At 33.8% G+C, this 113,959-nt stretch overlaps 7 protein-coding genes across 8 annotated transcripts; 1 reads left to right on the plus strand and 6 right to left on the minus strand.

Moving 5' to 3' along the window:
- Positions 1-399: 399 nt before the first annotated feature.
- Positions 400-15,977, minus strand: ggctb (gamma-glutamylcyclotransferase b). The gene is made up of 5 exons (XM_058746067.1): positions 15,826-15,977; positions 11,100-11,251; positions 6,026-6,171; positions 4,893-5,025; positions 400-738 (listed from the first exon to the last, which is right to left on the minus strand). Exons 1-5 carry the CDS (start codon positions 15,914-15,916, stop codon positions 571-573), a joined length of 690 nt encoding a protein of 229 aa, XP_058602050.1. The 5' UTR covers positions 15,917-15,977; the 3' UTR covers positions 400-570.
- Positions 15,978-19,957: 3,980 nt separating this feature from the next.
- Positions 19,958-41,819, plus strand: LOC131521397 (sodium- and chloride-dependent transporter XTRP3-like). Its single transcript, XM_058746066.1, has 11 exons — positions 19,958-20,220; positions 23,878-24,018; positions 24,101-24,192; positions 25,578-25,805; positions 32,339-32,449; positions 33,254-33,495; positions 35,190-35,352; positions 36,350-36,554; positions 37,685-37,844; positions 38,335-38,500; positions 40,297-41,819. Exons 1-11 carry the CDS (start codon positions 20,097-20,099, stop codon positions 40,438-40,440), a joined length of 1,776 nt encoding a protein of 591 aa, XP_058602049.1. The 5' UTR covers positions 19,958-20,096; the 3' UTR covers positions 40,441-41,819.
- A 300-nt stretch (positions 41,820-42,119) lies between these two features.
- On the minus strand, positions 42,120-66,627 carry sacm1lb (SAC1 like phosphatidylinositide phosphatase b). The gene is made up of 19 exons (XM_058747542.1): positions 66,486-66,627; positions 65,133-65,230; positions 63,047-63,121; positions 62,843-62,970; positions 61,673-61,822; positions 60,175-60,234; positions 59,973-60,006; positions 57,787-57,888; positions 57,628-57,713; positions 55,881-55,967; positions 54,585-54,733; positions 54,405-54,503; positions 52,121-52,259; positions 49,872-49,941; positions 49,721-49,793; positions 49,476-49,569; positions 48,266-48,358; positions 47,612-47,669; positions 42,120-44,933 (listed from the first exon to the last, which is right to left on the minus strand). Exons 1-19 carry the CDS (start codon positions 66,512-66,514, stop codon positions 44,797-44,799), a joined length of 1,761 nt encoding a protein of 586 aa, XP_058603525.1. The 5' UTR covers positions 66,515-66,627; the 3' UTR covers positions 42,120-44,796.
- A 1,744-nt stretch (positions 66,628-68,371) lies between these two features.
- On the minus strand, positions 68,372-74,775 carry gpatch3 (G patch domain containing 3). The gene is made up of 7 exons (XM_058747583.1): positions 74,202-74,775; positions 72,117-72,868; positions 71,103-71,277; positions 70,211-70,270; positions 70,005-70,126; positions 68,881-69,008; positions 68,372-68,786 (listed from the first exon to the last, which is right to left on the minus strand). The coding sequence occupies exons 1-7, from the start codon at positions 74,557-74,559 to the stop codon at positions 68,585-68,587; spliced, it is 1,797 nt and encodes a 598-aa protein (XP_058603566.1). The 5' UTR covers positions 74,560-74,775; the 3' UTR covers positions 68,372-68,584.
- A 304-nt stretch (positions 74,776-75,079) lies between these two features.
- On the minus strand, positions 75,080-88,716 carry smpd5 (sphingomyelin phosphodiesterase 5). Its single transcript, XM_058747584.1, is given in 9 exon segments — positions 75,080-75,826; positions 76,640-76,799; positions 79,543-79,606; positions 80,230-80,319; positions 80,436-80,576; positions 81,344-81,418; positions 83,391-84,490; positions 87,670-87,777; positions 88,494-88,716. Coding segments are annotated over 7 exon segments (1,665 nt in total). The 5' UTR covers positions 84,424-84,490; positions 87,670-87,777; positions 88,494-88,716; the 3' UTR covers positions 75,080-75,724.
- A 1,676-nt stretch (positions 88,717-90,392) lies between these two features.
- Positions 90,393-100,098, minus strand: grinab (glutamate receptor, ionotropic, N-methyl D-aspartate-associated protein 1b (glutamate binding)). Its single transcript, XM_058745667.1, has 7 exons — positions 99,930-100,098; positions 97,472-97,742; positions 96,033-96,145; positions 94,251-94,451; positions 93,411-93,539; positions 92,019-92,162; positions 90,393-90,993 (listed from the first exon to the last, which is right to left on the minus strand). The coding sequence occupies exons 2-7, from the start codon at positions 97,725-97,727 to the stop codon at positions 90,844-90,846; spliced, it is 993 nt and encodes a 330-aa protein (XP_058601650.1). The 5' UTR covers positions 97,728-97,742; positions 99,930-100,098; the 3' UTR covers positions 90,393-90,843.
- A 1,683-nt stretch (positions 100,099-101,781) lies between these two features.
- LOC131521769 (protein lifeguard 1-like) lies at positions 101,782-111,645 on the minus strand. Of its 2 annotated transcripts, none has more exons than XM_058746815.1 (7): positions 111,478-111,645; positions 107,934-108,261; positions 107,737-107,846; positions 105,498-105,698; positions 105,282-105,410; positions 104,224-104,367; positions 101,782-103,195 (listed from the first exon to the last, which is right to left on the minus strand). In XM_058746815.1, the coding sequence occupies exons 2-7, from the start codon at positions 108,244-108,246 to the stop codon at positions 103,046-103,048; spliced, it is 1,047 nt and encodes a 348-aa protein (XP_058602798.1). In that variant the 5' UTR covers positions 108,247-108,261; positions 111,478-111,645; the 3' UTR covers positions 101,782-103,045. The 2 variants fall into 2 exon arrangements, with proteins under 2 accessions (XP_058602798.1, XP_058602797.1); XM_058746814.1 differs by having other exon boundaries at positions 107,737-107,849; positions 111,478-111,643.
- Between the last annotated feature and the right edge of the window lie 2,314 nt (positions 111,646-113,959).

The following is a 113,959-nucleotide window of genomic DNA, read 5'->3' on the forward strand; positions in this document are numbered from 1 at the left end:
CTTGACAGCAACATAAATGGATAATTCACCCAAAAATTAAAATTCATTCTTTTACTCATTCTACACAGAAGAAGATTTTTTTTAATTTTTTAAGAATGTTGGTAACTAAACCATTGATGGTAGTAAAAAAAATACTATGGAAGTCAATGGCTACTGTCAACATATTTTTGGGTGAACTATCACTTTATATCAACCATAACCATAACTTCCATTCAAATCAAGAGAGAATAGAAATATTGTTCAAATCCTAGTCCTATCTATAAAATATGACGGTGGAATCAGCTCTTAATTTTATTTTATTTCATTTTGGCATTACCTCTTAAAAATGAAGGTTCCAAAAAGGTTGTTTTTACGACAATCCGAAGTGAAAATAACACAAGCAAAACACAACACAATGAATGCCAGCAAAAATACTTTATGCAATTTTGTTTTGCTACCATACGTTACAAATGCTGCACATTCTTCCCCTCGTCTGCATAAACAGAACTATTATAATTGTGCTGTGGTGTACATTCTGTAGACTACAGGTAAGTGTGCACATAGACACCATTTATGAGGGCGACTCCGACGCTAATCATCAGATTGAATCTCTTCTGTCCTTTCTTTGGATTTTTTCAAAGCTTTCTCCAGTTCTTCCATCACAGGCAGAGGTCCCTCGTATTTGTTGGTTTCGATAGACCGTAGTTTGTCCTGATATTCCTCCGGCAGCCCGTTCTGCTCCGCGCCCATCACAATAACCTGAGACACAGAAGGTACTTCATTTCTACTGGCATCTTGAAGATATTTCTGTCATACAGTTATACAGAGAACACACCCTCTGCAGCAATCAAGACTTGCATTGACAGACTTTTGAGTGTCATCATAAAATATAGTTTATTCCAGCCAAGAACAGGAATATTCATCATGTAAAGTGAACAGTGTGTCGTTTTTGTGTCAGAATTTGAGCTGATTGTTCAACTGGCTCTATTACAGATTTTAAATTTTTTGTTTTTTGGTTAAAAACCTGCTTTTATTTGTCTTCTGTAAGTGCAAAGTTCATAAATGTGATTTAAATTAAATGATTTTAGATTTTAGGTTAAAATGTAAATGACTTTATTAAGGATATCTTGGGTCCTGACACCATTTCTTTCTTCTTTCTGGATTAAAAAGTCTTAATTCAGCCTTTCACACAGTAAGGACTTAAAAGGTCTTAAATCAGAGCAGAAATTTTTTTATTCATAAAGTCATGGTATTAAATGTTGCATGCATTACAAAAAAAAAAAAAAAAAGTAAAAACTTTTACTGTATCTTCTGAACACAATGCACAAAAGTGCTGTTCTTCCTCAGTATTTTTGTCTTGTTTGCCAGTACAATTATCTAAACGTCCTAAAATAAAGACACATTTACTTAAAATGCAAAATGAAGATATAACATCTTGTTTTTTGAGAAACTGAACAAAATTAAATGAGTTTATGCTTAAAACAAGAACAAATATCTGTCAATGCGGAACGAAAACTTGTTTTACCAAGAAATAAGTAGATTTTTCTGAGCCCATTGCCAAATATCTGTCCCTTTTTTATCATAAATTCACATCGCTTTAATAAATATCTTATTATATGCCATTTTTGCATCTTGATTTGAGAATATTTTAGAAATTTGCACTGGAAAACAAGACAAAAATTCTGAAGAAGAACATCAATTCTGAGCATTGTGATCAGAAGATACAGTAAAAGTTATTTTATTTTCTTGTTAAGCTATTTTTGTGTGTGTGTAAAATGAATTAAAAAGCAGAGGTGGACAGTAGTGAAGTATTTTTACTTTACTCAAGTAAATGTAAATGAGTGTTTTTCTTTGGAAAACTTTACTTCACTATATTCCAAAGCATAATGCACTACATTTCATAAATAAAAGTTGTTGTTTGTTTAACCTTTAATACTTAAGAACATTAAAAATTTACTACTTTCTTGTACTCAAGTAAATCTTTGAATTACTCTTACTTGAGTAACAGTAAGAAAGTACTAGATTTCTAATGTAATTAAGTATTAAATGATATTTAACATGAAACGTAGTGCAGTAAAAAGTGCAATATGCTTTGGAATGCTGTGAAGTAAAAGTTTTCTAAAGAAAAACACTTGAAAAGTACTTTTAAAGCAGAGTAAAAATACTTCACTACTGTCCGCCTCTGTTAAAAAGTAATGGAGATCAGTTGGAACTTTTATTTTTAAATATTCATAGAACATACAGTATTGACATGGCGTGTTCCCTTTATTTCTTAAATTTTCTTTAATTGGTCAAACAGGTCTTAAAGTCATAAATTTGCAGAAACCCTGTAATCGCCAGAATTTTTCGTCATTACATGGTGTTGCAAACTAAATTTGACATGTTTTACAGTAAAAATTGTTTAATGTGCATGTGACAAGAACGATATGTTTTGCATGCAAGTGTTTAGGACAGTACAGAGATTTATTTATAAATTCATAAGCACACGTGCTGCGTGCCTATTTTCGTATACTAAAACTGACATGTCCAATTTAAATGCATAAATATGCAGAAGTTATCTTGTGACAGAGACTCTTGTATTGTATTATGAAAATTATAGTGCATATTCCGGATGCTTCGGTTTGATGTGTTTTTGTTGTATCACTGACCCAGTTGCTGGCGGTGCTCTATTGTCTCATACAAAGCTGGCCGGAGCAACCGCCAGAAAAAAACACCACAACATTGTCCTTTCGCCAGCAGCACAAATAACAAACACGTTCTGTTTTGAAGAATGATATCAGATTACTCTGTTTAGAGAAGCATGTGTTTCTGTTTTTGTTGTTGTTGTTGCTGTGATTTCACACACAATAGAGGCTAGGAAATCAGAATTAAATAATTAATTCAGAGATGTTATTGTCTGAATGATTCGTTCATGAATCCAAGTGAGCCGAGTTCAACTTTCTGAATCAGCGATTCAACCGAAGCAGTTAACAACCCACTGGAGGAAGTGATTATTAATGAATAACTATTTCATTTTCAGTCCGTTGCTCATACAAAACTATCATGTGACATCTTACGAAACTGCTTTTGTGTTCTTTTTGTCTCGGTTTTTTCTCACAATTTCCAGATAAAATATTTTAGAGCTTGGCATTACTAGAATAACGTTATAGTTTATAGTTATGCTAAGCTCTAAAATATATTATTTGCTAGAAATTGTGTTTAAAAATATCATTCTGGTTATGCAAAGCCCAAGAATATTTTATTTGCTAGAAATTGTGAGTAAAACACATTATTCTGGTTATGCAAAGCTCAAAAATATTTTTATTTGCTAGAGACTGTAAAAAAAAATAAAAAAAATCTTTAAAAAAAATCAACTAGAATAATCTAGAATAACACAAAATTATAAATTTCCATTGATTTCCATTTGGTCAAAATTATGTGTAAAAAAAATATTATTCCAGCTATGCCAAGCTCTAAAATATATTATTTAAATAAATATTTTTACAAATATTTTTATCATTTTTTATATTAAAAATATATTTTTTTAAATAACTAGAATAATATATTTTTATAATGCATACATTTCCAAGGTTTTTCCAGGTCTAGATATCACACCTTTAAAATGATACTTCCTTATTTATCCTAGACTGTGAAAATCCTGGTGGTTCTTGTTAAGGGCTTGAATTAAAATAAGATTTATGCATGATTTTTGGCTGTCCCAGACTAAAGATTGGCATCGTGAAAAAATCGTGGCGATTTCTGTGATTGTGTCTCCTAATCGGTGGTCCTGTGCCGTACCATGAGAGAGGGTCAAAGACCCTGTCTTGCGATCAAAGATCATTTTCTGACAATGTCAGAAATACAGCATAACCATCGCACTGTGTGTTTGCAGCTACGATCCACGTTTACTGACCAACCAATAAAAATGCGACATGGCACTAAAACATAAAACTGCTTACCTCAAGCTCTTATCCCTTCCTCTTTCGCCACTTCCACTTTTTTTCAGCACACACAAAAACTACAATGGCTAAAGTGAGATTTATCATGCTCTTTTTGTTTACCACTAGCTGATGACGTTTTATTCTTCTACAGTACGAGTCAATACGTGTCATCATTGTGAAGTCCACACACACGTCGTAGCCAAGTTTATTAGATGCATGTCACACAGTGTGACATGCAATGATCTTATAGCATTGCTAAAATCGTGCAGTGCGTCTCAGGTTTTAAGTAATGTTAAGCCATCTTGCTTCCCTTTTGAAAGTCTTCCTGCATCTTCAGTAAACAAGCTACAGTTAATCCAAAATGCAGCGGCTAGAGTCCTTACCAGGTCAAGAAAATATGATCATATTACCTCAATTTTACATTCTCTGCACTGGCTGCCTATTAAGTTCTGTATCAGTTCCAAAATATTAATATTACTTGCCTATAAGGCCCTTAATGGTTTAGCTCCTGCGTACTTAACTAGGCTACAATCCATCACGCTCTCTAAGGTCTCTTGGTAGTACCAAAGTCCACTAAAGGAGGTACAGCTTTTTCACACTTGGCTCCCAAACTCTTGAATAGCCTTCCTGATAACGTTCGGGGTTCAGAGACACTCTCTCTGTTTAAATCTAGATTAAAGACACATCTCTTTAGCCAAGCATTCACACAATGCATCTCATAACCTTGTACTTCAGTTACATCTGATCAAATGCAAATTAACATTCTTTTGCTTGGGTTGAACACGTCATTTTTTGCTTGCTGCAACATTTAGCTAACTGCATGATTCTTACTGTACATTTCTGCCATATAGACATCAACACTGATAAGCTACTACTGAATATAGTGCGGAAACTATAATTTTCTGTAAAGCTGCTTTGCAACGAGTGTTGTGAACCACTGTCCTGATAAAAGGCATATTTCTGAGACTTGTTAAAGCGCGCAGGAGGCCGTACCTGTAGATACTGCGGTGAAGGTGGTGCATAAACGCAGCTGTTCATGATGTACGTCCGACAGCTGAGGTCCTGTCCGCTGGTGGAGACGTTCACCTCCACTGGACTGTAGGTGCCCATTTTAACGTTCTCCTGCCTGCAGAGGAACATCCAGCACGCATGAAGAGCTCCAACACTCACTTACTACTGCTGCGTTTCTACATGAATATCTCTGAGTAAAAAATGCTGGGTTGTTTCAACCCAAATTTGGGTCAAATATGGACTAACCCAGCTGCACATTAAGTGTCGCCTCTAATTTTTGATCATAGAGGTGAAAGTGCATTATCCAAACTTAAATTGTTATAATTCATGAACGCTTTGGAATACAGACCTAAGGTTGGACCCTTTTTTAGATTACTGCAGAAGTGGAATCATTTCAAAATATTAAAGTATCAAAAAGTTATAGAAGTTTAAATTTACTGTAAAGAAAATTGACAAAATTTTGTTTATTTTATATAAAATAAATATTACAAAATATTTTTGAATTCAAAATTGCTCAAATTAAAGAGTTATGTCTAAATAAATTATGTTCCAAATTTGAAGTTGATATAAAAAAAAATGTAGGTTCCTGTGAGATTTTATTTGGGGGCGTTATACCACAAACAGCCATCAAAACTCCATTGTTATGCATTTTTCTGTCACAAATGTCTAAATTTCTCAGTCAATATTACGTCCATCAAACAATAACCACCAAATATGGAATTTTGAGACTCAGACCTTTCCAACAATATGTATTTTGTCAAGATTATATAAAATTTTGATTCTAAAAGACCGTAATCTATTTTGTAATACGACACTGGACTCCACCCACTAAGGGGAGGAGACTAATAAAATATTTTAAAGTACCATTTCCACGGTAATGCAATGTCCGATTTAAAAATGGTTTTCACAGGATGAATTCTAAGGTTTTAAGCTTTAATTACTAAAATATGTGATGGAGATCAAAGACAACAAAAAAAGAGCGCCACTGGGCCCGCCAGTGATACATTTTTAACCCAAAAGTTGGGTTAGTCCATATTTGACCCAAAGTTGGGTTGAAACAACCCAGAATTTTTGAGTGTACTGTATGTGTGTGTTTGGGGTCTGAAAGAGTCTACCTGTCGAGGGACTCGAGGTCCGACATGTTCATTGTCCACACGACACCCCAAACCACGTCCCCTGGGCTGTGTTCGATGGTCGCGACGCCGCCGTGCCAGCGCTGACTCGCCAGTCCTTTATGATTCCCGAAGACCAGTTTATAATCCTGGAGAGGAAGACCAGTCAGTTACATGGGTAGATAAATACAGTCAAACCAAAATTTATTCGGACACCTTCAGCATTTCTCACATTATCACAGTTTATTCGCTAATTTTATTACCATTTTCTAAACATGACAAGAACTCAGAGTTAAACTGTGTCAGAACAAATGTGACCCTGGAGCACAAAAGCAGTCATAAGTAGCACAGGTATATTTGTAGCAATAGCCAACAATACATTGTATGGGTCAAAATTATAATTTTTTCTTTTATGCCAAAAATCATTAGGATATTAAGTAAAGATCATGTTCCATGAAGATATTTTGTAAATTTACTACCATAAATATATCAAAACTTCATTTTTGATTAGTAATTTGATTAAGAACTTCATTTGAACAACTTTAAAGGCGATTTTCTCAATATTTTAATTTTGCACCCTCAGATTCCAGATTTCAGCCAAATATTGTCCTATCCTAACAAACCATACATCAATGGAAATCTTATTTATTCAACTTTCAGATGATGTATAATTCTCAATTTCAAAAAAATTGACCCTTATGACTGGTTTTGTGGTCCAGGGTCACAAATTCATCTTGATTATGTTATACACAATTAGATAATAACAATTTAGGTCAACCAGTTACAAGCAATGCTTAATTTTGTTCAGTATTTCATATAAAAAGGTTAAAAACGGCATTAACAAATAAAGAAAAAACACTTAAGCAAAACAGGGTCAGGTAAAAATGTCTGAATAATTTGTCAGATTTTAATCAATTTTACTGGTAGTCCACTGTATGAAGAATTTTTGCATAAAATATGTCACAGTTTACTTTTGCCATCCTCACTTACATAAATGAACTATAGTGTCCTGCACCCACTAGTAAAAAAATATCAAAAATTATATCTGTTGTCTGAATAATTTTGGTTTGACTGTGGATAGATAGATAGATGGATAAATACATGGATAAATGGATAAAAATATAGATAGATGGATGGATAGATAGATATAGTTACACAGTTCGATAGATGGATAAACATTTAGATAGATAGACAGATGGATAAACAGATGAATGGATTGATGGATACATGAATAAAAAGATGGATGATAGATAGTATAGTTAAACACCCAGATAGATAGATAGATAGATAGATAGATAGATAGATAGATGTTCAGAGACAGACAGACAGATAGATAGATAGATAGATAGATAGATAGATGTTCAGAGACAGACAGACAGGCAGATAAATGTTCAGATAGATAGATAGATATATACAGTGAGGAAAATAAGTATTTGAACACCCTGCTATTTTGCAAGTTCTCCCACTTAGAAATCATGGAGGGGTCTGAAATTGTCATCGTAGGTGCATGTCCACTGTGAGAGACATAATCTAAAAAAAAAAATCCAGAAATCACAATGTATGATTTTTTAACTATTTATTTGTATGATACAGCTGCAAATAAGTATTTGAACACCTGTCTATCAGCTAGAATTCTGACCCTCAAAGACCTGTTAGTCTGCCTTTAAAATGTCCACCTCCACTCCATTTATTATCCTAAATTAGATGCACCTGTTTGAGGTCGTTAGCTGCATAAAGACACCTGTCCACCCCATACAATCAGTAAGAATCCAACTACTAACATGGCCAAGACCAAAGAGCTGTCCAAAGACACTAGAGACAAAATTGTACACCTCCACAAGGCTGGAAAGGGCTACGGGAAATTGCCAAGCAGCTTGGTGAAAAAGGTCCACTGTTGGAGCAATCATTAGAAAATGGAAGAAGCTAAACATGACTGTCAATCTCCCTCGGACTGGGGCTCCATGCAAGATCTCACCTCGTGGGGTCTCAATGATCCTAAGAAAGGTGAGAAATCAGCCCAGAACTACACGGGAGGAGCTGGTCAATGACCTGAAAAGAGCTGGGACCACCGTTTCCAAGGTTACTGTTGGTAATACACGAAGACGTCATGGTTTGAAATCATGCATGGCACGGAAGGTTCCCCTGCTTAAACCAGCACATGTCCAGGCCGACTTAAGTTTGCCAATGACCATTTGGATGATCCAGAGGAGTCATGGGAGAAAGTCATGTGGTCAGATGAGACCAAAATAGAACTTTTGGTCATAATTCCACTAAACGTGTTTGGAGGAAGAAGAATGATGAGTACCATCCCAAGAACACCATCCCTACTGTGAAGCATGGGGTGGTAGCATCATGCTTTGGGGTGTTTTTCTGCACATGGGACAGGGCGACTGCACTGTATTAAGGAGAGGATGACCGGGGCCATGTATTGCGAGATTTTGGGGAACAACCTCCTTCCCTCAGTTAGAGCATTGAAGATGGGTCGAGGCTGGGTCTTCCAACATGACAATGACCAAGCACACAGCCAGGATAACCAAGGAGTGGCTCTGTAAGAAGCATATCAAGGTTCTGGCGTGGCCTAGCCAGTCTCCAGACCTAAACCCAATAGAGAATCTTTGGAGGAGCTCAAACTCCGTGTTTCTCAGCGACAGGCCAGAAACCTGACTGATCTAGAGAAGATCTGTGTGGAGGAGGCCAAAATCCCTCCTGCAGTGTGTGCAAACCTGGTGAAAAACTACAGGAAACGTTTGACCTCTGTAATTGCAAACAGAGGCTACTGTACCAAATATTAACATTGATTTTCTCAGGTGTTCAAATACTTATTTGCAGCTGTATCATACAAATAAATAGTTAAAAATCATACATTGTGATTTCTGGATTTTTTTTAGATTATGTCTCTCACAGTGGACATGCACCTACGATGACAATTTCAGACCCTCCATGATTTCTAAGTGGGAGAACTTGCAAAATAGCAGGGTGTTCAAATACTTATTTTCCTCACTGTAGATAGATAGATAGATAGATAGATAGATCTTCAGACAGATGGACAGACAGATAGATGTTCAGATAGATAGATAGATGTTGACAGATAGATAGATAGATAGAGAGATAGATAGAGAAATAGATAGATAGATAGATAGATAGATAGATAGATAGATAGATGTTCAGATAGACAGACAGATAAATGTTCAGACAGATAGATAGACAGACAGATAGATAGATAAATGTTCAGATTGATAGGTAGATAGACAGACAAGATAGATAGACAGACAGACAGACATATGATAGATAGATAGATCTTCAGATAGATAGACAGACAGACAGATAGATAAATGTTCAGATAGATAGATAGATAGATAGATAGATAGATAGATAGACAGACAGACAGACAGACATGTTCAGATAGATAGATGTTCAGATAGGTAGACAGATAAATAGATAGACAGACAGGTAGATAAATATTCAGATAGATAGATAGATAGACAGACAGACAGACAGACAGACAGACAGACAGACAGACAGACAGACAGATAAATGTTCAGACAGATAGATAAATGGTCAGATAGGTAGACAGATAGATAGACAGCCAGCCAGACAGATAGATAAATGGTCAGATAGATAGATGATGACAGACAGACAGACAGATAGATAAATGTTCAGATAGGTAGACAGACAGATAGATAGACAGACAGACAGATAAATGTTCAGATAGACAGACAGATAGATAGATAGATAGATGATGACAGACAGACAGACAGACAGACAGACAGAGACAGACAGACAGACAGATAAATGTTCAGACAGATAGATAAATGGTCAGATAGGTAGACAGATAGATAGACAGCCAGCCAGACAGATAGATAAATGGTCAGATAGATAGATGATGACAGACAGACAGACAGATAGATAAATGTTCAGATAGGTAGACAGACAGATAGATAGACAGACAGACAGATAAATGTTCAGATAGACAGACAGATAGATAGATAGATAGATGATGACAGACAGACAGACAGACAGACAGACAGAGACAGACAGACAGACAGATAAATGTTCAGACAGATAGATAAATGGTCAGATAGGTAGACAGATAGATAGACAGCCAGCCAGACAGATAGATAAATGGTCAGATAGATAGATGATGACAGACAGACAGACAGATAGATAAATGTTCAGATAGGTAGACAGACAGATAGATAGACAGACAGACAGATAGATAAATGTTCAGATAGACGGACAGATAGATGGATGGATAGATAGACAGACAGACAGACAGACAGACAGACAGACAGACAGACAGACAGACAGACAGATAGATAGATAGATAGATAGATAGATAGATAGATAGATAGATAGATAGATAGATAGACAGACAGACATATAAATGTTCAGATTGATAGGTAGATAGACAGACAAGATAGACAGACAGACAGACAGACAAGATAGACAGACAAATGTACAGACAGACAGATAGATATATAGACAGACAGACAGATAGATGTTCAGACAGATAGATGTTCAGCTAGATAGATAGACAGACAGACAGACAGATAGATAGATGTTCAGATAGACAGACAGACAGATAAATGTTCAGATTGATAGGTAGATAGACAGACAAGATAGATGTTCAGATAGATAGATGTTCAGATAGATAGACAGACAGACAGACAGACAGATAGATAGATGTTCAGATAGACAGACAGACAGATAAATGTTCAGATTGATAGGTAGATAGACAGACAGATAGATGTTCAGATAGATAGATGTTCAGATAGATAGACAGACAGACAGACAGACAGATAGATAGATGTTCAGATAGACAGACAGACAGATAAATGTTCAGATTGATAGGTAGATAGACAGACAAGATAGATAGACAGACAGACAGACAGACAGACAAGATAGACAGACAAATGTACAGACAGACAGATAGATAGACAGAAAGACAGATGTTCAGATAGATAGATGTTCAGATAGATAGATAGACAGACAGATAGACAGACAGACAGAAAGACAGATAGATGTTCAGATAGATAGATAGATAGACAGACAGATAGACAGACAGACAGACAGATACCTTGAGTTTGGCGACGCAGTTGATGGTGGCTGAAGGGTTCTTCAGCTGCAGCCGCTCTTTCAGCAGGTTGCTGCCGTAAGCGAAGTACAGGAATGTGGATCCGTTCTGCCGGTCACTGTTGTCCATCACTGAGTCTTCAGAGGGCAGAGGGGCTAGGAGGATGAGGACGAGGATGAGGAAGAGGAGGGACAGGGTGAAGAAATGGAAGAGGGCCAGTTTTGCGTTGAATCAGCTCACCAGGGCTCAGAGCGAATGAGATGGAAAACACCTCTGTTAGCGGAGCTCCATTCTCATGCAAATCCATTGTGTGCCTAAGCGCTGTTCAGCCCCCTGCATTCTTCTGACCCTAACCACTATCAGCAAGAACTTTCCCAACCGTCCCTCTAGCGGACGCAGCAGAAATTACCTTTAAGCAGTCAAAATTCACCCCTAAAATTCACCCAAATAATGCAACTTACGTAGGTTTCCAATATATAAGACATGCATAATTTCTGTACGATCTGAATTTCTGCGCTTTGAATTTTGAATATTGAATTTGACGTTCTGAATTTCTTCTTCCTCTTGAAAACTTGAATCTGTATTTTTAAAACTGGATATTTGCAGTCTACGAATTTTAGAACAAAAAAAAAAAATCAGCTGTTTGAAAATATATGTCTATAAAACTTCCATAAAAATTCAATTGTTTTAAAATTTCAAGTGTTAAATATTCAAGTTAAAAAATTCAGAACTATGTTAAATGCCACATAGTATTCAGTTTTGTTAAATGACACTTGTCAATAATTCAAATTTACACAATTCAAATTCAAATAGTTTTGTCATATTTTAAGCTCCATATAATGGCGTCTTGAAATGCATTTGAATAACAGAAGTTGCGCAAACATACTCACTATATAAAGATTGCTTTTTGTATATTGACTGTATATACTGTAAATGCCAGTGACTGTTGATTTGACCTGAGATTGATTTTCTCTACATCCTTTACATTCAAGTTTCATTATTTTTTGTTGCATTTTAGCTGATTATACAAGTAATTAGGGTTGTTCGGATTCCGATACTAGTATCGGAAATTCCACCGATATCACAAAAAATACTGGCATCGGTATCGGTGAGTACTTGAACCCTTGTACCGATCCGATACCATTTTTAAACAAGACCTATAGTTATGCCTGCTAGTTTTGCATAATGCTGCAAATCGGAAATAAATTCTTCTTCGCTGCTCAGAATGCAAACACAGGAAGTTGTGCTGTTTGCCACAAGCAACCAAGCTAATAAATACAAACGTGCTATTACATTGCCAGTAAATCACTCGCGTATGTGACTAAATCTTCACCCTGGGCGACTAAATAGTGTATAATATTAGCCACTGGCTAATAAATGCTCAGATTTTACTCGCCAGTGTGTGAGTTGGAGGCTATGTATAAGTTTAGCACAGATATATTGTCACTCTCCGAACACTCTGACTGAGCGCTTCAGAGCTTCGCTCTCCGTCAAGCGGTCTGTGCTGTTTTTCAGATCAGATGAATGGATGCGCAGCGCACCTGTATTTGACGTACCGTAGTGTGTCTAGTGTGAAGCGCACGACTCGCAGTCGCTTTGCTTTTTCCTCGAGAGGGAGGGAGAGAGAGAGAGAGAGAGTGTGTGTGTCTTAGCGCATCAATTCCGAATGTTATGAAAACAATATTCTTTGTTGTATTTTCCTGTCAAAATAACGGAGTTCCTTTGGAACTCTTCAGCTTTGAGTTTGAAGAACTGCCGGGTTCTCCGGTAGTAGGCGGAGCTAATGCGCAAACGACAATCTCATTGGCTGGCGCTCACCTATTATCGTCCCTGGTTTGATTTCAGCAAATCAGTTCGAGCGAACGCAGACAACGTGATTAATATTCATGAATCCAGCAGCTCGTTAATCCTTAGTGCATTTTATGTTGTTCTTAGTAGAATTCATAGTATGATTATTATCTTATCAGTATTATTGATAGTTTTCCCCCCATTATTTACAGAAACACTGAATGACCAAAAAAGCACCACCACCAGTCCTAAGTTCAGTTAAAATGACTAATATGCATTCATACATGGTCGGGGTGGTTTCTAGCCATTTTGATGCCCTAGGCGAAATCCCTATTAGGGATCCCTATTAAATCCCCATATATATATATATATATATATATATATATAATTTCTTTTCAGACATCAGTTTCTTGTCACATTTCAATTGGTTGTCATAGTAACGACACTAATTCAGCACATTGTGAGTTCCACAAATCTGAAGGCATTAGGCCTATTTGTAAATTGACTGTTAAGATAAAACATTTTGCACAATTTATTATCTGTGATACCATTATAGCCACTGGATGCCTTTATAGCTCTATGTAACAATCCCTAGTTGCTAAGAAATTGTCATCAGACATAAATGAATTTTATTACATTTGGATTTGGATACATGTTTAGATATTAGCAATGGCTACTTTTTGACTTTATCTGTTTTTTTGTTCAATTGTTTTGTTGTTGTTGTGTCAGTTATTGCAATATTATTTCAGTCAAACCTATAAAACCCTTTGTTACCCCAAACTACATAGGCCTATAAAAGCCTGATCAGTGACATAAAAGTAATCAGAATGCAGCTACTTGTCTTTTATTACTCATAAACGTGTGGACTTCCCCTTTAAATAACGCGACGCTCTGCCCTCTATGTATGACGCTACTCTCTTTAAGCGCTGTTGGAAGCGAATTATTATTATTTATTTTTTGGAAGCGAATTCATTGATTCAGCATTTCGACACTTCTGTAAGGATGCATTCAATTTGACAAAGCGGTTTAAGTATGTATTGATCTTAATTGTATTGATTTTAATTGGCTGTAAAAGTTTTATATGGGAATATTACACAACACACTGAACTTTTAACTATGCATTGGTGTAAAAACGCACACCTTTTAGACCAGTTTCACATGAAACATGATTTCTCGACTGCCACAAATACTGCCTAAACAAAATACTGGTTTTGTGCACTTTTTATGTACCAATATTTTAAACTGGCCTTTGAATTTGCATGGCAAAAAAAAAGCCTTACCTAAACACGGACAGAACCCATTGATCTAATGGCATTGTTGAGCGCTCCAAATCCAAATGCAAACTTTGCATGATGCAACAATCAGAGGCAGTAATTGACAGCGCTCTGATCCAATGGAATACAAGCATGGTCAGAATGATCCAATGGGGGCGGCAATCATATTTCAGGGTGTCCGTGCCACTCTTGATAAACCCTGTTAAAATGTAGCGGCAGTGCGTGCGCTCATTGGCGCCCCTCCAGCTGGTGGCGCTCTAGGCTTGCCTATGCCTAGAAGCGCTACTGTACATGGTTACTAAGTTTTAATTCTAATTGCTAAAGTTATATCATTAAATAATACTCGATTATCATAATGCAATTATAATGCTTGACTGACTGATGTTAAGAGTGTACTTTTAGATATTTAAATAGATGTGCCATTTTCCAAACATTATATATTATATTTTTTTGTTTACTCGCCAGACTATCTATCTATATCTCTATCTATCTATCTATCTATCTATGGTGAAGCATACCATAAAACAATTCAGATCTAGTAGTACATACAGCTGTATAACCAAATACACACCCGGGTATCGGATCAGTACTCGGTATCGGTCGAAACCCTGAGCCTAGGTATCGGAATCGGTATCGGAACATCTCTACAAGTAATATCATAAAGGAATAATCTCAAATAATAAAACGATATGATTCAAGAAGTGATGATGCATAAATGTTGATAATGAACTCTTCTTGTCCTGTTGCTTTGTGAGTCTCACTAGTGTTTTCCTGTTTTAACACTTAAATGTGCACCAAATGTAATGTATATATATATATATATAAGAACTGATTTTATTTTTTAGGATCTCTTGATTTAGATTTATTGTCTCGAGATCCAAGATAATCATCCATTAAACAAGAGCAGCTGAGCTTAACCCTTGTGCTGTGATGAAAATCCTTTTCCTAATTTGGTGTTCCTGAACAAAAAATGACCAGACTTTTAAATTGCTGTATTTTCACCAAATCTCGGATTCAAACTTTTTGCTAACTCGTTTTCTTTTAGTCAGCACTTTTTTTTTTTTTTTTTTTTGGAACTGATTTTTTTTTAATTTCTTTTTGGAACTGATTGATCATAGGCCTCATTAACTCATGCACCTCATTTTCTGGTTATTATATTATTTTGCATGTTATTAAAAGCATTATTTTTTTAGCAGTGTTCACTCATAAACTGAGGTGCATAAGCTCAGATTCAAGTTTACGATTAGTCAATTTAATCAAAGAAATCACATTAACTGTGCTAATTGAAAGAAAACAAGTTGATAAAAAGACAGAATCCAAGATTTGGTAATAATAATGCAGCATAATCAGAGATTTATAAGTTTGTAGGTTGGTCATTTTTGACAAGTGTAATAAGTTGGGGGAAAACGTCCCAAAATATACAAAAGTTATCAAGAATTTTTTTTTTTAGCAATTTGTTATGTCCTGTGTGAGTTTTAGTCCAATGCGATAACTTTAACTAGCATTTTCAGGAAAAAGAAAATCCGGGTCAAAATGACCAGAACACAACATATGAGGGTTAAATAATGAAAAACTGACCGTGACGGAGGAGAAGCAAGTGTCTCAGAGTTAATAGTTTTTCACCTTTTGTCTAGTGATGATGATGAGATGTGAAGAGTTTGACTCACCTGCTGAGCTCAGGAGGTTAAACCCAGCGACGAGCAGCGTGAGGCTGATGATGAAGCTCTGGCCGGAGAACATGTTTGTTTCAGGGTTCATCTGGTTCTGTGTGGATAGAGAGACGGCTGGAGCAGGACATTTGGACCAGAGGGAGGATCCTGAGCCGCCCTTTTAATCTCGTCAGACCCCCGACGGCTGAAATGCATTTGAAGAAGTGTGCGTGTGTCAGTGTTAATGTCATCCATTCACACATCTTCATACGTGTCCCTGCAGCACTAAAGCAGTCATAAGCAGCACAGCTATATTTGTAGCAATAGCCAACAATACATTGTATGGGTCAAAATTATCCATTTTTCTATTATGCCAAAAATCATTAGGATATTAAGTAAAAATCATGTTCCATGAAGATATTTTGTAAATTTCATACCGTAAATATATCAAAACTTAATTTTTGATTAGTAATATGCATTGCTAATAACTTAATTTGGACAACTTTAAAGGCGATTCTCTCAATATTTTTTTGCACCCTCAGATTTTCAAATAGTTGTATCTCAGCCAAATATTGTCCTATCTTAACAAACCATACATCAATGGAAAGCTTAATTATTCAATTTCAAATATTATGACTGGTTTTGTGGTCCAGGGTCACATATAGTCACTGAATCTCCAAAGGGGTTTGATGAATCAGAACTGAAATTCAGAAAGACATCAGGTTTTTGTAAAAGTTACATGAATAAATGTCAGGTAAATATAAATGTGAATGTAGACACTAAGATTACTAAACACGTATTTTGTAGTAATTTAACAGGAATAAAATGCACACAAAATAATTTTTGGTTATGTTTTACAAGAAAATACTTTGTTTTTCTACTTAAAAATGTCTTGTTTAGGTCTGTTCATTGTAATTAATTGTGAAATCGACTAAATCTACTAATTTCTAGTTTCTACGCCAAATTTCTTTCAGTGACATTAAACTTGATTTGTTGTACATTAAAAACAAACGTTCATTCTTTTGTCTGGACCAGTTAATATTTGCCCAAATGTCTGTATTTTTGTCAATTCGTCTTAAAATTTGTAATACTTCTGAAGATGAGATAAACAGGTTTATTGATCTCCTCTAGCTAAATTGAGCTAATGTTAATAAATATTAATTTTACTTATTAAACGTTTTTTTTTTTTTTTTTTAAAGGTTGTATATCTAAGAATTTGAAGGAAAAATCACGAATGCATTTATCATGTGCACATGCACTCTGATTTGCAATGCCAATAGATGGCACTGTTACACAAACCTAATGCACTTAATAAACAATTGCCAGACTATAAACAAAATATGCATGGATTTTAAGCTTCTGTGAACAGTTGCTTTGTTCTTGTGAATGAATGTTTCATTTACCAATGGAAAGACCAGCTGAAAATACTAGGTTTATGCACTGAGCTCTTTAGATGAAGGACGAGTCACTAGGTTTATTGACGTCAAATCTGTGAAATGCATGCTAAACTAATGTTTTAATAACTAATGTATAACTATGCCTCCCTCCCCTTGTGGTTTCTGTGGTGAAGATCAGTCACGGGTAGTTTTGCACAGAGAGTTTAGTTTCCCACGAGTCATGAATCCAGCAATACACCAACTTAATGACCATTACAGATAGTCCCTTTTGTCCTAAAAACCCACTTCTGTTATATATGTGATACCCAGCTGACAGATTTACATCCAGTTTGTTATGCAACAGTGTCCTTAAAAAAATAGTTCACCCCAAAAACAGTGATGGACTGGAGTGGTGTGGATTATTGTGATGTTTTTATCAGCTGTTTGGACTCTCATTCTGACGGCACCCATTCACTGCAGAGCATCCATTGCTGAGACACCGATACAATGCTGCATTTCTCTAAATCTGATGAAGAAACAAACTCATCTGTGTCTCGGATGACCTGAGGGTGAGCACATTTTCAGCAAATTCTCATTTTTGGCTTAACGATTCCTTTAATTGCAGTTGCATGAACCGATCATTAATGTGAAGAGACATTGAATGGTTTTTGTGTTTAACAAAGGTCACAAGGTCACACTTCCCCACAGCGGTTTGGCGGCAGCATGTCAGAGCCTGTCAGGACATTTACCGTGATTTACCACATCTTTACAGTCGGGTAAGGGTTTGCGCTCATGTACTTGTTTTGCCCGGAGATGTTTGTGCGCCTCCCATTGAGCGGCTTCATGCTGGATCCTCCATCTGTTTGTCAAAAACAGATTAATTATAATCATTGATTTGAACGTCATCACTGCAGGACTCGAGCAGTGAAGCTGCTGAGACATCAAATAAACGTGCACATCGGTTCTGGAGCAAATGCATGCGTTCGGGTGTCTAACCAGTGGGATGCATGTGGAAAAACAAGTCTGCTTGCAATTATACAGCTGTGTCGCCCGCTGCGACCCTCCGCGTCGCTCACACTGTGTGATCCGCCGGAATGAGAACATCTGCAGATGAAAACACACCTGTCACTGAACACTTCCATCTTTCCCTTTAGCGTATGTCCCAGTTTGACCAAACAAATACTACTCACTCTGTCTCAGTAACCCCAGAGTTAATGTTTCATTGATGTACAAATATAGTTTTCATTAATATTTTGAATTAGTTTTTATTTATATTTATATTATTATTATATATATATTTTAAGTTAATTTTAGTAATTAAAGTAGTAAATTTAGTTTATTTTAGTAATTTTTGTCAGTTTTATTAGTTTTTGTTTTTTAAATGTCTATGTATATCTTTTTTTATTTCAGTTCTAGTTTCACTTATTTTAGTACTTTAAGTTAAATTATATGAAAATTATAAATGTTTCCTTGGCAACTAGCTGTTATTTCAGCTAGTCATTAATAATAATAATAATAATAATTTTGTTTTACTTTAGTGTAATATTATTTATTAATAATAATATAAATCATTTTGCTTTAATTTAATGTTACTTAATAATAATAATAGTTTTATTTTAGTTTAATATATTACTCAATAATAATAATAATGTTTTTTATTTTAAGTTAACCTTTTTATCTCAAGTAAGAATTTAAATAATAATAATTCAATAAGAATAAGAATAAGAATAATTTAAGAACCTGATTTGTAGAATAAATTATAGCAGATATGTGTGTGTGAATATCGTATTTCTGTGTAGGCCAAACCCTTTCAGCTAAAATATTTTGTTAAAGAGATATATTTTAAGTCAAGTCAATAATTCAATAATATAACTACACATTTGCATGTTTATGATACTCTGATGTAGACATATTATCACATGACATGCAATTAAACAAATACATTTTCACCTTTTTTCCCTGCTATATGTCATCAACAAACAGAAACATTTGGTTTTGCATGATGCACAAAAGTCGTGCATCTTAAAGACAAATTTAAAAACGCATATCAGTGATGCATATTCATATCAGTGCCATAATATGCACTGCAGACAGAGTTTTCTCTGATTTAATAAAGTCAAAATAAAGTATGCATTGCACTGTCAGATGTTCAGAACAATTTATACTACATCCACAGCCTTTGTCAATTAGTAGATTATTGAAGGAAATCTTCCTAGTAGCTTAAATAAGATGCTTCCCAGCGTTTTGTTAAAGGTAAATCAGGTTTGAGGTGTGTGACCTGCATGACCTTTGTCACCCTGATAGGGTCGTTACACAAGGCTGTTTATTTACTCAGGAAAAACACTGGTTTCTGAGGCTTGTGTGATGCTGGGAAATAAGTAGTGACACATTTCTCCAAATCTGACGAAGAAACTAACTCATGCTAATCTTGGATGGCCTGAGAGTGAGCACATTTTCAGCAAATTTCATTTTTAGGTAAACTATTTCTTTAAGCTTTCTTCATGCTCAGGTAAATCGATGTTTGAGAGAGAAATGACTGTATGGTGACTTTAAATATTGATTGTGCTATAATAAACTTCTCCCACAGCTCGTTTTATTACTGAATGATAGACTCAGTCTTTAAAGTATATTCTTGACTTTTTCATGAACTCAGCAATAAAAGACGTGATAATGAATGTTTGAGGAGATAAAACACTAGCGACTCGATCAAACATTCACCTGAATTACATAAAATGCAGCCAGTTAAACTCTGCATCCCTCCCTCCGGCTTCATTAGAAAACTCCCACTTCACACTGAGTTCAGCTTACTGGACTTTGAAATATTCCCAGACTCTCCTGGGATTTGTGTGTTTCAGACGGCAGACTGATCGTTTGTCCCTTCAGATCGAGTTGAAGGACATTACAATCATCATCATGAGTAAGGAAGCCCGTCCATCCTGGGACAGTCCCATGCAGTTTGTCCTGGCGTGTGTGTCTTATGCTGTGGGACTCGGGAACGTCTGGCGTTTTCCGTATCTCTGCCAAATGCATGGAGGAGGTGAGAGGATTCATCTTTTACTTCACATCTCCTCATGCTTGCACCTGAATGTTTGTTCTTTTGAGCCAGACTTTGATAGAGAGCTTGATAACAACAGCAAATGACAACAGAACAGACTTTGCAAAAAAATCTAAAGAAACAGATTTTTCTTTAAATCTTAGATCAAAAACACCTCTACTTTATTTAATTGAAAAAAAAAAAAAAAACATAAATTAAATTCAGCTATGTATTAAAAAAAAAATGATGGGATGATTATGTATTTTGCAGCATATTTGTTAACTTTAGCCTCCATAATGATAAAGACTTTCCAAAAATTATTAAAAAAAAAAAATAGATTTTTTTTCTTTTTAATGCTCAAAAATATACATAAAACAACCCTACCTCATAATTAGACATTTCAAAAATTCTCAACAAATTAATGGACCCCCTATTTAAAGCTTGAAAAAAAAAACACTGTACTTTATAAAAAAAAAAAAATAAATAAATAAAAAGATTGGTTCATCATAAATTAAATTTAGCTATGTATAAAAAATTGCCAGGGTGATTATGTATTTTGCAGCATATTTGTTACCTTTAGCCTCCATAATGATAAAGACTTTCCAAAAATTATCAAAAGAAAAATCACCAGGGTGATAATGTATTTTACACCATTATCATTATCAGGCTCTTCAGTAAAGGTTTAATCCTCTCAATAACATCCTTTATAAAGCTCTAAACATTTGTAGATGAAATGATGATATTTTGGTCCATATTAACTACAATGCATTCAATATGACGTCTAATAAAACATTAGATATCGGTCATTTAATGCCTTTCATTTGATAAGCAAAAATATATACTTCATAATTCAGTTTATTGAAGCAGTTTTGTATTTAATAGGACTGAATCAAGCTTAATACATTACATAATGCTTTTTACAATGTAGCTACTTTATTTTTTTATTACTTAATGGACATTTTAAATTACTGTTATTTTCTTCAATTTAATGTTCCATTTTTTAAAGAGTCAGATCAGAAATAAGTAAAGTAATAAATGCCAATATTTACTTTTTTACAGTGTGTTTGTTACTTTATTTATTTACTGTTGGAAATTGCTTTTATTTTCCTCATTTTAGTTTGTCATATTCTTAACAGTCAGATCAGGTAGGAATACTTAATTATAGTAATAATTCCTAATTATTATTATTATTACAGTTGTTACTTTATTTTTAATTAACTATTACTAATTAACTAAGAGTCAGATCAAGTAGAAATAATTCATTGTAGTAAAAAAAAAATTTTTTATAATTTTTTTTATTTTTTATTTTTACTTTTTGCAATGTGGGTTGTTACTTTATTTGGATTAATTAATAGCCTTTACAAATTTTTAGTGTGTCATTTTAAGTTATTTAATCATGGTGTGTGTGTGTGTGTGTGTGTGTGTGTGTGTGTGTGTGTGTGTGTGCGCTCATCAACATTTACACTGTTAGTAGTTCTTTAAAATTCTTTCCTTTAACTGACTCTTCAAGTGCAAATGACGAGTGTAAAAGTGAACAAACACAGCGAAGACAAACGACTCTGGACTGAACTCAAGAAACAGCGTGAGATGTTTGTACAGAAAGTCACAGAAGCATCACACAAAGTTTTATCCTTCTTCAACTTCCCAGAACGTCTCATCCAGATTCCCAGCACATATTATTTGTTCTACTTCCCTGCGTTTCATGCATCTGCTAAACGTCTGTGGTTATGCATTCAGTGCATCTTTGAGGAGCATCGCCTGAATAACAATCACAAACCTTTTGTTCAGTATTTAGCAATGTGATCAAAGTACAATTGTAAAGGAGGGGACGTTATGCGCAGTCATTCACAGCTGCTGGTTTGCATGATGCCGTCAACTATTCCTAAACTCCCTCTTTATCCACAATAATCCGGTTTGCTGTGAGGATTAGAGTCAGAGCTGCTCAAGCACTTTCACATTTACACTGTATGCAAATAACTGAACAGTTATGAAATTACAAAACATTCAGTCAATAAAATCTTAGTAATGCATGACATAAATGCATCTGTAGTATTTGCATATTTTTAAAATCATATCTATGAGATATTAAAATCATATCTATGAGATCAGGCTGCAAAGTCATGAAAAACCTGTAAAATTAAGTTTTAAAATAGTAATTTCATGAATAATATTAATAATTGGTTTTCCACCAAAAACAAGAAGCCACATTTTCTATGGAGCCACTTTACAATTTAAATTAACATTTTGATCATTTAAATCTATTAATTTCATGGACATATGCTCCATATATCTCTATAAATAATTACAGTCAAAATTTGTTACAAATGTATGTGCATTTGTGAAGTGGAATTTAATAATAGCAAATGGGACATACATAAAATTAAGTGAACATGCATTTTACAAAATATTTTCTCAGAAATTAGTCAAAAGCATTTGAAAACATAAAATCTCTGTAAACTGAAACTTACTTTATCCTAAAATTACAAATGGCTGAAAAGGGCACTGGAAAAATATAATGGAAAGTCTTTGGTCCTTGAATCTGATTGGCTGAGAAGTCTTTCCACCCATGAGATATTCACCCAATAGTGCCACAGAAACAGTTTCACTGTTTTTTTTAACACTTGCCGTATTTCTCACAGCGAGTGTCATGGCAGACACCCAAATCCACTATAATGTTATAATTTATTCTGTTTTTGTGTCACGGAATGTAGTTTTAAGAGTTTTAAGGTGTGAATGTAGTTGATTAGACTTCAGATATGCAGTTTGTTTATAAAAATAACACCTGTTTGAAAATTTGCTTTGACATTTTCTGAGACATAAGCTCCAGGATGTCAGCAGCCGTTCAGCGCTCATGAACACGCGGAGAGAGCGCCTCACCTCACCTCGTCTCAATTCATATACTATGCGTCCTAAATAGTATTCGAAAATAGAATTAGTATGTCCCAAATCATAGTATGTTGAAAAGAGTATGCCAAAGATTCCCGGATGGTGTACTACTTAAGATTAAAATTCAAAGTGCAGATCTAAAGGCTAATATTGCCCTCAACACATTGCACGGTGGATGAGGAAAAAAGTGTAAACAAGGAAGTTATTTTTACTTTCAACAACAGCTTATAAGACGCAGCCAACAAATGCACTGAGCAGTCATCAGTCTGTCATCAGAAATCACCCTTAACTGATGAAAGGATAGCACGACAAAGATATCGCCCGTTCCTCAGTGGACATTCAAACTAATGTTTTATTGTGAATATGAGACCGATCTGAAGAATGAATGCTGTATCAGATGCAGGTAATCACACTCGCTGAGTCAATCTCTCACTCTCATAATACTCTACTCTACATAATATACTAGCTTTTAAACTGTCAAATTGAGATTTGAATCCGTGGCGGAAGGAAGTATTTCCGCACAAAAAAGGGTTTTTAAAGACAATCTATTGTTGTTTCTTATGTATATCAGCTTGCTGTGATTCAGCCAATTGCCGTAGGTAATGACAGCGTGCATAAATACAACCATATTGCAATTCTATGAGTGTGATGTTGCTCATATATTTTTTATGCATTTGTTTTAGCTACATTATAGTTATGTTTAGTTATTTTAAGTAATAATATTTGGAAAGGTTTTAGTTATGGTTGATGGATGTGTTTATTGTGATTGTCCAGGTGGTTTTCTGATCCCATATCTGCTGATGCTGTTTCTGGAGGGGATTCCTCTCTTCTGTATGGAGCTGGCCATCGGTCAGAAGATGCGTCTGGGCAGCATCGGCGCGTGGACGGCCATCAGCCCGTATCTGGGTGGACTGGGTCAGTCACCCTTCATTTACAGGATGTTTAATGCTATAAAATGACCTGATATCACCATTATATGATCATCTGTGCTTTACAGGTATTGCCAGTGTTGTGACCTCCATGTACCTGTGTCTGTACTACAACGTCATCAACGCCTGGAGCTTCTGGTATCTCTTCCATTCATTTCAGGTCAGTTTACTGAAAAATCTAATTCGCTTTCAACAAAAGGTACATGTTTCTCTAATACCAAATTTCAGTGAATAATGTTTAAAAACCGGTCTTTTATGTGCCAATTTTGGAGAATGGATTTAAAATGTGCATTTCAGTATTATCGATGGCTGGAAAACATCATCAAATCAGTCAAAATATATAAAACACGAGTACATGTTTGTGCAGTTGTAAAGTATAATTTAATAATAGCAAGTAGGATGCACATAAAATTAAGTGAACGTGTTTTATGGAATATTTTCTCAGAATTTAGTCAAAAATATTTGAAAACTATGGAAGCTTGTTTCCAGCACAGGAAAAAAATAAATAAAAAAGGTAAATTGTGACTTTTTATCTCAAAAACTGGACAATTCTGAGAAATTAATTGCGAGATATAAATTTGCAATTGCCTTTTTATTTTTTATTTCATGGTGGAAAGAAGCTTCCATAGTTTTCAAATATTCTTGACTAAATTCTGGAAAAAAAAATATTTTCAGAGAAAATAGTAAAAATTGTGAAATATAAACTCAGAATTGCAAGAAAATAAATTCTGCATTTGTGAGATAGTCTCAGTTAATTTTTATTTATTAATTTTTTTTTTTTATTCTGTGGTGGAAGCAAGCCTTTCCATAGAAAACAGAAAATGTGCCAATTTCATTGACAATTTTGCCAAAACTGATTTTCTTCTTTAGTATTTTTTTTCCTAGTACAAATGTCTAAAGATTAAAGTCAAGACATATTTACTTGAAATACAAAATGTTATAGAAATGATAAGAAGTCTTTTTTTCTGAGATTTATTAATATTAAGTGACTGTTTATGCTTAAAACAAGAAAAAAAACAAAAATATCTGTCATTTGGAGTCAGAAAAATAAACTTTTGCCTTTGAATTAAGCTAATTTTTCTGACCATATTGGCAGATTTTTATTCTTATTTTTCTTTAAGCGTAAACAATCACTTAATTTTGATCAGTTTCTCAAAAAACAAGACAACTTATGTAATTTTGCATTGTGAATAAATGTGTATCAATCTAGGAATGCTTGTATATTTTTATTGAAAAACAAAAAACTAAATGAATAGAGCAGCACTTTTTGATGTATAAACCAAACTAAAACAACTTTGTTTCTGGCCTATGCAGGAAATGGCTAAATAATCTAAATATCTGTCCAGTGTTAGGGAGAAACTAACTGAAAGCAGAAATGCTACTAGTTTTTCTGAGAAGCTTGTAGTGTAGCTGCTTTCTCAAAACAGATGTATGATTGTAGTTGAACTGCTTCAGTCTTGATGTGTAGCAGGTTTCCAGGAATTGTTCCCCTCACTAGTGAATCAGTAATGTCTTGAGTTCATGTTTTCTGGTGTGTTTCTGCAGTCGGTGCTGCCGTGGGCCGAGTGTCCCGTCAATGCGAACCGCACTGGGTATCTGGAGGAGTGTGAGGTGGCTTCATCCACTCAGTACTTCTTCTACCGCGAGACGCTGAACATCTCGTCGTCCATCGATGAGAACGGAGGCCTTCACATGGGTCAGGCGCTCTGTCTGCTGCTGGCCTGGATCATCGTCTACCTCTTCATCGTCAGAGGCGTCAAATCCACCGGCATGGTGAGATACTCTGCCTTATACACTCTTCCTTTTTGATATCATTTTTCTGAAGCATTAACAGGGAGCTTCATACAATTACAAAATACTCTTTTTCTTCCATATTAGCACTTTCTGCCAAAATAAATTAAAAATTTAAATATTTGGTAACACTTTACAGTAAGGTTCATTAGTTAACATTACACTCTTAAAAATAAATTTTCCAACAGGGTGTTTTGCAGAAGAACCTTTCAGTGAACAATTCCTAAAAGAACCATTTTTAAGAACATTTAAAAAATCTAAAGAACCTTTTTCGACTATAAAGAAGCTTTTCTGCATTTCAAAGGTTCCATGGATGTTCAAGGTTCTTCATAGAACCATTGATGCAATAAAGAACCTTTATTTTTAAGACTGCTTTAGTTAACATGAACTAAGAATGAACAGTACTTCTACTGCATTTATTAATCTTATTTCATGTTAATTTCAGCATTTGCTAATGCATTATTAAAATCAAAAGTTATTCTTGTTAACATTAGTTAATGCACTGTGAACTAACATGAATGAACAAACAATGAATGACTGTATTTTCATTAACTAAAATTAACAAAGATTAATAAATACTGTAATATTTAAAGTATATACTTTATGTATAAATTATGTATTATGTGTGTGTGTGTGTTAATGTCTTATACATTAAGAGAGATGTGTTTTTAGTCGATTCTTGAAGATGGCTAAGGACTCAGCTGCTGGGATTGAGTTGGGCAGGTCATTCCACCAGGAGGGAACAGTTAATGTAAAAGTCTGTGAAAGTGATTTTGTGCCTCTTTGGGATGAACAATGTGCTGTTCACTTGCAGAATGCAAGCTTCTAGTAAGTCTGAAGTAATGAATTTAGGTAAAGGGGTGCAGAGCCAGTGGTGGTTTTGTAGGCGAACATTAATGCCTTGAATTTTATGCGAGCAGCTATTGGTAGCCAGTGCACATTGATAAACTCAGGTGTGACGTGCATTCTTTTTGGCTCATTAAAAATGAATCTTGCTGCCGCGTTGTGTATTAATTGTAAAGGTTTGATAGAACTGGTTGGAAGACCTGCCAAGAAAGCATTGCAATAGTCCAGCCTGGACAGAACAAGAGCTTGAACAAGGAGTATTGAAGCATAAATAAATAAATACATTTTATTTGTAACGCGCTTTTCTTATACTCAAGGCGCCACAACAGTATAAAACAACAATAAAAGAAACAACACTACTCCATAATAGCAATCAAAATGACAACACAATAGCAACAATGACAACAACAACTGTAAGGTTATAACTTCAAAGTTTCACTAAAGAGATATTTATTTGGAGTAATTTCTTAAAACAATCAAAATGACAGAGCATTCCTAATAGGAAGAGGCAGAGAATTCCACAACCTGGGAGCAATACAAGAAAATGACCTCCCACCCATAGTTTTGAGTTTACAACAAGGCTGGTACAGAGTAAGCGAACCAGCAGAGCGGAGAGACCGAGATAGTGTGGACACTGTGACCAAATTACAAATATACTCTGGGGCCAGCCCATGTACTGCTTTATAAGTTAAGATAAGAACTTTCAAATCAATACGTGATTGAAGCGTCACTGGAAGCCAGTGTAGTTGAGAAAGCACAGGAGTGATATGACTGCGGGGGATGGTGTGTAAGTTAAAACATGAGCTGCAGAATTTTGCACATATTGCAGCCTCTTAATCAAATATGCAGGTAACCCTGTAAAAAGTGAATTTACAATAATCAAGCCTAGATTTAAAAAAAGGCGTGAATAAGCCTTTCTGCATCAGGCACAGAGAGAAACGGTCTTATACGTGCAATCAGAACAGGCCTTGCCATGGTCGACCAAAGAAGTTGAGTGCACATGCTCAGCGTCATATCCAGAGGTTGTGTTTGGGAAATAGACGTATGAGTGCTGCCAGCATTGCTGCAGAGGTTGAAGGGGTGGGGGGTCAGCCTGTCAGTGCATTGGTCTGCATGGCTGTCGTCCCAGAAGGAAGCCTCTTCTAAAGATGATGCACAAGAAAGCCCGCAAACAGTTTGCTGAAGACAAGCAGACTAAGGACATGAATTACTGGAACCATGTCCTGTGGTCTGATGAGACCAAGATAAACTTATTTGGTTCAGATGGTGTCAAGCGTGTGTGGCGGCAACCAGGTGAGGAGTACGAAGACAAGTGTGTCTTGCCTACAGTCAAGCATGGTGGTGGGAGTGTCATGGTCTGGGGCTGCATGAGTGCTGCTGGGGAGCTACAGCTCATTGAGGGAACCATGAATGCCAATATGTACTGTGACATACTGAAGCAGAGCATGATCCCCTCCCTTCGGAGACTGGGCCGCAGGGCAGTATTCCAACATGATAACGACCCCAAACACTTGCTAAAGAAGAGGGTAAAGGTGATGGACTAGCCAAGCATGTCTCCAGACCTAAACCCTATTGAGCATCTGTGGGACATCCTCAAACGGAAGGTGGAGGAGCGCAAGGTCTCTAACATCCACCAACTCTGTGATGTCGTCATGGAGGAGTGGAAGAGGACTCCAATGGCAACCTGTGAAGCTCTGGTGAACTCCATGCCCAAGAGGGTTAAGGCAGTGCTGGAAAATAATGGTGGCCACAAAATATTGACACTTTGGGCCCAATTGGGACATTTTCACTTAGGGGTGTACTCACTTTTGTGGCCAGCGGTTTAGACATTAATGGCTGTGTGTTGAGTTATTTTGAGGGGACAGCAAATTTACACTGTTATACAAGCTGTACACTCACTACTTTACATTGTAGCAAAGTGTCATTTCTTCAGTGTTGTCATATGAAAAGATATAATAAAATATTTACAAAAATGTGACATATTGACACATTGAGTGAGATTAAAACACTCTAATGTTTCCATAAAACAAACAGTATTATTGCAATTTTGATTGTCCACATGGATATTAAAATCACCAGTTAAAACGATAGTTGAAATTTTGATAGCTCAAATTACACTGACAAGTGTCAAAAGCTCAGTAAATTCAGAGAAAAACGCAGGGCTAAGTTTTGGTGGATGGTAGATATTTAAGAAAAGAATTGGTGAATAACTATTCAATTTGAACGCCAAATATTCAAATGAACAACAAACAAACAAACACTGCGCACCATTTTGTGACGACGATCCAAGTGCCTTTCCGACCGAACTGCGTTTACTCCGGCACTACCTGTATGAAGACTCCAGCGGGACTCCGATGAACATATTTGGGTAGGCGGAGAAGACAGGTAGGAGGAGGTAGACAGTGCTTTAAGTTTAAGTTTAGCTGGAAGGTATTTTACCATGGTGAAGTCCAAGTGTTTGAGGTATTTCTTGCTGTAAGCTCCAGTTAAAATCACAATGAAAAATATAACTGAAAAGCAACGAAACAGCATGTTGCCAACAGGTTAAATTCAGGTGAGTTAGGGATCCAAACACAGCTGATCGTGCAATCGTGTGAAGTTCAGTAGATCACAGTCACCATATATTGCAGTCCAAGCCGACAAAACAGCTAATCGTGCAATTGCAATATTCAAACAAAATGAACAGTGTAGTTTGATAAAACCGGTTTCTCTTTCAATTTCTATTTCTATAGCATGTTCCGAAAGAAAGGGCCTGATCTTCTTGATGTTGAATAAAGCAAATCTGCAGGACTGGGCAGTTTTAGCAATGTGGTCTAAGAAAGTCAGCTGATCATCAACCATAACTCCAAAGTTTCTGGCTGTTTTTGAAGGAGTTATGGTTGATGTGCCTAACTGGATGGTGAAACTGTGATGAAACGATGGGTTTGATGGAACCACAAGCAGTTCTGTCTTGGCAAGGTTGAATGAGAGGTAGGGTTTAGTGACATCAGCATAGCAGTGATATGAAAAGCCATGTTTCTGAATGACAGAACCTAGTGATGCCATGTAGACAGAGAAGAGAAGTGGTCCAAGAACTGAGCCCTGAGGCACCCCAGTAGTGGATACGACACCTCTCCAAGATACCTTGAATGACCTATCTGAGAGCTAAGACTCAAACCACTAGAGTGCGGTTCTTGAGATGCCCTTTACCAATAGGGTTGACAGGAGGATCTGGTGGTTAACCATGTTAAAAGCAGCGGACAGATCCAGCAAGATAAGTATAGAAGATTTGGAATCCACTCTTTCCAGTCTTAGGGCTTCAGCAACTGAGAGCAAGGCACTCTCGGGTTGAATGTTCACTTCTGAAACCAGACTGGTTGCTGTCGAGGAGGTTGTTCTGTGTGAGAAAGGCAGAGACTTGGTTGAACACAGCTCATTCAAGTGTTTTAGCAATGAAAGGAAGAATGGAAAGAGAAGTCTGTAGTTCTCTAAAAGAGATGGGTTAAGGGTGGGTTTCTTAAGTAGTGGGGTTATATAAGCCTGTCTAAATCCTGAGGGAAAAACACCAGTGTGAAGGGATGTGTTAATGAGAATAAATATAAGAGAATAAATATAAGAGCAGGAGAAATGGCTTGAAGGAGATGAGATGGAATAGGATCAAGCAGACAAGTAGTAGGATGATTAGAAAGGATGAGTTTAGAGACTTCTGCCTCAGAGATTGAAGAGAAGGATGTGAATGAGTGTATGTTTGCTGGTAAGATGTGCTTGACAGATTGTGGTGTGGAAAATTGTGCACTGATGGTTTTAATTTTATTAATGAAGAACGTGGCAAAGTTGTCAGCTGTTAGAGTTGATGAAGGAGGGGGAGGAGGAGGACAAAGTAGCAAGGAAAATGTTTTAAAGAGCATGCGAGAGTTAGATGAATTGTTAATTTTGTTATGATAGTATGTCCTTTTAGCAGTGGAGACATTAGCAGAGAAGGAAGAGAGGAGTGATCGATATAAATTTCGCCACACCCTTTCTGCAGCCCTGAGCTTAGAACGTTGTTTGCGGAGAACATCAAGACAGCGAAGGGGCAGAAGGGGTGGTACGGGCTGGCCTGGAAGACAAGGGGCAGACAGTGTCTAAACAAGATGTAAGAGTGGAGCAGAAGGAATCAGTAGCACTGTTAGCATCAAGAGATGATAACTGTTTAGGGGGAGGAAGCGAAGATGAAACCATAGCAGATAGCCGGGAGGGTGGGAGTGAGCGTAGGTTACATAGAAAGATGACATGTGGAGGGGTATGTGTTGTGTCAGGAATCATGTTGAGGTTAAGAGTGAGTAGGAAGTGATCCGAGGTGTGCAGTGGAGTAACCAGTACATGATCAGTGAAGCAGTGTCGTGTGTAAATAAGGTCCAGTTGGTTGCCTGATTTGTTTATCTGTGTGGATGTTGAAGTCTCCAAGCATAACTAGGGGAGTACCATCCTCAGGAAAGGTTGAGAGCAGCACATCTAATTCATCCAAGAAGTTACCTTGTGGTCCTGGGGGTCAATAAACAACAAAAAAATTGATTTTAAAAGGGTGAGTAATAGTGACTGAATGTTAATACCCAGAGAATGTAAAGGAATACATTTCCAGTCATTAGAGATGAGCAGACCAGTCCCTCCACCTCTTCCAGTCAGATGGGGAGTGTGGGAAAATGAGAAATTATTGGAGAGTACTGCAGGAGTAGCAGCATCCTCTGTTTTGATCCAGGTCTCTGTCAGGGCCGTGAGGTTTAGTCTTGAATGACTAGAAATAGATGTAATGAAATCTGCTTTGTTTACTGCAGACTGACAATTCCAGAAACCAATAGAAAAAGAAAGTAGTGTATTAGCAGGCAAAGTGCGCAGGTTGTTAGGATTGCGCTACCTGCGAGTGGTAGTAATAGTAGGGATATGGAAACACATAGTAAGAGTTGGTCATAAAAAACTGAAACAGAAGTGAAGCAAGGTGTAGAAAAGAGAATGAATCAAAAGCTATACTTATGTCCTTTGCCGGTGTCCCTGCACGGTGGAGTCGATGGTCTTTACACTCTTCGGTCTTCACACGAGGGCTGCCACGACCTCTGCCGTGGTATACTAACCTTTTTTATACCCGTTTGACCAAACAGAAATTTAATTCAGCTGAACACATTTTACTGTTTATCACAACAAAGGTCAATGCAAGTGCACATATATATATATATATATATATATATATATATATTTTTTTTTTAATAATATGTATATTATTTATTGTATACATTTATTGATGAGATGGAATATGCAATATATTTAAGATCTGTGTGTGTGTGAGTGTGTGTCTGTGTATTTATATTTAAATTTATATATATTTATATATATAATATTTTTAGTTTTATTTAAATATGTATACAATTTCATCTTAAAGTGTTGATAAGTCTATAAATATGCTAATGCATATATGTAAATTTAAGTTTAAGTAAATTATTGATAAATCATGATTTATGAAAACATTTGCACAAAGATTTCATGCACAAATTTGTGCATATGCACGGTTAGTGAATGACACCCATTGATTATAAAAAATAATCTGTCATTAATTACCATTATCTTCTCTTCAACTCCTGTTTGCTTTCTGCTCTTCAGTGTCTACAGGTTAAATAATAAGCCAAACTGCAGCTTTGACTCTCGACTTTCCTCCTCAGGTGGTTTATTTCACAGCTACGTTTCCGTACGTGGTTCTGATCATCTATCTGATCCGCGGCGTCACTCTTCATGGAGCCTGGAACGGAGTCAAGTACATGTTCACACCTAAAGTAAGAAACACCTGCTGCCTCTCTGATCCGTGAGCGTTCAGTTAGAGCTGAGTGTGTGTTAAAGGGGTCATGACATATACAAATAAATTTGCCTTGATCTTTTGGCATATATGAGGTCTTTGTAGCATTAAAACATCCTGCAAGTTTCATGGCTTAAAACATCCTCCTCATTATAAACAAATCATTTATTTAATCAAGCTCCAAAAATGGCTCGTTTTGGATCCGAGGGGCAAGATGACATCACGCAACAGAATCAATCAAATATCACAGCCAATCAGAAGCGTGTGTGGGCGGGCTCTCTCTGGAAGCGCTCTGCACTCGCAACGACATGGATACGTTTATAATCTAATTCATAAATATTAAACCTTTTTAAGGCTTTCTAAGCGGCTAGTTGGGACTAAAACTCAGATTAACATGGAAAAGATACCTTTTATCGCGTGTCACAGTGTCGCGTCGCATGTAGTTTGGATACGGTGTGAGTAAATGATTTCAAAATGCTTTGTCTGGAAATGCTTTTTTTTTCATGTCAAAACACACATGCAATAGTGAGGGGAGCTGATACTGTTTCCTATGCAGTGATCTTAGCCAATCATAACAGTGGCTGATTACTGACAAGCCTTAAAGGACACGCCCCTTAAACAGGTTGTTTTAGAGAGAGGGTCAGAATGAGGGTTGAAAATAATATTTTTCCACTTTATTTATTTTTTTTTTTTTTGTGCAAAAAAACTTTATTAACATTTATAAGTGAACCTCAAATATTAAACCCCTTTATGTGTGTGTGTGTGTGTGTGTGTGTGCGTGCAGCTGGAGCAGCTGGCGAATCCTCAGACGTGGATCAACGCTGCCACTCAGATCTTCTTCTCTCTGGGTCTGGGCTTCGGCTCTTTGATCGCTTTCGCCAGTTACAACCATCACAACAACAACTTCGAGAAGCAGGCGGTCGTCGTCTCGCTCATCAACAGCTGCACGTCTGTGTTCGCCAGCATCGTCACCTTCTCCATCTACGGCTTCAAGGCCACCTTCAACTACGAGAGCTGTTTGGAAAGGTTCAGTTATCAGCTTCAGTCAATCTGTGACCGCAGCAGGTCTTACGACACACAGAATGTTGATGATTATTCCATCAAACACTAATCTGAATGCTGGCGGTCGGCTCATTTTACAATTGCATTTCCTGAGGTTATTTTTAAGCTGGTTTGGACTGTCGTCTATGGAAACCATTCAGAGTATAAAGCATCAATTATTCACAGAGCTGCAGAGAGAGAGAGAGAAGAGTGTGTTGTGAAATCTGTGTCATTTCTACTGTAATTAACTGGAATTGGAAAAATAATAATGGTTTTCAAACAGGTTTCCTTAACTGATCCCTCATCAGGACTCATGGACTGCATTTACATGCACAGCAAAGTCCGTTTCAGTTTGGGTTTCAGCTGCTGTTGATTATACAGTATATGCTTATTTATTTCAAATGGAAAGGGTCAGGCAATTATTATTATTATTAATAATAATAAACCTTATTTAGATTTTAATTTTATATAAAATATCATTAAAGCTATTATATAAAATATTATTAATAATAATTGTTATTATATCATGTTTTATTCTATGATGTAATAATTATTATATTTCATTATTAGAATTACCATTTTATATATTAATATTATTAATACTACTGCTACTACTGCTACTGCTACTAATAATTAGTAGTAATATAAAATATTAGTATTATTAACATTAATATATAAAATTATATTTGTTATAATAACCAAATATTAATTCTAATGTGTAGTAGTAATAATAATAACAATAATAATAATAATTATTATTATTATAAAGATAATTATTGTTAATAATAATAATTATCTTTATAATAATAATAGTACTATGAATAGTATTATGACTACTACTACTAATTATTATTATTGTTGTTATTTTTATAATATTTTATAATATATAACTATTATTAATAATTATTCTTATATCATAATTATTGTTATATTTATTTTGTAATATCATAATTATTATAATAAATGATTATACACTGTAAAACAAAACAAAAAAGTTGAGAAAACTTAAAAGTTCAAGGCAACCATTTTTGAGTTTTCTCAACTTATTTTTGTTGTATAAACTGAATACACCAAGTTGAGAAAACTCAAAAATCTGCTGAAGCTTGTTGCCTTAAACTTTTAAGTTTTCTCAACTTTTGATTTTTTTAGTCATTATGATTATCATCTTCGTTAATGTCAATTTTCTTTTCAGTAATTCTATAAAAGTGGTCTTGGAAATGCATCCATTTAGTTGCCTAAATGTCTTACCTTTAGCTACTCATCTGTTAGCACCCATAATTCCTTGCGGTCTGAGCATGTGCATGTACAGTATCAGCTTTAAGTGTATTTTCTGAATAAGGTGTTTACATGCAGCAGATAAAACAGGCAGATTCCAGGTGCTTCTCAAAACTCAAAACTAATCTGAATACTGCTAAATTTCAAATTAATATCGGAATATTAATGTGCATGTGAATGCAATCATTGGTTAGTCAGAAGTTGGCATTTTGGGCCTGCCTAAACAAACAGATCCAAAAAATAAAGTGTTTCAAACAGGAAGTCAAACAACCAATGATGATTGATTGTGAGCTTGAGCATTAAATGGAGATATAGGAAAGTGTTTTAACATCTATTCATATGCAATGTGAGTTATGAAGTCAATAAGCGATGCAGATGAACAGACTGATGTTTGTGTTGGTCAGGATAAGGCTGCTGCTGCTCAATACGTTCAATCTGTCGGAGGAGAGCATCAGCGCTGAGAACATCACGACATGGATCCATCATCTGAACATCACTCATCCAGAGAGGTTTGCAGCCATCGCTTCAAAGATCGAGCTCTGCAGTCTGGAGGCGGAGCTCGACACGGTAAACTACCGTTCAACGCTTAGAGCTTATTTTAATTCTGTCCTTTGTTCTGTTGTATAAATTTATTTTATTATTATTATCTCAATTATTTGAGAAATTGAGATTTATACATCATTCAAAAGCTGAATAAATAAGCTTTCCATTGATGTGTGGCTTGTTAAGATCGGACAATATTTGGCTGAAATCTGGAATCTGAGGGTGCAAAAAAATCTAAATATTGAGAATATCGCCTTTAAAGTTGTCCAAATGAAGTTCTTAGCAATGCATATTACTAAGTTTTTATATATTTATGGTAGGAAATTTACAAAATATCCTTATGGAATATGATATTTACTTATTTACTTATTACCGTAATGATTTTTGGCATAAGAAAATGTATAATTTTGACCCATACAATGTATTGTTGGCTATTGCTACAAATATGCCTGTGCTGCTTATGACTGCTTTTGTGCTGCAGGGTCACATTTGTCCTATTTCTAGGTTTGTTTTTCTTTACTCTATTTGCCCATACAGCAAAAACATATATTTTCAGATATATTTTTAAGTATATTCAAAAATATACAAAAAAGCCAAAATGGATGGTAAAAATGTATTTGTGGTGCATGCAGTTTTTTTTAGTTTTTTTCATTTTTTCAAATATTTTCTAAATTATATATATACATACATAATAAATATACACTGCACACACATATATTATGTAAACAAAAGCTTTTATTTTGGATGCGATTAATCGTTTGACAGCACTAATATATATATATGTATGTATGTATGTATTTTTAATTGTAATGTATTTACAATGTATTATTTAATATATTTTCAAGCCCCTACATTTTCTAATATATGGTTTCATTTATTTTTTTTTTTATATTTTAAATTATATCATGTTATTTATTTTAAGCTATTCACCACATATAGTTTGCATATTTTCTACATATATGTTGTCCAGAGGTTTTTAATATTTTTGGCCGTATGGCTTGTATTGTTATTGTTTGCTCAGGCGGTGGAGGGCACGGGTCTGGCGTTTATCGTGTACAGCGAGGCCATCAAGAACATGCCGCTGTCTCAGCTCTGGTCTGTGCTGTACTTCGTCATGCTGCTGCTCTTAGGGATGGGGAGCATGCTGGGAAACGTCACGGCCATCATCACGCCGCTGGCAGACATCAAGCTCCTGTCGCGCTCCCTCAGCAGCGAGAGCATCAACGGTACGAGAACCTGTGAAGATCAGTAGACCAGCTAAACCAGCTTCAAACACGCCTCGTGCTGCTCAGTAATATAGATTTAACTCGTTTAACTTCATATATGCTGATAATTCATTTTTAGCAAGTATGTATTTAATCATTTTTATTTTAACATGATTTATTTTCATTTTGCAGTTTTTATGATTTAATTCAACATTTTTATTTTTATTTTATGTGATTAATTTCAGAAAGACTTTTATTGTAAAATTATTTTAAACTTTTTAATCTACATTTTTATGATTTAATACATTTTTAGTAAGAGTTTTTGATTGTTTTTATTTAAACATTTTGGATTTCTATTTTACATTTTTATGATTTAATTGATTTTTAGTAAGTGTTTTTGATTGTTTTTATTATACAATTTTTAATTTTTTTACATTTTTATGATTTGATTTTTAGTAAGTGTTTCTGATCATTCTTATTTTAACGTATTTTTAAAGTTTATTTTACATTTTTATGATTTAATAAATTTTTGGTGTTCTTGATTGATTTTATTTTAAATATATTTATTATAATTTTCTAAATTTAGTGTTTTTGATTTTTATTTTTTTTTTACATTTTTATGATTTGATTTTTAGTAAGTGTTTCTGATCATTCTTATTTTAACGTTTTTTAAAGTTTATTTTACATTTTTATGATTTAATAAATTTTTGGTGTTCTTGATTGATTTTATTTTTAAATATATTTATTATAATTTTCTAAATTTAGTGTTTTTGATTTTTATTTTTTTTTACATTTTTTCATTTTTATTTTACATTTTGTTTTTGTATTAAATGAGTTTTTTGATTATTTGTTTGTTGTGAATTGAGTAAATATTGCTTAAAAAGTTTCATTTAATTTCCATGCATATGTGCGCATCTCAGTTGCTATAATTAAATTGTATAAGCCTGCATCACAAAACCATCCAAATATTCTTGATGTTGCTTAATTGTTTATTTATTACTTTGTGTTGTTAATCTTATAGGGCCAATATAGAATAACATTATTTGCTCAGCAGATGCTCTTTATATTTATGTTTCTTGCCAAGTGTTTCCTGAGCGCCCTCTCAGATCTAATCTGGTCTGTGACGCTGGTTTTCCTCCGGTCTCTGGCAGGTCTGGTTTGTCTGCTCTGTTTGCTGCTGGGTTTTGGTTTCACCAGCCGCTCGGGAAACTACTGGTTCACCATCTTCAACGAATACGCGGCCACGCTGTCGCTGCTCTTCATCGTCTTCATTGAAGTCATCAGTGTGTGTTACATCTACGGACTGAGAAGGTGAGCAATTCAACGGCTTTTGAAAACGCTTCACACAAAGAAGGAACAAATTAGTGTGAAAAAATGCTTTTTTTAATGTTAATTGGTGTTTATACTGATAAAATTTCATCGTACTGAGGGAAATGTTTGTTAATAGACAAAAATATTAAACCAGTTAATACAATAATAAAGAACTGTTAGCAAGGAATATTTATTTTATTATTTTTTATTATTATTTTATTTAAAAAGGATTTTTTTTAATTTGATTTTAAAAATTTTAGGAAGGATTTTTCTTATTATTTTGTTTTATTTGATTTTGTACTTATTTTTATTTTACTTTAAAAATTATTTTATTTTATTTTATTCAAATGTAAAAAAATAAAAATCTTTTGAACCTTGTTAAACTAAAAATGGAAAAAACCCTCCATTGCTCAATGTTCATGTCTCAGGTGATTTTGATGTTTGGCGTTGCAGATGTTTGTGCTGATTTATGGTTGCTCGTGATTGACAGGTTTGAGAAGGACATCGAGGACATGTTGGGTCATCGGCCGAACTGGTATTGGAAGGTGATGTGGGCAGTGGTCAGTCCTCTGCTCCTCTTCAGTCTCTTCATCTTCTACATCATAAACTACATCCAGGGAGGCACGCCGACGTACCAGGCCTGGGACAAAGATCTGGTACGATCCGGCTTCTCTAACATCACCGTTTACTAAACTCAGCTTCGTCAACATCTGGTGGTTTGTGAGGAACTACAGGGGAGGCATTTACCAAAAATGAATCAAATCATAAAAATGTGAAATGAAAATAAATATTTTTAAAATAAAAATAACAATCAAAAACACTTACTTAAAATTTATTTAAAATGGTAAAATGAAAATAAATAATTTTTAAAATAAATTTTTTTTTTAAACTAAACGTTAAATAAAAAATGTAAAATTAAATAAAATAAATACATTTAAAATAAAAACAACCAAAAATACTTACTAAACATTAAAAATGTAAAAGAAAAATAAATAGTTTTAAAATAAAACAAAACCACTCACTAAACATGAATTAAATATTAAAATGTAAAATGAAAATACAAAGTTTTGAAATAAAAACAACCAAAACACTTACTAAACATTTTTCAAATAAAAACCATTAAAAACTTACGAAAAATGAATTTATTCAAAATGTACAATGAAAATAATTAATCTTAAAATAAAACAAATCAGTCAAAATAAAACACATACAATAATTAATTAAATCATAAACATTTTAAAAGTACAAAAATAAGTTTAATTTTTTTAGCAATTATTTCATTTTGATTTATTTTTATAATCAAATGCAAAATCAAAATAAAACAATTGCTAAAATTTTAACGATAAAATGTAAAATTGAAATAAAATAATTAAAATAAAACAATCAAAAACACTAAAAGTTAATTAAATAATAAAATGTAAAATGAGAATCATTTTTTTAAAATAAAATAATCACAAAATACTTCTTAAATAGTAATTAAATAATAAAATGTACAATGAAAATACATGATTTTAAAATAAAACAATACAAAATACAAAAATTTATTACAAATGTACAATGAAAAGAATTAATTTTTAAAATAAAAAATTATAATTTAAAATGTAAAATTAAAATAAATAAATCATTTTAAAATAAAACAATCTAAAAACAGTTGATAAATATTAATTAAATAATAAAATGCACAATGAAAATAAAATAATTCTAAAATAAAAAAATTTAAATAAATAAATCATTTTAAAATGTAAGACAATTAAAAACCTACTAAAACAAGAAAAATAAATTAAGATAATTGAAAAAAAATTAAAACAACCAAAAAATACTAAACATTAAATAAACAAAAATAAGTAAATAATTTAAAAAATCAAATTAATCAAAATAAAACATTTACTTATAATAAAAATGTATAAAAATAAAAAAACATGAAAATAAAATAATTGCTGAAAAAGTAAATTATTGGAATCTGAACATAACGTAGAGGGTCCCTCTGAGATTTGATGTCTTAATGTATGGTTTATAATTACGGTTTATGTGAAGTGAAGTGGTTGAGGGTCTGGTGTGATAATCAAGCGTGACGATCCCTGACTCTGAGCTCCTGGATTTCTGCTGTGTGTGAGTGTGTGTGTGTGAGTGTGTGTGAGAGCGAATGTGAATGTGAGTGTGTGTGTGTGTATTGGTTTTTGTGGTTTACAGGACACAAATTTGTTTAATGACATGGGTTGACAGAGGTATTATAATTTGAAGGTGGTTCATGAGGACACTGCCTATGTCCCCGTAAATCAACAGGCTTAAAAAACATACTAAATGGTGTTTTTTTGAAAATCTAAAAATGTAGAAAGTTTCCTGTAAGGGGTAGGTTTAGGTGTAGGACAATAGAATATACGGTCAGTACAGTAGAAAAACCCAGAGTCCCCACAAGGATAGCTGACCAGACGTGTGTGTGTCTCTGTCTCAGGGTCGGTCGGTGGTGAAGGAGTATCCGGTGTACGGTCAGGTTTTCATCGCTCTGTTGCTGCTGTCAGCGCTCAGCTGTGTGCCGCTCGCCGCTCTTCACTCCGTCTTCAGGAGAAAGCCGCTCCGCCGACACCGTCACGTCTGACGCAAACACACACGCTTGGGACCTATATTAGTATTATTTGTTTGTGAATTCGATGCTCGTGTTCTGAACATTTTCAGTTTATGGCTGGTTGTACAATACATTAGTACAGAAAACAAGCTGTTAGGACTTTTTAGGTTTATATTTCCTTCAGAAAACATGACTGATGAAACAGGATCAGATTCATTATTAAGGGCTTTTTTCTGTAACACTTTACTTGAAGCCTTTATGTATAATGCATTATAATCCAATTTCATAATGTACATTTTAATGCATTATATCTTTTCATAAATAATTGCAACCAAAGTTAAAATGCATTATAATAGTTGAAGGTTTGTTTGTCGTATGTTTTAATGCATTTCACTTCTTAAAGATGTATGAATGAATAGGTAAGTATTATGTGGTTTCAATTATTCATGAAATTATGCATTAATGATGCATGCATATATTTTTTTTAATGTTTAGCAATTTTTTTGTTCAAGTTCTCCATTTATATTGGATATTTTTTGCAACCTTTCATGTAACATTTACTTTGAAAAGGTATAATTAAGGCATTCAACTAATTTTTAATTAAATTTTTTTTACTTATGCACTATATACTGTATAAAGGCTTTAAGAAAAGTGTTACCCTTTTTTCTTACTACAACAATAAAACTATGCACAATATATAAACAGCAGATAAAGATCCAAACAGACTTAATATCTGGATTTAGTCACATTTAGTGCAACCGATTGAGAATGTAAACTGTGTAAATAATACGTTTTTACTGCGGTTCATGTGTTATTTTAAAAGAAAATAAATTTTGTATATTTGTCAAATCACAATGTTTAATATGTCTGTGAAATGAACAATGACTGTGATGTTTGACGGGTAGAAATATCATCAGACTCAATTTTTTAAATGTAGAACTTGTGTATTTGGAGTAATCATATATATATATATATATACATATATATAGTGAATTTTGGATCGTAATCTTCAAGCACTGTATTTTATGCCAAAACAAAAGTCTGAATTGTCTGAAAAAACTGAATTGAAGTCCTGAACTCTTTTCTTTTAGTACTTTGTCTTGTTTGACAGCGCTTGAAACGTCATCCTGTATTTAGTTATACATTAATACATAATGCATAATAGTATATTATTTTATATGTTTTCTTATATTTTTTTTTAATGTTTAGCATAGTTTTTGCAACCTTTCATGTAATATTTACTCTGAAAAGCTTAATGAAAGCGTTATTGCATGCTGATTTTTTTATTTAGTTTTTTTTGTCCTTTTTTCAGACAGAGACATGCTCACAATGAATATCACTATAAAAATCGCAAAAGCAGCATAAACATTAATAAATCAGTGTTTGGAACAACGTGTGTAAATGATTTTATGGAAGATTATTTCTGGCACAAAAAATAAAATGCTAATTGTGACTATCACAATTTACATGTTTTTCTCGTGAACTAATAAAGTAAAAATAGTAAATAAATGTGAAATGAAAAAAACATTAAAAATTAATTTAATCTTAAAAATGTAAAATAAAAATATATTAAACATTTTATGAAATAAATAAAATCATAAAATCTAAATAACAATACTAAACATTAAACAAAAATCTAAAAAGAAAATTATTTTAACCTAAAAAACAAAACACTAATTAAAAAAAAAAAAGATTCAACCATTTAGCAACAATTTCATTTTATTTCAATTTTTACAGTTTATCTGTGTTTCATGTGACCATTAACCGATATCAGAATTGTGATATAAACTCACAGTTGCAAGAAAAAAAGTCCCAATTAGATCTACCTTTATTATTTTTATTCCATGGCAGAAACATAAACAGAAATTATAACAGGCAATTGAGCTATAAATGCAATTCTGAGAAAAAGTCAGAATTGTCACTATAACTTTTTTAAATTTTTTTTTATCCAGTAGCTGAAACGAGCTTCCATTGAATTGTAATTTGTAGGTGCACTGTTTTTGATCTCACGCTTGCACTGAAGCCGTCTGGCCGTTGAGTTCACGTGGAGAAACAGCTCTTAATTGGACGACCTCCTGCGGCTCTGCTGATCCGCTCTGGCATTTTCTGCCTCTTATTGCCATTCAGTTTGAGCTCAGTGCAGGTTCAAAGCACACACGTTATGAAATTTCAGTCAGTAAGGTCATGCAAACACGTTCCAGTCAATGCAACTGACATCAGCCTGAACACAGTCTGCAGTGACAGCATTTGTCATTTTATAATGTATTTTTGCATCATTTCAGAAACAATTTGTGCTCTTTTCCCTTCAGACTGAAACTGACCAACACAAGCATCATGATAACTTTAATAACAATTATAGACATTATTTTTACATTCTCCGGTAAGACACAGTGAGACACAGAGAAATTAAACGAAGAGCATCGCAAACATAAGGCATTGTTCGTCCGTCTGTCAGAAGCAGCGAAACACTCGCAATTCAGATCCCAAACAGAGATGGCACATAGAAAATCCTTTGGACAATGAGACGCTGGTCCCAAGTAAAGATTCATATGAATCAGTCCGGATTCCGAACAGATTCGGTTCATTCAGCTCCGCACTCGAACTGTTCGTTTGCAAAAGCTCCCAAATCACAGACTGAGGAAGACCATGATAGTGAAGAGGAGGATAAAATGAGTTCATTTGAATGCACATGAATTCCGGGTCCGTCTCAAATACTCAAATTCACTTCTAAATACTGAGACGTGCAGCTGCCGCAATGCAAAACCGTATGTTTGTCTTGTTTTCCAATTTAAAAAAAAATAAAAATAAAAATGTATATATATATAATTTTTTTTTTTTATGCAGAATTAAAGATAAGATTACTTTTATTTTGTAATATTTTTCCTTGTTTTAAAGCAAAAACCTCTGAAGAAATGTTTTTGCTTAAAACAGGAAAACCCCATTTAGCGTAAAATATATTTGCTGAGAACAAAACTTACTTAGTAACACTTTATAACAAGATTCAACATTTCAACTAAAAATTATATTTATAGCATTTATTATTACAAATTGAAAATAATATAGATTAAATGTTAATACATATACATTAGTTAATTTTAAAAAAATGTATATGTATATATTAAAAATGTATATGCATAAATTCATATTAAGCTTGATTTAGAATTTTTGGTAATGTTTTGCATTAGTTAATGTATTAACTGACATGAACTAACATTAAGCAATATACACATTTAATAATCTTTGTTATGGAAGCTTGTTTCCACCACTGTATTAAAAAATTAAAAAGGTAATAGCGACTTTTTATCTAACAATTTGGACTTTTTTTCAGAATTGTGAAATACAAATGCAGAATTGTGAGAAAAAAGTATGAATTATAAGATAAAAATTTTACCTTTATTTTTATTTTTATTCTGTGGTGGAAACGAAAAAAAAAAATAGTATTGCAAAATGTAAAAACTCAAAATTCAAAGGAAAAAAGTTATATCTCACAAATAATTGTGAGATATAAACTCAAAATTATGAGAAAAAGTCATAATTGCGAAAATAAGTCAGAACTGTTAAAACTCAGAATTGTGCAGAAAAAAGTCGGAATTGTCGGATATAAACTCGGAATTGTGAGAAAAACAAGCACATTTTTTGATAGAAACACTATTGCAAAAAGGAAAATAAATAAATAAAATACTGAATTGAGATATATACAGTGAATTACAAGAAAAAAGTCTGAATTATCAGCCATAAACTAAAATCTTTAAATTGTGAAATAGTCAAAATAATTTTTTATTCCGTGGTGGAAACGGACTTCCATACTTTGTCAATGTTAGTTAATAAAAATTCAATTGTTCATGTAAAGTTGACAGTGCGTTAAACGGATGCAACTTTTAATTTTAAAAATGCAGTAGTAAATGTAGAGATTAACATTAACGAGGTAGAATATAGTTAACTGATTTCGTTAACTAATGAAACCTTATTGTAAAGTGTTACAACATGTTTATTTTAAATGCATATTGTTTCGTTCACACTTTTTTTCATTAGAAAACAAGACAGTGATTCTGAGGTGACGGCAGATACGCAAACGTCCCGCGCGTGCGATTCGACACGGAAACACGGCATGAACCACGAGGACAGGGCCGAGTCCCTCATGGTCCCGATCTGCACTGCGTCTGTGAAGCTGCCCGTGAGCCCATGGAATTATGGGATGTCTGTGAGATACGATCCTGGTGTGGAGAGCAGCGGAGTGTCCCGTCTGGCCCCTGGCCTTCATCCTCCTCCTCTTCCTCCGGCAGCGCGGCGTCAGTACAGGCTCCAGGCCTGAGAGTAGGACAGCCCTGAGGATGAGGAGGAGGAGGACGAAGACTCGGCGGGACCGAGCTGCTTCCCACACACGCAGGTTCAGTCCATCTTCTCCTTCTGCACCAGTTTGGGCGCGTCGACGAAGTCCCGGCCGTTGAAGAGGATCACGCCGGCCGTCACCACGCTCGCCGAGCCCCAGAACAACACATACGCCAGCGTCTCTGTCCAGGTGTCACCTGGGAAATACGAGAACCGTTTAAGACACCAGTAATACCATAAACACAAAAAAGAATTCACATGTTAAACAGCTAGTTTGATAAAGAAGGATCACTCAAATCAGAAAGAATGGGAAGTTACAGTTCTCAAGGAATTTGTTTGCTTGTTCCTTCTAAATATTGAATATTTTCAGCTGAAAGCATGATTTAAACAAGTACTACAACACTTATTCACACGCAGTCGCTCTCTTAATTAGCGATGCATCGATCCGATATTCAGTATCAGTATCGGCTCCGATAGTGGCATTTTCTGCGGATCGGTTGCACATATAGCGCTTTGTGTCGGAGCTTTTCTTATTATAATACTTTTGCACAATGAAAGATTATTTATAGCGTTTCTTTTAATAGAAAGGCTATTAATAATCTAATGTAATGGAGGCAGCAACATATGATAGATAGGACTCCATTTAAAAGAAATGTCTTTTAATTTGATAGTTTATATTTATTTATATATAAATACATTTACTTGTTTTCATTGACGTATTTTACAACAACAGTAACATTTTACCAGATTTAATCCTACACTTATTCACTTTTATTTGTTGCCCTCTAAATAATGCTATTTCACTAAATGTTTGGATTTTATAAAATTGTGCACTCGTGATTTTTCTAGAATAACTTTTGCTGCTAAATTATCCACTAACCTAGTTTATAATAGTATTTTTATCATAGATTATGATTTTTTTATTTTTTTTTTCTGCATTTGTTATTTTTCATTAATATTAAGTTGTCTATATTTAGTAGATTGTGTTTAACCCACACAAGAATGATGATCAGGTCAACTCACAGAAGTATAGAAATACTATATTGATTTAAAACAAAAAACAAAAAAAACTGCTGGTATCGGATCGGATCGAAATTGCCCCGATACTCAGAATTTTCTGGAACGGATCGGAAAAAATGGCATCGTTGCATCCCTACTCTTAATAATGCATTCAAACAAATGTAATCTTTCAGTACTTCATCTGTATCCTATTTCGAATGAGCAGAAATCTGTAAGAAATGCATCGATCCGTAGGTAAAATAACTGACAAAAATGTACTGTTATTTTCATCACAAACAAAATTTGCACTGCAAAAAGCAGCAATTTTACCTTTTAATGCTGTCATTAGAACACTAGTGTTCCAATAAGCCACTTTGAAACTCTCCTGTTATTTTATTACAATTAACAAAAGCCAAAAAAGGCCTCTAGCACTAGCTTGCTCTATTCTTTTTCTATTCTATCCGTTTTCTTTTTATTTATTATATAATTAAAAAAACAAACCTTGCTACTGCGTTAAGCTAACTGAGACTTGTTATAGCACTTGTATATCGTTGCTCTTTTGTTGATTTTGATTGCTTCCATTGTCCTCATTTGTAAGTCGCTCTGGATAAAAGCGTCTGCTAAATGACTAAATGTAATGTAAATGTATATCGCGATAGCAAAACTGTCTCGATATTATCGCGGTCACATGACGATATGAAACAATAGGTCTTCCGGGCAAAAAGTTCACTACTCATTTATTGCACATGCTGTGAGTTTATTGCGCATTTGTGCGCAAAATATCTCTTTCATGTGTAGAGATTAGGAAAGAAGCATATACCTATAATAATATACCTATGAAATATTCATTTTCATTTATTTTACAGTGCAATTGTTTTACAATACATGGCTACTGCTGTCACTGTTGTTATTATTATTATTATATTCTAATTAGTTTGACTTCCTAAAACACCAGTGTGGATGTATTTTAGACTGAGACAGTATATCACAAATAAAAAGAGGGTTGACTTTTTTCTGACTTAAGTTTTCTTAGTTAAGAAACATGGGTTGGAGCTCTTAATTTTGAACTCACAAAGTGCATTAGATAGAATAATTGAACTTTAAAATGTACAAAATTTTCATTTTTTTTTTTTAAATATCGCAATAAATATTGTATCATGGACTTCATATCGCAATATTATCGTATTGTGAGATTTTGATATCGTTACATCCTTATGACACATGAAATATCAGTGAGAATAAAATCTAAAAATCTGTTTTTCTTGAGTCATATTTGATGCTTTTATAGCTCATATAGTCTGATACAGTGAGAATATAGAGGAAAAAACACTTAAAATGAGCAAAAATATGGATTTGGTGCAGATGCTGATATTTATATGTGACCCTGGAGCACAAAACCAGTCATAAGGGTCAATATTTTGAAACTGAAAGCTGAATAAATGATCTTTCCATTGATGTATGGTTTGTTAGGATCGGACAATATTTGGCTGAGATACAACTATCTGAAAATCTGGAATCTGAGGGTGCAAAAAAATCAAAATATTGAGAAAATTGCCTTTAAAGTTGTCCAAATGAAGTTCTTAGCAATACATATTACTAATCAAAAATTAAGTTTTGATATATTTATGGTAGGTAATTTACAAAATATCTTCATGGAACATGATCTTTACTTTACTACTATCCTAATGATTTTTGGCATAAAAGAAAAATGGATAATTTTGACACGTACTATGTATTGTTGGCTATTGCTACAAATATACTTTATGACTGCTTTTGTGCTCCAGGGTCACATATGATGAAATTCTGCTGCGTGTAATGTAAATCAATGAGATCTTTATAACAGTAGAGCAGGTATGAACACTAATCCGTGTCTTACCAGCCATCAGGAGACATATGATGCACATTGAGAAAGCAACCACCATGATGATCGGCAGCTGAAAAGGGAAAAAATTAATATCCAGTTATGACATTAAAAAACATAACATTAAAAATATGCATTGAGATGAATAACATTCATTTAGAAAATAGATGATATTTCATCTACATTTCATGTCAGCTTTAACAGAAGATGTAGTATAAATCTAATTAATGTCCAAAAAAGCATGCTAAAATCCTTGAAAAAAACTCATGAGGTTACAGTAAAATTAATGCAAATTAAGTATATTCACAATCATGTATCAAGCACAAGATCCTCCCCTTTTTCTTTTTAATAACCATAATTAGAGCCATGCATTACAGTGATTTTACCACGGTAACGGGTAAGTGATGCAAGTTGTAATACAAATCAGAAAAATAACAGTAAATCCTCTAAGTGGCTTATTACTTTTATAAAGCAGCAGCAACAGCAGCAATATGATAAAAGAAAGCAATGCTCAATAAATACAATTCTGCTGCGGAAAGAGTTGAAAATACATGCCAAAGTCGTCTAAGACAAGAGTGTCAGTGTGTTCAGGGACACAACAACATTAATCTGACCCTGGCTGCAAAGAAAACATGTTTTTCTGGGTTCACAGCTCAATCTGGTTCTTACCGTGAGGAACTTCCAGTCTTTGGGCTCATGTAGAGGAGTGTTCATTTCCGCCTCTTCCACAGCATAATTACCCAGAAACAGGTCAATGGAGTCCTGCATAAAGACATGAGCCTCCGTATCAGATCCTGCACTCTTCATCCACAGACCCACAGCAAAGAAATCAAACACAAAACACGTCTTCCTACTACATTAGCGATTTTAGTCCATTAGAGAAGGGCTTCCAAACTGGGGTTTGTGAGTAAAATAACAGATCAAAATCAAAGAATTAATTAAATCATAAAAAAGGATAATTAAAATAAATAAAAAATGTAATTACAAATAAAAATAAATAAAAACGAATTAAAAAATTATTATTATAAAATAATAATTAAAAAACATGAAAAATAATTATATCATAAAAATAATGTTTAAATGACTTTAAAATAAAAATCATTTAAAACGTAGATATGTAAAACACAAAATAAATTTCAAATACAAAATATTTTAGAATATAAAACAATATGTTTTATATATATATATATATATATATATATATACACACACACATATACATACATATATATATATTAAAATATACAGTATTTGTTGTATATCTTCATGTTATGTGACCACAAACCATCAGAGAACCGTGAACATGCAAATGTGTTGTTAAATCATAGAAATATTAACAGAAAATCTTGAAGTTCAAACTGTAAGTAAATATTTCAGGTCAAAGGGGTTGAAGCTGACAAAACAATTTGGGAATCTCTAGTCTAGATACCTAAGATGATTCACAAACTAATGATTATTAGACGCTGATTATTAAAATGAATACTTTAAAAAATCAGGGTTATTATAGTTTACTATAATATAGTTATATAACACACACACATATATACATACATACATACATACATACATATATATATAAAAATACATAAGGAAAGATTTCAAATTTTTGTTTAGTTTAACTTTAAGTACTAAAATAACTAAAAAATAAAATAAAATGATAAAAACAGAAAATTACTAAAACTAAGTGAAAACAGAAAATATAAAAAAATCGAATTTAAAATATTAACAAGAAATATAATAGAAATCAGTGATATATTTTAAATCAACAACACTGCTCAAAATCACTCTGCTGAATCCATCAGCTGTAAATCTTTAAAATATGTTAAAATACTGTTGAATCTAAGAGAGGTTTGTGTGAAAGTAACACTGTTTGTGTCACCTGTCTGAATCCGTCTGAGAAGTTGTTCTTGTAGTATCTGATCATAGAGTTCCAGCCGTCCATCAGCAAACCCCACTGCGTTCTCTTCCCTGTCCTGAACACAGAGAAACAAATGTGGATGCTGACCTAAAATTCTCATTGGATCTAAGCAAATCTCATAGGTGACCTGTTTTGATCTCAAACAAGTGTGTCGTCACTGAAAGGTGAAGAGTTTGCATCTATGTCAAACAAGACGCTCTGTTTACCGTGTGAAATCGGTCTTCAGGGCTCCGGTCCCGGCGTACTGTTTGGCACAGGCGTTGGCGTTATCCGCCCATGCTGAGGGAATAATGGGTATGAATGAGAAAGTCTCACATAGCCAGACTACTGACTCATCAAGTGTTAGTGTTTGCTTACAGTTCTTGTATATTTTTTCAAAATCCGCCTGTTCTTCAATCCGCTGCCCCACATGAAGAACTCCTATCCTCTACAGATAAACAAGACATCAAATAGGAGTTAATTTCGGAATGAATCAGCTGTTTGAACAGATCCGAGTGAGTCAATGATTCAGTGACTGAATCGTCTTTCAGAATGAATCAGCAGTTTAAACAGATCCGAGTGAGTCAATGATTCAGTGACTGAAGCATCATTGAGGAATGAATCGGCAGTTTGAACGGATCGAGTGAGTCAATGATTCAGTGACTGAATCATCATTAGGAATGAATCAGCTGTTTGAACGGATCGAGTGAGTCAATGATTCAGTGACTGAATCATCATTAGGAATGAATCAGCTGTTTGAACAGATCGAGTGAGTCAATGATTCAGTGACTGAATCATCTTTCGGAATGAATCAGCAGTTGGAACGGATCGAGTGAGTCAATGATTCAGTGACTGAATCATCTTTCGGAATGAATCAGCAGTTGGAACGGATCGAGTGAGTCAATGATTCAGTGACTGAATCATCATTTGGAATGAATCGGCTGTTTGAACGGATCGAGTGAGTCAATGATTCAGTGACTGAATCATCATTCGGAATGAATCAGCAGTTTGAACAGATCGAGTGAGTCAATGATTCAGTGACTGAATCATCATTCGGAATGAATCAGCAGTTTGAACAGATCGAGTGAGTCAATGATTTAGTGACTCATCATAAAAGATACTTTTAGTCAATGAAAACATCACATTTCAGTTCTGCTGTGTAATGGTTAAACTGACAATCGCAATTATTTTGCTCAAAATTGTACTTGCGATTACTGATCATGACTGTTGCCATTTGAGAAATTACATCAGAATTATTGCACTTTCACATATTATCACAGACATGGTTTATTTAGTTTCCTGAGCTTTTAAATGATTAGAAATATAAACACACTCTCTACATTATAAGTGAAAACAGTGGCATTCCTAATATTAATTCCAATAATCATCAGTGCTTTTTCTGTAATGTGGAGAGAGGGTGCAAATGGTTGCCAGGTTGTGAAGATAAATTAAACACAGGACAGAAAATGTGTGCTGTTAAGAGAGAAGCTCTGATTGGGGGATTTAAACTCTTGAGATCTGGCAACCCCAGTGTTACATCCATAAATGTCTTCGTGGGAGTGCCTGTGTTTTTCTCTCTCTCTCTCTCCGTTCCCTGTCGATCACTTAGGCCACCTCCCTTGACTGCTGATTGGCTCATGAAGCTGTCAGTCATTATTAAGCGACATGACGCCGACCTATCCGCTGCCAGATAAAAGGACGCTGAAAGCAGTGAATGGAGACCTCTTTTGCTCCCTGTTTTTGCTGTCATTTTACTCATTTTGACTTGCCTAATTTGTTATTCGTTTATGTCAAAATCCTTTTTGTTTTGTCTGTTCATCCTTACCACTTTTTGATTTGCCATTTTGTTTGGTTATTTTGTTACTCGGATGGCGTTGCTCTTTGAGCTTTGATGAGCTTACATGACGTTTACTCTTTACTCAAGAGGAAGGTGGAATGACTTCCATTGTGCAATAACTCAATGTTTAGACACAAGGAGTGGCGTTCACCTCTTGCCTAGGGTATGTTTACTTTTTATTAGTTGAGAGTAGGGAAGTATACGGCGCATGGCGCTTGCCACAATCTCAATGTTACTCCTTTTTCCCCTAGACAACCTTAAAAGGGTCGTAACACCCAGCCTGAAAACTCACGGAGGTCTAGAATTTTTCTCCTATTTTTTAATTTTGTTGGATATAGAGAGTTTACATTTTTTTTTATTTAAACTATATTTTAGTCTTGTCTTGACTCATTCATAAAAACAGTCACTTGCTTCATTTCTGAATGAATCAGCTGTCTGAATGGATCAAGTGAGTCAATGATTCGGTGACTCAAAGATTCAATTTCTATTCTATTTTTGTTTTGTTGAAGAAATTTTGGATATATCGAGTTATTATTATTTTTTAATATTTAAACTACATTTTAGTCTCATCTTTTTTCTTCAACGATCTTGCATTAATCATGCATAAAAAGGATGTCAACAATTCTTTTTCGTTTTCGACATTCCTCAAAATTAATTAAATTAACACTACACTATACCGGATATTGCAATAATATTGCTGATATTCAAAGTATGGCCCAGCCCTGCATGTACATGAATTTTGGCCCGATGATGATCCCAATAAAGATAATAAATCCCATCATCATCGCACCTCTAACTGCGACTGCAGCGAGCGGCGCGCCAGCAGACTCTGGATGACGTTGGTTCGGTCCAGACAGTCCATGCAGTTGCTTCTGAACGTCCCGTCCTGCTGTAACTGGACCGTCCCGTCCGAATCCACCAGGAAGTAGCTGTTAAAAACATGAAACAATAAGAGCATGCAAAAATCTCAATGTTTAGGATGCAATTTAAAGCACTACAGACCCGAACTAGTGTTAATTTTGGCAGCCATTTTTTATTTAGTCTTAGTCCTGTCTCAGATGTACATTTTAGTTATGATCATATTTAGTCAACATTGTTTTTGTTTATTCAAGTTTTAGTCGACGAAATGTCTGAGCATTTTGGTCTAGTTTTATTCAATGAAATCTTAGTCACATTTTCATCATGCTGTTTAATGGTTAAACTGATAAAAAATTATTTTTGCTCAAATTATAATTATTAAAGATTGTTGTCATTTGAGGATTTTACTTTTTCATTTCAGGTATTGCACTTTCATTAGTAAGCACAAATCAACAGAATGTCGACACTTTTTTTTTTTTTTTTTACCTCATCTAGTGTACTGATTTATTATAGGCTATTTATTATATAAATTAAAGGGGTCATATGATGCAATTTCAAGTTTTTCTTTGGAGTGTTACAAGCTGTTTCATTGGGAAAGCGAAACTACTTTATTTGGGCTTCCAATAGAGAACACAACTAGAAATCAGTGGTTAAGTATTTACAACACTGTTCCAGAACAGTTCAACCCAAATATTGGAGTGTGTGCAGCGCATTTTACGGAGGACTGTATCCTGAACCTGGGAGTAGCTGCCAGCTGCTCAAAGACTGTTTCTATAAAGTGGGGCAATTCCAACTTTGCAAGGACAGTCTGGCGCTTCTGACTCACAGCCTGTAAGTATGTTTTCATATTTAAAGAATTTGCCACTGACTATTAAAACGCGAGTTTTGAGCTGTGACATGGTAATGTTTACGCGGCGCGATGCAACGCAACGTGTAAAAAGACAGTATAAATCATTATAATCAGTAATTATGTCCCCACTGGATGCAAGAAATGCCTCTTTTATAATGGGTTTTATTGTTTTTGTGTCGTCGTGCCGGAAAACGCCATCACAATACGGAAAGGGGGCGTAACATTTCCGTTTCACGCTTGAGCTATTCGGCCAATCACAACACACTGGATAGCTGGCCAATCAGAGCACGCCTTGCTTCTCAGAACGATGAGCTTTGTAAAAATTTACGCGTTTCAGAAAGACGAGGCATAGAGGAGCAACAATAATGTACAGTATGTGGAAAATAATGTGTTTTTTGCACCTTAAACCGCATAAAAACATTGCATTACACCAAATAATGTTCTTTTTAGCGACGTCATATGACCCCTTTAATATCAAAGACTTGTGCACTCTCTTGGTCTACATTATGAAAACTGATATTCACATCGAAAACAGCTATTTTAAATTATAATAAAATTTCACAATTTTACAGTTTTTTCTGATCAAATAAATGCAGCCTTGGTGAGTAAAAATCGCAATAATTGGCAAATCGCAAACTTTTGGCCACCAGTATATATTTGAATGCATTAATAGATTTAGATATGAAAATGAGCATTGTTTGATTGACTTTTAAACACTAGTCTCTCAAATGTATTGATATCTGTATTCCGTTATGAAATAAGACATTTTGTATCAAGAATATTTGTAAAACTGGTTAAACAAACGAAAAATATTATAACAGTCAAATTCATAATAATAATAATAATTGCAATAGTCTATCTTTTTCTATTAAACCAACAACATCATGACAGCTAAATGACATTTTCATAGATGGCTAAACTCCAGCTTATTTGTTTTCAGATCATCGGCGGTGGCGCTTCCACAATAAACAGCGAGCGAGTAATTACATAAAATAAGATTTCATTAAATAAGCAAAACACCAGGCAGAAAATGTACTGTTCATTCAAGCTCTGATTCGGGGATTTGAACTCTTGATATCTGGCAACCGCACTCAAGCTCGTGTAGTAGAGGAGTCCACAGCAGTCCGTAATAATATTTCATCTCCCTTTTTTTGACGAAGATACAGAGATTTTGGTAAAGTTTTTATTTTTTGAATACATTTTAGTCTTGTCTTTTATCGTCAACGAAATTGCATGTTGATGTAGTCACAGTTATCATTTATTGACCTTATTGTCGTCTCTTCATGGTCTCATTTTAGTCCCGGGAAAAAAGCTCATCAGCAAACATTTTATCATCACGGTTTTCGTTAACGAAATTAACACTAACCCGAATTCATTCTGCATTTCCGCCACCTTGTCCACCAGGATCTGCAGGCGATGCCACCTCATACGGCTGCACTCCTTGTGGAAGTCAAACGCGATGTACCTGCAGATGAACAGAGCTGTGGGTTTAGCTCTTGTGCTTCAGCATTAGCGTTTTATGAGGTTTCCCCATCAGCTCACTCACTTGATCATGCCGTTGCCCAGATTGTCCACCATCTTCGCGAAGGCCTGTTCCAGCGGCTTTTCTGAGCCCTTTTGATTCACCAGGTTCAGAATCACTTGTTTGCCGTATGTGATGATCTGAGAGTCGAAATGCCTCTGGAAACCATCCAGCTGTGAGAGGAGAGACAGTGTCACACAAATAAACACACACAATAATGTCAGACCAAGTGCTATCTAACAAATATTCTTGATACAAAAATTCTTATTTCATAATAGAATACAGATATCAACACATTTGAGATACTAGTGTTTAAAAGTTAATCAAACAATGCTCATTTTCATATCTAAATATGTTAATGCATTCAAATGCATACACTGCATGCACTATTTTTGCTCACCAAGGCTGCATTTGATCAGAAATACAGTAAAAACAGTAAAATTGTCAAATTTTATTTGAATTTAAAACAGCTGTTTTCTGTGTGAATCTCTGTTAAACTGTAATTTATTTCTGTGATGCGCAGCTGTATTTTCAGCATCATTACTCCAGTCTTCAGTGTCACATGATCTTCAGAAATCATTCTAATATGCTGATTTGCTGCTCAAGAAACATTTCTGATTATTATCAATAATGGAAACGGTTAACGTACTGGAGTAATGATGCTGAAAATTCACAAGGAATAATTAAATTTTAAAATATATTCATATAGAAAACAGTTATTTTAAATTGTAACAATATTTCACAATATTACTGTTTTACTGTATTTAAAAAAAAAATCTGCATCCTTTGTGAACAGAAGAAAAAATATTTAAAAAAAATCTAATAATTTCTAACTTTTGGCAAGTGGCTAGTCATTCCAAGATCTTAATGGCATTTATTTATTTATTTTCCATCATTTTTGTCTCTTTTATTACAATTTCTTTGAAGTACTGAAGTACTGATTTTCAGTACTTTACAACAAGGTTTCATTTGTTAACATTATTTAACTGCATTAGATGAACTAACAATAAATAACACTTAAAGAACATAATTATTTTTTGTTATTATTATTTTCAACATTTGCTAATGTATTTTTAAAATCAAACGTTCTCCACTTACATTAGTTAATGCATTATTTCATGTTAGTTCTCAATGAACAATTGTATTTATAACTAACATAAAGATTAATAATGCTGTAATTTGTTCACTGTTAACTAATGCGTTAACAAATATACAGTGTTACCAGATGTTTAAAACCACATCACACCATCATGAACATCCTTATTTGTCACTTACTTCTAAACAAAACAAAGAAATAAGGCTTAAGAAAGTGAGTCTCACATGATTGGTGCTTTTGCTGATCTGTGGTTTTGGTTTGTACTTCAGGTTTGGTCTCTGAGACCAGTAGAACGGGATGGAGCCACGAGTCTGTGGAAGAGGATAATTCATTTATTAATAACACGTCTTATTAGAAATGTTGGGATTAACGCTCCTCAAATGACATGGAAACTACCAATCCACATTCAGAATGGACAAATGCCAACAAAACAACAACATTCCAGTAAGTTTCCTCTGGCGACTCTGGGAAAAGGCAACTTTATGGTCATATCTATTTATGGATTCAGATCAGAAATGAGCGTTTATTTATGTTATATGTGGTTTACGACCCATCAAACCTCTGTGACATTCATCTCTGCTGCCCAAAGATGTTATTTGCGTTCGTACCCCTGAGAACCGACCCGACTTTTGCTTGACATTTCAAAATAAAAGCCATCTTACACCATCTAACATCATTCACTGTTGTGTGGCTTTGTATGGTGTAGCACCTACAGCTCTGCAGATCAAATTAAAATGGACATTTAATTTTACAGAAAGAACGTCTTTGATCGAAACTGTATCCTATTATTTAAAAATGCACAATTATCTGGAATCTGAGGGTGCAAAAAATTGAAATATTGAGAAAATCACCTTTAAAGTTGTCCAAATGAAGATCTTAGCAATGCATATTACTAATCAAAAATTAAGTTTTGATATATTTACGGTAGGAAATTTTCAAAATATCTTCATGGAACATGATCTTTACTTAATATCCTAATGATTTTTGGCATAAAAGCAAAATCTATAATTTTGACCCATACAGTGTATTGTTGGCTATTGCTGCAAATATACCCCAGCGACTTAAGACTGGTTTTGCGGTCCAGGGTCACATATATTAATGATTTTAGGGTGTCGTGTGACCATGTTCTTGATGGGTTTTGTGAGATTCACCCTTTTATAGGCTAGTTTGTGAAATAAATCAAGCAAACTTCATCACACTTGTAAAAGTCACACTTTTGTGGATCAAATGTAGATTTTCTTTGATTAAACAGGCCTCAGAAATTTATGTATTTTGCATAAAAAAACCATTGCTTCAAGAATTACATTTTTCACATTTCTGCCAATACGAAGCTTTCCAGTCTCTGAAGTTTCAACCAGTAAATCATCCAGTTTTTGTCAATGCAGGATTAGACAAGGAAACCACAAAAATATGAAAATCATGATTTTTGTTCCTCATATTTTTGTTTTGGTGGCTTAATGTGAAGAATATTCCACATATATAATCACCAAATGCAGAAAATATATATTTCATCTTCCAGATTTATTCTTTAGTAGATGATTTGTTTTGATTCACTAATGCAATTTACATTGAGGCTTGACAAATATCAATTTGTTAACTTATGGGTTGTGAGTCGAGTCGAACATAATGAAAACTGCTCAGATCAGGGTTGCCAGGTCTTCAAAAACAAATTTTCAAATAGTTGTATCTCAGCCAAATATCGCCCTAACCTAACAAACCATACATCAATGGAAAGCTTATTCAGCTTTCAGATGACGTATGAATCTCAATTTCGAAAAATTGACACTTAAGACTGGTTTTGTGCTCCAGGGTCACATCATGACTTAAAAACTGTTTGAGTTAGTAATGTAAACATCAGAAAGCTGACTGGAAGCTTCTCGTGTTGGTAAAACAAAGTAATCCCTCAACAAACGGCTCTGCATAAGAGCATAAAAGCTGATATTTGGAGGCTTTACCATTTCAGAGGCTTACCTGAACAAATGAGGCTTTTGCTCCATTATACTGAACAATCTGTTCCGTCTCAACAAAGTTGGCCGCATGACCTTCAGAGTCAATACCTGGAAGAGAAAGACAGCGTTCAGCAGCGTATGGAGAAAAGACAGGCACCGTCTCAAACCGTACGAGCTTCACCTCTGACGTAGTAGCGGACGCCAGCACGGAAACAACTCCTCCTAGAAATGATGTTCCAGTCGAAGATTTTGCCGTTTATGCAGCACGACTTCATGGTGATGACTGAGAGCGGAGATTAAGGACCGTGACGAGTGGAAGAGGAAGTCAATCCAAAAATTATTCAGACACCAGATATAATATTTGATTTTTTTTTTTACTAGTGGGTGCAGGACACTATAGTTCATTAATGTAAGTAAGAATAGCAAAATAAAGTAAACAGTGACATATTATAACCACACTGCAAAAAATGCTTTTCTTATTATCTTGTTTCCAGCCAAAATATCTAAAGATTCTTGGTAACACTTTACAATAAGATGTCATTTATTAACATTAGTTAATGTATTAACTAACATGAACAATGCATTTAATGTTAGTTAATGAAAATACAGCTGTTCATTGTTTACTCACGTTAACAAACACAACTTGTGATTTTAATAATGCATTAGTAAATGCTGAAATTAACATTAACTAAGATTAATAAATGCTGTAGAAGTGTTGTTCATTCTTAGTTCATGTTTACTAATGTTGTTAACTAATGAACCTTATTGTAAAGTGTTACTAAATTCTTAAATCAAGAAGGATTTTCTAGGCAAGTACAAATTATTGTCTTGTTTTCAGAAAAAACATGTCAAAATGAAGTGTTTTTGCTTGAAACGAGCAAAATATTCTGCAAATGGGGAAAGCAAAATAATCTTGTTTTCTGTTTGACATAAGATTATTTTGCTCGTTCCAAGCAAAAACTCACTTCATTTTGACATGTTTTTCTGAAAACAAGACAATAATTTGTACTTGCCTAGAAAATCCTTCTTGATTTAAGAATTTTTAGATATTTTGACAAAAACAATGCATTGCAAGAAAAGCATTTTTTGAAGTGCAAAAATTCTTCTGACCTCAGCATGTTTTGCTTAAGTATTTTTTCTTTAATTGCTAATGCGACCTCGTTACACCACAGACTGAACAAAACTAAGCATTGCTTGGTTTTATCTAATTTTGTACTTAAATTTAACAGCCATTCAACCAAATTCATTACATACCTTTCTATCAAAGTTATCCGACATGATCAAGATTAATTTGTTCTGACACAGTTTAACTCTTGAGTTCTTGTCATATTTTAATACCATTTTCCGAACTATAGCAAATAAACTGTGATAATGTGAGAAATGTTGAAGGTGTCTGAATAAATTTTGGTTTGACTGTATGTATGAAGACGTTATACGTACAGTATTCACGTACGCAAAACACTTAAAGTGGTAGTTCACCAAGAAGAAGATATTTTGAAGAATGTTGGTAACCAAATTGTTGCTGGTAGCCATTGACTTCCATTGTATTTTGTCCATACTGTGTAAGACACACTGGCTACAATCAGCTGTTTGGTTACTAACATTCTTCAAAATATCTTCTTTTGTGTTTAACAGAAGAAAGAAACTCACACAGGTTTGGAACGACACGAGGGCGAGTAAATAGTGACGGTATTTTCATTTTTGGGTGAACTATCACTTTAAGGCTCAAAATATCCTGTAAATAAGAGCTGCACGATTCTAGATGAATTAAGAATCACGATTTTTTGTTTTTGTCTCTAACTAAACAAAATAATGTGTAATTTACTAGAAGCCGTGACAAAATATTAATTGCTGCGGTCTATTTAAAAGTGTTTAATTAACTTGCATGAATTATTAAAAATTTAAATATATAATATATTAGCTATATATATTTAATAAGCCCATTTTTAGAAAAATAGGTTCGAATGAACGATTCACTCATAAATACTTCAGTGTTACTGGATGAATCAGCGTTTTTGAACAAATCTATTGAATGAATGATTCAATTTTTTAACAGTCACTTGTCGCCACCTACTGGAGAAACAATGCAATCAACACAAACGTTATTTAAAGCGCCAGTTACTTTCAAAAGGCAATTTTCTCTATTTTGATCGCTACCATAGACATTAATGTTTATAACTATAACTACAAACTTTCATCCCAGTATTTCTGCAATAATAGGAATGACTGTAAGACAGAAATAATACTGTGTGGTTGAATCGAGATCACGATCTTGTACCGATTAATCGTGCAGCTCTACTGTAAATGTGAACACAGAAACATCATTGTGGCCTGATCTCTGAAAACGCTCGTCTGGTTAAAGGATACAGCCGTGAATAACAGGGTAGACGAATTTGTGCAGCTGTAAGAGAAAACACAGCGTCAGAACCCAGAACGCAATCATGCACTCATTCCTTCTTTAGATTTGCCTACATCTAAACTTGGTATTTCTTGCAGATTTCTACATTTTTGTTCTAAAAATGGGTTAGCCTTGAAATAGCAGCTGCGGCTAAAACAATCCTGCGTTTACCTCAGGCTGTGCCATGAATTCTCGGAGCAGATGACCGTTCCACACGAATCTCTGATCCGCCTGCATAAAACCATCATATCAAGTTATAATAATTTCATACCTTATGATAACACCCAATTCTAAAATAAAAACATTACATTTCATGATTTTTTTCCCCCTTTTACAGTCTTTTTTTAAATGTTTGAATCAGTCATTGTGGTAGGGATTATTGATTTTATTGGATTTTTCATTCATGTTCATGTATTTATTTATTCAGTGATTCTGCAGATTCTATGGATGTAAGACTTTTTAAGAAAAAAGTATAGAAATTTTGTGGAAAAAATGTAAATGGTTTTTAGCTGTAAATGTCTTGTATTAGAAACACTAAAAAATACTTTCAAAAGATCTCCTTTAATTTATTCATTTTCCCAAAAAAAAAAAAAGCTTATACCTCTGCTCACAAGTACTAAAATATGACAATATTTTGCAAAAATGTGATTTTTTTTTAATCAGTGTTTTTGTCTTGTTTTCAAGCGCAAATGTGTAAATCAAGATGCATTTACTTGCGACGCGAATGACATAAAATAAGTCTTGTTTTTCATGAGAAACTGATCACAATGAAGTGAGCTCACGATTAAAACAAGTACAAATATCTGTCAATGGGTTCAGAAAAATTCACCTCATTCAACAGGTAAACAAGCTTATATACCCCACTGACAGACACCTGTTCTGGTTTTAAGCGTAAACTCAATTATGTTTAATTTATCAAAAAAACAAACTTCATATGTTCAATTTGCATCTCCAGTAAATGCATCTTAATTTGTGACCCTGGAGCACTAAAGCAGTCATAAGCAGCACAGGTATATTTGTAGCAATAGCCAACAATACATTGTATGGGTCAAAATTATACATTTTTCTTTTATGCCAAAAATCATTAGGATATTAAAGATCATGTTCCATGAAGATATTTTGTAAATTTCATACCGTAAATATATCAAAACTTAATTTTTGATGAGTAATATGCATTGCTAAGAACTTCATTTGGACAACTTTAAAGGTAATTTCCTCAATATTTAGATTTTTTTGCACCCTCAGATTCTCAAATAGTTGTATCTCAGCCAAATATTGTCCGATTCTAACAAACCATACATCAATGCAAAGCTTATTTATTCAACTTTCAGATGATGCATAAATCTCATCATGACCATTATGACTGGTTTTGTGGTCCAGGGTCACATTTAAGGATATTTGTATTGCAAAGCAATACAATAAATTCATATTTATTTTTGCAGAACATGCAATATTTAATGCCATGACTTTAAGACTTTCTGCTCTGATTTAAGACCTTTTCATGCCTTAATTTGTGTTTAAAGATATGTTTAAGTCCTGCAGAAACCTCTTTTGTTTTGTTTATTTGAAAAAGAGTTGAAACAAACTTAATCACATGAGCTCTTTAAGCAGTGAGCATTCTAGGATTATGATATGTTTTATGACTGATCTGTGAAAGCGTCTCTCTCACGCGCTCCAGCAGAGTCATCTCCTGAAACTCGGGGCTGGTGTTGGCCAGCCGCTGTAATGTGTGCGTCAGGTCGTAGTCTGTGGCGAAGAAGAAACCATCTGTATTCAGGACGCTGTTGATCATGGACAGGAAGGCCTTGTTGTCCTGCATCTGGAAGATCCATACAGACATCATTAGTTTCTTCAGAAAGCTTGCTATCAAATTTAAAAAGTAATTAGTAGTAATGCAATACTTTTTTACAGAGAGTAATAATTACAGTAATGTAATAACACTGATGAAGGTGTAGTTAGTAGCAAGTAATTAATCACTTTTTTTTATAGACTAAGGTACCAACACTTAAAAGACTTGAAAACAGTGTTAAAATATTTCTCTAGGGACGTTTGGTTGATTTATTTGACAAACTAAAACTTCAAAAGGGTGAATCTCACAAAATCTGTCAAAAACATGGTCACACGTCACCCTAAAATCATTAAAATATTTCTAAAAACTAAAGAAAAAGGAACCTATATGTGACCCTGGTCCACAAAACCAATCATAAGTGTCAATTTTTCGAAATTGAGATTTATACATCATCTGAAAGCTGAATAAATAAGCTTTCCATTGATGTATGGTTTGTAATATTTGGCTGAGATACAACTATTTGAAAATCTGGAATCTGAGGGTGCAAAAAAAATCTAAATATTGAGAAAATCACCTTTAAAGTTGTTCAAATGAAGTTCTTAGCAATGCATGTTACTAATCAAAAATTAAGTTTTAATATATTTACGGTAAGAAATTTACAAAATCTCTTCATGGAACATGATCTTTACTTAATATCCTAATGATTTTTGGCATAGAAGAAAAATCAATAATTTTGACCCATACAATGTATTGTTGGCTATTGCTACAAATATACCCCAGCAACTTAAGACTGGTTTTGTGGTCCAGGGTCACATATTACATTTTATTTACATCATTATTGGGGTAAAATGTGACCTTTTGTGAACTTTTCTTGAAAAAAAAACAAGCAAAACAAAAATATCTCTGTTCAAAATACATTTTGAGGCATTCAGTGGTTCATCGTTGTGGTTTGGCTGTGTTTAAATAAAGAGATGCTTAGAGGGCAAACATCCAGCCCAAATAACAGCTCATGAGACGCACATGAAACAAACACATTCTGCTCGAACCCACCTGAGTATCAGTCAGATGCAGAACCGTCTTCTTGTAGGAAACGATATCAAAGTCAGTGGCTTTCCAGACGGCGTGACCCAGCAGATCGCCCACCTTCTTCTTCTTTGTAATGACGATGAGATACGTGCCTGAGAAAAAACAAGAGGCATTAAAGAGCTGAGAAACAGCTTCATTCAGAGTTCAGCTCATCCTGAGAAACCAAACCTGCCACCAGACGAATGGTTCCCATGATGCCACACATCGGACGCGTCACTGCTGACGGAGGGACGTCCTTCCTCACTGAAAGAGAACAGAAGATACTATGCTCACTGGATGCAATATATTACATATTTTTTTATTGTATTCTAATATTAACAACATTATTATTTTAAATATATTATACTGGATATGTATTGTTTAAATGCTAGACTTTAATATTTATTCTTATTATACAGTAGGAAAATATTATAATTTTATTACATTATACAACACTATAAATTATATAATAATTAATAGTAATATTATAATTTAATATTATTATTAATCTTTTCAATTTTCAAAAATGTATTATTATACTAAACATTTATTGGTTATTGTAAGATATTTAACGTTGAATGTAACTGTGTATAATTATTTTAAATGTATTATACTAGATATTTAGACACTGATATTTATTATTATTATTTTATAAGAACACAATGATTTTTATTATAATATATTACACTATAAACTAAATAATAATTTACATTATTATTATTATTATTATTGAACATTAAATTAAAATTATTAAATTGGCTATTTATTGTTTAAATGTTAGGCACTGATATTTATTCTTATATATATATATATATATATATATATATATATATATATATAATTTTTAATATATTATACAATGCTATAAATTAAATAATAATAATATTTTTATTATTACTAATAATAATAACAATAACATTCAATTTTAAAAGATTATATTATACTAAATATCTGTTGGCTAATGTTAGATATTTAACTGTGTATTATTATTTTAAATGTATTATACTGGTTATTTATTGTTTAAATCTTAGACATTGATATTTATTCTTATTATATAGTAGGAAAATATTATCATTTTATTACATTATACAACACTATAAATTATATAATAATTAATAGTAATATTATAATTTAATATTATTATGATTATTATTATTATTTTTTACAATTTAACGTTGAATGTAACTGTGTATAATTATTTTAAATGTATTATACTAGATATTTAGACACTGATATTTATTCTTATTATTTTATAGGAACAATGATTTTTATTATAATATATTACACTATAAACTAAATAATAATTTACATTATTATTATTATTATTTAACATTAAATTAAAATTATTAAATCGGCTATTTATTGTTTAAATGTTAGGCACTGATATTTATTCTTATTATATTATATATATATATATATATATCATTTTTATATATTATACTATGCTATAAATTAAATAATAATACTATTTTTATTATTACTAATAATAATAACAATAACATTCAATTTTAAAAGATTATATTATACTAAATATCTGTTGGCTAATGTTAGATTTTTAACTGTGTATTATTATTTTAAATGTATTATACTGGTTATTTATTGTTTAAATCTTAGACATTGATATTTATTGGTATAATTTCAAAATATAATATCATTTTATTATATTGTGCTATAATATTATAATATTGTATTATACTATACTACAATTAATACTCATTTGAAATAATTATTGTTAAAATAATTAATAATATCATATCAAAATTTAAAACATTTATTATACTGAACATGTATATCATTATTTTAAATGTATAATACTGGATATTTATTGTTTGAATGTTAGATATTGATATTTATTCTTATATTATAGGAAAACATAATCTAAAACATAGTAAAGTACACTATACTATAACATTACATACTATAATTATTATCATTAATAATAACATGATTATTATTATAATCTTCATCATTATTAATAACATCACATATTATTAAAATGTATTACACTGAATATTTTAGGTTAGTGTTAGATATTTAACTATGATTGACACCCCAGCAGAATGTATTTTACAATTTTCAAATATGACGTTCATTTGCATCCTAATTTGGGTTGAAAATTCTGTAGATATTCAAATGCTTCAGTGACCTCACATGAGCTTTAAAACAGATGCATTTATGCAATAAGAGTCGTCATAAAATGAAGTATGCATAAAATATGCAGATACTGATAGCGTCTGTGCTTTCAGCTCTGCGCTGCATGTGTCTTCTTCAGCACCTGTGAGGGTCATTTCTGTGGACACGCGGTCAATGGCGAGGACGTCTCCAGCTCCATCATCACACGCCTCGATGTAGAACTTCTCTGGGGTCGTGTGTCTGTCAATCAGAGGAAAGACACGGTGATGAGATTCAATGCATTTAATGCACAATCCTTGCAAGAGAGCAGAACTTATCCATATGTGCCTCTGAAAATATGCATCACAATCTTAAACTCTATAATAACCAGCACTGTTCTGACAAATTTATTTAACCCTATACAAAATATTATATTACATTATATTATAATGTACTGCAAACTTGCATATTCATTAGTCTATTCGTGTATTAGACTGTACGTAAATTTTATTACACAAATGTAGATTACTTCAAATTAATTAGAAAATTTTAGTTCAATTTTTAAAACGGCTGGATTTTTTTCTTCTTTTTTTTTTCAATTCTCAATTTATATTGATTAAACTCCCTTATTTATTTTTTTATTGTTTTTAGAATTTGATTTGACATATTTTGGCATTATAATTTTTTTTTTTGTTATAATAAAAAATATTATACTATATATATATTCCCATAAACATATGATGTAGGCCTATTTCTAAAACTTCAAATGACGTTAAGAATTAAATGTTTGAAATCAGACTAATTAGAAAAATGAATAGATTTAAGAGATAGAAGTACAGAATTCAATAGAATATAATATTACAATTTTAAAACTTTCACAGTATGGGCTTTTTATACATTTTTAATACAGAAATGATCTCTAGTGACACTTTTGTGTAAAATACTTAACATTTTATAATGTGCTTTTACATTTTTCTCTGTTCATTATTAGTTATAATGATAGCAAATATTATTACATATGCATATTATTACCTGTGTGATTTTGGCATCTGCACGATGACAACAACAACAACAACAAGAGTTAGCTAAATTACACCGAGGTTTAAGTAATCTGCTGCTGACCATCAATAAACAACAGTTTAACGTGTTTTATTTAAGATTAATTGATTTTTGACTGTAACCTGATCAGAATGATGGATGAATATCAGCAGTAAATTATCTGTGGCTCAAAACATAACAAGCTACTCACTTTAATAACGTTTTGGGGAATATTAATGTCCATAATTGATGTCTAGACAGACACTACACTAAAATACGGCCCAAAAATGCTGTCTAGGTAGACAGCTGCCTAGGTTTTGAGACACAGCCTCAGACAGGCGCCTAAACCTAAGTTGACTGACTGAACTCACATCATTCATAGACTTTAACCGATCAAAGACGACCACTGAACTCTCTTCGATTCATCTAATCGATAATCAGGAATCGATGAGCGTCAGAGGAGTCGATTAATACTCACAGATTGAAGGTGTTGTAGGTGCTCGCCATTTTTCCATCAGTTCGTTCCTGACCTTCGTGACGTGTCAATCCAGAAGCGGGAATCTGGCGACAGGCAGCGAACACAAACAGGAAATGACCTCTGGAGGATGTATAAAAGTCCCGTGTTGTAATAAAAGTCCCATGGGATATGCCTCTCTCTCTCTTTGCTGCTTGATATTGCAAACTGGTGTGTCTTACCATATTGATTTAAAGAAAGAAGGAGAATAAAATAAGAATAATTTAATTATTATACGATTAAATTATAAATAATTGTATTATTAATTTAATTATAATTATTCCTTCTTATATTGTATTGATACTTATTATAATTATAATTTAATTAATCCATAATTCAATAATTAAAATAATTAAATTATTAAAATAAATAAATTTTATGGTCGATCCCATATATATATATATATGAAGAGTTTATTTGCATTGGTTATGTTTTTATTGTGTTTTGTGTTAGTTAGCTGTTTTTTTTTTTTTAACCTAAGTTATCTGTTTTTGTAAATGAACTCGTCATATATATATATATATATATACAGTCATGGCCAAAAATAAAATATCAGCACCCTTGGTAAATATGAACAAAGAAGACTGTGAAAATTAATCTGCATTGTTAATCCTTTTGATCTTTTATTTAAAAATTCACAAAAATCTAACCTTTCATTGGATAATAAGAATTTAAAATGGGGGGAAATATCATTATGAAATAAATGTTTTTTCTCAAATACACATTGCACACAATTATTGGCACCCCTAGAAATTCTTATGAGTAAAATATCTCTGAAGTATATTCCCATTCATATTCACAATTTTGAGCACTCCAGGGTGATTATGAACATGAAATTATCCAGCCATGGCTTCCTGTTTCACAGAAATATAAATAGGAGGGAAAACAAAGCCCAAATTCCCTTATTCATCCATCACAACGAGAAAAACCAAAGAATATATTTCTGATGTGCAGCAAAAGATAATTGAGCTTCACAAATTAGTGAAATGGCTTTAAGAAAAGAGCTTGAGTAGTGAAAATTCCCATTTTCATCATCAGGGCAATAATTAAAAATTAATTAACATAACATAAAATCTTGGGAAACTGCCTGGAAGAGGACGTGTGTCTATATCGTCCTAATGCACGGTGAGGAGGAGAGTTTGAGCGGCTAAAGACTCTCCGAGGACCACAGCTGGAGAATTGCAGAAAATAGTTGAGTCTCGGGGTCAGAAAACCTTTTAAAAAAGGTTGACTGACTCTGTTAGAAATCTTATAATGGGCCATGTTTGAATCTTCCAACCGTACAATAATCCAAACACAAACCTAAAAAACAACACAAACATGGGTCACTGAGCACAAAACCAAGCTTCTGCTGGCCATTCCAGTCCTCTGACCTGAACCCTGTAGAACATGAGTGAACTGAAGAGAAGAAGCTGTGAATCTAAAGGGTCTGGAGTGATTCTGGATGAAGGAATGGTCTCTGATCTCTTGTCAGGTGTCTCTAACCTCATCAGGCATTACAGAAGAACATTTAGAGCTGTTAAACTGACAAACGGAGGTTTCAAAAAGTATTGAATAAAAGGCTGCCGTTAATTGTGGCCAATGTGTATTAGAGAAAAACATTTATTTGATAATGATATTTCCCCCCCATTTTAAATTCTTATTATCCAATGAGGTTATATTTTTGTGCATTTTTTTATTAAAAGATCAAAAGGATTAACAATGCAGATTAATTTTCACAGCCTTCTTTGATCATATTTACCATGGGTGCCAATATTTTTGGCCATGACTGTATGTATGCATGTATGTATGTATGTATGTATGTATGTATATATATATATATATATATATATATATAGCATTAGTAATGTTATAATTTATGTAACACACTGCATTCTACTGTAATGATAATGGCACATAAACATAATATAAAGAAAACTAGGGCTGTATATAAAGTGTGTTTTGTTCTCTTGAAAACCTTTAATACAAAAGTTACAGAAAAATAATGTACAGCTCTGTGTAAAAACAGTCATTGTTTTTAGCAGACAGACATAATAAATAGACAATCTTAATAGTGAACATCACTAGTGATCAGCGGTCATGTGTTTGGCTCCGCGCCGCCCCCTTGGAGGCCGGCTTCTGAACTTCATGCTGGTGCCGGGTTGACGCCGCAGCACTTCATCGCCTTTATCGATGTCTTTAGGTTCATCATAAACTGTCGAGATGTGAAAGTCTTTTCTGGGTTTTTTAAGTGGAAGGTATGAGCTGAGTTTTTCTCCATGATACCTGCAAATATTACAAAAATCAAATGCATCAGTCATAGCATCATTGCATCATTCCAGATGAATAGCAGAAAATCATCAGTGCAGTCCTGACTCACCCGAAGCCTCTCTTACAGTTGGGATGCTGGCCATCGCTCTCCAGCGCCTCTGGTATTCCCCTCCGGCTGTTCCCGAGCCCTTCTCCGTCCCTCCAGCCCTGCTTCTCCATCACACGCCGGCCCACTCCCTGCAACACACACATCATTTATCAGTTTTATTTTAATTATTGACAAAACGTGTAAATACATCAATTTTAATTTATAAAAAAATATATATACATTCAATCATAAAATGAGAAAATGGCAAATCTTGAATCTTGAAAATGCCAATTTATGAAAAACGTATTAATTTTTTTATTTTAATTCTAAAAAATAAATGTCAACAAAATCTTAACTTTCAAAAATTCTACAAATTATAAATGTAGACATAAATTAAAATGTATGAAAAATGACTTGTATACTTTTTGGTCATAAAAATCTGAATGTAAATACAATATACTAAATCTTGCAGTGAATGAAAGGGGTCATGAACTGAGAAACCAAATTTCTCTTGATCTTTTGACATATGAGAGGTCATTGTACTATAAAAACATCCTGCAAGTTTCAGAACAAAATGACAACTTGTGAATTGTGCTACTCTATGATGTAATAGTGTGGCTAAACACCGCCTCCACAGAAGATCGACATCACTGCCTGTTTAACCCCGCCCACCGATTCTACAAAGCTGCCTGTTTAGCCCCGCCCACCGAGTCTACATCGCTGCCTGTTTAGCCCCGCCCACGAGTCTACATCGCTGCCTGTTTAGCCCCGCCCACGAGTCTACATCGCTGCCTGTTTAGCCCCGCCCACCGAGTCTACATCGCTGCCTGTTTAGCCCCGCCCACCGAGTCTACATCGCTGCCTGTTTAGCCCCGCCCACCGAGTCTACATCGCTGCCTGTTTAGCCCCGCCCACCGAGTCTACATCACTGCCTGTTTAGCCCCGCCCACCGAGTCTACATCACTGCCTGTTTAGCCCCGCCCACCGAGTCTACATCGCAAACAGGACAAAGAAAAGCCTAGTACTTCTAAATTATGATGTTTTTTTCAAGTAAAAATCTTGATAACATTATAAGTGCACCTCAGAGAACAAGTCAAGTCACCACTATTTATTCAGTGCTTTTTACACGTCAAAAACATCCGAACCTTTGTAAAGCGCTCAAAGCTGCCGATTTTCTGCTGGCGTCCCGGCAGACCTTCCAGACCGTCCCGCAGCCTCCTCTCAGAGCGCATGCTCACATAATCCCTGGCGTCCATATCGCCTCCGTCTGAGGAGAAACACACAATCACAGTCATGTCTGAAGCTGCTCTTCCATCACAGCGTTCACAATGATCTGATCATGAACGTTTACCTGTGTCATAGTAGACGCTCATATCCACGTCCCAGTCGTCTGCAGTTTGCTCATCGAAATCTGTGCAAAATCAAAGAGAAAAGATGAGGCGATCACATCAACAGAGTAATTAATAAATATATGCTGGCAATTATGAGCGCACATTGAGCATCTTTCCTATTCAGGGCCTTTTCAAACTTGTCAGCTATAGGTAAAATTATTGGTTTTGTTAAAATGCTTGAATAACGTGAGATTCGAGTCTTGATAAAAATCAACAAGAAATGTGTTAAAAATTACAAAACCAATCCATAATGTTTTATTTATAAACGAATGAATAAACAACTAAATAAGTGTTTGAGTTTCCAGGATTAATTATAAAAACTGTATAATTTCCAGCTATTACTGTGAATTTTATTAACCGAAGTTATGAATATATATATGAATATTGTTTATTGTATTTATAAGCATTCCTGAAAATATAAAATTATAAATGCATAAAAATAATATATAAAAATACATAAAATAAATCTAAAATTTTAAAAATGCAATTAAAAATTTAATATTTTAAATGTATTTTTAAAAATACATTTAAATTTGAATTCTAAAACATATAAATGTAAATATAAAAATCAAACCTTACTTTATGAAAAAATATACTTAGAACTTTTTTTCTTTTAATTCTAAATTTTTTTTACAAAATAATACATATTATATATGCATATTATATAAACATTATAAATACTTATACATAATAATTAAAAATCTATACAAAAAAGTGTTAGTTTAACAAACTTTAAATATTTTTGTGATGGCACCAATTAAAATATTGGCATGGCACGTAGAAATCTGTACTACTGGACCAACAGAAACCTTTCAAAATGAACTCAAAATAGCTGCACATCTCTGTTTCTACCTCCTTCTTCCTCCTGCCAGAACTGAGCATCTGTGTAGAAGACGAGGCCCGATCCGCCCTTCTCCCACTTGAGCTCGATCTCCTCCTCGAACAGCCTCTCTTTAGAGCGCTCCTGACTGGTGACGTCCTCATGGAGGGCCTCGTGACGCTCCCACTCCTCGCAGCGGTCATCGTCCTGCAGAAAACACAGAAATCATACAGAACCTGCACCAAATACAGACGCAAAACATTCAACAGTCCCTTTACATCACAGCTGCACAATACTGGGAAAAAACAGACGATATATATATATATATATATATATATATATATATATATATATAAAAAAGGCCATATAATTTTTTTTTTGTGTTTTAAATTATTATTTTTTTTATATATTTACATATAAAAATAAAATCCAGTTTGGTTTACTCTTTCCAAAAAATTTCTTATTTATTTGGTTCCACAGTGTTGGCTGATTTTCAGTTTTGTATACCTTTATGTAGCCCAAGTAATTTGTTATTGTATATTAGGCATATAGCATGGTGTATTTTTATTTGTTTTGTTAAAAAAAGTTCTATGAGTTTGTCGTTGTATTTTGTTGTTGCTTGAATTGAATCGATGCCGAATTGCCACTTATTTGAAAGTGAAAGTAAAATGCGCACATCATTTTTACAATTTCAAAAGCAAAGGAAAGCGAGGAAACCTCAAACGAACTAAATGAACACCGCGCTTCACTGTGAAACCAGTAGCACATTTATTTAATTAATTTGTAATTATTTAATTATATTTGGGGTATTATACATTTATTATATTTAATAGATTTTATATAAATTACATTAATAATTTTTAAAATATAAAAAAATAATTAAACAAGAACAAAATGTATAAAAATGTTCAAATGTAAATATAAAATGATGAATTTTAATTTATACATTTTTAAATTTATATTATTTATTTTATTTTAAAAATAATATGGCACTAAGCCATATTGAAACACAAATTTTATTTCGATATCATACAGCCCTAACTCACATCATCAGGGCCGGACAGCTCCTCATTACTTCCTGTTTCCTGTGACTCTTGATTGACAGGTGGAGAACTGGGCGGGTCCTCTTCATCTGTTTGAGTGTTTGTGGGCGTGTCCTTTTGTACTGTCTGTGAGTTTGTGGGCGTGTCCTTATCTACTCTCTGTGAGTTTGTGGGCGTGTCCTTATCTACTCTCTGTGAGTTTGTGGGCGTGTCCTTATCTACTCTCTGTGAAGTTGTGGGCGTGTCCTTATCTACTCTCTGTGAAGTTGTGGGCGTGTCCTTATCTACTCTCTGTGAAGTTGTGGGCGTGTCCTCATCTATTGTCTGTGAGTTTGTGGGCGTGTCCTTATCTGTCAGTGAGTTTGTGGGCGTGTCCTTATCTACTGTCTGTGAGTTTGTGGGCGTGTCCAGGCGGCCGGGCCCCGAGATCTCGACTCCTCCGGCGGTGAAGACGCTGTCCTCTGAGGGGCGCATGACGGCCGTGTTGTAATACAGGTAGGGCACGTTCCCGTAGCGGCGACTCGAGCCCGTCTTAGGGAACGTGAGCCCCAGTTTGCGGATGAGCCGCGGCGGCAGACGGCAGGACTGGATGAACTCCAGGAAAACACTCACTGGCGTGCCGACGTTCCCTGCCGGCATGAGTGAGGGCGGATTGAGCTCCGGCAGGCCCTTGAGGTCCGACAGCGTGAAATGCTCTGATTGGGCGATGTGGCGTCTCATCTCGGCCTTCGTCTTGTACGGGAATGAATTATGCTCTATAAACACAGATAAAATATGATGATTATAAAACAATCTGGACCTTGGTAAGACGGGTGTTAACATTTACTTGACATCTTACTTAATCTTCCAGGGTGTGATGTGACCGGGTGATGACCCTTGACCTTTACCCATAATTCACATTTTCCCTTTACAATTTAATAGTTCATGTATCAGATGGTTCATGTTCACCCTTCAAACACCTTCACAAAACATTTAGAAGAACGTTAAATGGCCATAAAGTCTCATATATAACTGCATACATCACATTTTAAACACAATGTATTCACAGATTGAATCGTGCATAAAATTATATACTTTTATTTTAAAAAACATTTTTTACATTTGAATAAAGAAATTTTAAATATATACATAAAATGATAAAACAAAAAAAGTTCATTTAAAATTGTTAATTTTACTTATAAAAAAATGTATACAGAAAATGACAAATCTTTATTCACCAAAAAGTTAGATATTAGTGTAAATAGAAAATAAACACAATCTATGAAATAGTAATTTATAAAAATTCTATTTACAATTTGTGGTAACACTTTACAATAAGGTGTCATTTGTTAACATTAGTTAATGCATTAACTAACATGAATAAACAATGAACAATACATTTATAACAGTATTTATTCATCTTTGTTAACGTTAGTTAATAAAAATACAATCATTCATCGTTAGTTCACAGTGCATTAACTAATGTTAACAAACACAACTTGTGACTTTAATAATGCATTAGTAAATGCTGAAATTAGCATTAACTAAGATTAATAAATGCTGTAGAAGTATTGTCCATTCTTAGTTCATGTTAAATAATGTTAACTAATGTACCTTATTGTAAAGTGTTACCCAATTCGTTAAATACATCATAAAACTATAAATGTAAATATACAATTATAAATTTTAATTTATCTTAATGTATCAAAAATGACATTCTTTTTAATTATATAACAGTCATATGTAAACAAAATGACAACATTTATATTTTTGTATATGACTGAATAACAAAATACATAAATGTAAACATTAAATGATAAATATTAACTTACAAACTTATGAATCCTAATTTATAAAAAAAGTTTAATTTTTAGTGTTAATCATAAAAATATAAATATAAAGTGAAAAATGCATTTACATTCTTTAACATTTAAAAAAAAACAAATGTAAACATTGAATGATAAATCCTAACATATAAAAAAGTGCATTTATTTATTTATTTGTGTTGTGTTTGGGCCAGTAAAAATATTAGCAGGGAATACTACTGCTATTTATTGTCCTAAACTCTATATTCGTGCCGGGGTACTTTTATTTTGGCAGCGCACTCACCAGCCTGCTCCGATACTCTGACTCTCCGGATCAAACACTTTCTTCTCAACCAGTTTCCTTTAGAGTCGATCCAGTGGTTCTCCGAGTACATCTTCACGAATCTGTCTGATTCCTGAGAGCGAACCGACACCACACAACAACACGAGCCCGCGGCTTTCCCCTCAGAACCGCCGGCTCCGGTATTTACCGCGGTAAACCCCGCGGCCTGCACTCGAAGCTCCGGCCGATGGCGGTAATGGAAACACGCGAATCCTTTACTCTCGATAAACTGACTGAAATAGTTCCTCAGCTCTACGGACCGGAACCCAGCGGGAATGTTGTTTACAACGAAAAACGTCACCTCTCCCGACGCCGCCATACTTCAGACTGCGAAACCGGAATCCACATCCGGCTCTGATACACACAACGCGGAAGTTATTTCAAAATAAAAGTATGGAATAACGTAAAGTCAAAGTCCCTTGAAGGGTATTCTATAGTCTTTGGTACAGTACACTAACAAAAATGGACAATTTTGACTGCTAGTAAATTCCACAAATAATTACGGCACTTAATACATTGAATATAGCGTGAAATAAACTGGAATTGTATTTTCTCCCAAAGTCTACTCCAATGTTGTTTTATTTTTTTACAGTCTGTTGATATTGAGCGCGTTGTTTTACTGTTCTATTAAAAACATTTTATTTGTGAGGTCTCAAATTTTTGTATCGCGGTGTTTAGTATATATACTATTATACTGTACCATATTTAAAATACCATGGTATTTAAACTGAATAAGTATGGTATTTTTGTAAATGTACATTTAAATTTACAGCTGTGCACTTATCCAAATTGACTTCAATTGCATTTCAAGGTATACATTATTTTTTTTTAAATGTAAATAAAATTAATGTAAATTTTATTATTTTTGACAAGAAAATAAAGCATATGATTTGAATTCTCTTTGCCACGTATTGTGTATTGTGTTATGGTTCAAGAAAGACCAATATGCTTAACATGAACATAAAATACAATAATAACTAATTTCACAGAGAACTGCAAAAACACCTCAGAAAAAAAGTCAAAGAAGCACGTTATGAAAAAAAAAAACATTCTACCCTTTTATTAAAATATATTTCCAAAATAATTTCTGTGTTGTCATGGAAAAAACGTGTCATAAAAAAAAAACAGAATTTTCCCCATGTGTGTGTAATATCTATGCTTGGATAAACTCAGATTACTGGCACTGTACAGAGAGGAGATGCATAGGAAAGAGTGTCAGAACGACTGCTCTGATCATATAGTGATTCATAGAGTGATATTTGGTGTTTCTTCACAGCTCAAGCATTCAAAAATGATAGGCCTCCTCTTTTATTGATCCCTAAAAATGATTCTGTCATCATTTACTCATCCTCAAACCCATACGAGTGTGAATGAATAACCATAAATGTTCATTATTGGGTGAACTATTCATCTACAGCATTTCATTGCTCTCTGATGGATATTTTAAAGTGTCATCAGTCTGGTCCACTAGAAAGCAAGCATCTCTACATGTGTTGTGAATCCAGAGAGACGGAGAGTCTGAAGGCCAGAGGAACGTGATCGGTCAGTCCGGCCAGCTGAGTGACGTATGTGAACTCCTCCAGCTCCTGAAACACAGCAATACTTCAGCTCACATTACTGCATTTAAAACCTTCAAGTACTTCAGCAAGGGTGACTCTTCTATGGCACCAAAAATATATGACCTGCAGCACAAAAGCAGTCATAAGCAGCACAGGTATATTTTTAGCAATAGCCAACAATACATTGTACGGGTCAAAAATATAAAGTAAAGATCATGTTCCATGAAGATATTTTGTAAATTTCCTATTGTAAATATATCAAAACTTCATTTGAACAACTTTAAAGGCGATTTTCTCAATATTTCGATTTTTTTGCACCCTCAGATTCCAGATTTTCAAATAGTTTCAAATATTATCATTTATTCAGCTTTCAGATAATGCATAAATCTCAATTTAATAAAATTGACCCTTATGACTGGTTTTGTGGTCCAGGGTCACATATATATATATATATTGTAGTTGTTTTAGTACATCAAATTAAAATGAGAAATGTTTAATTGGAAACTAGCTGTTTTAAAAATATTTTAGTTGAGTTAACATTTATTTTATTTCAAGTAACAAAAAATGTATGGTTTTAGTTAACTGTAGTAACTCTGATGTGAATGTATTTTCTTGGATTCAAATATGTGGAGGGCAAAATTTATTTTTAAATGCTTATATATATATATATATATATATATATAAATACATTTTAGCCATCTTTTTTTGTAAAATATTTTGAAATGTATTTGAATTTTTTTTTTTTTGCCATATGGGATCTTCTGTGGCAGGTTTACTATATCATCATGTCACCAAGTAAATATTGAAGCACAGAATGCTTGTTATGGTCAGGAAACGCACGGTTTTGCCGTGACTGGAGACAGAGCTCTCTCGGTACAGCAGGTAATCGATCCGGCGGCCCGTCCAGGATTGATCAGGCTCAGGATAGACCAGAGGAACGCCTTCAACGGGCACCGGCGGAGAAATATAGTCCTTACGCAGCTCTTCAGTCTCCAGAGTCCTGCAGAGAAGATCACAAAACAACAACAACCTGTTCAAATAAGGCAGAAGGAATTAACTAAGATGCCATCATAAACTTGATTTTCCCAAGCGCATATATATATATATATATATATAGTGAGGAAAATAAGTATTTGAACACCCTGTTATTTTGCAAGTTCTCCCACTTAGAAATCATGGAGGGTCTGAAATTGTCATCGAGGTGCATGTCCACTGTGAGAGACATAATCTAAAAAAATCCAGAAATCACAATGTATGATTTTTAACTATTTATTTGTATGATACAGCTGCAAATAAGTATTTGAACACCTGAGAAAATCAATGTTAATATTTGGTACAGTAGCCTTTGTTTGCAATTACAGAGGTCAAATGTTTCCTGTAGTTTTTCACCAGGTTTGCACACACTGCAGGAGGGATTTTGGCCTCCTCCACACAGATCTTCTCTAGATCAGTCAGGTTTCTGGCCTGTCGCTGAGAAACACGGAGTTTGAGCTCCCTCAAAGATTCTCTATTGGGTTTAGGTCTGGAGACTGGCTCGGCCACGCCAGAACCTTGATATGCTTCTTACAGAGCCACTCCTTGGTTATCCTGGCTGTGTGCTTGGTCATTGTCATGTTGGAAGACCCAGCCTCGACCCATCTTCAATGCTCTAACTGAGGGAAGGAGGTTGTTCCCAAAATCTCGCAATACATGGCCCCGGTCATCCTCTCCTTAATACAGTGCAGTCGCCCTGTCCCATGTGCAGAAAAACACCCCCAAAGCATGATGCTACCACCCCCATGCTTCACAGTAGGGATGGTGTTCTTGGGATGGTACTCATCATTCTTCTTCCTCCAAACACGTTTAGTGGAATTATGACCAAAAAGTTCTATTTTGGTCTCATCTGACCACATGACTTTCTCCCATGACTCCTCTGGATCATCCAAATGGTCATTGGCAAACTTAAGTCGGGCCATTTTCTAATGATTGCTCCAACAGTGGACCTTTTTTCACCAAGCTGCTTGGCAATTTTCCCGTAGCCCTTTCCAGCCTTGTGGAGGTGTACAATTTTGTTTCTAGTGTCTTTGGACAGCTCTTTGGTCTTGGCCATGTTAGTAGTTGGATTCTTACTGATTGTATGGGGTGGACAGGTGTCTTTATGCAGCTAACGACCTCAAACAGGTGCATCTAATTTAGGATAATAAATGGAGTGGACATTTTAAAGGCAGACTAACAGGTCTTTGAGGGTCAGAATTCTAGCTGATAGACAGGTGTTCAAATACTTATTTGCAGCTGTATCATACAAATAAATAGTTAAAAATCATACATTGTGATTCCTGGATTTTTTTTTTAGATTATGTCTCTCACAGTGGACATGCACCTACGATGACAATTTCAGACCCTCCATGATTTCTAAGTGGGAGAACTTGCAAAATAGCAGGGTGTTCAAATACTTATTTTCCTCACTGTATGTATATATATATATATATATATATATATATATATATATATATATATATATATATATATATCGAGAGAGAGGTCGACCGATTCATCGGGTTTGCCGATTAATCGGCACCGATAGTTGATTGCCGAACTATTGGTTATCGGCAAAAATCCATGCCGATAGTTTTCCGGTTTGCAACCATTGCTGGAATGGCTGAGAAGGGTCCGCTGTCATTATACAGCACGAGCGCGACCTCTAGAGGCGGAAATCACTGACAGCACGTGTTGTTTATTTTGACACGTGACACTGCGCGCTGCACAGAGCGGGAAACTCCAGACACGCATTTAAATACAGCCGACAGAAAAGCCTGCCGCGGAACAGAGCGCCATTCACATAGTTTTCTATTAAATTACATTATATTTGTCCCAAATCATTGTGAATGTACATAATGACTTCACCCTAGGCTACAAATTATGTATTGTGCATTTTTCAGCGAAACGTTTGTCTTTCTGTGGCTCTAATACAGTCTGTATGCTTCATATAGAGAGCTGTAATAGATCACGATTTCTCTTTCCACTTGCAGTTTTTTTAAACACCGAACTTCAAACTCATCTTGAAGCAAACTTATGTCCGTTTGGTGATTAAATAAATTGTTTTAGACCGCCACTTGAATTGAACGCAAAGTGTCTGGTGTGTGTGTGTGTGTGTGTGTGTGTGTGTGTGTGTGATACCTCTGAGTTCTCCTAGACACAGCGCTGCGCTTTTGCCCGGTGTGTGACTAACTTTTTTTATTTGATAATTATCAAGTGTTAAAAAAATAGAAGCATACAAAGTGTGTAAGTACACATACAATATCCATATGTATGTTATTTTAATGCTATGGCCTTGTGTAGATATTAAAAGATGGCCATCTTTAAACATGATTGTTGAAAATAAATGGTAATACTTAACAATAAGAGTCCATTCGTAGCATTAATAAAAACTGTAGAAGTATTGTTTCTTGTTAGAGTGTGTTCATTTCAACATTCACTATTAGCAACAAAATTTTTAAGTTTCTTCTTTTAACATTAGCAAACTTTGAAATAACTTTAATGATCAATATAGTAAATAATATTAATATTTTTATTCATTTACAAATGTATGGTTCAGTACTGTTACTGTTTTTTTTTTAAATACTAAAGCACTAGCTCTCTTTCAGTATCCATTTTGAAAACTATCGGTTGATTAATCGGTATCGGCCAGTGTGGTCCAACCTAGATATCGGTAAAATCCACTATCGGTCGACCTCTAATATATATATATATATATAATATCTCACCGCTGCAGGCTGTCTGGTGTCCTTATGTTCTCATCATAGAGCGTTGGCTGTTCCAGCAGGGTTCCTACAAACAAAACCACAATATTTGGAATTTCACAAAATCATTTTTAATTGTGATCACACTTTTAAATTATTTATACAAAAACTAAATTACAAATCACAAACAATTAAGAATGAAATGACACATCATCCTTATATAAGTAACACCCAACCTATTTTTAACAGAAAAATAAAATAAAATAAATAAATAAAATAAAATTTAAAAAACCATCCTAACAGTAACACCCAGCTGAAATTTTAAAATGGAAAAACAAATAAAATAAATAAAAAAAAAAAAAAACATCCAAATAGTAATAGACAACTGAAACTTTAAAATACATAAATAAATAAATAAATATAGAAAGGAAGAACAGCATCCTAATAGTAATACCCAGCTTAAATTTTTTAATAAAATAAATAAAAAACAACAACATCTTAACAGTAATAGGTAACCTCATTTTTAAATAAATAAATAAATAAAACCGCATCCTAATAGTAATACCCAACCTAAATAAAAAATAAAAATAAAAAAAAGTAATAAATAAAATAAAATAAAAGCAACAACAACAACAACAACATCCTATTAGTAACACCCATCTTAAATTCAAATGAACTTAAATTTTAATGAACGGTAATTGAGAGTGTTACCGATGACCCAGGGCTTCTCTCGGCCGGCTCCGGCTCTGCAGGGGTCGATATACTCCTCAAACACACTGTGGCTTTGCTCCAGCCTGTCGTCTGAAAACACACAGACACACCAACATCCTCCGTTCATGAGGCCTGTTTTTCCTAAACGACCTCTGCATAAACACTGATCTAATCAAGACATGCAGTGTGTGTTTTTCAGTATGTACCAGGAGAGCAGTTGTCAAAGTTAAAGTCCCCACAGAGCACATCAAACATCACCATCTCATCTTCTCGTCTGGTCACCGCCTGGAACTCATTGATCCATTTGGTCAACAGGTTCAGCTGCTCGAAGCGAATCGCTCCGTCCCCTGATCAGCACACATGCAAAATAAATAAATAATGCAATTATATTATTTGTGCAATTGTAACTTGTACTTGATTCAAACTGTAAAGGCTCCCAAAACAATAAAACTCAAGTATGCAAAAAAACAAAACTTTCTGACCCCTGGGATTCTAGACAATTTAACTGGATTGAATTGGATTACATTAGACATTGTGTTATTCAAAAAACAATATTTTGTCATTATTTATTCATCCTTATGTTGTTCCAAACCTGTATTTGAAATCTGAGATCTTCGCTGCAAGTGATTTAATTTTATTTAACACTATCATATGACTTCAGAAGAGTCGCATCCCTGATGAATAAAAAAGATGGGATCAGTGTTTATTTTAGTATTATTTATATACTAAATAAATTATATAGTTTTATTAATATTTGAATTGCTTTTTTTCAGTTTTCTTTTTAATTTTAGTTATGTTTTGGTAATTTTATATACACACATTTATAAACATACACATACATATATATTCATTTAGGTTTAATTTATTTTTATTTCCATTATAGATTTAGTTCAGTTTTCAGTTTGTAATTTTAGTGTTTAAGGTTTTCATCTAATATTTATATTAATTTTTTTCCAGCTTTATTTCAATTAAAAAGAATATTCAAAAAGTTTAGTTGATGTTAATAACCCTGTACTGGATAAATAACAGGTTTAGAATGACATGAAGGTGAATAAATAAACAGAATTTAAATTTTCCAAGTAAACTATTTCTGTAAATGCATCACAACACTTGCCTTCAGGAGCGTGCAGGTGAGTGCAGTTAATATACCCCACCATTTTCTTTTCACCTTTTCGTAACCGATTTCCACCTTGTGAGAAAACGTTTAGTTTTTTAGTTTGGTTAGTTTGCAAACCTTTATATAAAACGTTCTAGCTCAAGCGCGACACCAAAAGAGTTCACCAAAAAAAGAAAAGAAAATTCTGTCATCATTTACTCACCTTCCTCCACTTGTTCCAAACCCGTTTCTTTCTTCTGCTGAGCACAAAAGAAGATATTTTGAAGAACGCTGGTAACAAACAATTGATGGTAGCTATTGACTTCCATAGTTATCGTAGTCGATCCGTACGGACCAGATCCTACGGTTCAGCGTGCATGTGATTCGTGGATTAGTTTAACCATCATAGACTGATGCACACGTCTCCAAGACTTAGCAATTTAAACATTTAAGTGATTTTAAACCATTCAAACACAAGAACAGGCAAAAGAGAACTCAATTCCGTTCTTGCACGCTGTTTTCTGCATGCATACACTCAAAGTGCGTGCACAGATTTCATATCTCTTTGCGACAAATACGCACAAAATTATATCAAAATACCCATCTCAGCAAGTATTCACATAAACACAGTCGGTTATTATGTCTTAATTGAAGTGAACGTAAACAGGAAGAAATGGATGTGTATCATTATATTGGATCTGTGCAGTCGGTCTTAAAGGGACAGCAGCCTATAAATACCTGCTGTCATTTATGTTAATCAAATAACAAAACAGCTTTAACAAAGATGAATCTATATTTATTTTATACAGTGAATACTATGCAGTGTTATTTTACACGTAGAAGTACTAAGGTCATTGCACACTGAGTCCGAAATTTTTGCACGTTAAAAAAAAAATATGACCTCACTTTGTGTCAATCACGTTCACACACTGCCTCCGAAACTTTCGTCCGTCATAAAAAAATTCTGATTTTCGCAGGAAAGGATGACGAATACGGAAAACCCCCCCCCGAAAAAACGCATACGAACATTTCAGACTCAGTGTGCAATGACCTTTAAAGTGTTCCTTAAGTAATAAATGGAATGCAAAGTTACATATGTCTCTTTTTTTTACTGATGCAAAAATTATCTGATCTGTGACCCGAAAACCGTAATATGATCCAAACTGTGAGTTTCGTGATCCGTTGCATGCCCATTCCATAGTGCGGTATAAAATACTATGGAAGTCAATGGCTACCATCAACTGTTTGGTCACCAACATTCTTCAAAATACCTTCTTTTGTGCTCAACAGAAGAAACTCATACAGTGAGTAAGGGGTTGTTCGTACAGAACGCATCTTTGCATCTAAAATGTGAGACACAGCGTGCTTGGGAATGGTTAAAAAAACAAAAGCACAGTGCAGAACACCTCTGCCAAGGTGCAGCCAAACAGAACAGTTGCCAACTTGCTGCTGTAATCTAAAGCTTGCCACGCTTGCTCCGCCTCTGGGGTCTTCTGATTGGTCCACTGTTTTGGGACTGACATTGAGTGGCACTGCATGTAAAAGTAAAAATTCTTCATCTTAAAAACGTGGTGCTCATGTGCGAGACGCGGCAAAAGACGCAAGATACAAGCGCAGTGGCCAACAAGTCCGTCTAGTGTGTTTATGTAGAAAACCAATAGAAATGTAGCGCATTGGAACCGAAAAACGCATTTTGTGTGAACGGCCCCTAACTTGACACGTCTCAAAAACAGGGCGTTCATGCTGCGAGATGCTGCAAAAGACGCGAGAGCAATGGTCATACACATCCGTCTAGCGTGTTAATGTAGAAAATCAATGAAATAGTGCATTGGACTGAAAAAAACGTTTTTTGTATGAACAGCCCCTAATTTGACACAGCGTCTTATAAACAGGGCGCTCATGCTGTGAGACACAGCAAAAGACGCTAGATGTGAGCGCAATGGACATACACGTTCACGTAGTGCATATTTACATAGAAAAACAATGAAAAAGTAGCACATAGGAATTGAAAAACGCGTTCTCTGTGAACGGCCCCTTGATGACAGAATTTTTGTTTTTGATGAACTGTCCCTTTAAATCGGATGTCGTACCTTTACAGTAAGCAGTCCTTTGGCAGCCAGAGCGTCTTCTCCTCGTCCGTTGGGAAAGCAGCGATACTCAGCCTCCATCACGGGATAGCGACTAGCCAGGAACAAACCGCTGTTAAAAAACTTAAAAGACGAGCATGTTCCCGCAGGCTGGCAGGCGTAAACGCCGACGTCGTAGAGCACGTGTCCATAGAGCGGACCGAGAGCTCGCGAGAGTTTCAAAGCGGCTCTCTTGTCGAAAACCTCCTGGAGACACACGACGTCCACGGAGGACGGGAACAGAGCGGAGACTTCCATCGTAAAGTCGGCGTCCCGAAAGAGCGTCCGAGGCGGATCCTTGTGCTGGTTAGAGTTCTGATTGTAGTTGGGTTTGGGAAGGCCGTCGGTTTCGCGAACATCTTCCGTCTGATTGGTCGCGGAAACGTCTATGGATCCGTACGAGGCCGGCGGTGGTTGCGGGATCAAACTGCTGGATGGTGTAACAGTGCCGCAGCTGCTGGGAGAATCGACAAAAATACGGATGTGTGGGCGGGTGACGCCTTGGACGATGCTTTTACCGATGTAGGCCGCACGTTTTTGCGTGTGCCCGAGGTTGTTAAAGCGTGCAATGCCGTCGGGAAGCATGCACAGGTTTCCCGTCAAAAACCCAAAACTGACTTTCCCCGTTTCTTCCCATCTAGCGTTGCGATCTTCCATGGGAATGATCTGCTCCTGATGATAATACGCGAACGGCCGGCGTACGGCCTGCAGCGGCGCCCACAGCATGAATCCCAGCAGCGCGAACGGCGTGGAGATTATGAACAGAATGAGGAAGAGGACGGAGCCGAAGACGACCTGAAGCGGGTGGAGGTAGCACTCCATCTCGCGCCGCCACATGCGCTCCAGACTGGTGGAGATGCAGACGGCGAGGAGACGGTCCAGGAACCAGAAACAAGGGAAGATCAGACCCCATCCTACGGCATGGAGACCTTCCAGGAAGAAATTGGAGAAAGGAGACGCTCTTAAAGACATGCCTCAGCACCGCACGCCAGCGAAAGACGCCTTCTCATCTCAGATCCTCCACACAACCGCTGGAACTCTGAAAATGACAAACACAGGGAAAAAACTTGTTAGTAAAGCAGCGAGGTAGGGCTGCACCATTAATTGAAATTAAATCGCAATCACGATTAGGCAAAAGCTGCGATTGTTATGCGTATCTTGTCAGTGAAGCACGGTTCTATGATCAGTAGTAAATCTCCATTCGAAGGCCAGAGGGCGCTCTCGCGCTGAAACTCCAAATACACCCCGCAGAAAAGAGGTAAACTAAAATAAAAAATTTGACTAAAACTAGGGTGACCAGACGTCCCGTTTCCCCTGGAACAGTCCTGTATTTCAGCTCTATTTTTAGTGTCTCGACTTATTTTGAAAAGAAAAAAAAAATCATGTTTTTTATCCCGTTTTTCAAAATTTCTTTACGACTGGGTGATCAGAGCGATCCCAGTTCTGCGATCAGTTCTCCTTGCGGAATAATGTCAAATACACACAGCTGTCAAAATGTCCATCGTGTGGAGTATCTCACATAAAAATACAGTAAGTTATGGCTTAAGTGAATGTAAACAGGTGTGTGAAAACCAGATATGTGTCAGTCTATTACATTCATTCGGTCTTAAAGGGACAGCAGCCTAATTAAATACCTGTCTGTCTCAATGTTAATCAAACAACAAAAGATGTTAAATAAAGTATACGTTAAACCTACTGTATTAGAAAAACAAGTTTATTTAATATTTAATGTGTATCTATTGTATTTATCTTATGGTTTGTAATTTGCTTCTTTATTCTCTATGTGTGTGTGTGTGTGTGTGTGTAGTATATATATATACACATATACACAGTGGTGTGAAAAAGTGGTGTGAAAAAGTGTTGGCCCCCTTCCTGATTTTACATTTTTTTGCATGTTTGTAACACTAATGTTTCAGATCATCAAACAAATTTAAATATTAATCAAAGATAACACAAGTAAACACAACATGCAGTTTTTAAATGAAGTTTTTTTTATTATGAAGGGAAAACAAAATCCAAACCCACATGGCCCTGTGTGAAAAAGTGCTTGCCCCCTAAACCTAATAACTGGTTGTGCCACCCTTTGCAGCAACAATTGCAATCAAGCGTTTGCGATAACTGGCAATGAGTCTGTTACAGCGCTGTGGAGGAATTCTGGCCCACTCTTCTTTGCAGAATTGTTTTAATTCAGCCACATTGGAGGGTTTTCGAGCATGAATGGACTGTTTAAGGTCATGCCGCAGCATTTCAATTGGATTTAAGTCCAGACTTTGACTTGGCCACTCCAAAACCATTTTGTTTTTCTTGAGACATTCAGAGGTGGACTTGCTGCTGTGTTTGGAATCATTGTCCTGCTGCAGAACCCAAGTGCGCTTGAGCTTGAGGTCATGAACTGATGGCCGGATTTTCTGATAGAGTGCAGAATTCATGGTTCCATCAATTATGGCAAGTCATCCAGGTGCTGAAGCTGCAAAGCAGCCCCAGACCATCACACTACCACCACCACGTTTGACTGTTGGTATGATGTTCTTTTTATGAAATGCTGTGTTGGTTTTACGCCAGATGTAACGGGACACACACCTTCCAAAAAGTTAAACTTTTGTCGCATCAGTCCACAGAATATTTGCCCAAAAGTCTTGGGGATAATCAAGATATTTTTTGGCAAATGTGAGACAAGCCTTTGTGTTCTTTTTGGTCAGCAATGGCTTTTGCCTTGGAACTCTCCCATGGATGCGGTTTTTGCCCTTTCTTATTGTTGAATCATGAACACTGACCTTAATTGAGGCAATTGAGGCCTGCAGCTCTTTAGATGTTGTTCTGGGTTCTTTTATGACCTCCTGGATGAGTCATCATTGCGCTCTTGGAGTAATTTTGGTAGACCGGCCACTCCTGGGAAGGTTCTCCACTGTTTTCTCAAGTTTTCTCCATTTGTGGATAATGGCTCTGACCGTGGTTTGCTGGAGTCCCAAAGCCTTAGAAATGGGTTTATAACCCTTTCCAGACGATACATGTGAACTATTTTGTTTCTCATCTGTTTATGAATTTCTTAAGATCGTGGAATGATGTGTTGCTCTTTAAACATGCAGGTTCTATTTAAATGATTTCTTGATTCAACAGGTCTGGCAGTAATCAGGCCTGGGTTTGGCTACTGAAATTTAACTCAGCTTTCTAAAATAATGTGGTTAATCACAGCTCTTTCATGATTTAATAGGAGGGGGCAAGCACTTTTTCACACAGGGCCATGTGGGTTTGGATTTTGTTTTCCCTTCATAATAAAAAACTTCATTTAAAAACTGCATGTTGTGTTTACTTGTGTTATCTTTGATTATTATTTAAATTTGTTTGATGATCTGAAACATTAAAGTGTGACAAACATGCAAAAAAATCAGGAACACTTTTTCACACCACTGTGTGTGTGTGTGTGTGTGTGTGTGTGTGTGTGTATATATATATATATATATATATATAACGAGAAATCTGGTCACCCTATCTAAAACTAGATATAAAATAAAAATGAGCAAAAAAGTATATAGACATTTTAAAAATATTAATAATAATAGAAAATTGCTATGTTTGCAATGTTAGGAAAGTGAAAAGCTATAAATTTACCTAAAAAATAAATACATAAACAAATACAATTCATTAGTTAAAACAAAATATTTAAAAAACTTCAACTGGTTGCAGAGTAAACATTTCTCATTTTCTTTTAGTTTACCTTGAATTATTAAAATTACTAAAACTAAAATAAAAATAATTAAAACTAAATAGACATTTTTTAAATGAATACATTAATTTAAAAAAAAAACTATTCGTGTTAGTAAAGTAAAAGATTATATATTTACTACTGTAAAAAACATTTTTGTTACTTGAAATAAAATAAACGTTAAAATATAAAATAAGATATAAAAACTTATTTTATTTCAGCTAGTTATCAAGTAGATTTTAGTTTAACTTGATGTATTAAAATAACTAAAACTGAAATAAAAATAATAACGTACAGACATAAAAGACACAAATAAATAAAATAAAAATTGATTTATATTATTTATAAAATCTATAAAAGTAAATTAACCTTAAACAACACTAGTCTGAACAACTGAATGACTAGGCTGTTTTAACCAAAGCTGTGAAAACCTCTGACAGATGTTGCATCTCTTAATCCATCCCCTTTAAAACACTAAAGTGACAATAAAAATATGAAAAACAATCTATATCTACCTCTACATGCAACTAGTCAGCTGGTGACAGTGATCTGGTGGACTCTCCCTGCTCCTTTCAGTTCATCTCAATGCACTTGTTCAGTGAATGGCACAGTGACGTCGCAGCCTGCTGAACAGGAGAAACATGTTTTCTTAACCTTTGGTTGGAATTTATTTCCATGCATGCACCGATGTGCATTAAAGTCCGTTTCACTTCTCAACCGGTGCTTTTCATGTTCACATTCAACAAAACTCAGCACAGACACACTAAATACAGACTAACCTACTGCGGTCATGTATAATTAAATATGTAAATATAATTTCCACCCATTTTCTTAATGCACATTATTGATCTTATTGTGAAGGATTATATATAGAACTCCCATGGGTTTCTGAACTCACACATAACAGCCCTGCCCAGGACTACAGGATATATGGCATGTTATCTAACAATAGCAACCAGAGGATGTTGGTGCACTTCCTCAGCAGTCCTGCTTCACTCTTGATCCAGATGTCCAGTGTGCACTGCAGACTCTAGTATGTAGTGTGCTGTTCTACAGAGATTAGAGGTTTACAGCTCCACTTCATCTGCTGTTAACAGCATACTGGATTAATACGGAACTGATTCACGACACTTATGCAATAATCGATACACTGATGCGTTCTAGCGCACGCGGATCGATAGTGAAATCAACACGCACTCCACACGTGCGCTGGCGACGTCACCGGCCATCTGCGCCAAATGATCAGATTAGAATTATTAATCGCTCGATTTTCGCGTGTAAAAGCCTGTGATCAGGTGTCGCCGGTTAGAGTTTACCTGTCTGTCTGCGTATCACTCACCTGAGCGGGTTTTGTCGTGCACGCGGGCTGATGTTGCGGCTCATCACGGTCCGTTCGTTCACCGGACAGCTTTCTGATTCACCGAACGCGGTTCATGTGGCGTCCCTCCAGCGGTTTCGACGCGCGCACGGTATAATGGGTCATGCGCGCGCCCGTCCACATGCACGCGCGTGCACGCCTCTGCTTTACTTCCTGGATCTTTGGGGCCCCGGAGACCCCAGTGCTGTGAAGCCAGATAAAACGAGCTACTTTTTGGTGAATCACGTAGAGCAGAATTACAATTTCTCTTAATACTTATTTTATGTACCATTTTATTATGAAAATGTAAAAATGTAAAAAAAAAAAATATATATATATATATATATAAACGTCAAAAACAAGTCAAAAAGCTACCAATATACATTAGTTTTTTTTTTTACGTTTTATATTATTATTATATTATATTATTAATTATATATTTATATTATTGTATAAATATTCATACACAATATATAAATATTCATTGCATATTAGCAATATATCTACCAAAATACAATAAGTATTCATATTCATATTTATTATTTTTTAGAAATGTATTACAATGTTTATGAGCAGTTTGTTAGTGTTGCTGCATTCATACAATATACGTTGAATTTACATCTTCTCAATATTATTTTAACAGTTTTAATGAAGGGAGTCGACAAATATCTGTTAAAGTTTATAAATTTAAAGTTTATAATTCTACTTATACTACCTATATTTATATATATATTCTCTGTTTATAAAGTTTTAGCTGAAATGTAATGGCCCATTTTAGCTGATGGACTAGCAAATGAACTTGAAAAGCTTGAATAAATGAAATAAAGTATTATTAGTAGTAGTAGTAGTAGTAATAATAATTATATTTATTTATTCAACTAGCAACTAAACAAAAATCTTGAAAATCTTGACAATATAATTAAAAGCTGCCAAATTGTAAAAAAAAAAAAAAGTAATGTAAAACTAATGTATATTGGTAGCTTTCTGACATGTTTTTGGATGTTTTATATTATATATTGTATAAATATTCATACACAATAAATATTAATGGCATCTTAGCAATATATCTACCAAAATGCACTGAATATTTATATAATTTATTATTATGTATTATTATAAATGTATTGTCCAAGCTTGAATTTACATTTTCTCAGTATTATTTTAACATTAGCTGTTATGAAGGGAGTCAACAAATATCTGTTAAAGTTTAGAAAATGTAAAGTTTATAACATTCTCTGTTTATAAAGTTTATAAAACACTTTATTAAAAAAAAAAAAAATTTTAGCTGATGGACTAGCAAAAAGCTTAAAAAATGTGAATATATAAAATAAAGTATTATTATTATTAGCAATTATTATTATTTGTTCTATATGATGATAATGATTATTACTAGTTATTTATTTATTTAGCAACTAAACAAAAATATGAAAATGTTGAAGTTATAATTCATTATATGTTTAAGCCTTAAAGCTACCATAATGTCATTATTATTATTGTTATTATTATTATTACTTCTACTACTACATTATTAATAGCAATTATTATATTTATTTATTTATTTATTTGACAAGCAAAAAATTCAGAAAAACTTGAAGATATAATTCATTATATGTTTAAGCCCAAAATAAAAAAAAAGCCTAAAATGGGCCAATTAATTTACAGCAAACGCAAATAAAATTTCTAACATATATTAGAATAAATTATTTATAATGTTTATAAAGTTTTGGCTGAGATCTGGAAAATCTGGAAACTGAGGGTGCAAAAAAAAATACAAATATTGAGAAAATCACCTTTAAAGTTGTTCAAATGAAGTTCTTAGCAATGCATATTACTAATCAAAATTAAGTTTTGATATTTACAGTAGGAAATTTACACAATATCTTAATGGAACATGATCTTTATTTAATATCATAATGATTTTTGGCATAAAAGAAAAATTTATAATTTTGACCCATACAATGTATTGTTGGCTATTTCTACAAATATACTTGTGCTACTTATGCCTGCTTTTGTGCTGCAGGGTCACATTTGTGAGAAAAAAAGTCCAAAATGGATTTGTCGATAAAATTCCCTTCTTAAGATAAAAACAGAATGTATAAAAATCAAGAACAGATAACATAAACAAACAGAGTGGAAGATCCAGTGCATTTGCTCTTGATTATATTAATAGCACTGATGGACATCGTTTACGTTTCAGGACGGACAAACGCTTTCATTGTAGCCTTCTCTGCATATGAAAGTGAAAACAAGAAAGCAAATGTAAAACACAGAAGTAAATGAGACGCTTCATCTGTAACCGCTCGCATGTGTTTCTTCCTCCAGCGCTGCACTTTTAACCACGGCCTCTTCCCAAGATCCGCAGAAGGTATAAGAAGATATAAATGATGTCCAGATACAGGTTGAGCGCGGCGAAGACGTATTCCTCGGGACTCAGGGACAGATTCTTGTTCCCGAGAAGCAGCTGCGTGTCCACGGCCAAGAACTGCAACACAAACATGACGTTATTTCATTTATTCTGTTGTGTATGAGTGTAAATGAAGCGTTTATTTATAGCAGGGATTCTCAGCCTGACATAAAATATTTGCTTGAAGTACCCCTGAGATTTTAAGTTATTACTTCAATCATTTCTCAAGACTTTCGCATGTTTACGGTTCTCTGAAATATAATGATCACGAGACATGCAGCTATAGTGTAGTATTTTAGTTAGTGTTTTTATTATTTACTTAGGTTAATAATAAATAGATTTTAAATTATAATTAAATACATTTTACTTTATTTTAAAATAAAAATATTTATCATTATAATTTTAGTTTTTATTTTATAATATTAATTTTATATTCATATTACATTTTCATTTTATACCTATATTATATTTGTATATTTATTATTTTAATAATTATTTATTTAATTTACACTATAATTGAACACATTTTAGTAAGTCTTTTTATATTAAAATTATTTTAATATAAATGAAAAAATAAAAATGATCTATTTATTTTACATTATAACTAAATACATTTTTGTATTTTTAATTTATTTTATTTTACATTATAATTGAATATATTGTTAATAATGTTTATTTTGATTGTTTTTAAAATTATTTTAATAATAAACTATTTATGTATGTATTTTACATTCTAATTTAGTACATTTTAGTAATGAATTTCAATTGTTTTTAATCATTTTTAATAGCAAGTTATTTATTTTACATAATGATTTAATACATTTTAGTACTGTCTCATTTTGCTTTTTAATATTTATTTTAATAATAAATTATTTATTTTACATAATTATTTAAATGCATTTTCTTTTATTGAATTTTTATTATTTAATACTTTTTTGTTTTATTTATTTATTTATTCATTTATTTATTTAACATTGTAATTTAATACATTTTAGTAAGTGTTTTATTTTGGTTGTTTTTATGTAAGAAATATTTAATCTTACACCTTCATGATTTGATTAATTTGTAGTTTTTCATGTGTTTCTGGAGAAGCGATGACTTACGCAGGTGAAGATCAGCGCGCCCACCGTCGAGTAGATGAGGTCCAGAATCCTGTTGTACATGAATATGCACAGGATCCCAAAGAACATCATGACGATGAGGCAGACGAACAGCACGCCGTAACAGGAAGTGAAGTCATATTTGGTCTGCGATTGGACAGGAAACAGCAATTAAAATCAGCTTCGGATTCTTTTGTTACTCTACAAGATGTTAGTCCATAAGTATTTACTAAAATATACTGAACAATACAAAATAAATACTTGGTAACACTTTATTTTAAGGTGTCCTTTTTACATGTTTCATGTACTTCCTATTATAATAACAATAAATATATGCATAATTACATGCAAGTAACCCTAAACCAAGCCCTAATCCTAACCATATAGTAAGTACATGTAGTTAATTAATATTACTCAGTACTTGAATATAAAATTACACAGTAACAAGGACACCTTAAAATGAAGGTCATTTATCACATCATTCCGTTCTCATTATTATCAACTAAAACTAAACCATAAACTACTTTAAAAACTACAAAATAAGTTAACTGAAATAAAACATACTTGTATATTTTTTATATATAGTAATGTACATTTCTAATTTTCATTCAGTTTAACATCAGTATATATTATTACATATAAATAAAAAAAAAAAAAACTTAATAAACATGACAAAAATACACAAAAAAATTACTAAAACTTTAAAATTAAGTTGCTTTTTTAATGTTTTATTTTATTTCAGGGTTATTAACATTAACTAAAACCATTAAAGAATTGTAGTTACTTGAAATAAAATAAACGCTAAATGAAATAAACTAATAAATAAAATAAACAAGCAAAATAAAATAAATTGAAAGTAAAATAAACAATAATTGAAATAAAATATAAATAAACTTATTTATTTCCCTTAGTTTAACTTGATGTACTAAAATAACTAAAACTGAAATAAAAATATTACAAATTATATAAACATGTTTAAAACATAATAAAAATGATAGAAACACAAATTACTAAAGCTTTAACTCAAATTAAAATCAAAAATATAAAAAATTTAAATTAACTCAAACATTTTTCATTTTCATTTGAAGTACTAAAATATCTAAATCTAAAACTAATAAATAAAAAATTAATAGAAAAATATATAGACATTCTTTAAATAAAATACTAAAAATAACTAAATTACTGAAACTCAAAATAATAAGAGAAAACTATAAAATAATAATCAATGATACTAAAATAACACTGGGCAGATGTTGATGACAATCTTTCGGTTGCAGTGTTTTTATAAACATGGAAATGGACAAGTGTTTGTTGCTCACGAGCGGATCTTGATTTCCAGCCCTGATCACAGTCATGAAAGTGTGTTGTTATTAAAACAGAAAGACGAGTGCTGACCTGCAGAGAGAAGACGATGACCGTGAAGCAGACGAGCACCGTGATGCCGATGGCCATCATCACGATATCAGTGTCGTAGAAGCTGGAAATCACTCCCACCATGTAAGACATCGCCAGCGTCAGGATACTCTGAGATGCAAGAAAACACTCGTTACCAGCCATGAGAGGAGAAAATAAAGGGGTGGTTGACTGGTTTTGTTCTAGGCTTGATTGTGTTTATGGGTTTATGTGTTAATGCTTCGTTTAAAAAAAAAAAAACGCATTATTTTTTACATAATTTACCATTATTCCACACCTCTCTCTCTTCTCTTATAAACGTGCTGATCATTTCCTGCTCAAAAATACACGATGGGCTCTGATTGGTTAGCTGGCTCAGTGTGTTGTGATTGGCTAATCCTCCTCTAGTGCGCATCTAAACTATTCCTCTTCTCTAAAGCAGCGCAGCATGGCCCCGCCCCCTTTGCTGCACGTTCCCGGGGGCGGGGTTTATCTGGGTTTGTGAAGTCACAAACCCAGGAAGTAGCTCGTTGTAGTCCCTACGAGCCGTTTTGTAGGCATTAAACTGACAGAATTTTAAAAGACGATATCTCCGTTTGCATTGAACTTTCAGCTTCTTAACTTTGCAGATATTGTTTACACTCAAACAGCAACATTACACACTAACTAACGTTAAAAAAAGAGACTTATAGCACTTGTATATCATTGCTCTTTTGTTGGTTTTGATTGCTTCTATTGTCCTCATTTGTAAGTCGCTTTGGATAAAAGCTAAATGACTAAATGTAAATGTAACCACCCCTTTAAATCTGTTTTACATTTAACAACACCAGATCAGAGATTCACCAGAGAAACGAGGTTCCACGGATGCTTCCTGCGAAAATCTCCGCAGCACAGGATCACTAGGTAGGGCACGAGGAAGACCATGTAGCCCACCCAGTACGTCCAGACGTTGTTCATCACGAACAGCTTGACGTGAGGCTCAAAAGTGAAGACGGCCACGAAGCCGCAGGTCACGGCCAGCTGAAGACTCAAGACCGCGAAAACCTGCAAAACACAAATAAAACCACTTCAAAACTCACTGCTGCAAAAGCAGTCATAAGCAGCACAGGTATATTTGTAGCAATAGCCAACAATACATTGTATGGGTCAAAATTATACATTTTTCTTTTATGCCAAAAATCATTAGGATATTAAGTAAACATCATGTTCCATGAAGATATTTTGTAAATTTCCTACCGTAAATATATCAAAACTTAATTTTTGATTAGTAATATGCATTGCTAAGAACTTCATTTGGACAACTTTAAAGGCGATTTTCTCAATATTTAGATTTTTTTGCACCCTCAGATTCCAGATTTTCTTATGATGTATAAATCTCAGTTTCAAAAAATTGACCCTTATGACTGGTTTTGTGGTCCAGAGTCACAAATAAACACTAACTGGAAAAATATATAAACATAACTTGTTTTAAAATAACTAAAACAGAAATAAAATAAAAATGACAAAAACATACAACAAAGTTACTAAAACTTTAACTAAAATGAAAATGAAAAATAAAAAGACATTCAAACATTTCCATTTAGTTTACCTTGATGTACTAAAATAACTAAAACTGAAATAAAATAAAAACTACACTATATATATATATATATATATATATATAATAATAATAATGACAAAAATATAAACTTACTAAAATTATAACAGAAATTAAAATGAAAAATAAAAATATTCAAACATTTCTCATTTTTATTTAGTTTAACTTGATGTAAGAAAATAGCTAAAACTAAAACTGAAATAAAAAAGTTAATAAAAACAACGCAGACATATTTAAAACTAATAATAATAACTAAAATGAAAATGAAAAATATAAAAATGGAAACATTTCTCATTTTATTAGTTTACTAGTGTATTGAAATGACTAAAACTAAAAGAAAAAAATCTAAAGACATGAAAAAAACAATGTAAAAATGACAAAACAACAAAATTGCTAAAACTTACATTAAAAACTAAAAATATAAACTAATTCAAACATTTCTCAAAATCAAAAATAAAGACATTAAAAAAAATTATAAAAATGACAAAAACAAAATTACTAAACCTTTTACTAAAATTGAAATGGAAAATATAACCAAACATATCTAATTTTCATTTAGTTTAACTTAATGTACTAAAATAACTAAAACTGAAAAAAAAAAGTGTGTGTATCTATTGTATTTATCTTATGGTTTGTAATTTGCTTTATTCTCCATGTGTGTGTGTGTATGTAGGATATATAGATATATACTATGAGATAGTAGGCTATATATATAAAACTAATAAAAATGACAAAAACACCTAAATAAATACTTTTAACTACAATTAAAAATGTAAAAATAAAGACAAATTCTAAATATTAATAAAAGCTATAATAGTAAATTATAATAATTATAACATTTCTCATTTTCATTTAGTTTAACTTGAAATACTACAATAACTAAACAAATGACAAAAACAACGAGATTACTAAAACTTTAAAATTCAAATGAAAACTTAAAATTTGCATCTGAACACGATGCTTTCTGATGAACTTGACTCTTGTTTCGATTCTTTTATTGATCCACAGATTGCTCAGTGTTGCAATACCTTGCGGATGAACAGTCTTCTGACGGCTTTATTATCGAGTCCAGAGCCGATGAACTGCTCGTTGTCGTAGTCCGGCGGAGCATCGCTGTGTCCCGGATCACCCATCGCCACTTCTGCCACCAAACACAACTCAGTTTACTGTTTTTCCCAAAGCACTCTTAAGCCTGGAATACACTACGCGATTTTTGCCCCAATTTTACAGTCTGAAGAAGTTGACGCTAGTTGAGGAAAGTCAGAGCCAGTCTGCAGATTACAGCTGACAGATTCCACAGAAAATCGCGTAGTGTATGATGATCACAGACTTCGATATTTTAGCTTCAGACTTTGACTCCATCCAGTCGGAGGATATCAAACATGTTTGATATTTTCAGCCGATTTTAGAACACATATGTTTTCATTTGTCATGCGTCTCCTAGCAACAAGGCGCACGTTTCTGCGTGAGTTCGTTGTGATCGGAACAACTTTAAAGTCTGGTAGTGTATGATCTTCAGTCACGTAGTGTACGATGCATAGTCGGTAAGTGTATGATGCCTAGTGTTTTAAAAATCTGTTCAGATTTTAAAAGTCGTGTAGTGTATTCCAGCCTTTAGATGCCAGTGTTTTCTGTCATGCAATGATTTGATTTCAAAATCGGTATCATAGCTACTAAACTATTTCTTGTTATAGTTTTAAACCTGTATTTTAACCTCAGAATGATCTCAAAGTAAAACAAAGTGCTAAAGTCTGATTTCGTGGTGGCTGTGCTTTAAAATGATTAAATGATTAAAATGAGTACTATACTGTAATGTAAATATGAAACATTGTAACAGCTGAAAACATTAGAAATGTAATCAGTTACATTACTTTAATAAAGTAATTGAAATAGTTACATTTTAGCAGTGTTGGGCAGTAACTAGTTACTTAGTAACTGTAATAATATTACTTTTTACTGTAACTAATTACTAATATTGCATTATATTGATTTTGTCAGGAAAAAAAGATGATCTGAACACTGTTGTGTAAGTTGTGGCTTTACTTTACTCTGGCGTTGCATCCCTCTGATTTGATATAATGCATAATGAAATATAATCGGTAAGGGAGAAATTACAATTAGCTTCAAGCTGCACATGACAATTAATGAGATGAATACAACACTTCTACTAGAATGTCACTGTTAATCACTATTGAGTGTTTGTAATTACTTCTGACTGCGATCCAATGTGGATTTTGGTCAAATGATGAGGCAGAAATACTTCTGTGGGGCGTGAAGAAACGGTAATGTAACTAGTAGTGTAACTAATTACTGTAAAGTAAAGTAACAATGTTACTTTTGAAAGGAGTAACTAGTAATGAGTAATATATTATATTCTTTGGGTAACTAGCCCAACACTGCATTTTAGACAGAGTAACTTGTAATCTGTAACCTATTACATTTCCAGAGTAATCTTCCCAGCACTGACCGTATGGAAGCGGTTGTTCGTAGGCTCCGCCGCTGTGTGGATCGGTCATATACGGCTGCGCTGGATATCCACAGACTCCCGGTCCGTACATGGGGTTCCCGAAAGCGTTGGGTGGAGGGTACGGCGGTCCGATGGGAATAACGACGGGAACGCCAGCGTTCGGAGGAACAGCGGCTTCATACGCCGGAGGCTGATCCACGCCGGAGACATGAGGAGGGTTTTCAAAACGAGTGTAGCCGCTTTTGTTTTGTGCCATGACTGGATCTCACTTCTGTGAAAAATAAAGAGATAAAGAGATACTGTGTTACACTGCTGGTCACATTTTTAATGATTTTGATAGAAGTCTCTTCTGCTCATCGAGGCTGCATTTATTTGATCAGAAATACAGAAAAACAACAGTAAAACTGTGAAATGTTACTACAATGTAAAATAGCTGTTTTCTATTTGTGACCCTGAACTAGTCATGAGGGTCAATTTATGGAAATTGAGATTTATGCATCATCTGAAAGCTGAATAAATAAGATTTCCATTGATGTGTGGTTTGTTAGGATCAGACAATATTTTAAAAATCTGGATTCTGAGCGTGCAAAAAAAATCTAAATATTAAGAAAATCGTCTTTAAAGTTGTCTTAGCAATGCATATTACTAATCAAAAATTAAGTTTTGATTTATTTACAGTAGGAAATTTACAAAATATCTTCATGGAACATGATCTTTACTTAATATCCTAATTATTTTTGGCATAAAAGAAAAATTAATAATTTTGACACGTACTATGTATTGTTGGCTATTGCTACAAATATACCCCAGCGACTTAAGACTGCTTTTGTGCTCCAGGCTCACATTTTAATATACTTTCAAATATAATTTATTCCTGTGATGCACAGCTGAATATCCTCATTCTAATATCCTGATTTGTTATCAATATTGGAAACAGTTGTGTTGCTTAATATTTTTTGGAACCTGTGATACTTTTTTTAGGAATCTTTGATGAATAAAAAGAACAATATTTACTTAAAATAGAAATCTTTTGTAACAATATGCACTACCGTTATTGTGGTCAGTAATTTGTTTTTTCTTTTTTTTGAAAGAAATTAATATTTTTATTCAGCGAGGATGTTAAATTGATACAAAGTGTTAGCAAATACTTTTATTGTTAGAAAGTGTTTCTAATTTGAATAAATGCTGTTCTTTTTAACTTTTTATTCATCAAAAAATCCTGAAAAAAGTATCACAGATTCGAAAAACATATTCAGCAGCAAAAAACTGTTTCTAATATTGATAATGAATCAGCATATTAGAATGATTTCTGAAGAATCATGTGACGTTATGATACTGAAAATTGAGCTTTGATCACAGCAATCGATTACAGTTTAAATTTATATATATATATATATATATATATATATATATATATTATTCTAATTACTGAATTATTCATAAATTATTCATATAATATAAAATCATGTATCAAGGTATTTATATAACGTTATGTAAAACATATTACATACCATCCTCACTGTATGAAAATCTTGAAATATCTGTTCTATGTAATATTTTTAACAACAAAAATACATTTACTATAAAATGTACATTCACTTCTTCATATATAATTTCCATGTATAGCATATTTGTATTTGGTTCTCAAAATTGTGATATGCATGCATGCATGTATGTATGTATGTATGTATGTATGTATGTATGTGTGTGTGTGTGTGTGTGTGTGTGTGTGTGTGTGTGTGTGTGTGTGTGTGTGTGTGTGTGTGTGTGTGTGTGTGTGTGTGTGTGTGTGTGTGTGTGTGTGTGTGTGTGTGTGTGTGTGTGTGTGTGTGTGTGTGTGTGTGTGTATGTGAGTAAAAGTGATTAGGCCAATATATAATTTATTATACTATACATAATAATATAACATATACGATACAACAATAAATTATATATAATAAATATGAAAATAAAATATGATAAACTTAAGAAAAATAAAATATAACAAGCATATATGGTGTGTTATCTATATATTTATATATTTAATAAGATAGCTATATTAAAATCAATTAAGTCTACAAATTGCACTCTTGTGTGATGATGGTTTTACCCAAGGAGCAAAACCAAATAAATAAATCACTAGACTACTAAATATTTTACAGAATAACGTTAAAAATACATTTACTATAATGTTTTATTAACTTCTATACCTTTCCAGGCCTCAATATCGCCATTTTTGTCATTCACTGATATTACTTCCCTTGTAACATCAAAAGAAGTGGCGAAAAACTGTACAAATCTCTAGTAACACGCTGTAACAGAGCTCTGCCAAACAATTACCGTCCCATTATTCAATATGAATCTATAACAGTAACAATGTAACATTGTAACAGAACAAAAGAGACAAATCAGTGTAAAGTTGCGAAACGTGACACACTTTCGATTTCGCTTCAGTGATGAGAAGAGATTCTGAACTTACTTATCGATGCGGACTGTAGAGTAACAACTGAAGTTTAAGCTCTTAATTAAGCTAATAAACTTTAACTCGTAGATTTTAAGCAAAACAATCTTCTCTTTGTAAACACTCCGGCTCGTCTCGCGAGCGCGCTTCCGTCAGAAAGATCAGACGAGCGCCGCCTATCGGCGCAAAAGTCACTAGTTTCGTTTATATTTTAATATTATGCACATAATTAATTTTGATTATTTTATATATTTGAATCATTAAGGTGACTTTAATACAAAAATAGATTCAGATAAAATAAGCAATGTTAATTGCTAAGAGTAAAAGACGTACTAACTGAAAAAAAAATATTATAGTAATTTAGAGTAAATAGGCTACTATAGTGTTTTTGAACCATACTATAGTAAAGTACTTGAATTACTTTGTTGTGATAATTCTATAGTTGCTGTGGTAATATAACAACTATAGTAGGCTAATATAAACAAAATACTTTACCCAATACTGTACTAAGTATTCTACAACTATAGAGTATATTATACTACAATTGCACTACAGTTCACTGTAGTCAAACTAAAGTATACTACAGTATTTGTTATAGTTCACTATAGTTCATACTACAGTATGTTGTAGCATTCATTAACAAAGTGTTGTAAATACTATAATATATACAGTATAATACACTTTACTATAGTATATGGTTCAAAAACACTATAGTATTTTTTCATGTGGGTTGTCATCATCTCCAGCAGACATCAGTGTTTGCTGCATGTTACTGTAAGCACATTGCTACATATTCTTCTTTTAAAGTTTTTGGATTGTGATTATCTGTAAAACAGAATACAGTTCTATTTTTTGATGGTTTATGTGGGGTTTGTCGTGGGTTAAGTTTAGGTTTTTCACTGAAGAACCAGACTCTCCACAAAGCTTTTCTGAGGTTATATCAACAATTTGTTTCACAAAACTTGTTTTTAGGGCATCATAAAGTCAAAAAAAGAAAAATTAATTCAGAAAAATAACTATAAAATGAACTGTATGTATTTATTTATAAAACACAGTGTGCTTATACCAGGATTATTATAGTTAACTAAAATAAAACTGAGAGTAAAATCATAAAAAATATTCTCACTATTTGAAATAATATATATACATATATATCACTGGAGGAAGTGTTATTATGGACTCTATGGTATTTGAGTTAAAAACGTCTTAATGCTGGATTTGTTTCAGCTTTTGTCTTCTCCAGATGTTAACTGATGGACTGGATTGTGCTGTTTTTATCAGCTGTTTGGACTCTCATTCTGACGGCACCCATTCACTGCAGAGCATCCATTGCTGAGACACTGATGCAGAGACACATTTCTACAAATCTGATGAAGAAACAAACTCATCCTAATCTGCGGCTGAGTAAAATGTAAATTTTTGCATGAATTACGCCTTTAAATTAATAACTTTATCTAATTAATGAACTCAAAGTCTAACATATTTCCCTGGAGAGATTAAAGATTTGTGCTTTTGTGCAAGGATGACATGCACTATATTTACAGTATGCTTCATGATCTTTTCAAGCATCTGCACTATATCTGCTCTTGCCTCACAACCTTAACCTTAACTCATTTTTTGCACATAATTGATGTTTCTTCATCCATTGGAAATAAAAACACACTTTGGTCCTTTGCTACCTGAATGACTGACCAGACCATTTTAAGCTTGTTCATTTCATGCCACAGTTTATGGTTACTGTTATTTTTCTCATCCATTTTACTCTGATTTACCGATCAACCACAAATGATTTGACTTCGGTCTCTGATAAAAGCACAAGAGTCAGAACCAGAATGGAACCACTGCAGATGAATGTAAGAAAAAACTGTGAATTTGTTGATAAAATGTCTTTATTCCCTTCTTAAAAGTAAAATATAAAGGATAACATACTGTAAACAGAGTGGAAGATGAATCAGTGTATTTGCTCTTGATTATGTTAATAGCATTGATTGACAGGTCAGGAAAATAAGCACTAGAGCTTCACATCGCTATACATTAGAGGACGCACAAACGGTTTAATCGTAGTCGTCTCTGTGGGAAACAAGAAAGCATTTTAATACAGAAGGAAACAACACACTTTATCTTTAATTGGTCGCATGGTAGGGCTGGGTTTTGACACAAACTTCAAAATTCAATTCGATTCTGATTCACAAGCTAGTGATTCGATTCAATTCCAGATTCGATTTTATTATTTTGGATATATATCCGCTACAGTACATGATTTATTTTCTCAAGGAAAAAAAAAACTCTCAACTAATGCTGTAAAATCTACATTTTAGAGTCAGCTGGTACTACATTACTATAATATTGAAGGTTAAAATGAACTGATTTGTATACAAACGCTTAAATGAAGTTTTTATAATAATAAAGTTCCAATTACATAATTATATTTCTACTCCAATTCGTTTTTTGAAATATAAACATTTAAACAGTGGCTGTCATAAAAATGTTTAACTTGACAGATTTATTCAAACATGCATTAAACATTGAAGAAAAAGTAAAAATTATAATGAATATGTTATATGGTGCATACAGTATATTTAGCAAAATGCTCCTCTCTAGAGTTAATGTTTCTAGCTGACTAACGAGTTTATGGTCACCAAGTATGTTTTGTCTGAGGTAAATGTGACGTTACGTGACTGTTATACTGATGTCTTTCCATGGCTTAAACACTGCTTGAGTGATTACATGAGACAGGAAAGTTGTACTCTTCCTTTTAACATACCTTTGAATGTTCGTTCGTGTTTATTTTGTGCTGTAACTTGTATTAAAGCGGAGGATATGATCAGTTCACTCCACATTAAAAACAGTGCCAAAACAGCATCTATTGTTTGAATACTGTAATAAAATGGACAGAACTTGAAATTTGAGACTCTGTTTCATATCAGAAGTAACAAATCACAAAGCTTATTGCGATTTATTGGATGGGAGGCGCGCTACAATGTTCAGTTCATCTGAAAACAGGCTAGACTAATCGATTCTTGGGACTGGAGAATCAATATCGTTTTGTAAAAATGTGAATCGATTCAAATTGAGAAACTGATATTTTATTACCCAGCCATATCGCATGGGTTTCTTTCTTCACTGAAGGACTTTTAGCCACTGCCTTTTCCAAAGATTCGCAAAATGTATGAAAAGATTTGAACGATGTCCAGATACAGGTTGAGCGCGGCGAAGATGTATTCCTCGGGACTCACGGACAGATTCTTGTTACCGAGAAGCAGCTGCGTGTCCACGGCCAAAAACTGCAATATAATAGGATGTTATTTCATTTATTCTGTTGCATATGAATCAAAATGAAGCATTTATTTACAGCAGTGTTTATTTTAATTTATTTTAAAATGATTTGCTTCAATAATAATATAAATAATAAAGTATTTATTTATCTTGCATTATAATTGAATTCATTTTTAGTAAGAGTTTTATTTTGATTGTTTTTTATTTATTTTAATAATAAATAATTTACATTTACATTTGTATGTAAATGTAAATGTATAAATAATTTGTTTTATTTTACATTATAATCGAATACATTGTTTTTATTATTATTTATTTTAATAATAAACCATTTATTTACTTATTTTACACTATAATTTAATACATTTTAGTTTTATTTTTTGAATGATTTATTTTAATAATAAATTATTTATTTATTTTACATTATAATTTAATACATTTGTATTATTCGGTATTCAGTGTTTTTGTTGTAAAATAATATATTTAACAATAATTTACTTATTTGTTTTACATCATAATTTCACACAAGTACGTGTTTATTTTAATTTATTTTAATTATTTTAAAATGATGTATTTCAATAATAATATAAATAAACAATATAAATAAGAAATTATTTATCTATCTTGCATTATAATTTATTACATTTTTAGTAAGAGTTTTATTTAGATTGGTTTTTATTTATTTTAATAATAAATAATATATTTTATTTTACATTATAATTTAATACATTGTTAGTAATGTTAGTAAAGATTGTTTGTTAAATTATTTATTTTAACAATAAACCATTTATTTACTTATTTTACATTATAATTTAATACATTTTTAGCATTATTTAATTTAGGTTTTTTTTATTATTATTTATTTATTATTTATTATTTTACATTTTGATTCAATACATTTTAGTAAGTGTTTTATATCTATTTTAATTTTACATCTGAATGATTTAATATTTTTTTTTGCTTTTAATCAACTCGTCTAGCCCAGTCTGAAAAACCCTGCCCTAAACAAACGTGTTGTAGAAAAGCGATGACTTACGCAGGTGAAGATCAGCGCGCCCAGCGACGCGTAGATGAGGTCCAGAATCCTGTAGTACAGGAAGATGCAAGAGATCCCAAAGAACATCATGACGATGAGGCAGACGAACAGCACGCCGTAACAGGAAGTGAAGTCAAATTTGGTCTGCGATTAAACAGGAGACATTTATTAAAATCTGCTCATGTAGATGCGGGATGGGAATCATATCTCTTGTGCTTCCGATTCTTTTATTACTGTACAAGACGTTAGTTCATAACTAGTATTTACTAAACAAAAGTTCTGAACAATACAATAGAAATACTTCAGGAGTATTTAAGCACATTGTTCACATCAATGCAGGAAAACAGAGTTGTTATTGTTAACTAAAACTAAACCACAAAAAAACTACATTCGCTAATTGAAATAAAATAAAAGGTAATTGAAATTAAATATAGTTGGCAGTTAATTTAACTTGATGTACTAAAATCATTAAAATTAATAAAGGTTGATATATTTATAAATTGTGTTTATTTATTTAAAGTCAGGGTTAGCTAAAACCATAAACACATTTTAATCACTTGAAATAAAATAAATGTTAACTTAAATCAAATTAAATATTAAAAAACTCAAACTTATTTTATTTCAGCTAGTTTCCAAGGAAACCTTTCTCATTTTTATTTAGTTTAACCTTAACTACTAAAATAACTAAAACTAAATAAATAAACTAAAACTAAACTTAAAATTTTAACTGAATTAAAAAGTAACTAAAACTAATATGTAAAAATTAATAAAAACTATGTAGACATATTGTTTTAAAAAAAGACAATGAAATTACTTAATTACTAAAAATTACTAAAACTAGAAACTAAATTACACACACACACAAAAAAGGAAAAATAATTCACTTTAAAATATTAACACAAATTATAAAAGTATATCAGAGATATTAAATTAACACTGGGCAGATGTTTTCGACAATCTTTTGGTTGCAGTACTTTTATTAACATTGCAATTAAAAACATAGAAATCCAACAGTCATGAAAGTGTGTTGTTATTAAAACAGAAAGACGAGTGCTGACCTGCAGAGAGAAGACGATGACCGTGAAGCAGACGAGCACCGTGATGCCGACAGCCATCATCACGATATCAGTGTCGTAGAAGCTGGAAATCACGCCGATCATGTAGGACATGCCCAGCGTCAGGATACTCTGAAACGCAAGAAACCGTTCATTACGATGCATGAAAGGAGAATTTAAGTCTGTTTTACATTTAAAAACACCTCATCAGAAATTCACCAGAGAAATGAGGTTCCACGGATGCCTCCTGCGAAACTCTCCGCAGCACATGATCACTAGGTAGGGCACAAGGAAGGCTACGTAGCCGGCCAAGTACGTCCAGGCGTTCAGCTTCACGAACAGCTTGACATGAGGCTCGAAACAGAAGACGGCCACGAAGCCGCAGGTGACGGCCAGCTGAAGACTCAAGACCGAAAAAACCTGCAAAACACAAATTAAACCACATCAAAACTCACTAATGGGTTTTAACGGGTGTCATACCAGGGTTAATAAAATAAAATAATAATTAAAAAAAAAAAATATATATATATAACCTTATTTTAAAATAACTAAAACTAAAACAAAAATGTATTAAATATATAGACATATAAAACAAAGATACTAAAACTAGCTAAAATTTAAATAAAAAAATCGAAAAATATTCAAACATTTCTCATTTTGATTTAGCTCAACTTGATGTACTAAAATAACTAAAAATAAAAATGAAATAAAAATTAATAAAAAAAGACAAATGCCTAAAAATATTACTAAAACTTAAACTAAAATTAAAGTTAAAAATATCAAAATAAAACAAATAATTCCTTAAAAAATAAAAACTATACAGACATTTTTTTTCAATTCTAAAAATGACAGAAACGTCTAACAAAAAATAAAGACTAATTCAAAATATGCACGTGAACATGACGCTTTGTGATGAACTTGACCCTTGTTTTGAATCTGTTGAATCTTTCATAGATCCTGTAATGAAGGTCACACTCAATGTCAAGTTGGAAAGTACCGACAAATTGGGATCTCGCCCGAGAGCCCTATCATCTTCGAGTGTAAACTAAATGAGCCAATGCACATTGGAGTGCGAGATTTGCATCTCGTGCTCCGCCCCGCAGCGTGGGTATAAATGTGGAAGCGGGTGCAACGCACGTCCTGATCGTCAGGTTCCTGAGGGGTGCGAGGAGACTAAATCCTCCTCTCCCTAACCCCCGTACCCTCTTGGGATCTTTCTCTGGTGCTTATGGCATTGCAGAGAGCCCCCTTTGAACCGCTGCGTTCTGCAGAACTGAAAATTCTGTCAATGAAGACAGTGCTCTTAAAGGAGTAGTTCACTTCCAGAACAAAAATTTACATATAATTTTCTCACCCCCTTGTCATCTAAGATATTCATGTCTTTCTTTCTTCAGTTGTAAAGAAATTATGTTTTTTGGATTTCTCTCCATATAATGGACTTCTATGGTGCCCCCGAGTTTGAACTTCCAAAATGCAGTTTAAATGCAGCTTCAAAGGGCTCTAAACGATCCCAACCGAGGAAGAAGGGCCTTATCCAGTGAAACGATCAGTTATTTTATAAAAAACTTTACAATTGATATACTTTTTAACCTCAAACGCTCGTCTTGTCTAGCTCTGCGTGAACTCTGTTTTTTCCGGTTCATGACAGTTAGGGTATGTCGAAAAATTCCCATCTCATTTTCTCCTCCAACTTTTACCTTTTTTTATAAAGGGTGTTTGACCTTCTTTGCATGTTCACTTTGTAAACACTGGGTCGGTACTTCTGCAGCGATGTATGACGATTTTGAAGTTGGAGGAGAAAATGAGATGGGAGTTTTTCGACATACCCTAACTGTCATGAACCGAAAAAAAACAGAGTTCACGCAGAGCTAGACAAGACGAGCGTTTGAGGTTAAAAAGTATATCAATTGTAAAGTTTTTTAGAAAATAACTGATCGTTTCACTGGATAAGGCCCTTCTTCCTCGGCTGGGATTGAGAGCGCACTCTACTAGGAGTGTTGCTTCTTCTTGGGCTTCTTCTTGGGCTTTGGCGCACAGTAAGACTCTAAGAAATGCTGTGTTTAATACAACCCATCACTGGGTAAAATGTGGACAAACATTGTTTTTTTAAATGTTTAACCCAACCTTCTGGGTTAAAAAAACAACCAAGTCGCTGGGTTTGTCCATATTTTACCCAGCGCTGGGTTGTATTAAACCCAGAATTTTTTAGAGTCTTACTGTGTGGGTCAAGAGGAACAACAGTAATAGACTCTCTCCACGTAAGCCTGTCCTATCTTCCGCCCAATAGCTGCGGGGGGATCAGGTGGCTTACTAGGGGTGCTGGAAGGGGCAGCAGTAGTGGTGCTTTGTTAGGGATCCCAATTCATCAGTACGTTCTGATGTGACATCTCCATTCCCTCCTTCAAGGAACGGGGGCTACGTGACGTAACCGAGACGTTTGCTCTGTATCAGTGTTTACCTTCCGAATGAACAGGCTTCTGACGACTTTATTATCGAGTCCTGAGCTGTCGAACTGCTTCTTCTCATAGCCTGGAGGAAGATCGCTGTGTCCCGGCTTACCCATTGCCACTTCTTTCACAAAACAAAACTTAGTTTAGAGCTTATTAACAAAGAACATCTGTCAAAATTGCCACGTGTGAGGTTGAAATATCTTACCGTATGGAAGCGGCTTTTTGTACGGTCCGCCTCTGTAAGGATCTGTAATGTAAGGAGCTGCTGTAGGATATGGATGCTGTGGATATCCGGAGTCTCCCTGTCTGTACATGGGATTCCCAAAAGCCGTCGGTGGAGCATACGGGGGTACGACGGGTACAACGACGGGAACACCAGCATTCGATCCTCCACGAGGAACACCAGCATCATAAGGCGGCGGCGGCGGCATCATGAAGCCCGGCAGCGGCAGCTGATTCACCTCGCTGAACTGAGGTGGGTTTTCCAAGCGAGTGTAGCCGTTTTTGTTTTGTGACATGACTGGATCTCAGTTCTGTGAAAAAAAGAAAGAAAGTATACGTATATACAGTATATATAAATATATAAAGTATACAGTATATATATATATATATATATATTTATTTATCTATTTGGATCCCCATTAGCCACTACCATGGTAGAGGCTATTCTTCCTGGGGTCCAACAAGTAAAAAAAAAAAAAAAAATTACATGAATCCATAACAATAAAAATCAATACAATAAAACATACAAACCCAAATTTCATTCATAACATCAAAATCAACAATTTACTTAGTACTGTACCATTAAATATTTCTTTAACAAAAAACATGTAATGTCTGATGGCAATTAATTCCATATTTTCATTCCTCTATACATTACAGTCCGTTGCTTTGCATTAGTTTTTGAAACAGGAAGCAGAAAATATCCTTTTGATGCATGCCTGGTGTTAAAATTATGACTAGCACTACTATACAAAAGTTGACAGTACAATACACTTGGAGCTCTCAATACTGAAATGTTTCTTATAAAACAAAGCAGAGAAACAATTACCCTGTCTTTCACCAAAAGCCAACCTAAAATTTTGTGCATTTTCATAATATTAACCCATCTATTACAGTTCAAAATTAGTCGTGCAGCTCTATTCTGAACTAACTGTAATTTTAAAGTAAAAGTCTTTACTTGATGCACTCGACCATACCGCTGGACAGTAATCTAAATAAGTAAGAACCATTGCTTGCGCAATTTGAGAGATGCAATCCTGTGGTAAAAATGTTTCACTTCTCTTAATAACTGACTTTAACTCTTCCCATAACTATTACCATATTTTCTATCTGACTTGACCACTTCAGCCTACTATCAAGAGTAACTTCAAGAAGTCTAATTTCCTCTGCTTGTTCAATAGGCACACTCTTTACAGACAAATTGAATTGTGGTTTAAGTTTAAGTTTATAATTTGATCCAAACACAATACTTTTGGTTTTTGTCAAATTTAGAACCATCTTATTATTCCGTACCCAATTTACCACTAATTGTAACTCCTCATCTAAATCAGCAGATAATTTTTCAATTGATGTTGCTGGTAGATATAATGTTGTATCATCTGCATACATAACTGCCCTTGCAAGCTTTAAAACCAAAAGAAGGTCATTGGTAAAAATAGAAAATAACAATGGTCCTAGACAACTTCCTTGAGGCACACCGCATTGCAACTCTTTCACTTCCGAATAACTTCCATTATAAAATACACATTGCCTCCTAATAGTCAGATAACTTTTAAACCACTGCACAGCTTGAGAAGTAAATTTGTAGCATTTCAATTTTTCAAGCAATAATTTATGATCCAGTACATCAAAAGCGGAGCTAAAATCCAACAATAATGTTCCTACTAAATTATTATCATCAATCTGTACTAAACAATCATCAGTTATCTGTGTTAATGCTGTTCCTGTTGAATGTCCTACTCGATATGCATGCTGAAAATCAGAGAACAAACTGTTTTCCTTAAAGAAGAATTGAATTTGTTAACAAACTATCGTTTCAAACACTTTACTAAGAACTGGCAATAAACTTATTAGTCGACTATTAGCACCATAAAAACTAAGTTATCTATTCCCGATGGTTTATCTATATTTATCATCAAATATTTAAATTTTTTTTATATTTATTTATATATATATTAGCGCTGTCAAATGATTAATCGCGATTAATCGCATCCAAAATAACAGTTTTGTGTGTGTGTACTGTGTATATTTATTATGTTTATATAAATACACACACATGCATGTGTATATTTAAGAAAAATATGTTATATTTGTATATTAAATATATTTATATATAATATAAATTATATAAATATATACATGTAAATGTTTTCAAAATATACACTGTATGTGTGTGTATTTATATACACATAATAAATATACACAGTACACACACATATATTACATAAACAAAAACTTATATTTTGGATGTGATTAATCATTTGACAGCACTAATATATATATAAATATTCATATATTAGAGCTGGGAGATTCTGGATAAATTAAGAATAATGATTTTTTTTTTTTGTCTTTTAATGCAATCTCTTATGCTCATCAAGTCTGTATTTATTTTAAAAATACAGGGGGGAAAAAAACAGTGATTTTTGTGAAATATTATTGCAATTTCTAATATTAAAGCAGTGTAACAGTACAAAACCTCCATGGCATCGATAGAGACAAACACAGCTTATATAGGCAGGACCCAAATGATACAAATGGAAGCAGCTGCAAACAATCATCTCGAGCAATGCATTATGGGAAATGGAGTTCATAACAGAATGTCCGTGAAGGAAGAAGAGTGTCCTCTAGTGGCTAAAGAGGGCACACCGGCTAGACAGTAAGGCATTTTAACACATCCTTGCTGAATAAAAGTATTAATTTCTTTAAAAAAAAAGAAAGAAGGAAAGAAATATTTCTGACCCCAAACCTTTGAATAGTAGTGTATATTGTAACACAAAATGTCTATTTTGAATAAACATTGTTCTTTTTAACTTTTTATTTATCATAAATATCACAGGTCCCAAAAATACTAAGCAGCACAATTGTTTCCAACATTGATTATAAATCAGCATATCAGAATGATTTCCGAAGGATCACGTGACACTGAAGACTGGAGTAATGATGCTGAAAATACAGATTTGCATCACAGAAATAAATTATATTTTAAAGTATATTAAAATATTTAAAGTATTCTTAAAACAACAACAACAAAACAAAAAAAACCTTTTCTGATCCCCAACTTTTGCAGTGTATTATACTGTAAAAAAACATTTTTTCTCAGGTAATCAATTTAATTTAGTTACATCAAGGGTCAAATCAAATATAAATAGCACATTAAAGTTAAAAGTTGTACAGATAAAGATAAAGAATGTACAGATAAAGAATGTTTTTGCTCGGGTGGCCAAAATGTCCTCCAAACAGAGAAAAGTGTTGCTCAGCAAGACAAAAAAAAAATTGAGGGAACATTGTTCCCCTCAACATCAAAAAAAAAAAAAAAAAAAAAAGTGGCGAAAAACAAGAAAATCATTAAAAGTGCTTTACCAAGCAATGACGATAATATTACTATCACAATATGCAATATAAATATAACGTTACGAGTGCTAATAATAACAAAGTAACACTATAAGAGAACAAAAGACACAAGTTAGTGTTTTTTACAGTCGATGGTGTAAAGTCAATTCAGTGATGAAGAGAGAATCTAAACTTACATTTCGCTGCGGGATGGAGAGTAAAACTGAGGTTTTCGCTCTTAACTCGCAAAAATAAACTTGAACTTGTAGATTTGAATCAAAATTCTTAGTAAAAACACTCCTGCTCTCGTGAACGCGCTTCCCGTCTTCCAGTAAAGTACAGCCCACTACTCCGTTGAGCTGCGACACAGTGACTTCTATACATACAGTATATGTAGGCTACACAAAAGCATTGGGACATGCCTTTCTTTAGAACAGAAAAAGGTGCTTCCAAAACTGTAGCAACAAAGATGGAAACATAATTCATCCCTGCTAAAAAAACAAACAAACCATCACAGAAATTCCGATGGTTTCCATTAAAATACCATTATAAACCATTAGCTTTTTCCAGTAAAACCATTACAAAATTCCTTTTTGTAGTGTGTTTTGGGCATTTTTCCAATAGGATTTAACATCCCACCATAGAATCCATCACATATCAATAGACACCATTATAGTTTCCATTAAAACCAATACAATTCCCATTCAAAATTGTATTTCCATCTCTGTTGCAACAGTTTTGAAGTGTCTAGAATGACTGTATCCATATGTACAAGTCACTGGTGTTTGGTGATGAGGTTTTGGCTCAAGGTTTGCATTTAGTCACACTAGAGGTGCTTTCTGCAGACCAGCCAAGTTCTTCCACACCGACTCAATCAACCATTTCTTTTTGAACCTTACATTTACATTTACATTTATGCATTTAGCAGACGCTTTTATCCAAAGCGACTTACATTGCATTCAAGTTACAGTTTTTACATTTGATCAGCTCTTGCTTTCCCTGGGAATCGAACCCATGATCTTGGTGTTGCTAGCGCCATGCTCTACTAATTGAGCTACAGGAACCTTGCCTTATACACAGAGGCATTGTCATGTTAGAATAGAAAAGGGTCCTGTCCGAACTCTTGCTATGAAATTAGAAGCACACAATTCCTGAGAATATCACTATATGCTTAAGCATTAAGATTTGTACTCATGGAAATTACTAAAGTTCATTAGAAGGGGGTGCCAATACTTTTGGCAATATAGGCGTGAATCTAAAGGGTCTGGAGTGATTCTGGATGAAGGAATGGTCTCTGATCTCTTGTCAGGTGTTTTCTAACCTCATCAGGCATTATAGGAGAAAACTCCTCCCTGCTGAAAAAAACCAATAGAACCCTGCCCAAAACACAATAGAAAATGTAATGGTTTTAATGGTTATAATGTGAATTGTATTGGTTTTAATGGAAACTATAATGGTGTCTACTGGTATGTGTTGGATTCTATTGGTGGGATGTTAAATCCTGTTGGATAAATGCCCAAAACACACTACAAAAAGGAAATTAGTAATGGTTTACTGGAAAAAGCTAATGGTTTATAATGGTATTTTACCATTAGAATTTCTGTGATGGCTTCTATTGGGCTTCTATTGTTTTATTTTTTTTTTTAGCAGGGCTATACTATTTTGGCAAACGGAGGTTTCAAAAAGTATTGAATAAAAGGGTGCCGTTAATTGTGGCCAATGTGTATTAGAGAAAAACATTTATTTCATAATGATATTTCCCCCCATTTTAAATTCTTATTATCCAATGAAAGCTTAGATTTTTGTGATTTTTTAAAATGAAACATCAAAAGGATTAACAATGCAGATTAATTTTCACAGCCTACTTTGATCATATTTACCAAGGGTGCCAACAATTCTGACCATGTGTGTGTGTGTATGTTGTGTGAATTCTGAAAATTACACTACAATCAATTAATCTGTCTAATATTGTCTTTTATAGCCCTATTGGACGGGATTAGTTGGAGTAATGTAATTTTAACAGGACGTCTGTAATATTAATGGCCAGTTCACACGGGATAAGAAATCTCAGTAAAAATACCAGAAGTGGGAGGAGTAACTTGATTTGCGCACCACCGTCAACTTTCTGTCGTCAATGATCCTTCTGACAGGAAATATTTCATATATTTCATGTGATATCAGGAAGTAACATAAGTACAGGAAGCAATGTGGCACACCACAGGCTACTACGTTGCTTCCTGATTAGCCCACAACATTACAGCAAAGATACAGCAGTATACTTTTTCTCCTGTGTGCACCGAACCCATCTCGAGTGTTTGCTGCTAAAAAGCTCTTTTTTTAGTTTCATCTGACCATAAAACACAGTCCAGTAGAGTCTGGCAAATGAATATGCTGGAGTTTGTTTTCGGATGAGAGCATTTTCTTTTCTAGATTTTTCATGAAACTGTCACAAACAACGCATGGTGATGTACGAGCTGTCTGATCTTTTTTTTAAAGGCTTTTTGACCCTAAGGCTTAACTATTTCCCGCAGTTCTCCAGCTGTGGTCCTTGGAGAGTCTGTAGCCACTCAAACTCTCCTCCTCGCCTTGCTTTTTGATAAAATAGACCCACGTCCTCTTCCAGACAGATTTGTAATATCTTTATTAGATTGGAAATTATTAATTATTGCCCTGATGTTG

The sequence above is a fragment of the Onychostoma macrolepis genome, chromosome 16, assembly GCF_012432095.1.
Source record: "Onychostoma macrolepis isolate SWU-2019 chromosome 16, ASM1243209v1, whole genome shotgun sequence".
In the NCBI taxonomy this organism is placed as follows: domain Eukaryota; kingdom Metazoa; phylum Chordata; class Actinopteri; order Cypriniformes; family Cyprinidae; genus Onychostoma; species Onychostoma macrolepis.

Coding starts and splice junctions, on each gene's coding strand:
- ggctb (XM_058746067.1), bottom strand. CDS start 15,916: ATGAACCCTGAAACAAACATGTTCTCCGGCCAGAGCTTCATCATCAGC. Junction 5,026..6,025: donor GACCTCGAGTCCCTCGACAG/GTAGACTCTTTC, acceptor GTTCCTCTGCAG/GCAGGAGAACGTTAAAATGG. Junction 739..4,892: donor CTTCACCGCAGTATCTACAG/GTACGGCCTCCT, acceptor TCTGTGTCTCAG/GTTATTGTGATGGGCGCGGA.
- LOC131521397 (XM_058746066.1), top strand. CDS start 20,097: ATGAGTAAGGAAGCCCGTCCATCCTGGGACAGTCCCATGCAGTTTGTC. Junction 24,193..25,577: donor ATCTCTTCCATTCATTTCAG/GTCAGTTTACTG, acceptor GTGTTTCTGCAG/TCGGTGCTGCCGTGGGCCGA. Junction 25,806..32,338: donor GCGTCAAATCCACCGGCATG/GTGAGATACTCT, acceptor TTTCCTCCTCAG/GTGGTTTATTTCACAGCTAC.
- sacm1lb (XM_058747542.1), bottom strand. CDS start 66,514: ATGGCGAGCACCTACAACACCTTCAATCT. Junction 65,231..66,485: donor ACCTACAACACCTTCAATCT/GTGAGTATTAAT, acceptor TCTGATTGACAG/ACACACGACCCCAGAGAAGT. Junction 60,235..61,672: donor AGATGACTCTGCTGGAGCGC/GTGAGAGAGACG, acceptor GGTTTTATGCAG/GCGGATCAGAGATTCGTGTG.
- gpatch3 (XM_058747583.1), bottom strand. CDS start 74,559: ATGGCGGCGTCGGGAGAGGTGACGTTTTTCGTTGTAAACAACATTCCC. Junction 72,869..74,201: donor CAGAGTATCGGAGCAGGCTG/GTGAGTGCGCTG, acceptor CTGTGTTTATAG/AGCATAATTCATTCCCGTAC. Junction 68,787..68,880: donor AACTGTAAGAGAGGCTTCGG/GTGAGTCAGGAC, acceptor TAATATTTGCAG/GTATCATGGAGAAAAACTCA.
- grinab (XM_058745667.1), bottom strand. CDS start 97,727: ATGGCACAAAACAAAAGCGGCTACACTCGTTTTGAAAACCCTCCTCAT. Junction 94,452..96,032: donor GAAGACTGTTCATCCGCAAG/GTATTGCAACAC, acceptor TGTGTTTTGCAG/GTTTTCGCGGTCTTGAGTCT. Junction 90,994..92,018: donor GCGCGCTGATCTTCACCTGC/GTAAGTCATCGC, acceptor TTTGTGTTGCAG/TTCTTGGCCGTGGACACGCA.
- LOC131521769 (XM_058746814.1), bottom strand. CDS start 108,246: ATGTCACAAAACAAAAACGGCTACACTCGCTTGGAAAACCCACCTCAG. Junction 105,699..107,736: donor GAAGCCTGTTCATTCGGAAG/GTAAACACTGAT, acceptor TGTGTTTTGCAG/GTTTTTTCGGTCTTGAGTCT. Junction 105,411..105,497: donor CGTGGAACCTCATTTCTCTG/GTGAATTTCTGA, acceptor CTTGCGTTTCAG/AGTATCCTGACGCTGGGCAT.